At 45.9% G+C, this 111,881-nt stretch overlaps 1 protein-coding gene and 1 pseudogene across 4 annotated transcripts; one reads left to right on the forward strand and one right to left on the reverse strand.

The window, feature by feature from the left end:
• The first annotated feature begins 40,868 nt into the window (after window positions 1–40,868).
• Window positions 40,869–110,909, forward strand: CD99L2 (CD99 molecule like 2). Of its 3 annotated transcripts, none has more exons than XM_080991156.1 (12): window positions 40,869–41,181; window positions 80,796–80,861; window positions 81,104–81,142; window positions 82,743–82,835; window positions 84,692–84,769; window positions 86,269–86,361; window positions 88,167–88,202; window positions 92,165–92,234; window positions 98,396–98,424; window positions 100,918–101,040; window positions 106,097–106,162; window positions 106,252–110,909. In XM_080991156.1, exons 1-12 carry the CDS (start codon window positions 41,109–41,111, stop codon window positions 106,317–106,319), a joined length of 834 nt encoding a protein of 277 aa, XP_080847282.1. In that variant the 5' UTR covers window positions 40,869–41,108; the 3' UTR covers window positions 106,320–110,909. The 3 variants fall into 3 exon arrangements, with proteins under 3 accessions (XP_080847282.1, XP_080847281.1, XP_080847283.1); XM_080991155.1 differs by having other exon boundaries at window positions 40,871–41,181; window positions 92,165–92,230; window positions 98,389–98,424; XM_080991157.1 differs by lacking the exon at window positions 88,167–88,202 and having other exon boundaries at window positions 40,872–41,181; window positions 92,165–92,230; window positions 98,389–98,424.
• On the reverse strand, window positions 54,641–55,109 carry LOC308468754 (PAT complex subunit Asterix pseudogene; annotated as a pseudogene). Its single transcript has one exon. The product of its transcript is annotated as a PAT complex subunit Asterix pseudogene (transcript).
• Window positions 110,910–111,881: the final 972 nt, after the last annotated feature.

A 111,881-nucleotide genomic window follows, 5' to 3' on the forward strand; every position in this document is an offset into this window, starting at 1 on the left:
AGGGCAAACAGGCAAATTTAGCAGGGGATCAAATACTTCCCCCCCTCACTGTATGTACCTTATGTATAAAAACTCAATGAGAGGTGTGAGCTTGCTTTTGCCGGGTAATCTCATTTAGATTAGGTCTAATTTGAGACAAACAAGCTCTCACATCCTCATCAGCACAGAGGAGCCTTACTCTTTTCTGATCTTTCATGTTTGTCAGAGTTGGAAATCACTGTTCACCACAATATGTAGAACTGTAGAAGAATAGCCAATGCTCTTGAACTGAGGTGTGAATACTGTTTCTGGTTGTTCATCCAAAAACAAATTATATTTATACGATACTATACTATACCACACTGAAATGTTTAAACGTTTATTCAATTGTCTTTGAATCTTCCTGGCACACTTACCATCCTCTCCATGCCTCACCCTTTAAGATCCACTGGTTTAGGGGATTCTGAGCTAGCTCAACGCCCCCTTGGGCTAGTTTTGTTTCCCCTTATTTTTTCCAAAATGGGTTGTTCTTTGGTCACTTGGGGTTCTCCTAAACCTGCCCTTTGGTTTGTCTACGAGCAGTGTTATTTTGATGACATAAGTGATCTACACACAGGAAGTTACAGCCAAGAAATCTACTGTCAGCAATTAGTAAAGGTAAAAGGACCCCTGACCATTAGGTCCAGTCATGGATGACTCTGGGGTTGCAGCGCTCATCTCGCTTTATTGGCTGAGGGAGCCGCATACAGCTTCTGGGTCATGTGGCCAGCATGACTAAGCCGCTTCTGGTGAACCAGAGCAGCCATTTACCTTCCCGCCAGAGCGGTACCTATTTATCTACTTGCACTTTGACGTGCTTTCAAACTGCTGGGTTGGCAGGAGCAGGGACCGAGCAACGGGAGCTCACCCCGTCGCGGGGATTCAAACTGTCAACCTTCTGATCAGCAAGCACTAGGCTCTGTGGTTTAACCCACAGTGCCACCCGCATCCCACAGCAATTAGTAGATAGGATAATATTGTTGTCAACGCAACTCCCCTATGAGGAAAGCTTTGCAACTTTTGGAGTTTTTAAATTTAAAGATAGATTGAGTAAGGAGGAACATGACAAAGGTGTATACAATTATACATGGGGTAGAGAAAATGGATAGAGAAATGTGTTTTTTCTCTCTCCCTCTCACATAATACTAGAACTCATGGGCATCCAATTAACTGGATGTTGGAAGATTCAGGGCAGACAAAAGGAAATACTACTTAACACAATGCGCAGTTAAACTATGGAACTCGCTGCCACAAGCCATTTGGATGGCTTTTAAAGAAGATCAGGCAAAGTCAGGAACAAGAAGACTATCAATAGCTACTTGGAGTACCAGTTGTTGGGAATTGCAAGTGCATAAGGGTGCTGATGTCCTCAGGTCCTGCTTACTGGCTTTCCAAAAGTATCTGGTTGGCCACTGTGAAGCAAAGTCATGGTGAGCATTCATCCTGATTTGCTTATGAGGTGTTTCTGCATTGTCCCATTCATCATTTGATCATCCTACACTTTTCAATGGATTGCACCATCACTTTCACAATAGCAGAAAGCCTGTTGTCGTTTTGAAGTGGATTTGTTGTGGTAGGGTGAAAGAGTGCTTTAATCTAACTTAATTGCAGAAACCTGAAGCTTTCTCGTTAGAAATGCAAACATTTTTTACAGGGGAGTGTTGCCACTAGTCAACACAACTGCTAGTCTGAAGTAGGAACTCCAGGAAAGAAAGGGAAAGACGTGCCCAACCTCTGTTGATTTTTTCTCACTCTCACACTTGCTCTGTGCCAGAGGCACAGAATCCTCCAGATGTTGCTGGACTATGTTTCCCAGCACCCCTGCCCATTGGCCATGCTGACTGGGGCTGATGGGAATTGGAGTCCGCTAATGCCTAGAGGCCCGCAGGCTCCCATCCTCACTGTATACCAAACTGTCACAAATAAGTTTAGGAGTCTTGTTATCACCTAATTCACTTGTCAACTCAAGGAGGGTCCATTATCCTGGCACTCTGACAGATGACAGCATCATTCCTGCTGTACAGTGACAGCTCTGGGGGCCTTGATCCAAAAGTGCGCAAGGCCAGACAAATGGCTGTCACGGAGAAGCACTACTACTGAAATTATTCACAACCTCTATTTCCTTCCTACAAATATTAGATACACGATTGCATCCAGTGGCAATATGTGTAAAATAAACCACTATAAAACAATACTACTTATAGCCCTCTGGGATTGTGTAGGAGTTGACAAAAAATAAAATAAAAAAAACCTTATCTTTTGGCAGGGATGGTGGGAACTTAATGGTAATAATAAAGTCCAAAATCTTGTCATTTAAATCACTTCTGGGCAACTCCTGGAGGATTCTGCTCTGCATGTATATCAGTTAGAAAATTTATCAAACTTCCGTCTGGAGGAGAGACGTCGCTAATTTATATTCTGTAGAAGCACAGGATAATGTTGCACTGAAGTGACAAGATGAGTAGCGCCAGTAATCAAACTACAAATTAAAGAATTTATTACATATGAGAAGTAAGCTTAAAGATGAGTGGTGTAGTTTCGGAAGTCAAATCCCTCGCAACTTTTGCGTGGGTGAGAATGTCGCGTTAGTCAAATTCTGCTTGGCTTGAGAAATCCATCTCAGATTTGTTTGCTGTACACAATACCCAAGCTTAGGTCTCAGGCCTGCTGCCTAAGCCACACACACACACACACACACACACACACACACACCCTGCCATCCCTGCGCTGCACCTTCAAAGGCTTCTGCTCAAGGAATGTGTCCTTGAACAGTAGATATACCGGTACAAACTTTCAGTGTTGAGGTTTAGTATTCAGTGTAGTATGCAGTGTAGTATTCAGTGTTGAGGTTTAATTTTCGTGGACACTTTAAGCCATTTTATTCTGTTGGTTGCTATGCTCTTTTGGATGTTGTTATTTTATGCTGCAAACCTACCCTGAGATAACAAATTGATGGGACATTTATTAAACGCACTGAGAATTATTAGGAGGCCTCTATTCCTCAGATCAGAGTGACAATTCGCAGAGTTCTCCAAGAAGAAGGTTTGATTCTGAAACCAGTCTGCTGAGGTTCAGCCAGTGTAACTTGCAGAAATGCCAAAACAGGGGTGTTGCGGGAGCTGGGAAGGGACAATGTCTTTCCTCAGTCACCTTACCTAGCAACCTGGCAAGACATAGCTCTTAAAAAGGGTGCTACAAGTCAAGTTCTTCCACATTCTTCCTGAATGGAGTTTGGTTAAGGGTAATTTAAAAGATAAAGGTAAAGGGACCCCTGACCATTAGGTCCAGTCGCGGACAATTCTGGGGTTGCGATGCTCATCTCGCTTTATTGGCCAAGGGAGCCAGTGTACAGTTTCCGGGTCATGTGGCCAGCATGACTAAGCCGCTTCTGGCGAACCAGAGCAGCGCATGGAAGCGCCGTTTACCTTCCCGCCAGAGCGGTACCTATTTATCTACTTGCACTTTGACGTGCTTTTGAACTGCTAGGTTGGCAGGAGCAGGGACCGAGCAACGGGAGCTCACCCTGTCGCGGGGATTCGAACCCCCGACCTTCTGATCGGCAAGTCCTAGGCTCTGTGGTTTAACCCACAGCGCCACCTGTGTCCCTAAGGGTTATTTATTCCAGTGTAACTTACACTAGCGTAAGTTACACCAGCTGTCCATAGTTAGGATTGCTCTCTAGGGGTTAATATGGACTTTTATACAGTCTTCAAAACATTGCCCAGACATTTCAATTAGGGACAGGCAGTTAAGGGTCACATCCCTTATCAAGTAGTTTTTTTGGGGGGGGGGGCATGCTGTCAGCAGGTGGTGTCAAACTCATCATATTTTTCTTGTTTCCATTTCCATATGGTAATAGATAAAAGGTGTGCATTGTGTTGTGTATTATTTAATCAGATTTCTTTACCATGCTTCACCATAAGGTCCCAGGATGGGCTATAAAAATACAGTATTAAAATGGGCTGAAACATATGCCCATAGTTATCAAATGGCTTGCCTTAATGCACCGACCACATTTGCACATTACAGGAAGCCATAAACCACGAACCACTAGGAACAAGCAGCCGAGCTTTGCATGCTTTTGGGGGGGGGCCCCAAAAGCACTGCAGCCACCCCCTCCACCAGCGCAAGTGGGACGACCCACCACTAAACCCAAACATAGGATTGTGGCCTGAAGAAACAAACCACATTCAGATGACATGGCAAGTCAAGATTTGTGACCCGTTCCTCCCTCTTGCTTGAGGGCCAAGTACTCTCCCTTCCATCTATCAGTGAGTCAGCTACTGTCTCCATAAAGGACTTAAAACTACGAACGTTCTGCTAAGGTAGGTTAGCACTATCTCTGCAGAGGCAAAGTTAAAGACAGGCTCACAGGGCAGTCTTCTGACACCTTTGCTATACACACAATCTGTCCCTGAAGGTTGCACTTGAAAACATCTTGGGCTGTAGAAGGCCCTCGCCCTTCCCTTATGGGTAGGTGCTGAAAATGTATTGCATGCTGCCTTTGATCTTGGGGACCCCAAAATACAGAAGTTGGCTATTCCTTGACCATCATTGTATATAGACATGTATCAATGTGGAACTGAGGGAGACAGACAGACAGACAGACAGACATGTAAACAGAGCAAATAAGCTCAGGGGGTTTTTCTTAAAAAATGTTTAGGGGTACTCTCATTTTCCTACTCATATTGAAATACTGCCCCTCAATGAGGCCAAATTTAGATTCACACAATGTTTTGCGTACCCCTGCATCCCCCCAGAAAAAAGAACTTGTGCTGCTAATAAGATGCTTGTATATAACATGGGTGAGATTTCACCCGTTCATCTGTCAGATCGAGTGACAAATTCATTCCTAATGAAAATGTACTCCATTCCTAATGAAAAAGGTGCTTTCCAGTCTCCAGGTCTTGGATCGCTTCACCAAAACAGACTTAATAAATGCTTTTTGCCACACTTAGAAAGAGAAAATAAAAATGCTATTTTATTCCCCTGCCTTTTAAAATTGGTTTTAATGTGCTCATAATTTCCCTATATTTAATTCCCATTAGGCAGGATTAAAAAGAAAAATGAAGCTTGGACTTCGGTTTTTAAGAAGAGAGATAGACAAGGCACACGGGACCAACTCACTCTGTGCAAAACTAAAAAAGGTGCCAGGAGATGTCCTGGTTCAGTGCATTAGAAAGAAAACCAGAGATGAAGTTTTACAGAGACAGTTTGAGACCAGGATGAAGGTTGGTGAGACAGAGCTAATTATACTAAAGGAAATTCCACTGCCTCCTTTCAGAAAAGTTAAAATATAGACAAATTCTTTTAACAAAGTGTTTCGCTCAAAGCTGTGGGAGAATAATCAGCCAGAGAAAAGTACTTCTGTTTCATTAAGACATTTCATACTTGGGGACCACAGACCACAAAGCAAGCTTAAGCTGATTAACTTTAATAGGAGTCTGACCATTCACAAATGCATCAACAAATGGTTCGCAGATCTCAGCAATATCTTGACTCAAAACACCACTAAAGCAATTAGTCTGTAATGAATCTCCAAATGAACCCCAGTCCAAGCTCAGTTTGGCAAGCCATTACAGAAAAGCAAATCAGGCCACGCTAGCCAAAGTTGAGCCTATTTCAGCCTCCTTGGCATGAACAGAAAATAACAGTAAGCACTTGTTTAATACTTTGATTTGTGCGGTTTTGAGGCTACAGTCTTTTTACCTGAAATCAATAACATGAACACAATGAGACTCTCATCCAAATAGACATGTAAAGGATTGAACTGTAAATTTTTCAATGGGACACTTCTTAAAATGATTTGGGAAGGGAGGGCTAGCTGGGGTTGCACGATTCGTGGAAAAATTACATTTTATTATGGCAACTTAAACAGCTCTGCCTATTCACAATACAGTAATATAATCTAGCAAAGATTTCACTGCACACACACATACACCCCTCAATCTCATTGGCATTTTGCATATTTTTTAAAAACTCTCAACCAAAATCAAAAAGAAAAATCCAACTTTCTTTTAAAACGTTAGATTCAGACACCAATATAGGATATGTTAATATGAATAAAAATACAATGTATAGAACAGTTATACTTTTTTTGGCAATGCAATATGATAAAACCTCACTCAAATGTTTTGGCACTCAAAAACATTTGGGATTATTCTTATACAGTATTTTAAAAGTCACATTTTAAAATGTAAATGATGCATACCCGCCACACGACTGCACTTTCATACACTAAAGTATTGAATGCTGATTGCCATTGCCAATACTTGAACAATGTCCACAGGCCTGGTTTCTGCTTGTGCTGTAGAGGGAAACGAGGGGCAGGTGGGGCTTGTCAACTGGGGAATGTAGCCCATCTAGGAGAAGAAAGACTCTAATCTAAACCTTATGGAACACCTTCGAGAGAAGAAAAAGCTAAGGAGTAAGCTCCAGACAAATCCAGAGTGGAGTCCCTAAGATGTTTGGTTGGCGCCTTGTACACATCCTTCCAGCAACTCCTGAAGCTAAGATGGTGACAAACATCTTGCCCTGCTTTCCTTTGGACCACACCAGAAAGGCCGAGAGTGGGGTCTTGTCATCTGGGCAGTCCAGGATCTCCATGCACACTACCCAGGCTTGCACCCTGTGGAGGTCACTTTGGTGCTACCCGCGCAGCATTTTGAGTTCACCCCCAGAAATGCACTCCATTGTCTCTTGAGACAGGTGGATGTCAACAAGTAATAGTGGAAAGGTTCTCTCAAGAAGTGTTAGCCTTTGAGTTGTATCTTACTTTAATGCACTGTCACATGTCTTAGGAAGGGAACAAATGTAAAGGCTGGAATTAAAACGAAATTAAATAAATATGTTTTCAGACTTTAAAATTTCAGTACCAATATGTAAATGGTGATACTGTATATAACTTTTCTAACTGTTATTTAATGCCAACTTCCTTGACCATCAGCTTTGTGACACACTTTTCTTTTCATTTGGCATTACAAACAGGGGAAACAGCTTTTCTTGTGAACTAATGCATTGTTATACATAGCAAGATAAAACATCAAAAAGCAAGGGATTTCACATGGGAACAGAAGTTAAACAATTGAGGGTTGTTTTGTTTTTTTGGCAGTGAGGTAAAGCTAAACCTGCTTAATTTATCCATGGCAAGGAACGATCAAAGACTTGGGGCAGTAAAATGAGTTAGCCGTCTTAAGTACATTCAGAAACAGGTGCCATAATTAATGAGGGACACTTTTTCCCCCCAGTTCACCTATAGTTCTAAGTGAACCACTCTTGTCATAAGCCAGGAGTAGTGGAACCTCAGACCCAGAAGTCAAAAGCAGACTTCTGAATCTGGCCCTAGGCCATGTTCCCCTCAAGCCACACTACTCACCACAGCCTCCTCAAATGCTTTTGCACAATTAAGACCACATCTACACCACTACAGTGGTACCTCAGGTGACAGACACTTCAGGTTACAGATGCTTCAGCTTACAGACTCCGCTATCCTAGAAATAGTACCTTGGGTTAAGAACTTTGCTTCAGGATGAGAACAGAAGTGGCGCGGTGACAGCAGTGGAAGGCCCCATTAGCTAAAGTGGTACCTCAGGTTAAGAACAGTTTCAGGTAAAGAACGGACCTCCAGAATGAATTAAGTTCTTAACCCGAGGTACCATTGTATTATAACCAGTTTAAACAATCATGGCTTCTTCCAAAGAATTCTGGGAGCTGTAGTCTTTAAATGTGCTGAGAGTAGTTAGGAAACCTCTCTTCCCTTCACAGAGATACAGTTCCCTGGGAAGATTGATTGATTGATTGATTGATTGATTGATTGTTAAACCACTTTAGGAATTGTGAGAGAGATGGGAGGGCTGTCTCCCAACAACTCTCAGCACCGTTAACAACCCACAGTTCCCAGAATTCTTTGGGGGAAGCTGTAAGTGTTTAAATGGTACGATATTGCTTTAAGTATTTAGTAAGGGTGGGGGGCTAATCATACCCTCAAACATGTTGAGGTGAAAAAACTGGGATGCACGTCTTCCGGGGCAGTGCTCCTACACAAGTCACGTGAGCTGTGTGGGATTGCAGCCCCCCAAAAGCATCCCCCCCAAATGAGATTGTGACATGAGATTGCACTGCCCAAAACGGGCACCATGCTCTCCTGTGAAAAAGCAGGGTGTCCTGGTTTTATCAAGACTGTTGAGATGTATAGGTTAAGTGCATTCAACTCCTTGCTTTGAAAGAGAAATAGCTGTTTGACCTGTGTTGATAACGCTGCAGTTCAGGAGTCCTCCTATCCCCAATGAGAAACAACACTTCTGGATTTCTAGCAAGCCATTATTTGCTTTAAAATGGTCCTACAGACCACTCAACAGTTAGAGAAGTTTGAAATTTAATGATGGGAAAGAATGCTTTGTCACAATAGCACTAGCCTCTCAGAAGCTACACATATTACTCTGGACTGAGACATTGAAGAATTATGATAGCTGTGGATTCATCTCTGAAATTAGCTTCCCCCAACCCTGAGTTAAAATTGGAGGCATGCTTCATTCTTATACCTGAAAATGTTTATTTTGCACAGCCTTTCCCAACCTGGTGTCCTCTGGCAGGGCTAGCCCAAAACATTTTAGCACCTGAGGCAAGCCACAAAAGGAAGAAGAGGGGAATGAAGATCACCACCAGGAACAAAGAGAAAATAAAGAGCTCCTATCAGAATCTCCTCCTCCTTTGGATCCTGCTGCCTGAGGCGATCACCACACCTTCTCTAAGGGGTGGGTTGGCCCTGCCTCCAGATGCTGTTGGACTACATTTCCCACCAGTGGACATCATACTGGGGCTGAGGGGAGTTTTAGTCCAGAATTTTCTGGAGGGCACAGAAGCAGGGAAAGGCTAGTTTGGAGACTGGGTAAGAATTTTAGCCAGTCTTTCTGGTGCCCTTCAGTGTGAATTACTGCTCCAAATATGCTTCCCAACTGGAAAGGACCAAGACCAGAGCAATGGGTGTAGAGAGCAGCTTCCCCTTCAGAAAGGCACCTTGAGCTCTAGAAAAGTTTCAGTAAATTAAAAAGAGCACTGTCAGATCAGACCAAAGGTGTCCCAGTCTAGCATCCAGTTTGCCACAATGGGGTTAGTATTGCTGCTTTAATGTATTTATCATGGCAGTTCAAGTCTGGGAACCGCTGTTTTTTGTTGTTTTTTCAGACTCAACCAGCACACACACCAACACCCCCCCCATACACTAAACATAATGTTTCATTTTAAAGTACAGGTAACCTCTTAAATCCATATCTTCCTCCCTGCCATGAGACTCGGCACACACTTGGATGTCTATTGAGGACTGCACTGAATTTGTGCAAATTATTTAAATGCTCTCTTTCCTCCTCCTAGGATCTAGGATCTACACAACACTGGAGAGCCAGTGTGGTGTAGGGGTTAAGAGCGATAGACTCGTAATCTGGGGAACCGGGTTCGATTCCCCACTCCTCCACCTGCAGCTGCTGGGTGACCTTGGGCCAGTCACACTTCTCTCAGCCTTGCTCACCTCACAGAGTGTTTGTTGTGGGGGAGGAAGGGAAAGGAGAATGTTAACCGCTTTGAGACTCCTTTGGGTAGTGATAAAGCGGGATATCAAATCCAAACTCCTCCTCCTCTTCTTCTAAAAGTTCTGCAGCTATTACTACAAATTGCATTTTTTTGATTACAAAAACCTCAACTGCCAAGGGACTCAGACAGGAAAGGATAGAGTTGCTCCCCCTGTGTACACCTGACCACTTTTGGCATTAATCAAAGAACTAGCTGGCCACTGTAGCATCTGTAAATCAATCTGTGCATAAGTCATTACTATGGGGAACTCCATAAGGGCTTCACTGTTTTGTGTGTGAACAGCTCCTGGTGCTGAAAAAGAGAAAGACACACACCATACTTTCCTGCTAAAACTAGTGGAATATTCCAACCAAACCACTGGGGCACGTCATTCTTCCTTTTTCTTTGCAGAGAGATCTGACAGTGCCAACTATCTGCTGAGCCCTTGCTCTGATTTGTTTGTGAGGAGTTTAGATGATGTTGCGCCCAGGCAAGTGCTATCCTGCACTTCCACAGTGCATGTTCCCATTAGTTAGGTAAAGGGACCCCTGACCATTAGGTCCAGTCGTGACCAACTCTGGGGTTGCGGCGCTCATCTCGCTTTATTGGCCGAGGGAGCCGGCGTACAGCTTCCGGGTCATGTGGCCAGCATGACTAAGCCACTTCTGGCGAACCAGAGCAGAGCACGGAAACGCCGTTTACCTTCCCGCCGGAGCAGTACCTATTTATCTACTTGCACTTTGACGTGCTTTTGTACTGCTAGGTTGGCAGGAGCAGGGACCGAGCAACGGGAGCTCACCTGTCACTGGGATTCAAACCACTCACCTTGTGATCGGCAAGTCCTAGGCTCTGTGGTTTAGACCGCAGCGCCACCCGCATCCATTAGTTACCGCATCTCAAAAAGTCTGAGCTTCTGGGCAGCAGTGGTTGGTGCCTATTAGGACTGGGTGGGTGGGTGGAAGGCAGAGATGGCAGTGGTAGATGGAAACAGGCAGAGCCAACTAATGCCAGTCCTGCCCCCATCCTCTTCTCTGCAGAGTTATTGGGCTGCAATACTGAAATTAAGCAGGAGGAAGCTGGCAAGCAGTCTGTCTCCTGGACTGGTTGTGTAAGTCAGAAGGCAGGCAAAAGAAGCTGTCGCACACTGCGTCAGATCATTGGCCCACAGTATTGTCTACTCTGACTGGCAGCAGAAGTTCTCCAGGGCTTCAGACAGCAGGCCTCTCCAGTCATACGTGGCGATGCTGGGGGTTGAATCTGGGGCTTTCTGCATACAAAGCAGATACTCTGCCACTGAGCTATGGCTTTTCCTGTAGGTGGAGTTCTGGCTGAAGGCCGACTGAGGTTGGTGGGGCAACACCCTGGAAGCCGTAGGTGATTGAATCTCAGCCCCAAACAGTCTGGAAGTGCTTCCACTCATAAGAGCAACCTCTGAGATCCAAGGTTAATCTACATAGGAGAATGTAGGAGATTTCCACACCCCAAAGTCACACAATTGTTCTGTTTCATCCAGGGAAGTCTACTTTGACTAGGAATGCTTCTCTACAATCCCAGATGCAGAAGGAGCTGGGTGTGCTGGTCCCACGGGTTACCCGAGAGGTGAGGTCCAAGACCGGTCTGTGGTCAAAGGTGCAACATGGAGGCAGTCCATAGTAGCTGAAGCTGGGTGCAGGGCAGGGAGTCGGGTGAAGTCAGGAACAGGCATGCAAGCAGGGAGTCAGGGTGGGTCCAGAGCTCAGGCAGGAAAGGAGGACAGGGTTCAGACAGGAACTAGCAACCAACAATGTTGCTCTCACGACTTGGGACTGGGGCTGGCCGGCTTTTATCTGCCCCGAGGCATAGGGCGGCCCTGATCCTCTAGTGACTCGCCTCTCCTGGCCTGGAGGCGAGCACTCCTCCTGCAGGAACTTAGTACCCTCCGCCTCTCTGCCCTGAGCCTCTGCAGCTCAGGAGAGGCTGGAGGGTTATTGGACCCAGAGGCAACCTCAGCTTCCTCTGATGGGGCTGAGAGTGGAGCACCTGCAGGCAATGGGTCCTCCATCACCTCAGGAGCCAGAGCAGACTCAGCTGATGCCTGCACCTGAGGATCGAGCACAGGTGAAGACCCTTCAGGCTCATGCCCCAGCCATGGCTCAGCTGGTTCTGGAGGTGGGGAATCCTGTGCAGGCTGGGATCCCTCAGGTTCAGCCTCCGAGTCCAAATCCCAGGCCATCACATTGGGTTTGGACCCAAGAACCATCTGCATGCAAAGTGTGGAACAGGGAGGAGTGTCATTATTGCTTTTGCCTCTTGATCTCTTGTTGGATTTTGATACCATCGTCCATGATATCCTCCTGTACTGGCTTTGGGGAATGGGAATTGAGGAAACTGTGTGTTATAGTACTTCTGCTTCCTTCAGGAGCAAGTCCAGAGAGTGGCTTTGGGAAAGTTATGTATCTTGTCCCCCATGCTATTTAATATCTATAGGAAGTCACTGAGAGCAGTGATTAGGGGGCGAGGTGCCATCAGTATGCTGATTATGCTCTATTTCTTCTCAATCAGGGGAGGCTGTGCAATCCCTGAATCAGTGTTTGGATACAGTGGTGAGGCAGACGTGGAAGAACAAGCTGAGCTTGAATCCTGGCAAGAGGAAGGTGCTGTGTCCAAGAAATTCCTCTGTCCAAGAAATTGGTCAGTTGTGTATTATTATTATTATTATTATTTATTAAATTAGTATAACACCCTTCATCTGCAGATCTCAGGGCGGCTCACAACATTAAATTACAATATTAAAAAACAGCACAAAATGCAAAATAAAAATAAGAACCAAAACAAACCAATAACTTTCCACCACACTCAGCTTAAAAGGCCATAGATTGTTTAATTAGCCAAAGGCCTGGGAGAAGAGGAATGTTTTCGCCTGGAGCCTAAAGATATGTGACAAAGGTGCCAGGCGAGTCTCTCTCAGGAGAGCATTCCACAAATGGGGAGCCACTGCAGAGAAGGCCCCGTTCTCGTGTTGCCACCCTCTAGACCTCTCGTGGAGGAGGCACACAGAAAAGGGCCTCGGAGGATGATCTCAGGGTCCAGGTAGGTTAATATGGAGAGAGGTGGTCCTTGAGGTAATGCAGACCTGAGTACCCTGGTTGGGGTAGCTGTACTCACTGTGTACTCTTTTTCAATGCCTACTTAAAACATCTTTGCTTAGGAAAGCCTATCCATACATGTAGAATGTTCTGTTCTCGTTTGTAGCTTAGCATTGATTGCAATTGTTTTTGGGTGTTTTTAAAAAGTTGGCTTTATTATTTTATTCATTTTGTAAACTGCTTTTAGGCTTCATTAAAATCAAGCAGTATATAAATTTTGTAAAATGAAACAGATGAAGTGTGATGCCTCATTCCTGAGTTACAGCCCTTACCCCAATTTACAGACTTTATGTTATATATATATCTCCTCATAATAAATGAGCCTGTTTTTCTCAGACACCATACTGCACACCAAAATTCTTTTACAGAAAGAAAGAAAGAAAGAAAGAAAGAAAGAAAGAAAGAAACTCAAACTAGGGTGAGTTTCAAAAGCACTCTGTTATACGATACATGGAGGGTTCAGCTGCTGAAAGTAAAATTAAAAATAAATCCCACCAGGCTTGCGTGGGACGACATAAACCTTTGGATCCCAACCAGAGCTGGTAATGAGTTCCCACAATGACCTGTTCCTTCCAAAGTTGATTAAACTGTTTAAAGAGGGGGGGGGGACCCCTTCAGATCTTTCTTATACATGGGACTGAACACTCTGGTGAAATGTAATACTTCTCAAGAAACAAACACTTTCCGAAATGTGTGAAGTGATGTTTAAGAGAGCCAGCTGGACAGGTATGTCACTGCTTTATGTAGCATCTTTGAGTGCCAGAAAATGGCTCCCCCCCCCCATTTTAACATATCCAATGACTTCTATATAAGATCTGCAAGGGGAGATCTGCAACAAAATGTTGGTGTTTGAAGCACTCCTGTTTGTATTTCCAGGTGCCCCATTCCATCCTGCAACTGGTTTTCCATTCCTGCCCCTCCCCCCCAAAAAACCCTGTCAGCATTTTGAGTGTATGCTCAACCTCAATAGGCAATTTTCACTGCCTCCTCCTCTTCTAGGGATTCTCCCCCCCCCAAAAAAAATCTATACTTTCTGTGCTTCTGCAAACCTTTGGTATTCTCCCCTCATGTTTAAGGGGGTGCTGCCATTTTGGATACATGGATGTGGACACTTACCACTGAACATCAGAAGTAGAAGGAAATAACAGTGGCGGCTGTCCCATTAGGGCACTGCCCCACCAGTGTCAGTCTGCCCTCATCCAGTCTCCAGCTGTTCTTGAGGCCGACCATTTCAGTTCTACATGGATTATTTCCCTTCGCTAAATACAGGGATGGGAAATCTGTGGCCCTCTGAATGTGGTTGGACTCTTAAGTCCCATCAGCTTGCAGGTTCACCACTGCTGTGGGAAGAGTGTTTATGGATGAAGGGCTCTTATCAGTCACATTTTCTTACCTTTGCAGCAAAAAGCAATTGCTATGCTGAAATCATAACTAGATCTTTCCTGATTTGAGCTCTTAATGAAGAAACAGCATAATTAAAATAAAACGAGTCTCTGGGGTCAGCATTTACTTCCTTCCCAGACGTAGAGCAAATGGGGGGGGGGATTCTCACATGCACACTTTTTTTTCCTTTTACTTTTTTCAAGGTTAGTTTATTGGATGGCACAGTCTTAACTTGTTGAATTCTAAAAGTAACTTGCTGTTAGTTGGCCAAATCTGGCTTATTTGTGGGTTTGGGCAGGGGGGAAGGTGGTGAGATTTCTTTAATTCTCAAACATATAGGCTGCCCTTCACCAAATGCTGCAAGAGCACATTACAAAAAAAAACCAATTAAAAATAAGTACAGATTACGTCAAAGTCGTGCAATTAAACTACAGAATAACAGGATAGCAGCACACAGTAATGCAGCAGAAAGGAAGATATCTAGTCAAACAAAGGCCTGGATAAAGAGGTGCATCTTCACCAATTGTCAGAAGCAAGATGCACTTCAGGTGTTAGGTTATTCCAGAACCTGGGGGCCACCACAAAGAAGGCCCTCCCATGTACTGCCACCTGCACGAGCCATGGAGGGTTTCCTTGCTGATCTTCACACCCAGGCAGATCAATGTGGGGAAAGGCGCTCCCTCAGATATTTTGGGTCAAAGACATTTAGATCTTTATATGACAACCTCAAATTGGCAATCAGTGCAGATCTTTCAAGACCAGCACAAGTGCCTGGCCAGAGATACCCTCCATACTAATTGCTATTTCTGAACTCCTTCTGCAAAGCCAGCACCACACAGAGCAAATTGGAATAGACTGATCTGGAAGTTGCTAGAGTGTGGAGCTCTGTGGTTGAGCCGTTCCTTTTCAGGAGGGGCCGCAGATAGCAAAGCAACTACAGCTGAAATAATGTAGTCATAGCCAAGGCTACATGGGCCTCAAACAACATATATGGATCAAGGAGTACACCAAGCTATGCACCTGCTCCTTCTAGAGGAGTGCAACCCTGTCCAGAACTGGTCATTTCCCTATTTCCCAAAGTTGAGAGTCTGCAATCCACAGTACCTCCATCTTGCCTGGGTTCAGTTTCAATTTATTGGTCTGTATCCAGCCCATTTCCGCCTACAGGAATCAGTGAAACAACTTAATTGCCTTTCCTGATTCAGATGCAACAGAGAGATAGGACTCGGTGTCATCACTTTAATCCAACTTCCCCTGACAACATCTCCTAGTAACTTCATCTATGGGGGGACGACAAGACTAACCCCCCAAGGAACCCCACAATTTAGCTCCCAAGGGGCCAAGCAGCAGTCCCACATTCCTACTCTCTGAAATCCACCTCAGAAGCAGAACCACTGTAGCACAGTTCCCCTAACTTCCAACATTGAGAGCCACTTCAAAAGGATACTGTGGTATCAAAAGCCACTGAGAGGTCAAGGAAAACCAGCAAACTGCACTTCCCCAACAGACCAGGGTGACCAAGGGAGTTTTCAGTGCCATATCCAGGCTTGAAGCAAGATTGAAAGGTGTCCAGGTACCCACTTTGCATTTAGTTTGGAAGAAGAGGGACAGAGGGAGGGTGATTCTCGCCCCACCCCCAAAAAAGTCACAGGAAATTCTGTCAGCCATTGGGAAAAGATGAGCAGGAGGAGGGATGGAAGTGGGATAGCATAAAACAGTAACTGGAAACATTTTGCAAGTGCAGCTAGACTGTTAAATTCCTAATGGTTTCCGAATCCTAGCTAGAAATGTCCTTTACACTGTATTAAGTAGCATCACAGCTGCAGACCATCCTTTCCCTTTCCCTTCTTCTTTTTTGGCACAGCAATCTAGAAGTACAAAGGGCTCCCAATTAAATTAAATGGGAAACAAGAAGGAAGATTATCAGTCTTTTTTTTTAAAAAAAACAAAACAAAAACCATGCTGGAATGCAGGTTGTTGTTGTTGTCAACTTTGTCTCAGTTGCTTTATCTGGTCACACTTTATCTTCATGCGCTAAAAAAAAAGCTTCAGTCACGGATATCTGCAGCTTTCCCAGGCTGCTGTAAAAGGCAGAAAAAAGACTAGACCCCCCCCCCCCCGTTAGTGGGTACTCCTCAAGGTGGTATGTACAACACACACACACACACACACACACACACACACACACACACACACACCATGTTTTAGCACACAGGTGCTTATTCTTCAATAGTGTCAATATTTCTTGTTGCAGGGTCTACATGGACATCTGTTCCAAGCAAAGAAATGGGCCTAGAATTGTGTTCCCAAAGCATAAAGAAATATAAAAGCAAGAGAGGGAAAAGTTTGCACTTTTACTAGTTTGCACTTTGATCAACAACATGATCAGAGTTATTAGTAACAGCATTCCAATAAATGCTCTTAAAACACCATGCCCCCCATTTACCCTTGAACATGTCCCAAAACTGAGAATGTTTTCCCTCTGCAAAGCTGAGTAACAAAAAGCAAAGGAGAGCATGCAGTACCTTTCCAAGTTGAAAGGAGAGAGAGCTCACCTGTTGTCTGGTAGCTAATTATATGGTGGTGATCTGATCCTAAACATCTTCAGCCTTGCAGCTATACTCATTTGTGAGAAAGGCTTCAGGAATAAACCCTGGGGAACAATCCGTACCCATTGCCTTGCAAGGTATCTTTGGGAGAAGCAGCAGTTACGGAGTACACCCTACACTAAGACGCATTGTACGCCTCCTTCTGGAAACTCCTGCAGCCAAGCTGATGCCAGACATATTGTTCTGCTTTCCTTTGGACCGAAACAATGAGGCCGGGGGCGGGGGTGTCTTGTCATCTACAGCGCCCATAATTTTGGAGCAGTGACTGGAGTTGTAGTCTGATGTCATCTGGGGTCCCCAGAGTTGAAAAGCACTGCTTACTCTAAACATATTGGTAATTTCAAACCTTAGAAATAAGGTTATATGGATGGTGCAATTTTTTTAAAAAAAGAAAGAAGCAAAATTCTGCATGCTGAGAGCCGAATTCATCATGCAAACAACTTTATTATTCAATCTGCTCCCAACACGGTCTAGCTATCCAATCTTCCAAGTCATGTTTTTTTAGAAGATGAAAGAACTGTAGTTGAGCAACTGAAGAATTGGCCACCTCTCCAGCAACCATCACCTGGGGGCAGCTGTTCCATCAAACTGTCTCAGTGGGAGAGATAGGAAGCAAGGCTCATTCCATCTGCTTTGCCAAAGGAGTAGCTCCATTGGGTACCTCCTGCCCCTTAACCGTGCCAGCTATTCATTAAAAGAAAAACTGTTTAAGAAAAGGTGCCTGAGTTTTGATTTCCACCCCCTCCATTCCCAGCCTGTTTTTTCCCCCTTGTGTGACTTGTTTGCTAGTGTGTTGTTTTTTTAAGCTTTGTTTTAATTGATTAGAATCATAGAATCATAGAGTTGGAAGAGACCACAAGGGCCATCGAGTCCAACCCCCTGCCAAGCAGGAAACACCATCAGAGCACTCCTGACATATGGTTGTCAAGCCTCTGCTTAAAGACCTCCAAAGAAGGAGACTCCACCACACTCCTTGGCAGCAAATTCCACTGTCGAACAGCTCTTACTGTCAGGAAGTTCTTCCTAATGTTGAGGTGGAATCTTCTTTCTTGTAGTTTGGATCCACTGCTCCGTGTCCGCTTCTCTGGAGCAGCAGAAAACAACCTTTCTCCCTCCTCTATGTGACATCCTTTTATATATTTGAACATGGCTATCATATCACCCCTTAACCTCCTCTGGAAACCATTCTGGGAGACTTTGAGGAGAAGGGTACAAGTGCCCTCAACAAATAAGATGAAGCTTTTGTGCCTCTGCAGGATGTTTTAAATATGTCTTTATTTTAAATTGCATTGTTTTGAGGGGGAGATAGAAATTTAATAAATAAATAATGATAAATTGTTGTTATTTTCCCTGTCTCCCCACCCACCAGCATTCTTCAGTGTTTCGTATGTAGCTTTCAACTTTGCAGATCTTAAAAGTTTTTGTATACAATTGAGGTCATTATCAGGATTAACGTAAAACAAGCAGTCTTCTATGTTATTCCATTTATTAGTTACTCCCTACTTTTTCTTTAACAAAGTAGGGAGTAACTAATAAATGGGAAAACATAGGAAATGCAATATTATAAATTAAAATTATAAGAAACCACAGAAGGGGTGGAGGGAATGTGTCCATTCGGAAGTTATTCAATTTGTATGTATGTAAAAAAATCTCTAAAACTGAAAAATAAAATTTATATATTAAAAAATAAACTTGGTAGACCAAGGCTTTGGCTAAATACATATGTACCCAAAGAAGATGAAGTTTTTGCTAGTTTTTCCTGCTTCTGTATTTGTTTGTTGAAAGCATTCCTCTGGTGCCCACAGATATTTGGCATGAGTGGAAGATCAGATGACAAAAGGTCAAAAATTAAATGGGCTCCTTATGAGATGCTCAGCGGTTACGTAAATGGGATGGGATGGGCAGCCACCCCAAATAAAATGTTAGCTAGGGAGACACATAACACTGATGCCTCTTAACACAAAGCAACTCCAGTGACCACAAGGAACTTCCCCCACTCTTCGCATTGCGCATGTAAAATTAAATAAACACAAACTCAGTTCAATAGCAACAAAAAACCAAGTGTCCTTTCTCAGATGACATCTTTTTTTAAATGTACATACACTGTGTATTTTAAAAGGGGGGCACAAAATAAATGCTTACAATAAGCTCACAAAGGAAGCCAAAGGTCCATCAGTCTTTATTGTTGCTTAGACATCACAGTGAACAGTTGATGCAAAGGAATTATATGCCCTTGGCATAGCGCATGCAGACATTTTGACTACAATTTCCATAAGGCCCATCTGATTGACACTACATAATCCATCATGCTGCATCAGAACAATGAGGTGTATGAACTCGCCACCATAAGCTCACTTCCTTGAGAATAAGACCTGCTGAACTCAGTAGAATGGGACTATAGCTCAGTGGCACTGACAGAGGATATGCTTTGTATGCAGAGAGCCCCAGGTACAATGTCCAGCAAAACGAAGAAAGGCCACCATGTGAAACCCCAGAGAGCTGCTACCGGCGGCAAAAAATGGGCAGAGCAACTGATGCTACTATTACTTTTGTGCAGTAGGCTTCTTTTAAGCTTTACAAAATCCAGACGTTTGCACCCACACTTCTCTCTGTTCAGGAAAATGGGAGGCACAATCACAGTGGGGAAAAAACAACCCACATTGAAACAGCAATTTAAACAGGAGATTTGGGTCAAGAGATGAAGGGAATGCTTGTGTAACTAAGTGTGTCATCAGAAGTGGGTGGAATGCCAACACATGGGGACTCTTGCATTTCAGCGTTCCACAACACTGGTACCATTGGGGACATATCTGGGTTCAATACCATACACCTTGTGGGTTCAGCCTGCACATTCAATAAAATCCAGACTTCAGAGCTCAGCAAAACAGGATGTTTATTTAGGCTTTGCAAGGCCAGTATGCCACAACCTCAGCAACCAGCAAGTATTGAGGGTGTGACACACACAAGCATATTGTCAGGGAACTGCCATCGGAAGGAAGGGAAGTGAAAGGGCTCACACAGGTTGGGAGAGACTCAGCAGCTGAAGAGGGAACCAGTAGGGGGAGAGGAGCTGGGCTGAGGGAAAGGGAGCTGGAGGGATGGCTCAGAGACACTTCCAGCGAAAACAGTGGGGAGGTTTCAGGACCTCCTGTAGGGACACCCACTCCTCGCCGGAAACTGTCACGCAGAGAGTCCAGAAGACGTGTTTCCGTTAAGGAGCTTTTATGTTGGAAACGATTCCGAAAGCAACCACTGTCGGAATCTGCCAGCGACTGACGGAGCCATGTTTAAGGGGCTCCGTTACAGACAGAGGTTTGCAAACTTGACCAAACTCTGAGGGACTAGGATTTTACACACAAGCAGCTCATCGTCCCATCACAGCATTCCGCATTCCAGACATTCCAGAGCCAACTTTCCCGCCGGCAGAGCCGATGGAAATCGGAACAGCGCGCGCGCGCGCAGTTTCAAAGCCCAGTGAGGGGGGAAAGAAGGAGGGAAAAGGCGCCCGGAAATGCTATCTCTGCCAACAGCCAGGTCACTTTGCCAGAGTCTGCCCCCAGAGGAAGGAATGGCAAGGGATGGTAGGAGCTGTGGAGGGAAGAGAGGAAGAAATACCGAAGCAAGTAAAAGCCAACGCCTGGCTGCCACCGTCGGGGCACAGCAGCCAGGCCAAAGAGCAGTGAAAGTGCCCACGCCAGAACCTCCTAAACCCGCCCTAGTGATAGAAGTGGCGCTAGAGCTGCCAAACGGACACCCTCTAAAGATAAAGGCGCTGTTGGACTCAGGCAGCTCCTGCAATTTCATGAGCAAAGAGTTTGCAGCTGAACACCAGATACAGACGATCCCTTTAAGCAACCCCCTGCAGGTGACCACGATCGATGGCAGGGACTGTTGGGAGGAGAAGTCAGCTTGCAGACCGTCCCAATGATAATGAAGGTGGCAAGGCACACCGAACTGATAGCGTTTAATGTGGCCACCTTGGGAGGAGCTCCCATTATATTGGGGATGAGCTGGCTAGCGTTACATGATCCGCTGGTGGGCTGGCATCAGAGAGTGGTTTCTTTTGGTTCAGCACATTGCTTAGAACACTGCAAAGAGGGAAAGGGTTTGGCAGGGGCCCAAGCCACCCTAGCAGGGACTGAAGTAACGGAGAACGTGAAGGTACCACGACAATACGCAGATCTCCGCGACGTCTTCAGCGAAAGGGAAGCTGACCAATTACCCCCGCATAGACCCTTTGACTGTCAAATCAATTTACTCCCTGGGGCACAGCTCCCTGTAGGCAAGCTGTACGCCATGTCAGACAGAGAGATGCAGGAGCTAAGAGAGTTCATTGACAAGAACCTGAAGAGAGGGTTCATCAGAGAGTCCAGGGCGGTGGGGGGCAGCCCAGTGTTTTTTGTGGATAAAAAAAACACGAACAAGCCGAGGCTTGTGTGTGACTTCAGGGCCTTAAATGCAGTGTCAGAACCAGTGGCTTTCCCTATGCCCAGGATTGACGACATTTTGACAAGGGTCAGGAAGGGAAAGATTTTTACTAAACTGGACCTAAGGGGGGCGTACAACCTGATACGAATAAGGAAGGGGGATGAATGGAAAACCACCATGTTCACCCCTTTGGGGGCATTTGAATATTTAGTTATGCCCTTCGGCCTACAAGGAGGCTCCGCGTGCTTTCAATCGTTTATGAACCACGTCCTGGGGCCTTTGCTTTACAAGAATTGTGTGGCCTTCTTAGACGACGTGTTGGTGTATTCTGAGAATGAGGAGCAGCATGTGAGAGACGTCAGAGAAGTGTTGAGCAGGCTGCAAGCCAACCAGCTGTGGGTGAAACTGGAGAAGTGTCAGTTTCATACCAAGGAGGTGGAATTCCTGGGGTATCGCCTGTCAGACAAGGGATTGGCCATGGATCCCGGCAAGGTCCAGGCGGTGCTGGAATGGAAAACACCCAAAACAAGGAAGGATGTGCAGAGGTTCCTAGGATTTGGGAACTTCTATCGTAAGTTCATCCGAAACTTTGCCCACCTGACGGCGCCCATTACGGACTGTCTCAGCAGTAAGAAGAAGTTCGTTTGGACTGAGGAGGCGGAGCGAGCATTTGAGGAACTAAAAAGGGCCTTCGCCTCGGAACAACAACTCCTGCATGTGGATTTACAAAAACCGATGAGAGTGGAAACTGACGCATCAGACAGAGCTATTGGGGCGGTGCTTCTGCAGCCAGGGAAGGAGGAGTCAGAGTGGAGACCGTGTGCCTTTTTTTCGCGAAAGCTGAACAAATCCGAGAGGAACTACACGGTGTATGACCGAGAACTACTAGCCATTCATGAGGCGTTCCGGAGATGGAGGCACCTGCTAATTGGCGCACAACATAAGGTGCAAGTGTGCACTGACCACAAGAACCTAGAGTATTGGAGGACGGCACGAGTGCTCAACCAACGGCAAGTGAGATGGGCCCAGGAGTTCTCCAAATTTAACTTTGAGATTTGTTACGTGCCAGGCCCAGAGAACATTAGGGCGGACGCTCTCTCACGCAAACCTGAATATTTGGAGGGGGAGGGAGCACCCGAAGAGAGACATGTCATTCCAGAGGACCGCTGGGTGTGTGGGGCGGCATTGGTGGGACAAAGAGAACTGGTAGAGGAAACAGAGAATGATGAATACGCCCAGAATAAGCTCAGAGGTCTTAGGGGTGAGGGAGAGGAACCAGGGGGTTTCGAGGAAAGAAATGGAGCTTTGTATTACAAAGGGGCACTGTATATCCCTGAAGGAGACTTAAGGGGGAGGGTACTCAAGCAGTTGCACGACAGCCCCACGGCGGGGCATTTTGGACAACACAAAACCATGTGGTTGGTCACCAGGGAATTTTGGTGGCCTAAGGTGAGGGAAGATGTACGGGAGTATGTAAGAGGGTGTGAGCAATGCCAGCGAGCCAAAGGGGAGAGGCGGGCACCGGCGGGGCTATTAGAACCCTTACCAACCCCAGAACGACCTTGGGAGGCAGTGTCGATAGATTTTATGACTGATCTGCCGAAGTCCAAGGGGAAAACAGCCATCATGGTGGTGGTAGACCTACTAACAAAGATGTGCCACTTTGTAGCCTGCTCGCATGCAGTCACGGCGGAAGAGACAGCGAAGTTATTTGTAGAACACATTTTTAGGTTGCACGGGGTGCCATTGAGGGTGGTCTCAGACCGAGGAAAACAATTTACTTCCAGGTTCTGGAGGAAGCTCATGAGCTTACTGCAGGTGGAGGTCAACTTTTCGACTGCCCGGCACCCTGAAACCAACGGGCAGGCGGAAAGAGCAAACGGGGTCCTCCAGCAATACCTGAGGTGTTATGTCAATGACAGAGAGAATGACTGGGTAGAAAAGTTGGCGCTGGCGGAATTTGCCTACAACAATGCCGAGAATGTGTCCACAGGGATGAGCCCCTTCTTGGCTAATTATGGGTGTCATCCCAGGGCTTTCCCAGGTGGAGAAGGGGAGAGATGGGGTGTCCCGGCAGCCGAGCATTTTGTAGAAGAAATGGAAGCAATCCATCGTCAGCTCCAACTCAACTTAGAAAGGGCGAAGGAAGAATACAAGAGGCAGGCAGACAAGAACCGAAGGGAAGGTGAAACCATAAGGGTGGGAGATAGGGTGTGGCTGTCAACCCAAGGGTTGCCGTTCAAAGGAGGTTGTAAGAAATTAAGACCCAGGAGATTGGGTCCCTTTGAGGTCATTCAACAGGTCAACCCAGTGGCTTTCAGGCTCCGGTTACCCAACCACATGAAACTGCACCCAGTATTTCACAGGTCGTTACTGTCACCGTATGAGGGGGGACGAGAAGGGATGGCCACTCGGGGACCGGTCATAGAAGAAAGGGAATGCAGCAGCCATGTGGCAGAAATCCTCGACGCCAGATGGAAGGGGGATCAGGTGGAGTATTTGGTAGCGTGGGAAGGAGAACCGGAGTCAGAAAACACTTGGGTAATGGCAGAAGATATCAATGACGAGGTATTGATAGAAACGTTCCATCAAAGGTTCCCAAGGAAACCTCAGCCTGTGGAGAGGTTCCGGAGGGAATACTTTGGGACCACCGATGAGGAGGAGGAGTTGGAAGGATTCTCGGAATCGGAAGGGGAAGGGGAGATGGACTCTGAGGAGGAGGAGTACTTCGAGACCAGGAACCGCAACAGGTGGAGAGAAGTGTTCGGGACATCGGAAGATGAAGGAAGTTCATTCCGGGGTTTTGCCTCCTCACCGCCCGTAGAGGAGGGGGCGAGAGGGGATGAAGGGGGCCCTGGAGGGGAGGTGGATGTCAGGGAACTGCCATCGGAAGGAAGGGAAGTGAAAGGGCTCACACAGGTTGGGAGAGACTCAGCAGCTGAAGAGGGAACCAGTAGGGGGAGAGGAGCTGGGCTGAGGGAAAGGGAGCTGGAGGGATGGCTCAGAGACACTTCCAGCGAAAACAGTGGGGAGGTTTCAGGACCTCCTGTAGGGACACCCACTCCTCGCCGGAAACTGTCACGCAGAGAGTCCAGAAGACGTGTTTCCGTTAAGGAGCTTTTATGTTGGAAACGATTCCGAAAGCAACCACTGTCGGAATCTGCCAGCGACTGACGGAGCCATGTTTAAGGGGCTCCGTTACAGACAGAGGTTTGCAAACTTGACCAAACTCTGAGGGACTAGGATTTTACACACAAGCAGCTCATCGTCCCATCACACATATCAAACAGCAGTATTTATACACTTTTCAAATAAGTGAAGAGGCAGTTCATCACGAGGTATAGCTACAAGCACAAGGCATGGCAATGAGCTCCCTTATCTATTCATTCTGGCCTCCTGTTTGTCCAAGGATATGCAAAAGGCCGCTGTGTATATGCCCTCTCTGTCCCTTTCTCACGGTGTCTTCGAAAAATAATCCTTCCCTAATGCCCCTGACATTCTAACCCTCACTTGCTCAGTCCCTCTCACACGTTGCAATTTTCATTCTATAATTTCAATAATTTCTCTGGCAAGGCCATTGCCCATTGTTGGTTGCCAACAGCGACTGACTGCAGCTCTCCACCATTATAAATAGCATCATGTACTCACACCTGGAAGAAGTCTCTTGAGCTGGGCTTCTCAGCCCCGGGACCAGATTCCCTTGAGAAATCAGCCCCATCTCCTCTCCAGCCAGCTTGCCATTGCTGACAATGAACTATGCGGGAGTTAAGTGGAGCTGAAAGTGTGGGGTAACCAGCCTCATATAACCAACATGCTTAAGTCTTATGAATGCGTGAAGGAATTAAGACCATAGAGCAAGCTGTCCTGCCAGGGATAGCTCACCTTGGAATCGATTAGGTTATCAAGCCTTTGTTCTCCTACCAGGGAAGTTCAATGTGTGAGGTCTTAGCTAAATGGTCTTAGCTAAATGTTTTATCCGATTTTGCATTAAAGAGTGGGTTTTCCTTCGAAAGGAGCAGGCCAAGGGGGAAACCACTCGGACCCATGTTTTCTAGGCATGTGATAAGTGGAAGTGTGGATGAGCATAGGAAACCTGTTCTCAACACTCGTCTGCTAACAAGTCTTTTCTAAGTATGGTTTTGGCTCGAGTTGTTGTACATTCCCTTAAGTATTCTCCTGGAAGCACTGCTTTGAGGGAAACCTTGATCAACTGCAATGCCAGATGGTCTTTGCTTACTTACAGGAGAGCAATTCTGTTTCGCCAAGTAGAGCACCAGTCATTGAGAGTAATCAGCTTGGCTTTCACAACTTCTTAAAGTGCCAAAAGCTTGCACGAAGCTGTGGAAGGTTGATGTCTCCACTGGCATCGTAGTATTGGGATGTTGTGGGTGGCAGGGGTGGTTGGTTGGAGAGAGAGAGATAGAAAGAGATTTTCATTCTGTTCTCTGCGCCTTTTGCCTCTCCTTCAGCTTCATTCAGAAGATGCTTCTCTGCCACAGCAAATGCTGATGCAGCTTCTGAGTCAATGCTGAGAGCGCCAGACATAACTCTCATTCATTGTCAACCATGGGAGGGGGGGGGGAGAAGGGAAAAATTTATGGCTTCCCAGCTGTTTTCCTTTCGTATGATCAGGTTCCTTTTGGAAGGAGCACCAGCAAAGCTTTTTACAAGCTCGGTTTAGGAAGAGGGTGGAAATAGCAATGTATAGGGGAACAAAAACACCCCAACAGATATCAGAAGAGGTGAAAGGCCGGTGGGGGGGGGGTTGTCTGTTTTGCAAAGACATTTGTAGCAGCAAAATGTACCACTATGGAACCAGTTAGATCGACAGCCAATGGTCAGGAGGTTCAACATCCGCTTGGGGGGGGGGGGCCTGCTGCTAAACAGTTACAAGACTCGGACCACAGTCTCATGATGTAAATTTGCATATGTACAGATGACTGGGCAATTAAGAATGAGGGTGGTGTGTGTGTGTGTGTGTGTGTGTGTGCCTTGAAAAGCACATGGAGATAAAAGAGTAAGTGAGGGAAGAGTGTCACCTTTGCAACTTCCTCATACTCTCCAAGCATCCCGATTTTCGATGGAGAGACGCAAAATCACAAAAGCCATCCTGGCTTCTGATTTGATCCCAGAACATCCCTATTTTCCCCACCAGCGCCGAATTAAGAGAGGAGGATGAGCTGGCATTCATCCTGAGTGGTGGTGGCAGTGGCGGCAGCGGCGAGGGAGCATCCCACTGCCTCTTCATGGCTGACACTGCCAGCCTCCTCCCTTGGGCGGTTCATAGGGGCTGCTGGAGAGCAAGAGAGGCTAAGCCCTGCACGATGAGCCAGCTCTGAGGTGCAGGCAGAGGGCAGGACAACCCAGGGCAGGAAGAAAGGGGGAACAGAGCGGAGTCTTGCTTTAAAGAAAAATAAGGCCGAAAACATTTTTGTTCAGGCAAGCCTATCTTGACCCATGGAAAATGGACATGTGTTTTTAATCTGGTTATTAGTTTATCATTCATCTTTCTAAATCGATAATTTCATTGCTTTATTCTTTTTGTAGATTGCTTTGAGGGTTTGTTTGTTTTTAACAGTCAAGCAGTAAATAAATATATTGTAGGCTGCTATTTGAAGTTCCCCTGAAGTTTTCGAAAGCTGGTGAGGATGTGGAAGGGCTGCATGCAGCCCAGGTCACCTCCCCCAAACCACGTGCATGTTGAACTCACCGCAAATCCCGCTGGAACATGGCCAGGCTCTGTTCATGCTTCCAGGCCCATTTCATTACCTTTCACCTTGAAGCACCTGAATTAAATTATACAACGTGCAGTCTTTTGCACTGAACAGGAAATCAGATGGATTTAGAGAAACATTCTGAGATACACCCACACATATATATACATATATAACTCTGCATGAGAAAGACAGAGGGAGATAACACTGAAATAGGATATAAATGAATGAAATCCTAAGGGTGGCAGGAGTTCTCCATTAGCAAGCTGTGGTTTGGTTTAAAAGACAGTAGTGAACACAGACAAGCACCTGAGATCCCTGTAAAGTTCAATCACTTTGATGACAAGTTCCCCCAGGATCTAAAGTTGTATGCTTTGGTCAACTGCATTATCATCAAGGTGACCTTATTCTCTTCATTAATAGAGGGAAAACCTTGGAAGTTGAACCTCCAGCTCCATTACACGTTTCTACCAGCAGGGGTCAGATTACCTACTTCACATGACAATGTATGCTCTATATATATATATATATATATATATATATATATATATATATATATACACATATATATATACACATTGCTTAAAAGATTGCATCACACAGCGTTGCGATTGTGTCATTGCATATTCTGTTGTGGTCTGAACACACACTCCCCCTTTTCTGTCTTCAGTGCCATCTCTTAAAACATATTTTTCAAAGGAAATTGGAGCACAAACATAGTTTAGGAAGGCATAGCATGGGGATTCAAGTTAAGCTGCATGCCTTTCTATCCATTTGCCAAATGGAAATGAGAGCTATGGGTTTAAATGCACAGAGACGTTGGCGAGCATTGCACTGCTGGACTGGAACAAAGTCCACTGGTGCAGAATCCTGCCTCCATTGAAACCAACCATATACACCTGGGGAGCAAGGCAAGAGAGGGACAACCCTCATCCACTGTTTGTCTTGAAACAGCCTTGATTTGACAGCACCTAATGTGTATGTTCACAGACATCAAAATAAACAATATTCTGGCATACTAAGTAAAAATAATACTGCAAATTAAGGATTTGTTTGCAAGATTTCTGTTCCACTTAAATCTTCCTCTGATTATCTATTAAATCTATGGCATGAAGACTCTTTAACTTCCATTGGTCCGAGGTGCATGTCTGAACGCACGTGCTTGTCCATGTGCATTCCATGTGCACTGGAATATTTTGCTGGAGTCAGTACATGCATCCATTATGAAAGACATGTTTATCCATAACCTTATGGCCCATGAAGAAGTCACACACACCAGGATATAGAGAAAGGTTGTTTTATTCAATGAAATGAAAGAGGCAGAGGAGCATAGGGGTGCCAAGCTATCTATCTATCTATCATCTATCTATCATCTATCTATCATCTATCTATCTATCTATCTATCTATCTATCTATCTATCTATCTATCTATCATCTATCTATCTATTATCTATCTATCTATATCATCTATCTATCTATCATCTATCATCTATCTATCTATCATCTATCTATCTATCATCTATCTATCTATCTATCTATCTATCTATCTATCTATCTATCTTTCTATCTATCTATCATCTATCTATCATCTATCTATATCATCTATCTATCTATCTATCTATCTATATCTATCATCTATCTATCATTTATATATCATCTATCTATATCTATCTATCTCTATCTCATGGGTCAGCAAATTTTTTTAGCCACGGGCCGGTCCACTGTCCCTCTGATCTTGTGGCGGGCCGGAGAAGCGGCACAGGGGGGAGGGAGCTGGAAGAAGAGGCGAGGGGGGCCAGCCACTGTGCTTACCTTCCCAGGGGCACAATCCGTAGTGCATTTCATCTCAGTGGACTTGAGCAGTTCTTCAGGTGCTGAACAAGCGACCTTGAAACGATTGCGGCTTACTTGCAAGTAAGTGCCTCTTTAGGGCTCTTTAGAGTCCGTGCATCCAACGGCAGGGCAGGGTGCGGCTACATGCCGTGATGCGGCGTCTCCTGGTGGTCTCCTGGCGGTGCAGGTGGAAGCTTGTGGGGAAGGGAAAGTGGAGGTGGCGAGGCGGGAGGAGCCAGAGCCAGTGGTGGGCACTGCCTTGCCTCCTTGTGACAGGAGGAAGAGGCCGAGCAGCAGCGGCTCTGCCAATCAGACAGGCTGGTTTACCTCAGTGCGGTGCGGGGACGTCTCTGCCAATCAAATGCCGCTGAGGTAAACCAGACACAGCATTTGATTGGCAGAGACATCCCCGCTCCACGCTGAGGTAAACCAGGCACGGCGATTGAGTGGCAGAGCCGCCATCGCCGGGAGTCTCGGCTTCATGGTGGGTTCTGGCTTCACGGCATGGGGTGGATTTACGACCCAGGTGGGCCTGATCCAGCCCGCGGGCCTTTGTTTGCCAACCCCTGATCTATCTATCTATCTATCTATCTATCTATCTATCATCTATGCAGGCAGCAAATCATGCAGCACAAATACACTTTGACCTTAAAGAGTAAAGGAGTCCCTAATTATCCGAGTCTGAAGAGTGAGCGCGACAATTTGCCACAGTACCCACACTAACAGAAGAAAGGATAAAGGGAGGTATACCTGAACTTGGAACCTAATGGAACACAAAGTCTGGGATCAGAGATCAGAGCTGCAAGAAAAGCTGAGCTCTTCCTTTAAAATCCTGGGAACAGAAACCTCTCACCTAGTCCTTGGTCTGTGGTTTAGTGAAGCATACGGCTGTTCCTTGGGAAGCAAAGAGGGGGTTCCACTGGAGATATGAACTACCCAACCATTGCAAAGCTGGAGTTTAAGTACGATTTGGAGCCAACTGTTCTGTAGGAGAGGGGCCAGGTCTGCCTTGATGAGTGAATGTTAATAACACCTTTATTCCTTTATACCACTGTTTTATTTCCTACAAGATCCTGTCTATTTGCTATTCCATTTAGTTTGATGTTGCAAGGACATGACCCTAGTGAGAAATGACAACACGTGGTTCCCCATCCAGTTTGAAACCAGACCAGACCCCTGCTTAGCTTTGCAAATGTGCTAGCAGCTTTATTGCTGCATGAGTTTGCCTTTGGCAGATTATTCCATTGGCTAAGAGGAACCCAATTCTTTCCTACAGGGGTGGGGGTGAAAATCAAACTTTGCTGGTAGCAAAGATTAGTATGCTAATCTACATTCAGTATTAGGAGGGCAGGCTATTTACTTATAGCCTTCCAGGTCACATTTAAGATAAGGACTAGAACCAGGGTCATTGAGGGGTACTTTGTATATCAAGTTATTTTATATATAACATTATGCTAGGTGCATTAATGGCACAACCCATAGAACTAAACAATGCAAATAGTCAAGAATGGCACTTTGTCATTCAGCACAAGGTAAAAGGAAATTAATCTTTTTCTGTAATGGTTTTGACTGTCCCTGCAGTGTTTAGCTGGATGCTGGGCTGAAGAGGAACTCTGAACTTTGCCCAAAGCAATTTGCCAGCTTACTGCTAACATTTTCTTTGGACTTAGTGCACATGCTGCTAGCCAGGACTCCCTGCCTTAAGGGGAAACTGGAGAGAGAAAGAACAGATTGGCTGGGTTGTTTTTTTTTAAGAAATCAAGAGAGAATACACCAGGCCCTTCTGTATGTTTGACATGAGTTCCAAGCAGCAGGTATGCATGTGTATGTGTGTGATTTCAGTAGGTTTGGCTAAAATATAGTGATTTCCCCAAAACAAAATAAAAAGATTCCTTCCAACTAAGTTTGTTATCGGTATGAACTTTCGTGTGCTTAGTTGGCCTCTAAGGTGCTACTGGAAGGAATTTTTTATTTTGTTTCGACTACAGCGGACCAACACGGCTACCTACTGTTCCCAAGGACAGGTAACCTGCGGCCCTCCAACTCCCATTATCTCTGAATTATTCTTCAAATCAAGAGAAGGAGCCTTATACCATTTCTATTCAAAAAAACACAGGTATCTGTATCATGAACAAGAGTAGGCAGTTCAGATCCCCCTAATCTGATGCCTTTTAGGTGGTTTAGACCAGGGATGGCAAATACGGTGCCCTCCAAATGTTTTTGGACTACAGTTCCCATCTCTGCTACTGTGGCCAGTGGTCAAGGACGATGGGAGCTGTAGCTCAACAACATCTGGAAGGCCACAAGTCCCCACCACCATTGATAAGAACTTAAGAACCCAAACCAAAAGTCCATCTGGGCAGCATCTTGCTTCTTACAACAAAGTGCCTCCAGGAAGCCCACAAACAGGGCAAGAACTCTCTCTGTTTGTGCTCAGCAGCAACCAGTATCCAGTCAGGGTGAACCTGGAAGCTGTATATAGCTAGCTATGACTAGTATATATGTCCAGACCCCTTTAAAGCTATCTCCATATCTCTTGTCAGCAAATTCCTTAAGTTAACAGTGATGCACTCCTTTAATTAATACTTCCTTTTTTTGTCTGTTCTGATGTCCAGGGCCAAAAGGTCCTGCCTGTGAGCTTTACTACAGGGATATAGTCAGCCACTGTGAAAATAGGATACTGGACTAGATGGGGCAGGCTCTTAACGTTTTTCTTCTGCACTTCTGCCTCACTCTCTGTCCTTATCTGTGCAATTCCCCCTGCTGACCTTGAGCCGGCTACTGCCTCTTAACTTAACCTACCTCGCAGGGTAGTCAAGGAGCTTAAATAAGGGGGGGGGGCTGTCCTGTATGTCGCCTTGAGCTGCTTGCAGAAAAAGGGCAGGATATAAAATCAATCAACAGAAGCAGAAATGGATAATTAACGAATTGCCTTTCACATAAGCCTCAAGGCGATTTACAATTATGTATTAAATTATATATTAAGAAACACTTAAAAATAGGTCTTGAAACAATACTAAAACAGCAGCAACAACAACAAAAATCAGAGCCCAAGAAAGCTTGGCCCAGGAACACACACACACACACACAGAGAGAGAGAGAGAGAGAGAGAGAGAGAGAGAGAGAGAGAGAGAAGTGTGCATACCTTAGTAGCTCACTTGGTAGAGCATGAGACACTTAATCTCAGGGTCGTGGATTTGAGCCACGCCTTGGGCAAAAGATTCCTGCATTGCTAGATGACTCTCCTGGTCCCATTTCTATGATTTTATGATTCTATGAATTACTGTCTCCAACCTCAGGAACAAGGATAAGCATTCTACAGAGTGGGTGTTACCACCAAAAAGGGCTGCTTCCTTGTCACCAGGTGACTGTCTTCTGATTTTGGACCAGCTAGCAAGGTTTCCTTGGAAGATCTTAAAGATCAACTATATACTAGGGATGTATGTGATAAGGAAAAGCTTCTGTAAATCCAGGACTGTCCCTAGAAAATAGGAGGGTCTGGACGATCATGGAGATAAGACTGAATATGGCTTCTAGCCATGTTAGCTATACAGAAGCCAATAAAGCTTCTGAACATCAGTTGCTGGAAACCACAATAGGAGGAGTGCTCTTTTGCCTGGGTCTTGTTTGTGGGCTTCCCAAAATGGGCATCTAGCTGGCTACTGTGAGAACAGGATTTTGGACTAGATGGGCCATTATGCTGTTCTTATTATGTTCTTCAATGGTTGCAACGCATCCTGGGATGCTATAATGAAGGACAGGGCCATAAACTGAAATAAATAAATAGTATTTCCTCATTTCTACAGATTTGACCCAGTCTCCAGGGTCACTGGATGTGCTGTTGCTACTGTGCTTTTGCTCAACTTATTCATAGTTCGGGACAGGGATGGGGAGGTTGCTGTGACCAAATTCTCTAATTGCAAACAATGGTTGTGAAACACAAGGACAGTGTCAGAGGGGAAAGCAAACAATCTGCTTTGGCGAAATGTTGTCAGCTGCTGCTGCTGGATGCTCTTATTTGCTCGGCTCTCACAAGCTGGCCTGACTGTAGCATAATGGCCTGTTAGGGGCTGCTCAGTGATTCCTGAAAGCTCCAGGAAGGGGGGGGGGGGAGAAGAAAAAGAAGGAAAAAATGGGGGGGGGGAGAAGCAAAGTCTATTGAGATGCAAATTGGATACACAGAGGTTAGGGAGGGGAATTAGACGGGAGCAACACAAATGTCGCCCAGCTAGTTTCCTTAGGCTGAACTGAAGTGGGAGTCTTGATTCTCCACCCCCCATTATTTTTTCATAAAAAGAGATGAAAGGGGGAGAGGCACTAGACAAACCCGCGTGACCACCTGCCAAGCAACTCCTTCACACTGGCTGCTCTGTATTCTGGGGAGAGTCTCCCCGGCCTTGCTGCATTCCCACTGCTAACATCAGCATCTTTGAAGCAAGGAGGCAACTGAGCGGCTGCAGAAATGAACGCAACGTGTGTTTTTTTTGCAGGGCCAACACCCCAGCTTCATCCAGCATGCATTTCCTTCCTCTCTCCACATGGTGCTTTTATATCACAGCCCCTGCCGTTGTGTGATAATTTCTGTGCCAAGGTAAGAGGTGAGGCGCTGGGCCCTTAAGAAGCTGCCATGATTCACTGACAGGTGAAACCAAAGTATGATTAGCAGGAGACCCAGACCACACCCCACCACACCCCACCTCGACTCTCACCCCCTCGAGAAAAGGAAGCAGGGGCGAAGGATGGCTGTCCACATTGGCTTTCACCAAAAGGTTCGCAGAGATAGAGACTTAGTGGAAATGGATCGATGTGCACTGCCTGGGCAGCAGGGCTGGACTGCCCATGTGCCACGACCCTCCCCGCCCCCAGCAAGGCTTCAGCAGGGGTCAGCAGCTCCCCATTTTGCCCCAGGCAAACCTAGGGGTGGTGGTGGGGAAATGATTAGGCATAGTTACTTGGAATGCCCGTGATTTTTCCCACACAAACACATCCTCTTTTTTTCGGGACTGACTCCAACCAACAATAGCAAAGGGCGAGCAACAATCTTTCTTAACCCACAGCTGTAGAACTGTAGAGCTGAAATAGACCATGAGAGTCATCTATTCCAACCACCTGCCATACAAGAACCTTTTTGACCCACAACAGATTAAGAGGCTCATGCTGTACTGACTGACCTGTCCCTTCTCCTTTGTGCAGCCTAAGAGCAGGGGTGGGAAACCTCGGGTCTGAGGGCTGAATGCGGCCCTTCATGCCTCTCTGGACTGGCCCTTGGAACTCTCCCCAAGCCACATCCACTCTGGTCCTGCGTGTTTCTGCCTGGCTGGAATGTGCCCCTGAAGTCTGATTGTGCCTCTTTCACGCCTGGGTGGAAGGCAGAGAGAAAGGTGCACATTTGTAAAAAGGTAGCCTACTGCACAAAAATTCACATCTGTTGCTCTACCCACGCTGGAATGTGGCCCTCTGGTTTTCCAGAAGGGAATTGCAGCCCTGAGGCTGAAATATGTTTTCTACTCTGCCTCAGAGTGTCAGACTAGGACTGGGGGGAGCCAGGTTCAAATCCCTATCCAGCCATTAATCTTACTGGGCAACTCGCTACCTCTCAGCCTAATCTACTTTACAGGGTTACTGTGAAGGTAAAATGGGCTGAGGAAGACTTAACAGGCACCAACCACCCTGATCTCCCTGGAGGAAGGATGGGTGTATTAGGTTAATGAATCAGGAACTCACGAATATTGGGATTTTTTCCAGAAATGGCTGGGGAGTCGTGTCACCCATGAGGAGGTCACTGATACAGATCAGTAGGAACCTGTGATTCGCATTTCTCAGCAGCAGATTCCCTGGGGAAGGTTCACATCTCCCAAGTTGGGGGGGGGGGGAAATATGCACGAAAAATGTAATTTCATGGCATCTGAAGTGCTGCCTTGTGGCATGATACCCAAATCCTGTATGGCAAATTAAGAACAGTGCACATTTACTGTGCAAAGAAGCAAACACACTAACAAAGCAACAGCAACAAAATTTGGAAATATCACCAGGCCATAGCTATTTGGGAAGGGGGATAAGCCTATGCTTTTTAAGGATATTTATTCCAGGGTTCTTCGCACACACCTGAGCAACCCCTCCTCCCTTTGTACTGGACTAATCTCCCTCCCTTTACAACTCACCCATTTCCTCACTATTCCACCCCCCTTTGCCCCAAGTCCTTCTACAGGAGAGGGGAGGTCTTCAGTGAGGGTGGAGGTGGTGCTACATGCTTAACCCTTTCCCCACCCCTGCTACTCTATTCCAAATTTTCCTCCAGCCTGTTTATTCCCCTCCTTTGGAAATACTCATCTAGAAGCACACAGGGTGGCAAGAGGGACTTGGAGTGAGTGGGGTTTGGACAACAGAAGTGCTAAGATATGGAAGGGGTTCAGCAACCCCTCCTCTTAGCTGCTTCTTTTTTTGAAATCATCTGCTCCTATTGTGGGTTCTTGATGAATGAATGAAGGAAGGATTGAATAACACAATGGCCAGTTTTTATTCAGTCTGGTCATCAAAAACCCTGCAGTTTTAAAGCAAAATGCCTCTGGTATCCAACGCTGCACTGTTATCCCTGAATGAGTTTAGCATGGGATGCAAAATATATTTGGTATGAATCTTATTGCACTTTAAAGCCCAAATTTGGTTTGAAGTGGCATGACGATCCATCTTAGCATATAATTTTAATCTTTTCAGCTGGATAACTTTAATTGATTTCAGTTTTGAAAACACACGAGTTAATTGAAAAACTGACTGGGCTCATGAGAAAGTTCTTGATACCCTTAAAACATATGAGATGGCATTTAAGTCACAGGGTTTTACTATGTATTGATCTACATTCAGTTAATAAAGAAATACCACAATTAGTTTTCTCTCTCTCTGTAATAAATCACTTTCTGAGCCTGTTGGAAATTGGATTATACTGTCATTTTCTCGTACAAGTTTTGTTTATAGTTGCAGGCAACGTGCACTAGCTGCAGAAGGCTTCCTGAAACATGGTTCCATGTGATGCAGAAGGCAAGCAAGTTCAAAACGGCTGGGGAGAGAAATGCAGACCCCCAGATCCAGCATGCTGGAGGGGCTTGGATGGAGCAGAGCTGAAGTGCCCCTCTGCTCAGCCCCCCCCCAAAAAAAACCTTTACCAGTGGTGAAGTTCCACCATTGGTGGGGAAACATCAACAACAAGAGCCACCCCAATGCGCTTGCCCAAATTATAGCAGAAGCTACCACAGGTGTCATCCTTTGGAGCAGAACTCCAAAAGCACCCCACTCCATGGGGTGGGAAGGGGGGATTTGGCTTGAGCAGCACAGGGTCTGCTTGATCCTCCTGCTGTCACATGTTGGCAATGGTGGTGCTCCAGGTCTCTTTGCTGCAACACCCTGGCAGTTGTTGCATTTTCTCCTCCTCTGCCCCAAGTCCATCAAGCCCTTTCCATTCTTGAAAAAGAGAGAGGTTAAAGTCAGCAGTTTTAAGAATGTGCATAATAAAATGCAATTGCATATTAAAATACATGTCTGGGTAGAAGACGCTCCAGTGCCTGGGACGGTGCATGGGCAGGGCGCACCACGGGGCCTCCGGAGTCTGCCTGTCTCCTCCTACTCAGCTGCCCTACAGCTGGGGGGAGGCAGCGGGTGGACCATTTGCGCAGCGCGGAGCCTGCGTGCACCAAAGCCACCGCATCTCTCCCAGGAGAGACACGCGGCTCTGGTGCGCTGCAGGCCCCGTGGTTAGTGCCCTCTCAGCGGTGACACCCAGGGCTGCCCGCCCCTACTGCACCCCCTTGCTTCGCCCCTGACTACATTAGCTTTAGTTTCAGTTGGTAAGGCTCGAGGATGTGGACAAGGTGCTTGGATCTTGCTTGGAGCGCAAGGCGACCACTTGCACTCTAGACCCCTGCCCCTCTTGGCTGATAAAAACCAGAATGGAGGGAACAGCTGGCTGGGCTAGGGAGGTGGTCAATGCCTCTTTACAAGAGGGGGTGGTCCCTGCCTGTCTGAGAGAGGCAGTGGTAGAACCACTACTTAAGAAACCTTCCCTGGATTCAGAAAGCCTAACTAACTACAGGCCAGGTGCTAATCTCTCTTTTCTGAGCAAGGTTCTGGAGTGAATGGTTGTGGACCAGATCCAGGCACTTTTGGAAGAAACTGATTTTCTGGATCCATTTCAATAGGGGTTTGGGCCTGCTTTTGGCACAGAAACTGCTTTAGTCGCCCTGTATGATGACCTGTGTCTAGAGAGAGACAAGGGAAACATGTCCCTGTTAATTCTTCTTGACCTCTCAGCAGCTTCAATACCATCGACCAGGTATCCTTCTGAAGCGACTCTCTGAACTAGGGGTGGGTGGCACTGCATTGCAGTGATTCCAGTCCTAATTAGATGGTCGTTCCCGGAGGGTGTTCCCCAGAGGGAATGCTTTTTAGCCCTGTGGAACCTTCAATGTGGGGTTCCGCAGGGTTCAATCTTATCCTCCACGTTGTTTAACACCTACATGAAACTGCTGGGTCATTTTTATTTCCTAGGACTGCCAGTTATTAACTAGGGTTGAAATCCTAGGCACGTCTGCTGAGGAGCAGTGACTCAGAAACATAGGAAGCCGTCTTATAGTAAGCCAGACCATGACCAGTCCAACAAAGTTGATGTTGAAGAATCATTGCTTCGACACTGGTGATCTTTGCTGCTTCCAGTACACTGGCTTTAGTTCGCCTGTCTTCCCAAGTGATGTGTAAAAAATTTCAGAGACACCATTGATAGAATCTTTCACGGACCTGGAGATGGCTTGCCCATTTTGTCTTTTCTCAGTTTCTCATTATTCAGTTCTTCACATCAGTTTGCCAATAAAAAAACAATGAATTTTTGAGTTTTTCTCCAATATATGCATTGCATTTTTAATACTGCACAATATTTGGTTGGAGAACTGCAGCACAAAATTAGACGGGCAAATTTCAATAGTCACTGTCTGTTTGCATAATGTTTTTGGGAGGGCAGGTTTGCATTAAAATGCGAATTGAATTTCTCCTCCCATCTACTTAGAAGTAAGCTGTTTTGAACAGTGCAATTTATTTCTGAATGGTGCAGGATTGGGCTGCCTGTCACCTATTCTTTTCCTCCTCCTGAAATTTAGAAGGTAAAGTAATTCTTATCCTAGCGGTGAGGAAAACTTTGTCTATTTAATTTTTATGATGCTTTGCTGTTAACGGGCTGGACACTTAAAGTATGTATAACTGTTTGCAGAGGGTATGAAAATGTTTGTTTTTTCTCCTGTCTGTTTGTAGATATCCCCTCTATGTTATATGTCTAGCAATCTGTCTATGCCAGAAACCCCCTAATCCATTTCCTTCTGCTGAGACCAAATATATATTATAGCCAACCCCATTTATCCAGGAGTCTAGACACCCCAAAGTATTTGTCTCTTGGGTAAAAGAAAAAGAAAAAGTGCAGAATTCAGATTTGAATTCACACTTCTGCATTTTTATGGAAAAATCCCTGCTACCGTGGAACTGAAAACTATCAATGAAACTCTGAAATGAGTTTGATTTCCTCTGGTAAACTTATCTTACAAACCTGTAAGAAATGCTAGAAAGATTCTAAGACTATCCAAGATGCTATTAATGCAACATATTTTGTTCTGCCATGAGAACTCTTGGTTGCCATTATCTGAAAGGTTAAACAGGCATTTCTCATGGGATTTCCTCAGCACTGAATGCATGTCAATATCATCTGAATCATTGTGTTCTATTAATTACTTACTCATGGGCTGTGGCCTGACCTAATACGTGGTTTATACCGGCCACTTATGGAATGCTACCTAACTTCATATGGCAAGAACCAGTGTGGCGCAGTGATTAGATTGCTAGACTAGGACCAGGGTTCAAATCAATTGGGTGGCCTTGTGCCAGCAACCATCTCTCAGTCTATTTACCTCACAGAGTTAGGATGCAGGTGGCACTGTGGTCTGAACCACTGAGCCTCTTGGGCTTGCTGATCAGAAGGTTGGCAAGGTTTGAATCCCCACGATGGAGTGAGCTCCTGTTGCTCTGTCCCAGCTCCTGCCAATCTAGCAGTTTGAAAGCACGCCAGTGCAAGTAGATAAATAGGTACCACTGCAGTGGGAAAGTAAACAGCATTTCTGTGCGCTGCTCTGGTTTCCATCACAGTATTCTGTTGTGCCAGAAATGGTTTAGTCCTGCTGGCCACATGACCCGGAAAGCTGTCTGTGGACAAACACCGGCTCCCTCAGCCTGAAAGAGAGATGAGTGCCGCAACCCCATAGTAGCCTTTGACTGGACTTAACTGCCCAGGGGTCCTTTACCTTTACCTCACAGAGTTATTGCAGGGGTAAAACAGGGAGGCGTTGGGAGGGGGGAACCATGCATGCCACCTTGAGTTTCTTGGTGGAATGGTGTGATATAAATGTGGCAATAAATAAAAGATAGACACCTCATTCAGGTGTACCAACTCTACGGGGCTGAGGCCTCTACAGCCCCTCCCCATGTCCACTGGGACAGGGCTCAGCCCCCCAATCGTGAGGGGGCAGAGGAGGCCTGCTGGTATGTTGCCCTGGGCTGCGCAGCATTGGGAAACGCCCCGCAGACCAGCGCGGCTTGGCACACAAGTGTTGCATCGGGAGGATGCCTGGTCAGCCTCTCCCAAATGCGACAGTCATCACGCATGCAATGTGCATCGCATGTATGATATCAGTCCCCCCCCCCAATGTTGGGCACAACACAGCACCTGTGGCCTCACTGGTTTCAAAAAAGGCTTCACCCATCACTCCCTCTGAGAAATAAGAAGTCAAACCCTCAAGATTTGCAGAATTTTGTTATTTATTTTTTTAAAAAAGAAAAAGGTTGGGAAGGTGCATGGAAAACTAGAGGAGAGAGGGAAGGGGCATCCTGGAAGAGGGTGACTGAAATAGTGAACAGCAGAACTCCACTCTGCAATATTTTGTGGCAGAGCCCCTTTGTTGTCCACTTGCTGGATGTGTGGATCTGACCATTTTGATTTTCCTGTCCACCCGCTCTTCAGCTCTTTACACCTTCTCACCAGTTTGTGATTTTTTTAAAAGAAGTCCTAATGAAAAATTCATCCACCTATTAGTGTGAATTCATCCTAATACCACATTTCTGTATGCGATCTTGCCTAATTTTTGCCTAGTGTACCCGCATAATGCATTTTTGAATGCTATTTTCAGGTTTATATGCATTTTTACACTACTTGGCTGCACTGCCCTATTTGCAGAAGGAGGAATCTTGAAAGGGTGGCTGTGTTTCGGCTGGTGCATTGTTTTGGAAAGGGAAGATTAGGTAGGTTCGCCTTAAAATGCGGACTGAGTCAAATTTCTCCCTAGCCCTCTTCTTATGACCCTTTTCCCAGGGTGGTCCTTTTGTTTTATTTTTGGTCTTATCCACTGTTATCGTTGCCATTATCAGACAGCGACAGGCAGCCGGGAGGTCTTTATTCCTCTGGCCTCTCTCTTGTGACATTTCTCCAGTAGTGTATTTACATGTTTTTGAAGAAGAAGAAGAAGAAGAAGAAGAAGAAGAAGAAGAAGAAGAAGAAGAAGTCAAGGTTCATTGATGGAACTCAACAAGGATGCGCATCTGTTTCACAGACTGCTTGTCAGAAATCTGAGATCTTTGTCACATAGAGAACAGCTGTCCGGCTTCAGGGACTCGGGAGAAATGGATCTGGGTGTCTTGGGCGAAATACAACGTGAGAAATTATCAGTGGGGGTTTGCTGAGGAAGAACCCTGGCCAGCAATCCACCCACCCACCCGCACCCTGGAAACAGTGGCTCTCCGGCTTTGATCCTCCCCCCCGCCCCGCATCGGGTTTGCGGGGTGGGAGCGAAGGCGGGTGACCGGAGACGCCCTTTTTCGCGGCTGTCGGGTCCCTCAGGGTCAAGCCGCCGGCAACCAAACACCGCCGGCTCTTTCCGCAGCTTAGAGATGGAAGTAAAATACGTAAAGAATTAGCGCTCTCTCTCTTTCTCAGCCCGCCGCCCTTCCAGAGCCAACCGGTCCAAGGGAGGCTCCTGCGACCGTCTCTCTTTCTCCCCCAACCCTTTTAACTCCGGCCTCCTCCTCCCTCCCCCCGCCCTACTCTCTCCCTCTTCCCCTCCCCTCTCCACGCAGGGCCTGCCTTTTTGCGACTCGTGCGCCCCTGCCCTCGCCGCGTCCCGCCCCCTCTCCTCTCCACGCGTCCCCGGCGCGCTCCTCCCCTCCGCGCCGCCGCCTCCTCTGCTCCTGCCGGCGCTTCTCGTCCCTATCTTTCGCGGAGGCTGCAACGAGCGCCCGACCGCCTGCCTAAGGAAGCCGCCGCCGCCGCCTGAAAGCGGGCATCTGCGCCACGTCGACCCGGGAGCTCCCTCTCCGCACCGTGCGCCCTAGCCGTGCGCTCCTGCCTCCCCGCCGAAATGACCGCGAAGCTTTGGCGCCCCCGCCTCCTCCTCCTCGCCGCTGTCGCCTTGGCTGCCCTGAGCGGGAGAGGTAAGCAGGATCGGGCTCCCGGTAGGGTAACCCACCAGCCCATCCCGCCCGCGTTGCGCTTTCCCTCAAGTATACTGGGGAGAGGATCCCCCCTGGCCATCGAAGCTCCTCTCCCCTTCTTTCCTCTCCGGCTTGCCTGAACTAGTAGACCGGTCGCCTCCGCGCTCCTTTTGTGTCCATCGCTTCTGCTTGCTGCTCCTGCTTATTCTTCTCCTCACGTCCCGTGGCTTGGGAGACATACGGCAGGATATGGGGGGCTCCGTGCCATGCTTCTGTGGGTTGGGCTGACTGCATCGTTGCGCATGATCTCTCTGCCCCCCTCCCGGTGGCTGGATGCAGCCAGGCCTCACGGATGCAGATGAGTCCCTCCCGCACCCCCGCGCTGTACACACACACGAATAATAATATGCAATTGAATTATATAAATAAAAGATCAGGTGAGACAAAACGCATTTGGCTGGCGAAGCGGCTGCGGGCCTGCCTAACCATCGGCGCAGACCCGCCCCCCTCCCCTAACCTCTATTGTGGCTCGCGGCGTGCTCTGCCTGGGCTGCATAAAGAGCTGGCGGGGCGGGGGGGGGGGGAGGACTGCAGATCACACCAGCCTTCCAAGCAAGGGCGAGATTTGGCTCTTCTAAGCCTCCGGGGAAAGGGCCCCGCTAATCCTCCGGGGGATGGGTGGGCGTGACAAATCAGTTCAAACTGCGTTGGACTGAAACGTACCCAAACGGAGAGCAGGAGCTGCAGCCTTTTGTAGCCTCGTTTATCTTTGCAGCCCTGTCGCTCCTGTGGGACTCATTCACCTTCCACGATTATCATTGCTCTTTTTTCTTTTTAAACAGCAGGGGATAATTTCTGATAAACGATCACAGTGCACCCAACCTGTCTTTCCGGCATCCTCAGAGGAGGGGTGGTCGGGAAGCCCCCAAAATAGCGCCTAATAGGAAATCTTTCCCTTACTGGAGAACAATAGATCCACCATGAGCTTGAGTGAAGCCCAGCAGCCCCCGCCCCACTAGACTGGGTTCCTCCTGTGTGGGAATGTGCCTGCTTTCATACCTCCCCACCCTCCGCCCTGTGCTCCAAAAATATGCTTGAGAATAAATATATTTTCAAATCTTGATTTAATCTCCACTTTGTGAGCCACTTAGAGGAGGCTTCCTCCGTACTGACCTGCTTTTCTCCTCTTAAGTATTCCTCCTCTTAAGACACTGTATGTACAGCATCTCATGTTTCTGTAAGCATTAGAGAGGTAGAAACACATGTATATTATTCCCCTCCCGCTGACTTAAATAACAGGTAGTTTTGTCAAATACCTCTATATCAACTGACTTGGCATAGAGAAATGCCAGTACAGTGCACGCCCTCCAGCATCAAAGGACTGTAGGGCGTTTGAGGGTCTGCAGTTTAGCTAATCCACACACCCCCATGTTCTCCTCTGTGTCACTTACAAGTGGTTCATCTTATATCCCCAGTGTGCCATACAGGTCCACTTCAGCTCATCCAGATCAAGGATCTTCTGCACATTTACCTAGGAATAAACATCATGGTCGGGCTTGCTTCTGAGTAAAAAGCATGTGTCAGATTGAGCTGTAAATTTGAGAGCCGAAGTTGTCCCAAGTTTTTGTGGTGTGCCCAAATAGCACCAGTGGGACAAGGAATAAGGGTTATTAGTAGAAACTGTTTGGAAGAACTCTCTGCAGGTAATAATTGTTTGGTCTGTCAGCTAGCATGAAATGTCACAATTCGCTTTAATTTTTTGTTTTGTTTTTTTTTAAAAACTGCTTCAGGATGAGCTTATGAATAGAAGGCGTGTTATGTTTCACATATTTTGGTGTATATGTAAAATGGTTCATCGGTGTACAGTTAAGTGCTTCACAACAGGAACCAGTCTTAGGCCTTGAAATAGTCCTGTGGGTCCATTTGGTACAGAACTGGCAGCTACATCATCATCATCATCATCATCATTAACTTATGACCCGTCCATTATCTAAGGTCCCTGGACGGGCTGCCAGAATCAAAACACAGTGTGAAAAAACAGTCTGAAACAACTTACAATCACAGAAATAAGGTGGGTCCCAAAAATACACATCTCAAGTTTCAAAAAGCCAAGAGTCTAGAGGTGTGTCTTCAGCATATGATGAAAACTGTACAGTGAAGGTGCCAGGTGGACCTCGGGGGGAGAGGTCTACAACTAAGGGGCTACTACAGAGAATGCCCTCTCTTAGGTGAACAGCCCCCTAAGTTTCAGAAGGTGGTAGAACAACCAAAAGGGTCATCCTCTGCTGATCTTAACACCTGAGAGGATCTGTAAGGAAGGGGAATATTTCAGGTGTTTGAGGCCTGAGATGTTTAGGGCTTAAAAGAAGTTGCTTATGTTTCTGAATCTCTACCATAATGACTGACGTGGAAACTTGCAGAACATGCCCAGCGTTTGAGATACACAACAGGTGGATTAGACCAAGGGTGGCTGTCGTGTGGCACTCCAGATGTTGGTGGACTACAGCTCAGTCGTAGAGCACCTGCTTTGCATGCAGAGTGTTCCAAGGTTCAATCCCCAACATCTCAAGTTAGGGTTGGGGGAGGCTCCCTGTCTGAAATGGGTAGACACCACTGAGCAAGATTGGCAATGAATGGTCTTATTTAAAGGCAACTTGCTATGTTCTAGCAGTGCCCATTATTCCTCACCATTGGGCATGTGAGCAGGGGCTAATGGAAGCTGGGGAGTCCACCACATTTGGAAGGCAGCAAGGTCCACCTAGTTTGGTATTTTCCCCTCGGTAGTGGCCAGCCAGGTGTATCTCAGAGCTTAAAAAAAAGGACTTTGAAGGTGATGGGGGGAATAGGCCTGGGAAAGTGGATGTTCTATTTAGGCTCTTGCCCATGAATTTGGCTAAGACTGGGAACCTGCGACCCACAGCCAGCATGGCCAGTACGTAGGGATGATGGGAACTGCAGTCCAACAACATCTGGAGGGCACCAAACTCTCCATTCTAGGTCTACGCTATCTAAGCTAGTGTCACTCAATTTCTCGTGTGCAGTAGTAATGTGGAATCTGTGGTCCTCCTGTTGTCCTTGGGCCACAACTCCCATCATCTCTGACCTTTGACCATGTTGCTGTGGGGCTGAGCCCAGTCACATCTGAAGGGCTTCACACCTGTGACATACAAGTCAACTTTGTGTGGTAAAAAAAGAACCATTTTCTTCCTTCCCAGTCTGTTTTGCTGGGTGGACCCAAATTTTGTTATCATGATAGAGAAGTTGAACACTTTCTCCTTCCACCATTCATAATTTCATAAGCCCTGATGCTCTAGCCTTTCTTCATAAGAAACAAATTCTTGACTAAGAGCTTAAAAGTGGGGACTTGGAAACCCATGATGGGGACTTGGAAACCTCTTGAACAGCCCTGCTGGGTGTGCAAGTCTGAGAGATAGGGAAGCGAAGATGGTCTACAGAGCTAGTTCACTGCATGGCTTTCTAAAGTTTGTTCAACCTTCTAACCATAGGAAAAGCTCTGAAGGTAACTCCAGCCAGGTTATTCTTGCTTTGTAAGAGGTTAAGAGCCTCTCTCCTTAAAGCAGGTAGAATATTTCATAGAATCATAGAGTTGGAAGAGACCACAAGGGCCATCGAGTCCAACCCCCTTTGGATGAAGAGGAATGGATATTAAACATTGCAGAAGAACTATTTTTTAATTGTACCTCTTAGTGGGCAACAGATTAGTAGAACTGGCATTTGACATCCAAATAATTAGTTGCATTTCCTTTTCTTAATTAATACTTTGCTAAATTATTTCTAGTGCACAGCACAGGGAGCATCTGAAAATCGGAATCAAACTTTGTGTGGGTCATTTTTTTTTTGTTTTTTAAAAATCCCCTTATTCATCTCTGTCCTTCTGCCAGTTCCAAAGCTGCGTTGCCTACCTAAGCTACCGTATTTTTCGTTCTATAGGACGCACCGGTCCATAGGACGCACCTCGTTTTTTTGGGGGGGAAATGAATAAAAAAAATTCCCCCCCCCCCGCTGCCACCCCAAGCCTCGCGTGCTTCGGGCTGCAGGCTACCGCCCCAAGCCTCGCGCGCTCGGCGGGACCTCCCACCGGGCGCGCGAGGCTTGCAGACACTCGCCCGAAGCAAGGGGAGCCCTCCGGAGGGCTCCCCGTGCTTCGGGCGACAGACTGCCGCCCCAAGCCTTGCGCGCTCGGCGGGACCTCCTGCCGGGCGCGCAAGGCTTGCAGACACTCGCCCGAAGCAAGGGGAGCCCTCCGGAGGGCTCCCCGTGCTTCGGGCGACAAGCTGCAGCCCCAAGCCTTGCGCGCTGGGCGGGACCTCCTGCCGGGCGCGCAAGGCTTGCAGACACTCGCCCGAAGCAAGGGGAGCCCTCCGGAGGGCTCCCCGTGCTTCGGGCGACAAGCTGCAGCCCCAAGCCTTGCGCGCTGGGCGGGACCTCCTGCCGGGCGCGCAAGGCTTGCAGACACTCTCCCGAAGCAAGGGGAGCCCTCCGGAGGGCTCCCCGTGCTTCGGGCGACAAGCTGCAGCCCCAAGCCTTGCGCGCTGGGCGGGACCTCCTGCCGGGCGCGCAAGGCTTGCGGACACTCGCCGGGGCTGCAGGCTGCTGCCTGCAAGCCTTGTGAGCCCGCGGGAACTCCCACCGGGCTTGCAAGGCTTGCGGATAGCTTCCTGAAGCCTGGAGAGCGAGAGGGGTCGGTGCGCACCGATGCCTCTCGCTCTCCAGGCTTCAGCGAAAGCCTGCATTCGCTCCATAGGACGCACACACATTTCCCCTTCATTTTTGGAGGGGAAAAAGTGCGTCCTATGGAGCGAAAAATACGGTAGTTCTTTTTCAAACTGGCATTTGTTTTAAAAGGACACAAAAAGCAAGTGGAAAGCTGACTGTGTAGACAAAGTGGTAGTAAACAAAGGAGAACCAGTTAAGCTAACAACAATAGGGAGAATCAGTGAACTCCCCAAAATGGGTTTTCATGGCAGATTAGGAGAGAGTTCACTAAACAGAATGAAATGGGCAGGCAGGGAATTCCTTGCACAGATAGATGTTCAATTTGGCTGAGGAGCCCAGTGGGAGAAGGCATGATAAGTTACTCTGGATATGTTAAATATATAGGTACACCTGTGTTTCCCCTCCAGCCTAATTCTGTCTCGCTAAGCTTGCAAACAATTCCACAAACAGTTGTTCTTCCACTGCAATACAGAAGCAAAAACCAACTTCAAGATATGCTGCCAACCCACACATAATCAACAAAAGGTGTGGTGGCACATCAGAAGCCTGAAATAAACAGAGGTGCGAGTCTCTCCAAATTTATGAAAACATTGGTCTGGATGCCTGGAAGCATCTTGTATATTGCAAGTAGGAGACTAGGTATACAGTGGTACCTCGGGTTACAGATGCTTCAGGTTACAGATGCTTCAGGTTACAGACTCCGCTAACACAGAAATGCATGGTGCCCACTGATAAGAGCCCTCCTGGATTTCTCATTACTTCAAGAATTCATATACGGCTTAAAAACAGTAATGCTTGATCAGTGCGTGGAACTGAATACGGTGAAAATAAAAATGAGTTAAAACTATAAAATCAGAATTCTGTTAAAATTCCTGCTGGAATAAAAAAAAAAAATGCATTCAGTAGGCACCTGAAGTTCAACAGGGAAAGGTCCCATCTGACCTCGTGGAAGGTTGTGCTATCAAATTGGGGTCACAGCACTGAGCAGTTCAGGGGTTCATATGAGCAGTTGACTGGCTGCTGGCATCTGTGCACCCAAACCATAGGGGACCCCTAGCAGTGACTCCTCCAAAGACTTCAGTGATCAGGCAGCCCCTGTGTTATCCTGAACCCAAGTTGTTAAATGACATAAATTAATACAAGAGCCTGGAACCTCACCCGGTAGTATATGGGGAGCCATTGCAAGTGTTTGAGAACTGGAGTTAACGTGCTGGCGATAGTCTGCCCCATCAACAGGCTAACTGGAGCGTTTTGCGCCAGCTGGAGCTTCCAGACAAAAAGACCGAAGGTGGTCCCACATGCAAAGCAATGTTACTTACTCTTCTGCACTGGTGTTCTTCAACTTCGGGTTCATATATGATGTTGGGCTATAACTCCCATCATCCTTGACCATTGGTTAAACCGGCTGTGGATGGTGGGAGTTGTAGTCCATCGTCGGGGGATCAAAGTATGACTCCACCATTGCAACCTGCTTGGTCACCTGCTTCTTGCTCTGTCATAGAGAATGGTGGTGAGAAGGAGGAGCAGGAGGTGCCCCTGCCTGCTTGCTCATTGGATTTCTGTCCTGCAAACAAACAGGTAGAAGCAGTGAAGATGAAGAGGAACCGGAGCCAGTGACAATGGCTGGAGCCTGGAGCCAGCAATGGGTTATTTACAATCTAGGTTTAAAGGGCATTGACAAGAAACACACAGTGATATACAAAAGGAGGAACGTTAGTCAGAGGGATACCTTTTGGTGCTGCTATAACACCGAGATTGGAAAATAACCTGCTGGACCAGAGAGTGCTTACATTTCCCTTCCTAGTCAGCTATTCTCACCCTGGTACATGCCAGCTAGCCTGAAAGCGGAAGTCGGCTGAGCCTGCTTCTGTCTGTACACCACAGACCCAGTTTTTACCCAACTGCTACAGGATATCGTAAGAGCCTTTTTGAGTCTTTGGGTGCTTCCTGTTTCCTTTCATAGCTCAATTCATAGTACTGGTCTCAACGATTTAAAGGCATATATTGTCTGGGCTCAGGGTATCTAAAGGGCCGTTGCCTCCCATGTGGGACCTACCTGCTCACTCTGGCCCTCAGTGTTGGACGAGCTTTGAGGAGCCCAAGTCAGGGACTTCTCAGTGGTGGCTTCCAGGCTGTGGACTTCTCTGGTCTGGAAGGTTCTCTTAGACCAGTGATAGTGAACCTTATTTATTTATTTACCTATTGTTTATATGTTCCTTTGCAACACCTTGAAGTGATTTATAAAAGTACCAACAATTAAAACAGTTTCATAGATTAAAACAAAATAATTTCATATACAGTCATGCCTTGGTTTTCGAACAGAATGTGTTCCTTAAAAGCCTGTTCAACTTCCGAAACGTTCGGAAACCAAGGCGCGGCTTCCAACTGGCTCCCGATTGCGCAGGTGCGCCGGAAGCAATAGCTGAAGCCGCATTGGACTTTGGCTTCCAAAAGAACGTTTGAAAACCAGAACACTCACTTCTGGGTTTTGATTGTTCGGGAGCCGAAACGTATGAGTACCAAGGCATTCAACATCCAAAGTATGACTGTATTTTTTTAAAAAAATTGAAACAATTTCACATATAAAAGGAGATTCCGTTGGAGGGCCATATTTCCTTTGGGTGCCCCCACATGCCTCCACTAAGTGAGTGGAGTTCACATATGTGGACAGAATGGAAGGATGAAGGATAACAACATTTTAATTTAATTTAATTTTTTAAAAAAGACTTCAAACCATCCTGAAAAGTGTCATAGAGTTGGAAAGGGATTTCTGAGGTCATCTAGTCCAACCTCTTGCAATGCAGGAATATAAAGTTAAAGAAAAAGCACAAATATATTGAGGACCACACAAAGCACCCTAACAGCCAAGGTCCTATAGGCTATGGCAGAACAATCATTTTTAAGGCATTTACGTCTTTCTTGAAGGCAACAGTTGAGTCAGACAACAGTGAGTGGGGCATCCTACCCTCTGCTTTCGAGTGACAACAATCTGGCATCCAAAATGCTTGTTGATAAAGCACTATTAATTGTAGCTCCTTAAGCCTCCTCTCAAAAAGCTTATTTGGCGTTTGAAACTAGATGGGGATGCTCAGTTTGTCATGGTCTTTATTTGCTTCAGTGTTCAGGAACTTTAAAATAATAATAACATTCCATTCTTACAGAAGCCTTTTAGTGGGTGGAGCAAGGGTCAGAGTAGAAAGAGTTAAACCAGGAGATACCTAGTGGCATAGCCACCACTAACCAGAAATGTCAGCTTCCATGCCTGTTCCAGCAATGTGGACCATTCTTTGGCAAACAGGAATAATTTGTGGGCATGGATGACCATCTACAGCCACTGTTGGCATGGAGCAAGGAGGACCTGCCCAACTCAGCCTCCAACCATCCAAACCCTGGCAAATAACTCAGCAATGTGCACTCACTGGGAATGCACATTGTGTGGGAAAGGAGGAGTCTCAACTCTGGGTTTCCCCTCGCAATGTGGGGATGGGTAGCATTTAGGAATAATTAGATTGGAGGGAGACAAGTGTCGTCGTCACACCCTCCAAAATCAGAAGAAGCTTTTTGCTGTCATCTGCCTTGGGAGAAAATGGTGGAATGTGCCTTTGCGGGGAGGAGGGGTGAAGTCAAACTGTTGGGAGGTTGCAGAGAAAAGCCCCTTCTAAACATGGGGAGGCTTCTGGAGAGAATTTGTGGGGGCAGGAAGGGTCAAGGTCTCCCTCTCCTTGCCCTAACCTGCAAATGACAGGCACACATGCACGTACCAACACACAAAGGGAAGAGGAATTGATTGCTTAAACCACTATGGGACTGATAGCTCTGTGTGTGAGGGGAATAGGGGTCTCCTAGCAACTCTCAAGGGACGCGGGTGGCGCTGTGGGTTAAACCACAGAGCCTAGGGCTTGCCGACCAGAAGGTTGGTGGTTCCAATCCCTGCGACTGGGTGAGCTCCCGTTGTCCCAGCTCCTGCCAACCTAGCAGTTTGAAAGCACGTCAAAGTGCAAGTAGATAAATAGGTACCTCTCCGGCAGGAAGGAAAACGGCATTTCCGTTCGCTGCTCTGGTTCACCAGAAGCGGCTTAGTCATGCTGGCCACATGACCCGGAAGCTGTACGCCGGCTCCCTCGGCCAATAAAGTGAGATGAGCGCCACAACCCCAGAGTCGGCCACGACTGGACCTAATGGTCAGGGGTACCTTTACCTTTAGCAACTCTCAACACCTTTAACAGCCCCCCAGATTCTTTGGGGAGGGGGTGCGTCATGACTGTTGAAAGTGGTATGATGCCTTCAGTGTGAGGTTGCAACACAATTTTTTTTAAAAAAAACACGTTTAAAATATCGCTGCAGTTTCAGAACACACAAAAGCCATTCCAGAATGGAACACAGTGAAGTAAAATGGACACGCTTTCTAGGGCAGGGGTAGCCAACATGGTTGCCGTCAAGATGTTGTTGGACTTGAATTCCCACCATCCCTGACCATGGACCAAGCTGGTGGGGGCTGGTAGAAGTTGCAGTCCAACAGCAACTAGAGGAATTTTGCCTTTGTATCCAAAGCAAGCAAATTCCAGCGTAACATCCCAGATTACTGATCACGTAATTAATTTGAATTTATTAATGTCACCTGGCTCTAGAGCTAGCCCCAAGGAGTGTCTTTTACCTAGAGCTGCCACTCAATTAAATATACCTTGGTTGATGAGTTATGTGAGTTTCAGTTTTCTAATCTATCAATTTTGCATGAATTTCCATGCAATAGGAAAAAAAGTCTCGTTCAACCGGGGGGTGGGGAGGGAGACCACATACTTTATTTTTAGATTGCAAATGTAGAAGTGCATCATCTTAAAAAAAGGCATTCCCTGACAGTCTTCCAGAGGGTAAGGAATGCCTCTTTCTCTGTGACATTTGCCACCACCTGCACTATTTGTGAGTTCAGCACTGACACGGAAGTTGGCTTTCTTTTGTCACAATGAGATTATTGTTTGTTTATTCATGATTTTTGTATTTTGTGTCCTTCTTGTGGACGGTGCTGAGTACACTGCCATTGGAAATGTGTGATAAAACTTATTTTTATTTCTGCATTGTGTATTTGGTGCTGTGGTCTAAACCACTGAGCCTAGGGCTTGCAGATCAGAAGGTCGGCAGTTCGAATCCCCGAGACGGGGTGAGCTCCCGTTGCTCGGTCCCAGCTCCTGCCAACCTAGCAGTTCGAAAGCATGTCAAAGTGCAAGTAGATGAATAGGTACCGCTCCGGCAGGAAGGTAAACAGCATTTCCATGCGCTGCTCTGGTTCACCAGAAGTGGCTTAGTCGTGCTGGCCACATGACCTGGAAAAACTGTGTGCAGACAAACATTGGCTCCCTCGGCCTGTAAAGCGAGATGAGCACCACAACCCCGAGTCGTTCGCAACTGGACTTAACTGTCAGCGGTCCTTTAGTACCAGTAGTACTACAACTACTATCAGTAGTAGTAATAATAATAACAATAATAGTAATAAATTTTATTTATATCCCACCCTCCCCAGCTGAAGCCGGGCTCAGTGCGGCTAACAACAATAAAACAGTACAACAGTACAACAACTACTACAGTACAACAACAAGTACAGTAGTACTACAACTACTAGTAGTAGAAATGGAAGGGGTTGGATTAAACAGTGGCCTTCCGCTGGTCCAGCTCCGAGACACGCCTCTTGACTCCCAACATGTACCATGGGACCTACTTTCACAGATTCACTTTCGATTTATACTTAATATGCCAATGAGGTACATTATTAATCCTTAAATGAAAATTCACAAAGCGATAAACACAGTGTTACCTTAGTATTACTTGTAAAGGAAAATTGTTTTTTCTCATCCAAAAGGCTGAGAAGCTGCTGAAAACCGGTGATATTTCTCTCACAGTTGAGTTTCATTGAGACGTCTCAGAGGCATGTTTGATCTTCCAGATTTTATTCCACTGAGGGGTAATATTAGAAAGGCTAACTCACAACTCATTTTGTACGACTAAACTGGTTTTTTGCTTTTCTTCTGAGTGTCACAAGCCTTGCTCACAAAAATAGATGGTACCAAATGGCAGCTGGTGGATGATTGCTTCATTTGCCGATTCTGGGTATTATTTACTGACTGAAATCCAAAACCCTGGTAATGTTAGTTGCTGAAATTGCACTTTTAAAGGTTGTTTCACAGGAGAGCTCAGTGAATTGTTTTTCATATCCTAATTCCACTGACTCTTGTGTTCTCAGTGAATAATGATTGCATTTGCCCTGTACAGTATGCTCATACAGATTTTGTTTTTAGTTTGTGTTCTGGTGAGTTACAAGGGAAGAATTTTGCAGTGAGCTGCATGTGTGTTGGTGTGTCATGGAGTAGAGTTTAGTGTGTGGAGGAGGGAATTTTCTGCATTCTCCCCACCACAGCAGACAAACTCCTACAAAGCCACTCTATTCACTCCTAGAAGGTGAATAGAGTGTCCCTACCTGCTAGAGAGCTCCATCACTAAAAGCATACCTATAGGAAGGTGGAGCTTACAGTTTGCCAGAAATACCTTTCTTACTGAAAAACGTTGCCTTTCTTCTGCTGCTTTGCAGTACTCATGGAAATTGATAAAATGAGAATGAATTCTAGCCTTGACGCCACATGTAGTGGCCAGAAGCATCAGGATTTTGACTGGGCAGCAGCAGTTTTGTCTTGACCCACCAGCACGGCCTTCCAACCCACATGTGGGTCCTGTGGTTAGTAACTCTGGTGGGGAACATGTAATGTTCTTTCTGAGGTAGGTTATCTGCTTCTGGTCCGTCGTGCCCCCCCCCCACATCCAGGGAATGGTTTCAACTGGCTGGCTAAGCCAGGCAGCCAATGGGTCTCAAACCCTCAGTGAGCTAGGGACTTTCCCTGCATGCGAAGGCAGGCTGTGTGGCAGATTGAGTGGATGAGAACCTGCAGTGAGTCCAACAGTCAAGAAGGTGGTTTCTGCATGAGCTATAGAGGGAAGTGAGGGGCAGATGGGGCTTGTCAACTTGGGAAGGTAGCCCATCTAGAAGGAAAAACTGATCCTAAACTCTGCTGCCTTGTGGCTATACTAATTCAAGAGAATGGAAGTGAGCCCCAAGGAAAAATCTGTACCTGCTTCTTTGCGGAACATCTTTGGGAAAAGAAAAGACCAATGAGTAAACACTACTCAGACCTGGAGTGGGGTCCCTAAAATGGTTGGATGGCACCTTGTACGCCTCTTTCCGGCAACTCCTGCAGTCAAGATGGAGCCAAACATCTTACTTTCCTTTGTTGTCTGGGCAGTCCAGGACCTCCATGCACACTGCCCAGGCTTGCGCCTCAGAGAGTCAGTGTGGTGCTGCTCACACAGGAATCAACAATATGGGACGCCGCAGTTATGAGTTACCAGTCTCTGCAGCCACATTGAATGCTGTGATTCTCCAGTGGTTTGGCTTCACCGTAGAAGGTGAACTTCATTTTCTCTTGAGACAAGAGAAATGCCAACAACTTGCATAAGAATAAGTTGCTTCTTCTTCTTTTTAACTGCAATGGTGTCTCCCTTTCTAACAAAACAATTTTAATTGAGGCGATTCAACGAACAGCAAAATCCACTTCATGTCTACTCAGAAGTCAACTCCGGTTTCATTCCGTTTGGAGCTGCCCCCAGGTGTCTATACAGATTTGTCACCTAAATGTTGCATTGCTGGTCCCGCTACAGAGTGGTCCTGAGGATGCTTACTCCAGAAATGACTAACCCCAGGGCAAGTGGGTTTAGGGTTGCATCCTTAAAAATCTAGCCTCCGCTTCCGTTCTGTAAGGGCAGTGGCAGCGTGCCCCACTTACTTTAACCCCTTAATGGTTATTCAGTCGGAGGGTAAAGGGCCGTGGGGTTGTTTCCATGGATTTTCTTTTCTCTGTCTCCCCCCACACCTTTTTGAACAAAAACGGGACTTTATTCGGCCAATAAACACGAGACACGGCTTTTAAACTAACATAGCGGCTAAGACCTGGTGGAAAAAAACCATACAAGTCAAATATTTCTATACACCAAAACAGAAAGGTAAAAGGGGAGGGGGGCCATGGTTAAGAGGGATTCAGCAGGAGCTTGCAGTGTTTCTATTGATTTTCTTAAGGCAGCCATGGCCTTGCGACCCATAGCATTGGCCGATCTGTGGGAACCACACAGTGGAAACAGGATTGGAGCTGTGCTTTTCATCTGGGCACCACTCTGTCATATTTATAGTGGTAAATGACTGTGGTGTCTCAAGACCCTTGAGTGTGTTCCAAGATGACAGTGAGAAGTGTTGTATTTATAGAACGCTTCACTTCTGACCCAGAGTGTGAATGTGTCTTGCTAGTGGGGAGCATGTTATGGATCAGCCTTCTGAAAGTCAGAATTAGGGTGGCTTGCAAATCCATAGAAGGCACTATACATCTTTTAACAATCCCTTCTCGTACATCATCCTATTTCTCATTTGTGATTGAGAATTTTTAAAAATGGCCAACATTTTAAACATTTTGTATACTTCCTTTCCTAATTGCCTGGAGGTGTTTTTAAGTGCACTGCAGGTGAAGACCGCTTTAAAATCACATAAATCAACATAGTGCAGAGGACAGAGTGCTAGAGTTGAACCTGGGAGACCTAGATTAAATTTCTATTTGCTTTATTTTGGGCTGTTGCACAGCCTAGCCCACCTCTCACAACCTTGTTCCCTCCCCCCTAATAACCATCACTTTATTAATGCAACAAAATGAGTCCTCCCAAGACATGTGCAAATGGATCTGCATTGCCTGAGAAAATAGTCCTCATTGTTGAGGGAGTGCACCTCTGCTTTGCAACAGGAGCTCTGAAGAGAGGCAATATCCTCTCACCAAGGAGGAGACATGGGTTGTGGGTTTTGCAGATAGGTTGTCACTACAGCCAAGATAGACAACATGAAGCTGCTCATCATCTGTTTGGTATCTTCTGAATGCCGAGAGTTGGCAAAGCTGATGAATGAGCAGTAGACAGCTATCCAGGCACACCACTCTGGCTTCAGCAACAAGCCACACATACTGAAAATCATTCCCAGTAGATTCATGTAGTCTGGTGTGGGGTCTTCCAGGGTAGGGTTGTTCTCTGTGGATGGAGGTTTGTATCTGAGAACGCGATTTGGCCGCCACGGGTCCATTATGTTGTTACCGGCCATCGTGCACCGCCTCTGGCTAACTCCGAGCCCTCTCACAACCTCGTTGTGAAGCGCTGTGGAATTGGGGGGGGGGGGCAGATTGGTCATGTATACAGTGGATGCTCGGGTTGCGAAGGTGATCCGTGTGGGATGCACGTTCGCAACCTGCTAGTCATGCTAGCCACATGACCCGCGTCTGCGCACGCACGGGTTGCGATTTGGCGCTTCTGTGCATGTGCAAAGCGCGATTTAGCACTTCTGTTCATGCGCGACCACCGAAACCCAGAAGTAACCTGTACTGGTCCGGGTTTTGGCGGTCCATAACCTAGCAGTTCGGAAGTACGTCAAAGTGCAAGTAGATAAATAGGTACCGCTCCAGCGGGAAGGTAAACGGAGTTTCCGTGCGCTGCTCTGGTTTGCCAGAAGCAGCTTAGTCATGCTGGCCACATGGCCCAGAAGCTGTACGCTGGCTCCCTCAGCCAATAAAGCGAGATGAGCGCCGCAACCCCAGAGTCAGCCACGACTGGACCTAATGGTCAGGGGTCCCTTTACCTTTACCTTTTAACCTGAAGAAACACAACCTGAAGCGTCTGTAACCTGAGGTATGACTGTACTTGCTCTGGGTTGCTTGGAGGAAGAGCGGGATGGAAAAAAATTGAAAGAAACAAAGGAATTCTCTGGCGAAGCTACCTCAAAGGGTTGTCATTATAATGGTGCCCCCAGTTCAGATGAAGCACTGGAGCCCAATACTTGATTGCTCTAGGTGTGGGGGGCTCAGATAAAATCTGAAGAATATATTTCACGCTTGTTTGTGCATTTTTTGATCACAGTGCTTAAAAATGGTATTTGGCTGGAGGTGGGGCACGGTATTGCTTTATTGCCTGAGTGTGTTTTCTTTTTTTTAAAATGGATGTTATATGCAATATTAATATCAATCTCCCAACTTTCCCCCCTATGATAATATGTATTGCATCTCTCTCTCTTGCTGTAAATAGGTGAAAGGTGACCAATAAGTCTAATAAATGAGTAAAAAGAAAGGAAAATGGATGAAAGGAATAATTCAGCATCCCAAGATAGCATTAAAAAAAAAGGTTTCTAGTCCTTATGGCTGAAAAAACGGACTATAAAACGTGTGGGCAAAATGTGGCAAAGTACTAGCTGTGGGTTCTGAGGTTTTCCAGAGCTCCTTGCCTTTCCAAAAGAAGATAACACGACTTGAAATAATGCAGGTGAGGCACGTTTGCAAAATTCATAGAGGCCCCGTGATTTTCAAAAGGACCTACAGCCCAGTGGTAGAGCACAACCTTGTCATGCACAAGGTCCTGAGTTTAATCCATGGCGTCCAATAAAAGGATTGCAGAGCTGATAAGGACCTCTGCTGGAGACCTTAGACCAGGGGTAGGGGGACCTCAGTTCTGAGGGCTGAATGCATCCCTCCAAGCTTCTCTTTCTGACCCTCAGGATTCTCCCCAAGATGTACCCTGCTCCCCAGGCTGCCCCCCTTGCTGTCCCTGGCTGGGATGTCTCCACTGCTTGCTTGGATGGAGAATCACAAGGTGGGGGTGGGCGGTAGAAACTAGCCTGCTGCACAGAGGTAATGTTTACATCAGCTGCTCCTCCCAGGTTTGACTCTGGTACTGCCCACCGCTGGTGTGTGGCCCTCAGAAGGTCATTCAAAAGGGAATGTGGCCCTCAGACTGAAAAAGTAAATGCCTTTACTAGACCAGCAGCAGATTGAGGACAGTGCCGGCTGTTTCCGTGCACAGGACACTGAGCTGAGGGGAGTACCAAATTGGGAAGGTACATAATTGATAAAATCCACTTGGTGGCACCAAATTTTGGCCTTGCACCATGTTATGAAAGATTGCCAGAGTTTGTCCCTGGCTAGACTTAATAACGGCTTCCAGCCATTGCAGGCAGTGTTGGCCCAGAATCTCATTCTTGCTTCCTATAATTTGGTGGGTTGTCTTGATGAATAATTCAAGGAAAATTTGAAGAAGACCACAGCTGGAGAGTCCCTGCCAGCCAGAGTCAATAAAACAGAGCTGGATTTTATTTAACAATAAGACTGTATATTCTGCCCATCAGTCAAGCTGCCAGAGTATTTTGCTATTAATTTCTTTTAAAAAAAGCAACCCACAACAAAAACAATTTGATGCATAATTAGGAGCTAAAAGCGGCAAATCTGTAAACCAGCTTAAAAACAGACATACCTACGTGGACCTTTTGAGAATCAGGGATGCTTGACTGATTTTAGCACCATTGATTGCAAGGGGTCTGCTCTAATAGCAGAATCCTAACCATGGAAATAATTTTTCTTATTCTTATGCATTGTTATATCCTGCCATTCCCCATTTGGGTTGCTCAGAGCTGCTTGCAACAAGTAAAATCTCAGGTTATATATCTCTAGTAATACCTATTTAACGCACCAAGGCTCTTCAGGAGTTACAGAAAAAGTGAAATCAACATGTGAAGGAGGGCAGTGGAAGTGAGCACTTTGGTCTGACTGCCATTTCGTCCACCTTCCAGCTTGTGGAAGAAATAAGTCCTGTATTTGTGGACAGGTACCTCCCCAATCTTAGAAACTTGGAACGCAAAGAGAGCATTCATGAATACAGGAGCTTCTGCCACATCTGTTTGGGGGAAGGTCTGTAGCTCAATGGTAGAGGGCTGGCTTCGCATGCAGAAGGCCCCTGGTTCAGTCCCTGGCATCGTCAAGTATCGCTGAGGGACATTCACTGTCCAGAACCTTGAAGAGGTAATTCCAGTTAATGTGTACCTGAAGAAAGTACCCAGTGTTGCTTGGGAATTCCAAAGAACCCAGACGATCAGTGCAGTTTTGGAAATCCCTGGTTAAAACCAATGGATCTCTGAAAGATTTCATCCACCATCTTGATTCAAGATGGTGTCCAGAAAACCACAAGACAGAAAACCTGAACCGTGATGCTGAGTTTGATTACAATATTTTAAAAGGTGTCCCAAATAGTAGACAAAGAGACAACCCTCTTTTCAAAATTTACAGTAGGTGCTGATCTAGATAGATTTAATATAAGGCAGCTTCTGACTCTGTAATGCAGAGTCCAGATGCTTTGGACTGCAACTTCCAACAGCCCCAGCAAGCCTCCGGGGCTGATGGGAGTTGTAGTCCAAAACTTCTGGAAGCCACTTGGTTAAAAGGCTGCCTGGAAGATTTGTATGTCCCTGAGCATATTCTTGTGACTGAGGGGTAGAGTTAGTGTGCTTGTTGCTCTCTTCCCCCCTCCACATGTTGACATCACCCTAACTGTAATGTCCAAAGAAGGCTTAAGTCTGGATCCAACCCGTTCCATGAAATGAAATGAAATAAAACAGACCCAGAAATGTTAGACAGCCTGGAAAAATAAAAAGAGTCTTTGCCTGACTGGGCACCAGGCGAGCATCTCCCTGGAAAGAGTGTTTCGAAGCTGGGAGGCCACCACCGAAAAGGCCCTCTCTTGTGTAACCTCCTGCTATATCTCATGGGAATCTGGAGAAGAGCCTCTGATGATGAAATCAAAGTAGAGGCTGGCACAAGTGCAGGCAGGCAATCTTTCAGGTGCCAAGTTGTGAAGAGCTCTGACGATTAAACTAGCACTTAGAACTGGGCTCAGCAGTGAACTGTTAGCCAGTGCCTTTGGTAAACTGCAGGTGTAGAATGATCAGAAGGTTCAGTTCCAGTTAGTAGTCTAGCCAGGTGTATTCTAGATTAACTGCAGTTTCTGAACCATCTTTAGGGTCAGCCCCAATCATAATGCACCATGGTTGCCTAAGCTGTGCAAATAGTCCAGGAAAACTAGTTGGGACAGTATTAGGCAGATTGCTATGCAAATACAGAAAATGCAAAATAGAGTGTCCCCAAATTATACAGAAACCACAGACCAAGTCAATGGGACCTGTAAACATTATAAGAGGTGATTGTTGTACTTGGTAGAAAAAAACAATGCAATATATTGCAACAATAGTACACAAAAGCATGTAAGATTCTTATTATATGCAGAATAGACTCACAGAGTACCCAGAAAATGAGACTGAAAATGCAAATGTCTTTGTGAAGCAGAAGAAGAATGTACTACAAACGAGATCTCTTTGTTTCATTGTTTCCTCAAAACCCAATTTAGAAAGGAGGAATTTCTCATGGTTGGCAGCTGAAAACAACCCACTTAGGTTTCTTCCAAAAACCACACCCCCCCAAACATATTATTTGATGTGAATTGTCCAAAGTAACTTAACCAGCCGAATGTCCCCTAATGGGGCTGATTGTTCCCTGGAAATTTCAGAATGCGGGATTCAATTATTAGAATTAGAAAGTGTTGCAGGGCGGTTACTCTGCGTGCTCAAATAGTGCTATTTATTGCAAAGTTTGAATTTCAGTTGTGGAATGCTTGCAAACCCCTCCCCCCCCCCCAGTTTGCGCGGGAGGCAAAGAAATACTGAGAGTTGCTTTCCTAGATCAGTTCCAAGAGATTTCCTCTCTAAAACACATTGTTAAAAAGGAACAACTGCCACTATTGATCTCCAAAGCAGAGCAGAAAGAAGAAGCTACAACCTTGCAATTTTTGTTTTATAAAAAAAGAAATGCGTTTCCCCTCTGAGAAGATGTGAGACAGGGGGCGGCAAAGTTTACCTTGCCTGAGCCGGTTCACTCCAATGGAGATCCCTCTGTGGGCTGGATTGTGAGCGTGCAGGCGCACCCGCGATTTCTGGCACTGCAGAAGCGAGTCCCTGCGCTGCACTGGTTTAGCGCAGCGCATGGGAACTCGCTGAGCGGGCAGCTTGGTTCAGGGGTGGCTCGTGGGCCAGTTAAATGACCCCCGTGGGCCGTTTGTGGCCCATGGGCCTTAGGTTGCCTACCCCCTGATGTGAGACATTCACCTGGCAGGTGACCTATGGAAAGGGTTTGGTTTTCTTCTATCTGAAGCCTCCTTGGAGCAAGTCTGGTGCTTGATAAACTGGCCTAATATTTGCAGCAAGGAAAATGGAAGGGTTGGGGGGGGCAGGAGGAGTATTGCCTGCAAAATGCTTACAAGAAATGCCACTTTTATAGAACGAAAAGCAGCCTTAGGAGGTTGCAGTTTTAGACAGCAGGTGGGAACACCCTTCTAGGACCCTTCAGGTGAAGCACTCCACTCCTGTCCTCCATGCAACTTTGCAGGCCACCCAAGAAAGCACCACCATAGCAAATCGGTCGACCCTTGTTAAATCCGTTGGTGGGCAGCATGTAGTTTGCTCCTTTGAACTTACCTTTGTTCTGTCTCTTAGACCAGGGAAGCCCAAGGGCAAGTACAGCCCTCTAAATAATAATAATAATAATAATAATAATAATAATAATAATAATAATTTATTATTTATACCCCACCCATCTGGCTGAGTTTCCCCAGTCACTCTGGGCAGCTCCCAATAGTGTGTTAAAAACAATACAGCATTAAATATTAAAAACTTCCCTAAACAGGGCTGCCTTCAGATGTCTTTTAAAGATAGGATAGCTGCTTATTTCCGTGACATCTGCTGGGAGGGCGTTCCACAGGGCAGGTGCCACTACCGAGAAGGCCCTCTGTCTGGTTCCCTAAAGAGTTCCCAGCAAGCCATGCCATCTTTCCCCTGATCTTGTGACCTCCAGTGCTTTTGCCTGGCTGGAATAAAGCCTCTTCGCTGCCCCTGGTGGATAAATGTGTGGCTTTAGCATGGCAGGAATGTCATCTACAGCTGCTTTGCCCACATTTTGCCTCTGCCTGCATGTGCCCCCCCCCCCCCAGAAGGGTGTCAATGAAGGAATATGGCCCCTGGGCTGAAAAAGGTTTCCCATTCTTGTCTTAGATTGGTTAGCCAGCAATAACTTGCAACCAAGTGTGTGTGTGTGTGTGTGTGTGTGTGCAGAATGGTTGGGTATTGCTGACTCCACCACTGTGGTTGGCTGGGGCCGGTTTTGATAGCTTTTGTTAAGTAAATCTAGCTCAGGGGTAGTCAACCTTTCTAAACCTACTGCCCACTAATGCATCTTTCTTGATGGTAAAATTTCCTCACCGCCCACCAGTGCTCGATGGAAGGAGGATTCAGCTTGTGCCATAGAACCCCCTGCCGCCCACCTAGAATCCTGAAACGCCCAGTAGTGGACGGTAGGGACCAGGTTGGCAACCCAGGGTCTAGCACATCAGGGAGGAAAGTTCTGTTGCAGCCCCACTACCTGCTGTACAGTCATACCTCAGGTTGAAGTTGCTTCAGGTTGAGCTTTTTCGGATTGTGCTCCGTGGCGACCCGGATGTAATGAAACATGTTACTTCCGGGTTTCACCGCTTGTGCATGCACAGACACGCAAAATGACACCACGCACATGCACGGAAACGTCGAATCGCAGACGCGGGTTGCGTTCTGCTCTGGATACAAACGGGGCTCCGGGACGGATCCCATTCGTATCCAGAGGTACCACTGTATTAGTTTTCTGACTGCAGAGTGCACGCGCCAGCATGCACACACACACACACGATGAGAGTTGTTACCTCTTGAAACTTCTGAGAAACATTCTAAAATGTGATCCTCCACCAACATTCTGAAAGTATAAAATTAGTTCTACCACTGCAGGATAGCTCACTTGGTAAAGCATTCAACTCTCAACCTCAGGGTCGTGGGTTCGAGCACCACGTTGGGCAACAGAGTCCTGTGTTGCAGCGGTTTGCAGTAGATTACCTTTGGGGTCTCTGCCAGCTGTAAAATTCTGTGAGTCCATTGCACTGCCATTACATTCTACTGTAGGTGTAGAGCAAGCCTTTAGAGATGACAGGTGCTGGATCCTAAATTCACAATGGGCTTTTATAATAGAAAATTCCAAACCTGGATACCAGGAGTTTGATCTTCTTGCTATGAGCTGGGTGCATGGGTGGGGTGAGTTATTTTGGGCCAGTCACTGCTCCTAAGCCTAGCCTACCACACAGGGTTGTAAAGGAAGGACAGAACCATATACACTACCTTGAGAGAAAGGTGGGATATAAATGCAACAAATAATGATATTAAAGATTGTGCTCAGGAGACCATCAGGTGGAGGGTTGCCAGGGAATCATGCTTCTTTCTGGGGATGGGCAGATCACTTACACACCTGGAACTCGCAGGTCCCTGGAAGAAAGATTCCTTTGAGGCAGCAAGAGTAGCAACTGCTATCTGGGGATGCTGCAAAGATATCAGCTCCACTTAGGATTGCTAACTGACCAGGTTAAAAAATGGTCTGGCTGATGTGGTTAAACTGTGGAACTCACTTCCACAAGACATAGTTGCGTGAACTTCCAGTGTTCTGGTGCAGGACAGGAGACATTGCTGCCCTGCCTTCACATTGCTGAATGTACCTGCTGGTGGCCACAGTGGAAAGGAACATCGGATTGGCTCCGTACCATGCTGAGCTCCCTGCTCCTCACCTGTCTTGGGAACCAATAGCGATGCTAGGCATGGGGAGGCGGTTGATCAACACCCTTCCACCTGGGCTGCCCCACTGACTGCTACTGTGTAGCAGCCACCAGCTAAGATGACTTTAAAAGAAGATTAGACAGAATGCATGGAGGGTAAAGCTATCGCTGGCTATTAGCCAGAACGACTATGTTCTCTCTCCACTGCTGGAGGCAGCATGCTTCTGAATGCCAGGCACTAGGGATCCCAGGTAGAGAAAGTGCTATTGCTGTCATGTCCTACTTGCGGGTTTCCTCGTAAACATTTGTTTGGCCTCTGCGAGAACAAAATGCTTGATTAGATGTGCCCTTAGTCTGATCCATCAGGGCTCTAGCATTCTCCTGTATCTTTGAACGCCAGTGTGTGGATATCAGTAGGTGACTGATAATCTACAGGCTGTTAAAAGCTTTCGCCTGCTAATTTCTGACCCGTAAAGGGAGTCTCTCATCTGCTCTGGTCTTTTTACAGCAGCTTGATTTGAAGAATCTTCTGGGTTGTTCCTCCCAACAGTTTGAAGAGGAAACATCACCACCTGCTAATGTCTGGACATTGAACAGCAGCCCAAAGCACTGCTGTTAGTGGACTGAAAAGTTGTCAGTCTCAGTGCCACCAAGTTGTGCAGTGTGCAAATTTAGACAGAGATCGCTGCTCACTTTGGACTGAAATACTTGCAAACAGAATTGTGCGGTGTAAGAGAGTCCCCTCACACATCAGTTGATTTTTACCTCCTGAGATTTCCGTGGTATCTTTCTCTGCTCCACCCCCACGTTTCTAAATAGCAGGTTCCACTGACATTTGCTCAAAGGAAGCCACGTGGGAGAAAAGATCCTCTCCAGCAAAAAGTTCATCTGTTGCTCAGTCCCCTGATCCATAATCTGCTCTATCTTCTGGGTGCAGATCAGGAATATTGTCAAGTCTAGGACTAATCTCAGTAGCCCCTTAAAACATATTTGGCCCCTAGCAAGTGCTTGACCTTGCCTGTTGCAGGTGCCAATGCTGCTAACTACCAAAGAGTACCAACATGGTTTCTCAAGCTCTGCCAGCGCTAATGTTTGTAGTGTTCAGATTTGGCACATGAGCCTCACTGCTTGGCTGTAATTACTTGTCTCGTAAGCACATGCCCTTCATGTTTGTTAATATCTCCAGAGGGTTCCAAATGGAGTGACACATATATTTTATTTTTCCCACACTAGAAATGAAACATTTATCTTCTGCGTGTTCCTAGTGAATGTGCTTATTTGCCAGGTCTTCACATTTATCACAAAGTAGTAGTTCTTATGTTTTGAATGAGGCCTTCAAAGCTGAAACACTGTTCTGTTCCTTTGCAGATAGGAGGTGCAGGATTTGGAAGGGGGAAATCTGGAACTTGCACTTTTGCTTATAGGGGGAAACTTGCAACCGTGTTGAAATGAATAATTATCCTCAGCCACTGATAGATTCCATTCGTATGGCTGCATTAGACAAGAAATTATTGTGGCTGCCAATCAGTTAAAGGATTTTTAGTTGATTAATCACCCGCATTTTGAAGGAAAATGTTTTGTCATAGAATCATAGATTTGTAGAGTTGGAAAGGACCCCAAGGGCCATCTCATTCGGCCTCCTGCAATGCAGGAATCTTTTGCCCAGTGTGGGGCTGTCAGACCCACAACCCTGAGATTAAGATGAAGGAAGAGCAATATAACGTGACAATTTAGTAAGCAAAGTTCATGGTTCGAAGGACGGGTCTTTTTTCTTTTTTGAATCCAAAATTACCTCGAATAGGAAATTAGTATCGCTCAACTCTCAGCTCCATTGATAAAAATCTGTCCTTGGTGGATTTCATCAAATGATGCTGTAACAGTTTATTAGTCTAGTTTATTGCAAGGGTGAAGAATTTATGGATGTTGTTGGACTCCCATCTAGGGGTGGGTGTTGTACATTCTCTTTTAAGTGTTTTCAGTGCTGTTTTTAATAGCATTACTTGTTTAACTGGTGTTTGTGTGTGTTTTTAAAAAAGAATAAATTGTGTGTTTTTAGCTGTATTTGTTTTAACTCATGCCGTGAGCTGTCTTAGGTCCTGCACTGGGAGAAAGGCAGGATATTAAATAAATAAAGAAAAATAAAATCAGCCCCAGCCAGCATGACCAATATTCCAAGATTATGAGAGTTGGCGCCTAATAATATCTTGAGGGCTACAGACCCTGCATCCCTAAATTAAATTTTAAAATTGTTTAAAATTATTTTAAAAACATTTGTCTTTGAGGCCTTGTTTGGTTATAACACTAATCTACGTTACACGAATGAGCCTTGGGCTAGCGGATTTCCATTTCCATTTTTTATTAACCCTAAAGTGTGGTTAGTCTTAACACCGTGGTTTGAAGTTGGCTTGTTTTAGTCAACTATAATTGTGACTAATCAGTTCGTTTGGGTTCAGACACAGTGCTAAGCTAATTATATTTAAAGCTTTAATTAGTTTGGAACCGAGTTATTTTAGCAGGCATGTATGAAACTGCTTGGGCATTAAGATCTACCTTGAGAGTCCATGCTGGTAAGTAGGGTTGATCCAGTCTGCAGGCATGATGACCCGGGGCCTTTTCTGTGGTGACCCCTTAGATTATTGAACTCCTTACTCCATGAAGGCACAGAAAGCCCCCATGCAATAAGTGGCTTAGAAGGCTCATTTATTTTCCAAAGGCATTTAATAATAGAAAATATCAACAATAACAACTTATATAAATACCATTTCAGATCAAATAATGTAAAATATTCTTAATTGAGATGGTTATTTTAGCAATCTGTTCTCAGATGTATGCCAATTTTTTGCAGTTTTTAACTGACCTGCTAGCTTTTAAAAACGTGTTGCAGTCTTTTCCCATTATTCATGTGTATGTGTTTATTATGAGATGTAAGCTGCTTTTGGTGCTTAAAAAGCCAGCCTACATAAAACTGAATAAATGTGCACACACAGCCGTGAAAATGATCTGCCTGAGTTTTGATGCTCTGTTAAGCAACCACCATGCTGTCATGTGGCATCCAAAAATGACCATGGCCACCTGCATTTTGCTTACACCCTTCCCTTGAGGATGTGAAACCCGAGTTTGGCTGCTGTCTCTGTACCCTGCCCAATTTCAATCCCTGCAGCTTTGCGAGAGACAGAGAAGCCACTTCTGTTCACATGAACTGCTGAGCAGCTGTGTCTTCTGTCTCGGCAGACAGCAAACCTTCAAGACAGCGTCTGCAAGGCTGAAAGTAGGGCAAGACACCGGGAAAAAAAAGCCTTTTCTTTCTTTTTTCTCTTTATTGCAAATGAGGGAGACTGGGTCTGCCACAGTTTCCTTTGTGACAGATTGCTCTGTCTGGCTGGAGGAGCCTGTCTGCTTAAGCACAGAGAGGCTGCTTTTCACAAACATGGAAGCTTGCCTTTGAAGTTTTCTGAATTTCTCCTAGTCCGTCTCTTTTCCACTGTCACGGCCACCTGTTTTCTCTGTGGTGGAAGGAGATGGGTGGGTGAAAATCCCACCCCCTACAATTGGGTCATACCTTCCTTTCTAGGAAAACTGTTTTGACAGAGGTCTTCTCGTTATTAGCTAATCTTACACCTTATGCACAGATGTGCAGGCAAATTGTGGCTTTCTTGAGCAGCCCTTAACAGGAGATCTTCCGTGCGGTGAATCCAGGCTGCAGTTTGACTAGAGAACACAAAGAGAATGGGATGTGACATTAGGTGTGGAATTCAGAGATCCCTGTGTTCATTTTGTCCTGAACACATGTAACCAGTCCTCAATATTGCGAAGATGTTCTCGCCAGCTGCAGCCTTGGAAGCTAGGGAGTTGGCAGAAGAAATTTTTCAGGGGTTGGGCTTCAGAGTCCTGCCCTTTTCCCATAGTTAGCAATAACAGAACGAACGTTGCAAACAAAAGGGTAGCATATAGTTCCTTACATTTGCCATAATTTAATAACAACAACAACAGCAGCAGCAACAATAATAGTAATAATAATAGCAACAACAACAATAAAAAAGAAGAAAATAGTAAGAAATATCAGGGCATATTACGACAGCAAACAATGGCATATAGAAACTAGAGACATGGAAGCCAGGGGAGGGTCGAAAAATTAGGGGGGGAACCCCACCCTAATTTGTGGGGGCTTACATTTTTTCATTAAAAGATAAAATGGGAAAAGATATAGGCCAGAGCAATCCAAATCCCAAGATACAGACGTTCTTCCAGAGAGAAGAGGAATGTCCACCACGGAGCCTCTCTTGTGCCCATGGAAAATTGGGCTGGCATAGGTCCACAGCCAGCTGTGTTTTGAGTGATGGCAGCTGTCATTAGGCTCCCAAAGGGGTGGAGCTGTAGTTCAGTGGTGGAGCACCTGCTTTGCATGCAGAAGTTCCCAGGTTCGTTCCCCAGCAACATCTCCAGGTAGTCTGGGAATGGCCCTTTCCCGAAACCCTGGAGAGCTGCTGCCAGTCAGAGTAGACAGTACTGAGCTAGATGGGCCATTGAACCAGTTCGGTATAAGGCAGCATTCTAGGTTCCTATGCGGGCATGGTGCCGATTCTTCCTACTGTCTCTTCTTTCCTGCGCTTATTTAACTGCCTTTCCAATCAGTCTAAAGCCTTTTTTTCCTTTTGACTCTCCCCGTTCTAATGGGGATACCTCTCTTTTTACCCAGTGTCTGGTCCTTCTATTCCAGGCAAGAAAATATTATGTCATCTTGCCCACATCTGCCCCACACCCCCACACCCACTTTCCTTTTCAAGCAGGTGTCAAGAGTCTTCCAGTTGGGGGAAGTGCGATGGCTCAGTGGCACAGAAGTTGCTTTTGCATTCAAAGGATGCAAAGGTTCATTTCTCAGTGGCATCTCCAGGGTAGCGCTGGGAATGCCCCCCTGCTTGAAATCCTGGGGGGCTGTTGCCTTCCAGTCAGTGTACTAGTCATGGGACTAGATGGGCAGACAGTTTGCTTAGGTATAAGCCTACCTGTGCTCCTATACAAGTGGATCATTGGGTGTGTGAGAGGTGGGGCAAAGGCAGGCTTGAATGTGCTGGATCCAAAGCTCATCTATTCCCTCAAGGGGCCCCAGGATTGGGCCCATTACCGATGCCAGCCTAGAAACTTGGTTGGGTGATTTCTCCTCCCCTACTGGGGGAGTTTATTGCATGTTATTGTTCTGTATAATGCCTTTAAAGACAAATAAACCGTTAAAAGAGAAGTTTAGACCAGCTAATCTTACACTGGTGGAAAGTCTCCACCCTGCTAACCAAACTTGGTCCACCAGACTGTTTCCTCCCAAACCACAGCCACCTGCCCTGCACCTGATGTAATATATGGGGCAGGTAGACATGCATTGCAGGAGGTTGGACTAGATGACCCTTAGGGTCTCTTCCAGCTCCACAGTTCTATGATTCTATGTGGCTGCAATTGGGAACTATAATGTGAGCTCTTCCCATGCCCTACACAATGCTTTGAAGTCCCAGCTTCGGGGTTTCAAAGCACCCACTCACCTGATATCAGAGGCCACTAAATAAAATGCAGCAGCTGCTTACTGCAATCCAGCAAAACTCGGGCATTTGAGAGTCAGCATATCTCAGGCAAAACTTAAATAAAATAAAATACTAAACAAAAACTAAAATAAGTTGCAGAGTTTTCTCTGGTGAGGTAGTGGCCTTGAACTGGAATCTGGAAGTCCAAATCCAGAGTCTCACCTGATATCATTTCAAGGCCCCATCAAATTTAGCCTGCAATAATCTGGCCCACAGCATCAAAAGGTTTTCTCACCCCAAAGTAAATGCAATTGAATTAAGCACCAAGGCGGTTTACAGAAATGCAAATCCAGTTGCAAGGCATTCCTGACAGTGCAGTCCTATGCATACGTGCTCAGAAGCAAGTCCTGTTGAAATCAGTGGGCCTTGCTGTGCTCGATAGGGATTGCATCCTAAGGACAACACAGACTGAGTCATTGCTGTGCTGCTGTTATCTCCTCAGGTGGTGCAAGGAGTGAGACACAGAAAAAGCTTGGAGAGGCAGGGAGGGGCTTAATCAGGAAGTGGGCATTGCACTGCACCAAGCCCCATTGGGAGACCTATGGCAGAGCACTGGGAAGCATAGTGCAGGTAGTGGGGTCAAGAACGTATGCCAGTAAGCGGAGCAGCTGGAACTCCAGCAGGATAAGGGCTGGGGCAGCCAAGGATGGGTGCTGGAAAGAGCAGGACAAGAGCAGGATTAGCCACTCACAGTGACAAAGGTATTGTTTGGGAGGAAATGGTGCATGGAGAATGCCAAAGCTGCAGCTACGATTTGGGGGTGGGGGTGGAGATTGGGCGTAAGGCTGAAGGGAGTGTTTGCACTTTTCTGTTTAGCCTTTCTGGCCTCCCCAACTGGCTGCAGTTCCCCAGATGTTTTGTACTAAAGGTGGGAAAGACCAAGGTGGATAAAACGCATATGGATCTGGATCAACTGGTAGATATTGGCAGTGCTGGATTTATGTACAGTGGTACCTTGGGTGATACGCATGATGTCCAACAACAGTTATGCTTGTTCAACCATGGTTTGGTTGTGATGTCTGAATTAAACCTTTATGCCTCAGCCCTGTTTTCTTATCTGTATTGCAGTTGCTCCAAGGTATGTCTAATCGAGTTACAAAATTTTAGGGAAATGCCTGGAGGGTGAATCTTATCAATAGTAATTAGCAATGACAATTTTGTGTGTAGAGGGGAAACACAATAGGAGAAGCCTCTGTCTCTCTCTTGGACTTGTTTGTGAGCTTTCCAAGGGCATCCTGCTAACTTCATCTGGAGATAACTAAATGGAACTTTTGGTCTGATCTAGCAAGGCAGTTTTATGCTCTTGCTTCCTGTGTGCAATCCACCTCTGAGTAAAATACACTTTTAGTTTAGCAGCTGCTCTGCTTTGCTTACTCTCATTTGTCTGTGCCATTCCAGACAAAAAGACCTTCTTAGATTGCTGCTGATAGCAATCCAAGGCATCAGACCCACCAAATTGTTCTGAGAATAAATAAGAGAAAGAGATGGCAATAAGCCCCAGGTGTTGGGCAGTATGCTGCATACCTAAATGAACAATGGCTTTTGGTCCTCAGACTCTTAGCAGTGTATTCCTGAGCACATTGACACAGAAGTTCAGTGGGACTTACTCTTTAATAAGTATGTTTTGGATTGCTGGCTGAGTCTGCCACTCTAAGCCCAGTTACTTAGAAGTAAGTTCCATCCGTATCAGTGATGTATACATTTGAGAAGAGGGTCAAGGTTTCGGAGGTGTTGTGGTGCTGCAGTTTGAAAAACACAGAACAAAGCCACCCCTACCTGCTACCCCTTGGCATGACTGGAACTGGGAAGGGGTGTCACACAGAGACAGAGAGCCCATTTTGCATGCAGAAGATCCCAGGCTCAGTCTCCAACATATCTAGGTAGGGCTGGAGGAGACGTTGTTGTTGGCATCTGTCTGTCTCAGGAGACAGTGGAGGAGTACGCCTTTGGAGGGGAAGTCAATCCGATGAAGAGTTACAGCACCCGCTGTGGCTGTAGAGACCGACGTGGGAGAGACCTGTTTTGTTGCAGATGAAGGCGTCTGGTTGTGCCGCTGCAGATGCACCATGGCGTCCCTTCTCTCTGAGCTCCTCCCAGCAGTCATTCCTTCTCTGGTCACTGCTGTGGATGCAAGATCTGACTGTCTGTCTCCAGGCACTGCAGTCTCTGCAAGGGATTCCCACATGGCGGGGTTGATGTTGCCAGCTTTCATGTCACGTTTGCAGACATCTTTGTAACGAGAGTCGGTCTACCAACGGGCCTGGTGCTAGAAGCCAGCTCCCCATAGAGACACCTGTCTGAAATTCTAGAGAGCTGCTGTAGAGAGTACTGAGCTAAATGGCTAGATCCAGTACATATAAGGCATCTTGCTACATTCCTATAAACCTCTTTCGGAATCCAAATTCCCCAATAAAGCTTTTGAATTATGGCCGGGGTTAACAGTTGCTTGAGTGGATTTTGCATGGAAAAATGTTTTTCCTCAGATGTGAATCCAAGTGCCTCTCAGAAACATCTTGCCTATTGACTTCACACTGATTCAATCTCGCCATTGTCAAACGTGCCCAAAGATGTTGGCAGGCTTCCCTTAAAGGGATCATCTGACAGGGTCACAGCTCAGTGGCACAATTCCTGGCTCTACCACCCAATGGTTTGCTAACTCATCCTGATCTCTCTGTCGCAAAACCATTCTCTGCTGCTAGGGCTGCCACCGGTGCCAACGATAGATGCTTTGGTGAGAGATGGGTTTCCCTTGAGATCCAAGACACAGGAATTCCATGGAAAGTCCCCTTGTATTGAATGAGACCATATGTCAGTATTTTTTGGGGAAATGGTGTTCCCCCCACCCATTTGCTTTTGAAGCCTACGTCCATACCCAGCATAAAAGCATAAAAAGAGTATTCTGGATCAGGCCAGTGGCCCATCTAGTGCAGTATCCTGTTCTCACAGTTACCAACCCAATGCCTGTGGGAAATCTGCAAGCAGGAAGTTGAGCACAAGATCATCCTCCCCTCCTGCAGTTTCCAGCAACTGGCATTCAGAAGAGGGAGGGTGTGTCCAAAGGAAAATGAATTAATATATATATTTGTATTAATGTAACATTTCTATATGTAAGTGTATTTTTGTAATAATTTCAGTTGTGCGTTGCAGCTTCAGTTTTCTGTACACTGCTTAGAGATATTTTAATATATTAAGCAGTATAGAAATTAAATAACCAACCACACAATCAATCAATCAATCAATCAATTACAGCCTCCAGCCTAGAGGCAGAATGTAGCAACCAGTATAGCCTTATCCTCAGTGAATTTGCCTAATGCTCTTTCATCCCAGAGCTGGCATTGTGAGGGCAATTGCTAAGGCGAACAAACAGTAATAACAGACTGCCTATAATCTTTGAGAATTCTTGGAGAACAGGTGAGGTCCCTGCAAATGTTGCCCCTGCCTTCAAAAAGGGGGAAAACAAGACCCAGGTTGTATTACATGACGACATCACCATCACAAGTGACGGGGGAAGCTCCTGCTCATGTTCCCATCATGTTCTGTGGAAATCCAACAGCCCAAGCAGATCCAGAACAAGTGAGCATTTTAAAGCACAGGCTCCAGCTGCAAAGGGTTAACGTTTCTCACTGTGTGGTGAATGGCTCCACTCTATAGAACTTTTATCAACAAGGAATCATGGATTCCATAGATTCCCAAGGGTCCTCTAGTCCAACCCCCTGCAATGCAGGAATCTCAAATAAGCATCCATGACAGGTTGCCATCCAACCTTTGCTTAAAAACCTCCAAGGAAGGAGAGCCCACCACCTCTCGTGGGAGTCTGTTCCACTGCCAAACAGCTCTGACTGTCAGAAAGTTTTTCCGAATGTTTAGTCGGAATCTCCTTTCTTGCATCCTGAAGCCATTGGTTTGAATCCTACCCTCCAGAGCAGGAGAAAACAAGCATGCTCCCTCTTCCATGTGACAGCCCTTAAGATATTTGAAGATGGCAATCATATCTCCTCTTTTCCAGGCTAAACATACCCAGCTCCTTCAAGCGCTCCTCATAAGGCTTAGTTTCCAGACCCTTGATCATCTTGGTTGCCTTCCTCTGCACACATTCCAGCTTGTCAACATCCTTGAGCCAGTGTGGTGTAGGGGTTAAGAGCGATAGACTCGTAATCTGGTGAACCCGGTTCGCATCTCCGCTCCTCCACATGCAGCTGCTGGGTGACCTTGGGCTAGTCACACTTCTCTGAAGTCTCTCAGCCCCACTCACCTCACAGAGTGTTTGTTGTGGGGGAGGAAGAGAAAGGAGAACGTTAGCCGCTTTGAGACTCCTTAGGGTAGTGAAAAAGCGGGATATCAAATCCAAACTCTTCTTTTCTTCTTCTTCTTCTTCTTAAATTGTGGTGCCCATAATTGGACACAGTATTCTAAGTGTGGTTTGACTAAGGGAGAATAAAGGTAAAGGGACCCCTAACCATTAGGTCCAGTCGCAGACGACTCTGGGGTTGCGGCGCTCATCTCACTTTATTGGCAGAGGGAGCCGGCGTACATCCAGGTCATGTGGCCAGCATGACTAAGCCACTTCTGGCGAACCAGAGCAGTGCAGGGAAACGCTGTTTACCTTCCCGCCGGAGCGGTACCTATTTATCTACTTGCACTTTGTGCTTTCGAACTGCTAGGTTGGCAGGAACAGGAACTGAGCAACAGGAGCTCACCCCGTCGCGGGGATTCGAACCGCCGACCTTCTGATCGGCAAGTCCTAGGCTCTGTGGTTTAAGCCACAGCACCACCCGCAGAATAGAGTGGTACTATTACTTCCCTTTATACTATACTTACACTATACTTCTGTTGATGCAGCCTAGAATAGCATTAGCAGCCTAGAATAGCATTACTTGTTGGTTCTTCCACCTTCTGGGAAATGAAATTGCCAGCGATGCAATGGAGGAATTTACACTCTTACACTCTTGGCAGAGTTTGAATTTCAACAGATAACAGGGAATTTGAAGTCTCCCATGATTACTATTTCTCTCCTTTTTGAATGTTTGGTAATCTGCTCTAGTAAGGCATCATCCAAGTCTTCAGTTTGCCTTGGTGGTCTATAGCAGACACCCACAGTAAGGTCACTGTTGTTTCTCTCTCCTACAATTTTTACCCATATACACTCATCTGCTTTTCATGCTCCAGGTCATGGATTTCTTCACAAGTGTACACATCCTTTATATATACTGTAATGCTACTTCTCCCTTCCTGTTTGGTCTATTCCTTTTGAACAGGTTATACTCCTCAATTCCTACATTCCAGTCCTGAGTCTCATCCCACCAGGTTTCAGTAATACTTACCAGGTCGTATTTGCCATCCTTTATTAAAAGCTCCAGTTTATCTTGCTTGTTTCCCATACTCTGTGCATTTGTGTAGAGGCAACTGAAACCATGAGTTTTTCCCTGCAGCTGCTTCCTTCCTGTAGTTTTTTGCCCTTTAGCAGGACCACCACCTCAGTTTCCTGTGCATCAATGAAGCTGTTATCCCCAGTGCCAGGTGCTCTTTTGTTGTTCGTATTGTTTTCTCCCTCCCCCTCAAGATCTAGTTAAAAGCTGTCCTGATCAGATTCTCAAGACTCTTGGCAATCACATTCTTGCCAACAAGGGCACAGCACTGTGACTTGAAAGGAGCCTGCTTCTGTTTTGCAGGGTGTAGACGGCTGACGGAACAGGTTGTTGCTGCCTCCGCAAATGATGGTTTGTCTGTCATGTCAGCCAAACCTGGGGGGGGGGGGGAGACAACAACCCACTGCCAAGGCAGAGAGAAGAAAAGAAGGAGGGATACCGAAGTTACGGGTCATTAGCTAGACAAGGAAGAGAAGTTCCTCCGCAGAACTGTGTGTGTCCAGCTGCTCAGGCTTCCCGTGGCTGAGGGCATTTTCTTGGCACAGGATGCGAAAGGAGACCTTTTTTCAAAAAAGCTTGCTACTCATATGTGTGTGTGTTTGGGTATGCATGAATGTTGCTGATATAGGATGGAAAATAGAAATCTATTTTAAGTCTTAATGTATGTTCTACTTCTATGGAATTTGGACTTTGCAGCAAGGATTGGAATAATGCAAAGAAGAAGAAGAAACACAGTAATCAGGCCAGGGTCAAGGCTGGGGGCATGATGCAGCTCTCCAGGCCTCTCCTGACTGATCCTCAGGACTCTTCCCAGCCATGCCCCCTCTTCCAGGCCATGTCTCTCACCTGCCCTGCTTTGTACACCTTCCCAAGTATTTTTGCCTGACTGGGCTGTCTTTGGAATTCTGAGCATTCCTCTTGCTTGCCTGGAGGGCAAATATATACCAACCTGATTTTCCATTACTCACTCCCATAATTCAGTCTTCCATGGCTGTTGAGTATGCTCAATCCTCATTAGGGGTTTTTTTTTGGTTGTTGTCGCTTAAGAGTTTTGTGTAGACCTACAAGCCTTTGGATTAACCATACCTGCTGATACCCCATTCTTGTTCACTGGTCCATTTTGTCATTCTGGATACCTAAGCATCCTGAACACCTCAATCAAAAGTTTTAAAAAGGTAAAGGACCCCTGGGCAGTTAAGTCCAGTCATGGATGACTCTGGGGTTGCGGCACTCATCTTGCTTTACAGGCCAAAGGAGCCGGCGTTTGTCCGCAGACAGTTTTTTCCGAGTCACGTGGCCAGCATGACTAAGCCGCTTCTGGCGAAACCAGAGCACGGAAACGCCTTTTACCTTCCCACCGGAGTGGTACCTATTTATCTACTTTCACTTTTGGGCATGCTTTTGAACTGCTAGGTTGGCAGGAGCTGGGACTGAGCAACGGGAGCCCATCCCCGTCACAGGGATTCAAACTGCCAACCTTCTGATCAGCAAGCCCAAGAGGCTTAGTGGTTTAGACCACAGCGCCACCCGCGTCCCTCAACCAAAAGTTGCTAGCCTATTAATGCTTAACACATAAAAAGCCTGTTATAATAATTTATCATCTGAGAAGAGCTACATTTTGGTATCTCTTTCCTGCTTGATTGCCTAAGGTAGTTCTCACTCACCACAGGCGACTAGTCAAGTGGATTTTTCCAGGTTTGCCTCAGCCATGAGTAGAACAGCAAAGTCGCCAAATGCTTACTGGTCAGTGGAAGATAAATCTTTCACTTCAGTACAACTCTATCTATGCACCATAAAGAAAATGAAGGTATCTTATGGACCCAGGACAAGCAGGAATAAAGTTTCTATCCTGTGTTTTCTGACCGCCAAATATTCAGCTGTGAAAAGGCCAATTTCCACACACACCCCTTCAAAAATAAATAAAAATCCTGACAGTGGTTAAACCCAAGAGCTGTGCCGTTTTTGCTTTGCACAACAATGCACTAGTAGCAGTGACTGCCATATTGACAGCCTATTATTGATCCATAAAGGCTTCGCGTGTCTCCGTTAACCTCCACGGGCAAGGCAGAGACTTTGGCTTCAATTAGCGGGCAATGCATTATTAATCACAGCCAACTTCCAGGAAATCTCTGCTTAATGCTGTTCCGCTGTCCCAAAAAAATGGCTTCTCTTCTGCCTGGTGCGTAGTGGTGGCAACACAAGGAGGGGTGTGTGGCAGACTGTGCCTGGAAAGCATAGCTCAGTCTTTCAGTGCTAGAGCACATCATTTGCATGCAGAAGGTCTCATGTTTAGTTCCCTGCAACTCCAGTTAAAAGGATCCATGGCAGGAGATCTCTGACCCTGGAGGGCCTGCTACCAGTCAGAGTACACAACACTGGGTTGGGTAGGACACAGAGCCTGACCTAGAATAAAGGTAGCTTCCTACACACCTCCCTTCGTAATTTCCTCCCACGACTGTGAGTCCTTCCATCGATACCCCCTTCTGACATTATATAATGTTCTAAGCTTATACAATCTTACACAGCAGCAATAATTAGGGACACATTTCAATCATAAGTGCATAAGCTCTCTATGTGTTGCTTTTCATCTAGGTCTGCTATTTTCGGTGCACCGTGAACATAAGCAAATGATTTGGAGTGCTCCAGAATTTACACACCCAAGTGGTTTTGCCTGGCTGGAGTGTGTCTTTTAATTCTAGTAAGGCCTTTGGTTTAGAAGCAGAATCGTAGAATTGGAAGGGACCACGAGGGTCATCTAGTACAACCTCCTGCAATACAGGAATATATATATATATGCCAAACATGAGGTTCGAACCCTTGACCCTGGGGTTCACAGTCCCATGCTGTACCGACTGAGCTACCCCAGGTATGTGCGGATGGAGGATGGAGACGGCTGAGTGAGCAGAAGCTGCTGTAGAGAGATAATAATTACATTTGATGTTCCAGCAACTTTTATCTCTGGCCCCATTGACATGTGGCCCTTGGGAAGTTGCTCAGGTGGGAATGTGGCCCTCGGGCTCTATTGTATCTTAAGTTGTTATTGATTTCTTTTCAGGTAAAAAAGGGTGGAGGGCAGAAATCAAATCCCTCAAATAAACAGAAAGATGTCCCTTTAGTAAATGCTTCCAAACTGTGAGATGGATTTGATGTTGGTTTCTGTATGCAGCCCTTGGACAACAGCCCTCCAGCCGCCTTTCTGAAACAGCTCCTTGCAACAGTTGCATTCTTCTGTGTTAAAAACAAACCTGTTAATTGCATCACCTTGGAGTATAATGAATTGGTGTTCTTAGCATTTATTTAATCAGGGAGAGACAGGAAAGGGAAAAGAAAAAGGGGCGGGTGAGGAGAGAAAACCTTTTCTTGCATACAAATGTAAACTTTGGGTCGCCCCTGGGCCTTTACCTTCTGCAAGGTTTAAATTGTTTCTATTGATCCTAGGATTAGAAGAAGCATTGCAGTGGTGTGTCTGTGTGCAGACGTTCATTTTGCATCTTCACCAGGCCAAAGTTGCTCTGTTTTTGTAGCTGGCTCCTAAACCATAGCAGCTGCTTTGGTACGGCAAAGTGTCAGATCTGTCCTCTTTACGCCAACATTGATGCAACTTACTCAGACAAGGGTGGGGTGGGGCAGGGCGGTGGCGAGGGTGGGACCATGGGGGGGGGCCACATTGGTGGATTCAGGTAAGCTGCAGCGATGCTGCTATTGGGAGATCAGCTCCACCCTGCCCCACTGGCTGCTTCTGCTGCACATTAGCATTCTTTTATAACTCTTGTGTCCCGTTTTCTCAGAAAACCAGCGTGGCTTGTCCTCCTCCTCAGACTTCCCCAGTGTCACTCCTGAGATTGAGGAGGAGGAAGCCAACAGGCACTGCCACCCACTTGACTTAGTTGCAAGTCCGAAGGCAGGAACACAGGAATCTCCCTTATAACAAGTGAGACCATTTAGCTCAGTACTGCCTACACTGGCTGGCAGGGTTGAACCCGGGACCTTCTGCATGCAAAGCAGATGCTCTGCTGCCTTTCCCCCAGACGTATTCCCTTAGCGCTCTTTTTTGCAATGTAGGAGGGGATTCCCCCACATAAGGAAAGGTAAAGCCAGCCTGGGTGGAGTAGAAAACTGGGACTTGAGATACCTAGGTTTCATTTTTTGCTTTGCTTTTATTATGTTGTGAACTGCCCTGAAATCAATAGAATCGGGAGGGGTCCTGAGGGTCATCCAGTCTAACCCCCTGCAATGCAAGGGCAGTATACAAATTTAATTAATAGATAAGTAGGGACGCGGGTGGCGCTGTGGATTAAACCACAGAGCCTAGGACTTGCCAATCAGAAGGTCGGTGGTTCGAATCCCCGCGACGGGGTGAGCTCCCGTTGCTCGGTCCCTGCTCCTGCCAACCTAGCAGTTCGAAAGCACGTCAAAGTGCAAGGAGATAAATAGGTACTGCTCCGGCGGGAAGGTAAACGGTGTTTCCATGCTGTGTTTCCAATTTCATGTTTCCATGCGCTGCTCTGGTTCACCAGAAGTGGCTTAGTCATGCTGGCCACATGACCTGGAAGCTGTACGCCAGCTCCCTCGGCCAGTAAAGTGAGATGAGCGCCACAACCCCAGAGTTGGCCACAACTGGACCTAATGGTCAGGGGTCCCTTTACCTAGGGTCAGATTCCCCACCAGATTCCGGTGTTGTTGGCCAGTAACTACGTCGTAGCTCAGTCTACCAGACAGAGTGACCACAAGGATAGAATTGGTGGTTGTTGTGGTAGGAACTGCGCCTTATGGCTGCAATCCTGTTCTCCAGGGGTGGGGAAGCTTTTTCAGCCCAGGAGCTACATTCTTTGGGGGAGGGGTACCATTCCAGGAGACCGAATGCCACATCAGTAGGTGGGACCAAAGCAAAGGTGGGCAGAGCAAGGAATGTGAGCCTTACCGTTGCAACTGGACCATGTAGGCTATGTCCCAACCACATAGGAGTCAGACATTTTTGCACCCCTCCCCTTTGCCCCTGCTCTCTCCCCTCCCCCCCGGTTGAAATGCTGACATTTGCTTCCTGCCAGCCCCGGTGCCTTCCCCCATTGTTGCTGGCCTTGTCACTCGAGCCTTAAATTTATTCATGGAAGATGTCAGAGCTCAGGTGGCAGCAGCTAAATCCATTTAGCAGCTGGAATCCAAGGGAAGCCATTTGAACGTTCTCGTTTTTGCGTTAACTTCGCATGAGCCGAGAGACGTAAAATCCAGAATGTATGAAGGCAAAAACGCATCAAGAGCGGATAAGCCAACAGTCGTTAATGGGGGAGTAAAAGTAACAATAATAAAAGGCTCCCAAGATGAAGGATTAAAGGTTGCAACCATCAGTAGAGTGAGAACTCAGACCTGGGGCTCAAACGCAGCCCCTTGGGACTCTCCTCAGGCCACGCTTCCTCCGCAGACCCCAACCCTCATTTGCTCTGGTCCACAGCCTCACCAAGTCCTTTTGCCTGACTGAATTGTGTCCTTGAACTCTGATATTGTTTCTTCATTGCTCAGATGGAGGCTGCAGACACGCCTTTGACTTGGGAGAGATGTAGCTTGCTTTACAAAAGAGGCACTTTTTGCCTCTGGCCACACCCACTGTTGGTCCCAGGAAGCTTGTTCACAAGGGAATTTGGTCCTTGGGCTGAGAGAAATAGTATTTGTCCTGCTTCTGTTGTGCTCTAGGTCCTCCAGATAGCAATAATACTGGTTTTATTGGGGAAGCATCACAGAACAACGAATGAAGCAGAGTAAATTCACCTCCAGCGTACGATTGTGGTATCAAGAATACATTGCAGGATACACCTGTAATAAAGCACCCGTCTTGAGGGGTCCTTGGTCTCTCCCCACAACCGCTTTCTTCATTTCAGCAGCCTAGTTTGGGGAAATAGGGGTGTGTGTGTATCTATTGTTAAACCGTCCAGAGTCAGAAATCCTTATTTACCGTAAATCACTCAGAGATCTGCCATAATATCCTTATCTCAATTTTTCCCTCCCTTCCACCCCTTTCAGTGCAAATATAGAATTATTATCTTTCATCTTGGAATGCGTTTTGCTAAAAGATGCAGTATCGGCTAGGTGTTGTTTCTCATTCTCTCCCCCCCCCCCCCCGTTTTGTCAGATGATGTGCCAATATTTTTACAGTGTTTTCCCTCCAAACGTATAATAACCAGGAGAACATCCACAGATGAGTGGCATATTGAGAGATGGAAGAATCAGTAGGCTCTGCCTTGACAAACATGAGTGAAGCCCATGCATTTATAGACAAAGAGAGACAAACACAGAACCTAAACTCTGACTTGCCCTGCAATTTCACAGCGATGAGATTCTGGGAAAGTGGCTGAACCCAATGGGAAGGGACAGATTTGAAAACGTGTCACAAGCTGAAGCAATATGGCTAAATGCTGCCTTGCCACCTTCTGTTTTCAATTGATGACCTCCCTGTATTGGGGATTAGAGACTGGTCATGTAGTGGTTAGAGCAGTGGTTCTCCAAGGGTGTGGCAAGCCTGGTGGGAAGATTCAAGGGCAATCAAATAAACATTTAAACATTTCTGTGTTGAATGTCTATACAATCAGAAATGGTATTCACGCCTCTCTTCAAGAGCATTGGCTATTCTTCTACAGTTCTACATATTGCGGTGAACAGTGAACTCTTGACAAATATGAAAGACCAGAAAAGAGTAAGACTTCTTTGTGCTGATGAGAAGATTAAAGCTTGCTCTGTCTCAAAATAGACCTTATATAAATGAGATTACCCAGCAAAAGCAAGCTGACACCTCTCATTGAGTCTGTATACCTACTTAAGGTACATATGTAAGAGGCTCGTTTATAATTATATTTTGGGAATGATTCACGTTCTTATATAACTGCATTGTTTTATACATTCTGGATGCCCCACGATTACATTCTAAAGTAGTTGTGTGGTACGTTATAAATCAAGCACTGCTAGGAGTGGTTTCTTTTTGTTTTCCAATGGATTTATTCCCAATAAAAAAAATCGAGCAAATTTTTATTCTGAAAGTGTGGTCCAGATAAAATTTTCTGAGGACCACTAGGTTAGAGTGTCAGAGTAGGACCTACTCAGCCACGAAGCTTACTGGTTATGTGTGGATGTATGTATGTATGTGTTTATATGCCGCTATCTGACTGGGTTCCTCCAGCTGCTCTGGGCAGCTTCCAACAAATTAAAACACAACACGACATCAAACATTAAAACTTCCCTGAACAGTTGCTGTCTCTCTGCCTGCCTGCCTACCTACCTCACAGGGTTGTTGTGAGGATGCAGTTTGGATGGGGAGAACTAGTATAGCTCCTTGAGCTCCTTAGAGGAAAGGTGGGATATAAATGCAGCCAATAACTTACCTGTGCTATTTCTTTGTCTCTAGGATATGCTGATGATTTTGACTTCAATTTAGAGGATGCGCTGGATGATGGCATTCCAACGAAACGGCGTAAGTCACCCTTATGCTGGAGAGAACTGGGTGGGGAGAGCAAACTGCATTATATATTGATGTTTTCACAGATGCAGGCACCTCCTACAGTTATTTACAGCTTAATAATAAACTCAGTGGTTATTGAACTCAATGGGACTTGCTTTTGAGTACACATGTGCTTGTGCTGTGAGATTCAGTGAACTTTTTAATTCTTCATCCAGTTAAAATGTCCTCCTTCCCTCTTTTTGTCTTAACTACAGCTACTCCCAAGCCACCCAAAAAGCCTTCCAGCGGAACAGGTGAGATGTTTTGCTATCTCTTGTTTATAGCAAAAGAGTGGAGTGAATCAGGGGCAAGTTGCTGTTTGCAGGTGGGATTTAATCACATAGCGGCAAATTCAAGTTCTGCAATCAAAGATGATTTAAAGCTGTTGGCACAACTAACCTGCTTTGCTCCATAGAAAAGAAATGGACTTTCTGCAGTAAGGAAAGTGATGGGGAAATGCATTGGAATCACATTTGCTTGACAAGTCATTGTCTAACCTCCCTGCAAACAAATCAAAATGAGTGCGCGATAAATAGCTGAAAACATCTAGACTCCATACGTACTTTGTGCAAACAGATCATGAGCAAACCCAGAAGGGACCAAACCCAGGAGAAATTGCTATTTGATTTAGAGACAACTAAGTGTTTCTGGGTAGGAATGGCAACTATTGATTGCAGGTTGTGGGGTCTGACAGACCCTGCAAACGCTTTCTGTTTCTTCTTGGGGCTGATGCTGGCTAATGGAGTGGTAGAGGCCTCTGGTTGGGTTGTAGGGGCAGGATGAAGAAGCAATGCAGAGAACCAACTGGGCAAAGAAGTCCCAAGGCTCCTGCCACCACCAGAATTGCCACATGCCTTGGTCCTTGCCCATTCCACCTCTTTCACCTGGTGGGGGGATGTGGCAACGGAGGAAGCACATGCACGCAGCTCTGCCTCCCCCGATCTCATGTGTTTGAAATGTTGCAGTGAAACTGAGTTAATGGATCTGAGCTCAACAAACTTGACTCCTTAGGTGGGCCACTGCCAGGGACTAGCTGGGCAACAAGGAGTTGTGGAAGGCAACAGCTGGGGAACCCCCAAGGGAAATCCCAGAGGAAGACGGCTCAAAGCCTGCAGATTGGTGGTGGGACAATCAGAGGGAGAAGATTGGGAGGAGGGCCTGGATGCTGAAGGGGCAACAGGGTTTAGTGAGCAGGAAGAGCTGGTGGCAGGGAACAGTTCAGACTCTGAGGCTGAAACAGAAGAGAGGAGTCAGGGGGCAGCTGAAGAATCCAGGGAGTCTCCCTCTCCTGCTGCAACAAGCTTCCTCCCCTTTAGTCTCCAAGAATGCGCAGAATAATTAGGGCAGGACAGAGGTCAGAGATGTGCAAGCACAGTTTGAGACTGCTTGGGAAATACCCAGGAGAAAGGTGGGAAGGCAGGGACCTTCAGTCCTGGCAACTGCTCCATAGTGGCAATACCTACTGGGAAGAGTTGCTAAGCAATATGCCATTTCCTTGAATAAAGAGTTAACTTCGCTGACAACGGAGCCCTGTGTCTTTCTTGCTGACCTGCGGCTGACTCCAACCTTTACAGCCACACCAGTAACGAAAACACTGTACCAGGCACACCAGTCGCAGGAGTGTCTGTATTTTAGTGGAATGCTGTCACTGCCAGAATCTCTCTGTTCTGCCTTAGGGAGTCCCTCTTTCATTATGCCATCCTGGCCTGCTTTGCAGGGAAGTTGTGAAGGTAAAATGGGATAAGCCAGGAATTCCTTGGAGAAGAAGAGAAGATACACACGGTGCAGAAAAACCCAACCACCTGTGGCTTATTTGTCTCTCTGTGTGTGCTTCTGCATTTATCTGCTAAATAGGTGACTTGGACTTGGCTGACTACTTCGACACCCCACCAGAGATGACAACTAAATCAACCAAGGTGACCACTGGTCCTTATCCAAGGAAACCAGGTGAGTCCTTCCTTTCCCTACTAGGCTTTATTATAGCAGAAGGGCGGGAACCTCCAGATAATTGTTGGGCTCCAACTTCCACCAGCTTTAGCCAGCATGGCGAATGGCAAAGGATGATGGGAGCTGTAGTCCAGCAGCACATGGGGCAGGGGAGGCCCACAGGTTCCCCATCCCTGTTTTAAAGCTAAGTTTCCTAAACACCTAAGCCACCCACTGTCAACCTTCACAGGATTGAGAGCCCCAAGTTCTTCCTGATGCTCCATTTTGGTTTCTCTCCTACGTTTCCATCTCTGCTTTTGCTTCTCCCTTCTCCCATCTCTCCTTTTCTTTTACTTCTTGTGGGGGGGCATTGTTTGTACCAGGGGTGGGGAACCTCTCTGCCCTTCTAGGGGGTCCCTATTCCTCACATAAGGCTGTTTCCCTCCCCCCCCAAACTACACCCACATGTCCCACACCTGATGTCGTATGTGTCACGACTTCAAAGGAACAATCAGGAGGTTGAAGTGATTGTTCCTTTGCTGGTCCCATACTTTGTTCCAGGAGTGCAAAGTGGTTTCCCCCAAAATAGCTGCTAAAAAAGAGGCCCCCCCTTCCCCTGGAGCAACAGCAGCACAGAGCTGTTTCAATGCCCTTTTTGCAAACAGCCCCATGCTGGTCTTTTGAGTCTCTTGTTCTCTGCACAAGGCTGTTTTGCAGAAGAGCTTTCAAGCCGACCCATGCTACTCTTTGAAGTTCCAGCAACTCAGGAGTGCAGCGTCGCCTGACATTACAGTGACGTCAGGTGACTGATAGGTAGTTGGTGGCCTTGCCCACCTGCCAGATTTCTCCTGCTAGGGATCCAGGAGATAAGGATCTGGACCTGCAGCCAGAAAATGTTCCTCACCACTGATCTGTACTATGACCCAGCACATATGGACACAACAGGCTCCTAGTGCTGTTGTTTTTTGCTCATGGAAAGAGTTGTATGTGGGTGTTTTGTCCAATATCACTTGTGGGGATGGGGCGGGGAGTTGGGTTGTATCTCCTAACTCCACCCTAGTTGTTGTGTCCCCTATTGGCTCTGCCCCCCCGGCTGTACTTTATTAATAACAATAATATTTTATTAAGAGAATTTCATTTATGAAAAAGTAGAGTGAGGAAAGAAAGGGGGGGGGGGAGTGAGTGAGAATGAAAAAAAATAATACTGCAAAATTGCCATACATTAATATACAGATGTGTATATTCTTAATATCCTGATACACATATAATTGTTAGTAACCTAATATATTCTGTGTAAACTCATTCCAGATATCATGGTATTTATCCAAAGAGAGTCTGCAGCTATAAGCTGCCCATTCATAGGTTCCAGTTACAGATGGGTAGCCGTGTTGGTCTGCCATAGTCGAAATAAAAAAATTCCTTCCTGTAGCACCTTAAAGACCAACTAAGTTAGTTCTTGGTATAAGCTTTCGTGTGCATGCACACTTCTTCAGATACCATAGGTTGCCATTGTTATCTTGTCGAGCCATTGATTAAGGGGAATCGTATCTCTATTCTTCCAGTTGATCAGTTATCAGTCTCTTGGCCACCATTAGGGTGTGTAGAATCCATTTCTGCTGTCCTGTTGTCAATTTCCATACAATGGGTATATATAGTTCAAGAGAAAATTCACCTCTTAAAATCTTAACCCCGCCCCCAATAGTGTTTTGTTTATACAGCCCCCTGGCCGTGCTTAGGGTGGGTGGGCAGTGAGAAGAGAGCAGCCCGCCTGAAAGAGGCTCCTCCTGTGGCTTAAATTGCTCCTGCCAATCTTTTCATTCTTTACCCAATCGCCACTACTTTCTGAGTCACCTTCCCTTGTGTTCCTCTGTCTTCAGATGATATCCACTGGAACGTGATGCACACCACCACCAAGCAGCCCAAAACTACCAAGGCTCCACCCAAGAAGGTCCCAGGTAAGTGACAACCTCTACAGAGCACACAAGACACCCATGGCTCATGCCAGGAATGTGTCAAGGGACTTATTACACTTTTTCTTCCTGGATAGTGTTATTTTCCCTAGGAAGTGAATCAAGTGTGTGATGCTCCAGGGCCTATTCTGGCATACCATTCCACAAACAGGGCAACTGTGGACGTCCCCATGCCCACCAGCTTTGCATAAGCCTTGGCCAACATGATAGAGTACATCCAGGGACAAGCTTGTCCCAATGTTTCTCCTGCTCCCATGCTTTGGTCGGTAGCGGTAGCTTTGGCCTCAAATGGGAGGATGGTGGTTCAGACAACGCTGTTAAGTGCAGGGTGTGTCTTGCAATATACCCTGTTTCCCCGAAAATAAGACAGTGTCTTGTAGTAATTTTTGCTCCCAAAGATGTGCTAGGTCTTATTTTCAGGGGATGTCTTATTTTTCCATGAAGACGAATACGGTATGCATTTATTGTCTAATTGTGAGTCAGCCAGACTCCGCCAGGGCAGAGCGAGCAGCTGGTGGCAGCTTGTCCTGGCGGTGGCGCGGGCTCTCTGATTCAAAGAGACCTCGCACTGCCTGAACAGCTCTGGCTGCGTGGCGGCCAATCAGTGAGCTGCGTGGCGGCGCCCGCCGCTACGGTCCAGAGGAGTCAGACGCCCTACGGTAGCTTCGGGGGTCTTATATTCCAGGGAGTCCTTATGTTAGGGGAGGCCTTATTATCGGGGAGGTCTTATTTTTGGGGGGATGCCTTATATTACAGTGAGAGGCAAAACTGGAAGTAGGTTTTATTTTTGTGGGATGTCTTAAAAGCTCTAAAGCATATAATAATCTAATACAAATTCAAACTGGGAAGGTTCTGTTACTTTGTTTTGTTTTCAAAAGCCAGCCTAGAGGGAGGAAAAGTATAAATAGACCTATTCATTCATTCATTCACTCATTCATTCATTCATTCATTCATTCATTCAAAGACCTCTTCATATTTTCCTGCAATTTCAACTACTCAGTAATTCAGTTATGACCTGTTACCACTTTGCACAGAGGTTGCCCTGCACAGTGGATCAAGCTGCAGGAAAAAGAACATACTGTCTTTACCAGTTTGAATTTGTATTAGATTATTATATGCTTTAGAGCAGTGGTTCCCAATTAGCTAATTACTGAGAACCCCTTATTTTTCAAAAGCCAAACCATGGACTCCCCTACTTTTGAAAATTTTGGTAACTCTTATTTACCTCTGCAAAGCAATTTTTTGAACAAAATGTGGGGTAGCCCTAATAAGCAGATAATTTTGGTATACTGAAAAAACAGGCCATAAAATCTGTGATACTACCATGCAAAAATGACAAAAATTTAGTTGTGGGGGAGGCCAGGGATGGGGCCACAGACCCCCTGGGTGCGTTCTGTGGACCCCCCAGAGGTTCCCTAATTGGTAACCACTGCTTTATAGAGCAACAGATGGATTCAATAGGTAATCCATGTGCTATTTCACAGCCAAAGATCCAGTGGATTTCGACTTAGCTGATGCTTTGGATGACCACAACCCTGGACAAGGTGGAGGAACGCCTAATGTAAATCCTGGTGGAGGTAAGTTGATAGATCAGTATTAGCTTTGTGCTTTACTTCTAAATTTTAGATGATTTGGCCAGCATTTTTCTCACAATGGTTGAGCACCCCAACCTCAATGGTGCTTAATATGCATCAAACTTTGACCCCAGATACCGTGGAACTGGGTGGCTTGGAAAAGACCACATGGCTCGCGAGTGGCATTATAATAGGAATTGGGAACCCTTTACAGCCCCAGGAGCCACATGCCAGTGGAGTCTTGTGGAGGAAGGTCTTGACTTGGCCCCTAACTTCCCATAGGTTCCCATAGTGCAGACCCCATCAGCCACAAAAAAAAAGTCTACCAGACCAGGCCGCTTGCTGAACGTATCAATGTTAGCAACATATATCTTCTCCCTTCACTTTCCCAATGTTAAAAAACAAAGAAATATTTTGTACAGTTTCCCTCCCTGGTCACCAGGAGATGATTCTCCAGGAGGCCAAGTGAGGTGCAGTTCACAAGTTAAACCTAGCCAACCTACGTAGGATGAGCGAGTTGACTTGGGTGAGCATCTGTGTGTCACCTTTCCCTCTGAAGCAGCCAGGTGCAGTGGTTGTGGATGGGCCCAGCTTAAAGCGGGAGAGGGGACCCATGGCATTTGGGCCCAGAGAAGCTGGTGGAGGAGGCCCCACTTATTTCAAGCCCAGAAACCTTAGCACGTAGATTGGGTGAGTTGATACAGAGGTCCCGCTGAGTGAAGGAGATTCCCCTTGTCAGCCAAAACTGGGTTGGAAGAATCCACTTCCTTTAAGGCTGCCGTGCTCACATTTTGAGCCATCTGTGGGGCGTATAGGAAGGACTCTTTTCTCATGTTGATGTTACAGTGAACCAAACCTCTGATGTAGCCAAAGTCTTAGGGTGGCAAACAAAACAGGATACCTTCTCATGGCCAAAGCTTGACAGCTCAAAAGGCATACAGGAAGTCTGGATGACATGTTCAAGTCACGCTTGAGTCTGCCGTAGGAAGGGGTTGTTGTACTTCCCCATTGCACAAAGAAAGTCCTTAAAATAGCAATGGGAAAGGGACACAAACACACATTTTTGCCAAAAGGTAGGTCACTGTGACTTCACCTCTGGCTTTATGGCTGTACTTATTGGTTCATGGGATTCACTGCATGAATCAACAGCACAGGCATAGTAGAGTGGATGAACAATAGTAATTTAAACAGAGGACCTGTAATAAAATCTTGCAGCGTGGGGTGTTGCTGTTCAGGGTTGCATTCCATTCCTCGTTCCCTGCCCCATCCCAGCAGTCAACATTCTGTGGCCTTAGAGCATGCTTAGTCCTAATGTGGGGCTAATTTGGGGTTCCCTCCCCTCCATAGGGTTTTTTCTAAAGGTTTTCTGGATTTTTGCAGGTGGTAGGGCTCCCCCAAATCTGCTGAGGACTCTCACTTGTGCACGGCTGGTGCTGTTTTAGCAACATAAGTGGTGGCATTTGCACCCTGAACATTGCATATAGAAGAAGTGGTCACGTTGATGCTTTGCTGTGAGAAACACATGGCCCTCAGCTTTAAACCTCCTCTCCCCTTCATATGACCTGTTTGGCCAGATAAATTTCCTTATGGATCATTCATGTCTCCCTTGTTTGTCTCCCTCCACCCTATCCATATAGGTAATACTAGAGAAATAAACAGATGTGTTGGCAGAATGTTCATGTTATTGATACCAACTTGCACTCTTTTTTTCCTAAAACATGCGTAATTTGCTTTCATCGTGTTGCAAAACCTAAATCAGCAGCTGCTATTTTCTGTGATCAGTTAATGAATAAAGAATCCTGTTCCAGGCTCGAAAGGTACAGGTGGAAGAGGTGGAAAACCTGGTAAGGAGTCTTGGATGGGCTCCCAGTTGCTACCTTTCCCCTTCCTGTCACAATCCTTTGTTTTCTGCCGTCCACTCCTTCTAAGCACGGAAAATCCATCCTGTTACTTATCTGTGCAATGCACTGGGGGCGAGGGGGGATTTTAAATGCTGAACACCTCTACTAATTTTCCCTTTCAATTAGCACTCTCTAATTTTCACATTTATTATTGACTTGGTCAACTTCAGATCTTGTGAGATGGCCGTTTGCTGTTCCCTGTGTTACTTTTTTCCAAAAATGAAACACTCTAAGAAAGGCTGCCATTACGAAATCGAAAACCGGATAGTGATCCATTTTGTACATCACAGCAAGCTGTAGCTAATAGTTTACCATCATGGTTCCTAGAGGGCACTTTCACTCCACCCCACAAGTAAGCAGAGGAAATAAGCCATGATCCCTAGCTTAGGTGTGCATCTGAGCCAGGCACAATGGTCTGTTTTGCTCCAGCAACCCATCTTCAGTTACTACAGATTGTGTCTTCCAGGGAGCAAAACCCAACTGTTGTCCCTGGTTTGGATTTAACCTTAAGGCAAGAATTGTGGTTTGTATCTTCTGCCCACTAGTGGGAAGGAATGAAACAGATGGAGAAAGACATAACCACAGTTTAAGGGAAGGTGTGGCCTAATATCACACTACTGGAAAGCTTCAAGGAGGGATGGGGAACCTGTGACCCTCCAGTTGTTTCTGGACTACCTTGGCCATTGGCCGTGCCAACTGGGTGTGACGCAGGGCAGAAGATCCCTCACCCCGGTTCAGAGCCAGTTCCTTCCTGTATTTATGTGGAGAGAGCACACGGGGAGGAGTGTCCAGGGAACACTTTTATTTGTTTTCCTGTTACCTAAAGCAGCACTTCCTCTTTTTCTTTTTTTTTTAAGCTGAGAGAGGTGCTTCCCGTCAGGGTTGTTGTGGGCCAGTTGCACTATTGACCTGACTGTCAGCATCATTATAAGACAGGGACAGGGAACCTTTTGCTTGTGGGCCAAATGTGACCTATGATGTCTCTCCATTTGGCCTGCCAGGCCATTTTTAGAAAGCCATGCCCTACACCTGACATTATGGTGGGTAAAGGTGAGGTGTGAAAGGAACAAACAGGAATTCAGGTTGACTTTGAATTGTTCCTCTGCTTGAACAAGGCAGACTCCCAACCACCCATCAGCTGATGCGCGGTGAGAGCACAGCTTAATCAAGGAGGGTGGAGCAGTTCCCACTGAACGAAAATACCTCACAGCAGGATAGGACTGATAGGAAAAGGGCTGTTCTTCAAATCTCCAAATTTCAGCGGTTTAAGGAGAAGGCTGGAGATGCTTACAAAGGGCTTACAAACACCCCTGAGCTGTGTTTTGAAGTCCTAACAATTGGAGCTTCAAAGCGCAGCATGATGTCAGGTGATTGACGTATGGATGACCCCATGCACCTGCATAATTTGGCCTGCCAGAGTCTGGGGAAATTTAGATCTAGCTTGCTGGCCAGAAAAGGTTATCCACCCCTGTGATAAGGGCCTGTCTTTATATTCTCCAACCAGTGGGGCCTGGGAGAAGGATTTGCCATCTAGCTTTTCCAGTTCTCCTTTTTCTTTCCCAGCTTTCTCCTCTGCTTGCTCCCTTCTCCTCTCCACTGCTATCCAGCGTTGTGGGTTCCTTGCTTGCTTGCTTCTACCCACAGTATCATGTGGGAGAGTTTGGAAATTTGTACATGATGTGCTTGGTCTTGAATTCTAAGCAAGCAATAACAAATTGATCTGTGTCTTAAGTTTTTGTGAGTTTTTTCTATACCACTTCATTTCTGAGGTTTCTAAGCGGCGTACATAAGACTTATAAAAGCATACAGTGGATAAAATCAATTAAAATGAATCATCTTGCATGTGGCTGATCAGAGCTGTTGTTATCCCAGCTGGCCATTGCCAAAGCATGGTGTGTATTTGTTTCCTTCTTAGCTACTGGAATTTTTTTTGCGCAGCATTAACGCCGAAATGTTTGACTTTGGGTTTAGCTGGTTGCATAGGAAGAGAAAGACCTGGACTATACACACAGCTGTAGAAATCATTTTGATTCCCACCCCCAGCTGACTTTTAATAATATATTGACCTACATTGATATCTGCTATCACTTTGTCCTGTTTTAAATAGTTGTTCAGATTTTTAAAATTTATTTTTATTATTGTTTTGTATTGTAAGCCACCTTGTTTGAGTACATGCCCTGAAGGGTGCACGTAGGTCACATAGAATTGTAGAGTGGGAAGGTGGCCTCAAAATACTTTAATATTAATAGAGAACAGGGTTCTGAAGTGATAAAATGCTCCAGGTGTTGGGAGGCCAATCAGAAGTTTTGAATCTCCCTTTTGTGAAAACACACATACAGGAAAAAACCAACCCCCTGAGAATAGAAAACTAGCGCAGATGAAACGAAGAAGGCTAGAAATCTACCCTATTGTCCTAGTGTTCTGTTTTCATTTGCAGCGAGTTTATATTGTGTGTGCACACGTTCAGAATGTGTATGCCCCCTCACCTGTAGCCTGAAATGGTACATTCGGGTTGCCAAGTGAAAAAAGAGAGAGCAGGACTTTTATCGTTGCGTTAAGCGGGGATTTCAGCAGCTGAAGCTCACCACAACAGGCGAAGAAGAGGACAGGGCTACTGCCCTTTAATGGAGGTGTATTTCTACACATCTATTCAGAAGCTACACCTTCTGAAATTCCCCACCTACACAATGCACCTATTAGGCACAGTGTTTCTCAGACTTGGGTCTCCAGCTGTGGTCAGACTACAAATTCCATCACCCCTGACCACTGATCCTGCTAGCTAAGGATGGTGGGAGTTGTGGTCTAACAACAGCTGGAGACCCAAGTTTGAGAAACACTGCATTAGAGGTAGAGGGGCCCTCTCTTCTTCACCTGCCCACCCTAACCAGTCCTCCTAAAGGTCCCAGTATCATCATGTCTTGCAGGAACACATCCATTAGTTCACCCTGCACACTTAATTCAGTTTTATGAATTTAGAAAACCTCAGCAGATTGCTAAAACACACACAGAGTTTTCCATTTGAAATGTTTGGTACGAATAGTCATGCTGTTCCCCATAACACAATTGTAGAAGGATTCTTCCTGCCTTTAATTCCAATAGGGCAGGTGGGGGGAACGTGGACCTACAGATGTTGGTTGGACTGCAACTCCTATCATCCCTGATTGGTCATACTGGCTGGGGGGTGATCGGAGTTTGAGTCCAACAGAACCTGGAGGTCTGCATGTCCACCCCCCACTCTACTGTAGGGACACTGTAACACCTGTAGATGTTATTTTAAAGAAACAATTGTTTTTAGTTTTGCCACATCTTTTGACTGCACTGGTCCCAAGAGCAGTGCACAGAAATGCATACTAAAATACTAAAGCAGCAGTCTGTATAAAAACCCGAACAGTTCCGTCACAGGAAAACACACACCAAACGCAGCAACCAAATAAATAATCCAGCAAGACCACAAGACAGACAGAATAATGGGAGTTGCACCAATATCAAGCTGTCATGTCTGTCTCGTGTGCACTAAAATGATGGCAGAAAATCTCTTGCCACAGAGTATGGGATTCCAGAGTGCTCTTTGCTACCCTTCTTCAAGGGCAGCCTCACATAGGGCAAGTTAGAGTAGTCTAGAAATCATTTGAGTATTTGAGTATGCTCAGCCAATGGCAAGCGAGGGATGGGGCATTGACTCGGAGTTGCCCTTGTTGTTGTTTTGCTTCTTCTCACATCTTAAGTCCTTGTTTCCCAGTCGGTACCTAAGCAGCACCAGTCCAACTAAGAAATGCTTCTCTTCCTCCTGAATGCGGCACTTAAAGCCATCTTCCTTTTAACAAATAGGAAACGAATGTCTTTTTGAACCTAAAAACTATTTCATGGGCTAATGCAAGCAATTCCATCCCCTTCCAACCTTTCAGGGTTTTCGGATGATGACTTGGCTGGAATTGTGGACGAGGGCGGCTACCAGCCAGATAAAAAGAAAGGTAAGTTCTCTTTTTGTTGCTTAGCTAAGAAAGGGGACACCAACAAAAAGGGACACAAAGTACATTTTTATATTGGCAGTCCAATTGCAAAGTTAATGCCTGTAGAGCAGGGATGGGGAAATCTGTGGCACTCCAGACTAAAACTCCCATGATCCCCGACAACTGTGCTTGTGTCAAAAGCGAGCCAGAAGTAAATCATACCCCGCTAGTTGGAGTTAACTCATGACATGGGTGGCACTGTGGTCTAAACCACTGAGCCTAGGGCTTGCCGATTGGAAGGTCGGCGGTTCAAATCCGCCTGACAGGGTGAGCTCCCGTTGCTCAGTTCCTGCTCCTGCCAACCTAGCAGTTCAAAAGCACGTCAAAGTGCAAGTAGATAAATAGGTACCGCTCCAGCGGGAAGGTAATCGGCGTTTCCGTGCGTGCTCTGGTTCGCCAGAAGCGGCTTAGTCATGCTGGCCACATGACCCGGAAGCTGTACACCGGCTCCCTCGGCCAACAAAGCGAGATGAGCGCCGCAACCCCAGAGTCGTCTGCGACTGGATTTAACTGTCAGCGGTCCTTTACCTCTGCCTTTTTATGCACCAACTTGGCAGAGTGTCAGGCCGAATGAGGGCAGAGCTTGCCCCCAAGAAGCAGTTGCTAACACTGAAGTTCTCCCTGTCCCCACAGCTGCTAAGTCCCCTTCTCCCCAGGGTTTTTTCCCAGGAATCTGAGACTGTCCTTTCATGTCTGCTTTTGCTTCTCCTGTTTCATGCCCCTTCTGGTTCTGGGAGACCAGGTGGGAGGAGAGCTTGTTGCAGCAGGAGGGGGAGACACCCATGACACTTCACCAGGCACACTCATCTCTCTCTTTTGGCCTCCTCCCCTGCTTCAGCTTCTACCTCTGATTCTCTGCCACCGACTGTCCCATCTCATTGAGCCCTGTTACCTTTTCAGCATCTGACCCACCTCTTCCCAGTCATCTCTCTCTTCTTGTGACTGCTCATGATTGTCCCACCACCAGTCTCCAGGCTCTGAGCCTTCTTCCCTTGGGGGTCCCCTAGCTGGTTCCTCCCACCATTCCTGTGCGTCCAACCAGTCCATGATACATTGCTGGCTAATGCTGGTGGGAATCATAGTCCAGCAACATATCCAGGACCACAGGTCCCCCATCTGGTATAGAAAGCTGAGTGAGACCACTGGGTCCACCTTGCTCAATGCTGTTTACAGTCTGGCAATGGCTTTGCAGACTATGGATAGGAGCCTTTCATCTTGCTATGAGGACGGCAAGCATTGAATGAGGGGGCTTTGTATATGCATAGCTACACCCCTTCTCTGCTTAGAGATTAGGTATCCGACTGAAACAGTGGGCAGGAAATTACTTCTACAGCTTCCTTGATAGGTGGCCAGTCATTTGAATTTTCAGAAAAAACAGTGATGGGTTTCTTTGATTGCTCTTACCCATTTCCTGCTCTCCTAATTCAGATATATTTAGCATTTAAAAAGAAGTGAGGCAGCCACAGGCTGCAGCATTTGAAACCTCCACAGCAATTGGCTGTATGAACTCTGGCTTCAGTTGATTGAAGCCATTTCTCTCCAGCTGTAGACTCTGCTGCCAAAGGGGTTATGGAGAGTTTACAAGCATTCCAACGTTTCAGAGGCACAGGCCATTCCAAAGCATGAGAGCAGATGCGGACATCTGGAACTAGTAGGAAGGGGATTCAGCAGAGAAGTGTGTTTGCGGCGTAATTGAAACGTTGGTCAGCAGTTGCATGTGTGAAAGTTATATAGTATGTCCTAGTGGCGTGAATGAGGATAGCATTTGGACAAAGGGGTAATGGGCTTGTGTGGATAGTCACTTGTGTTGTGTCTTTAACACAGTGGTGGCTGGTGCCCATTAGAGCTGGTAGGTTGGAAGGCAGGAAGCCCAAACAATAAAGGGAATGGAAGCCAACGAATTTGGCTAGTTTTGCCACCATCTACTTTGCAGAGTTCTGCAAGAGGAGGGGGAAGCTGACAGGCAGTGGTTGCAAGTAATAAGGCAGGCAGAAACATAGGATGCTCCCTTATACTGAGTTCACACCAGTATTCCATAGCTCAGTACTGTCTGCTCTGACTGACAGTGGCTCTTAGGGGTTTCAGACAGGAGGCATTCCCAGTCCTACTTAGACTTCCCAGGGATTGAAACTGGGTCCTTTTACATGCAAGTACCCAGCCACTGAATTGCAGCTGCTCCAGTTGGTGTGGGCTGGCCAAGGGCAGACTGGAGTTGGTGGGGCAGCATCCTGCTTGCCGCAACGGACCAGCCTCCACTGATTAAACATATTTCCCCCCACAAGCTTCCATCTAATACTGATTTATCGCGTCGTCGCTTTCTATCCTGCAGACATTTGCATCAATGCAGATGACATTATTACTATGAGCTTACCCACTTCAAAAGGGGGGAAAGAACTCTTCCTGGTTTTCCTACTGGACCCCTAGGGGTTACTTCAGTGCCCTAAATTGAAACCAGGGCTATGTGAGGAGCAATAGTAAACCCCTAGTTATGATTCTGTAGGAACACAATCTGTTCCTGCATCCGTCAAATTGGTGAGTCAGTTTCCGCAAAGATTTGTTGCGGTCAGAGATATTGTGTGCACTGTGTGTTAGTTTCTCCAACTTGATTACAAATGGGAAAAATATATAGCACAGATTCAAGTTACCAGTAAGGAGATTCTGACTAAACATAAGGAAGAGCTTTCTTGTGTTTAAGAGCTGTTTGGTGGTGGAACGGACTTGCATGAGAGGGGCTGGACTCTCCTTCCTTGGAGGTTTTTAAGAAGAGGTTGGATGGCCATATGCAATGTATGGTCTAGTTGAGATTCCTGCATTGTAAGGGATTGGACCAGATGACCCCCAGGTTCCCTTCCTACTTTACAATTCTATGATTCTATGTTTCCATTCCCTGCCTATCATTTTGCGCCTTGCTCTGGCAAGTGGATCTTCTTGTTCTAGTGAGGAAGGAAGTAGATAACCCAAGCCTGATGTTTTTCCTTCCCTGGTTTAGAATACAAGCAGTGACTGTTTTGCATGGGGGTTCCATTCCTGGCCCCTCTGCACGCCAGCGGAGGGTGCATAAGCCCACCCTGTTATGCCCTGCTCCTGTTTTGCCCTCTTCCAGGTCCAAAAGGAGCCGAGTGTTGGCGATTGCATGTCAGTTGGATGCACCTAAAATGCTTTCCCAGCCCTGTTTCTGCAGGAGCTAGTGCTCTGGGCATGCCTCCTGCTAGGAATGAGTCTAGAGCAATGACCCATGAAAGGTGACAGCCTCTTCTCAGGGCTCTCAGCTTATCTTCTCTAGGAACGATGGATTCACACCCAATGCAGAGATGCAGTGGAATCACCTGACCCTAGCAGAACCTAATGGGGGGCTCCTCAGGAGGTGGCTACCTTGGGATCACAGGAACCTTTAAGCATTCGCTTTAACTCCTTGCCTAATAATAATAATTTATTTATACCCTGCCCATCTGGCTGAGTTTCCCCAGCCACTCTGGGCAGCTCCCAATCAAGTGTTAGAAACAATACAGCATTAAATATTAAAAGCTTGCCTAAACAGGGCCGCCTTCAGATGTCTTTTAAAAGTAGGATGATGGCTTATTTCCTTGACATCTGCTGGGAGGGCGTTCCACAGGGCGGGTGCCACCACCGAGAAGGCCCTCTGTCTGCCTGGTTCCCTGTAACTTCACTTTTCACAGTGAGGGAACCACCAGAAGGCCCTCGGCACCGGATTTCTGTGTCCAGGCTGAACAATGGGGGTGAAGACACTCCTTCAGGTATACTGGGCTGAGACCATTTAGAGGTCAGCACCAACACTTTGAATTGTGCCCGGAAATGTACTGGGAGCCAATACAGATCTCTCAGGACCAGTGTTATGTGGTCCTGGCGGCCACTCCCAGTCACCAGTCTAGCTGCCGCATTCTGGATTAAATGAGACTTACCAACCCAAGGGAAGCACCTTTTGCAGTATTAAACTGCTGCTATCTGTTAAGGTCCATGTGGATTCCAGCGGTTTTTGGACACATCAGATGATCTTCCACCCCCAAGTCTCAGTATCCTACAAAGGAGTCATTTTTTTCAGACCACCCCATCATTTTTTCCAAAGTAGGGTGGAGCAGGGAGGGGTGGGAGAGAGAAAGAGAGGGAAGGAAAATGCTGCCTATGCTGCAGAGTGCAGGAATTTGCAGACAAAGCCTCCAGTCTCTGCAAACCCCACCCACCTCTTGACTGCGCACAGCGCTAAATTTATAATCAATCTCATTTATTGCTCAATGCAGTGCTACCGAAGCAGCAGCTGGTTAATTAATATGAGGGCTACCAGTGTGTGTCTGTGTATGCGCAAGGCTGCAGTTGCGGAGCAGTCGAGCCCTATTCACACAAGTTCCTTCGTCAACATTTTAGAAGATAATTAACGCTGCCCCAGGATTTCTACATTCTCCCCCACACTTCTCAGAATTGGCTTTGGGAGGAGGGATGCGAGAGGGAGGACATGATCCCCCCACCCCCAATTTGTCCTTGCTTTCAACTCCAAGATGTAGATCAGCCATTTCTTGACAGAATGATTTTCATGGAGGCAAACTCGGGGCAGGCATGACGTCAGGGCTGTAAAACGATGTGTGCATTAGAGGATGCGGGGGGGGGGGAATCTCTGCACAACACCTGGTGGGGGTCTTAGCATTCTGTTTGTAGACCTTTCCTACTGTGCAGCTTTTCACATGTGTTTTTTTTCTGTGAATATTGTTGCAAAAAGCAGTCCTGGAAAGTAGAAACAATTTGTTGGAAATAGCCCCGACAGAGCTATGTTGGGAGCTAACCTGCACATTGATTGCAGCCAATGCACCCTGTCCGTAGTGCTGCTTTGGAGGTAGGCATGCCACCTGGAACGTTTTGTCCCATTTATTTGGCGGGGGGGGGGTGTCCCTCTGAACCAAAAGGTCAGATTTGAAGAGACTCTGTCCAGGGCAGGGGGAGTGTATAATACTTGGACCAACTGAAATGGCCCAGCCCAATAGAAATAGGCTAACATTTTATCTGCACAGTTGAAACAGGCCAAGAAAAGCTGAATTCTATGCTGCCTTTTGTTGCATAATAATTGTTTTGAATAATTTATGGGACAGTTTGGCATCATCAGCCTGGTTCTGCGAGTCACAGGAGGAGTCCTCCACCCATAGCCACTAGAATCCTTACTCAGCCATCCTATGGGCTGCCATTGGCAATACGCTTTCGAGAGTATCATTTCATCAATGACCACTAGAAACATGTTGGCTTCTTTCTTAACAAAGGCTGGATTCTGCATCTCAGCTATTCCCCAACCTGGTGTTCTGCCCAATGTTTTGGACTCCAGTCCCCATCATCTTTGCCCATATGTTTCGGTGGCTGGTGCTGATGGGAGTTGTAGTCCAAAGCACAGGGTTGGGGAAAGCTTTGCCACACTGTGTTACACTGGACGCTCAGGTTGCAAACGTAATCCATGCGGGATGCACGTTTGCAACCCGCAGCATTCGCAAACTGCAGTGTCGCGTTTGCGCTCGCGCGGGTTGCGATTCGGCACTTCTGCGCATGCATGATTTAGCACTTCTGCGCATGCACAAGCGCCAAACCCCGGAAGTAACCCGTTCCGGTACTTCCGGGTTTCGGCAGTCTGTAACAACCTGAAGCGTCTGTAACCCGAGGTATGACTGTACTCTCTTTCAGCACACCTGAAGAACCATAATAGAAGCATAACCTTGAGTATAAAAGGCAACTTCACGTGTTTAAAATTGACATTATTCTTGGTTATGAATGAAGGCAGATACTTTTGCCCCAAGGAGCCACTGTCTCTAGCTGGAAGGGAAAACTTTTCCCCATCTCTGCACACTAACTGGACTGAATGGCACTGTACTACATCTCTTTCCATTCCCCCCCCCCCCCCGACTCAACTAGGAAATGTACCTGCTCTGAAAAATTGCTCAATTCATTGTACAAAGTATGGTGATCATGTCTCTGCCTCTCTTAGCCTCAGCTTTCTGGCTCCTATCTGTAAAATGGGGATAATGATCCTGACATTTCTTCCAGAGTGGTTGTAAACATTAATGAGACAATACATGAAGTGCTTCAAACATTTACAATTGCTTTAAATAAATACCTATTGTTATTTCCAGGTGGAAGTTCAGGAAGTGGTGGCAGTGACAATGACGGTAAGCAGAAATCTAGAAATTGCAAGTCCATCTCTGCTTCACACAGATCCCTTTCTGTGTCCTGTATCTAAGCTGAACTGCAGGTGCCTGAGCTGACCACTTGCACCTCCCCGCTCCCCAAATAGCTTGACTCTAACATCCATGGCACACATGGAGAGGCCCCTGAACCACGCAATATAGTATTGCAAGTTTTGTGATTACCCCTTTGAGATTACAAAAAGAACGTGGGGAGTAAAATGAGCCACATAATATATAAATGTGTTGGAAATAGTTGGGCAAGAGTTATCAAATGGTGATGTCGGATAATATCAATTATCGCCCTTTTCACATTTCTTTTCAAGAGGGTCCCTATCATTGGGCTATACCCACTGTTTGAATTGACCCCTTGAAATCAGTGGGCATTCTCCATGGATTTCAGGGGACGCAGGTGGCGTTGTGGGTTAAACCACAGAGCCTAGGACTTGTGATCAGAAGGTCGGCGGTTCGAATCCCCGCGACGGGTGAGCTCCCGTTTCTCGGTCCCTGCTCCTTCCAACCTAGCAGTTTGAAAGCACATCAAAGTGCAAGTAGATAAATAGGTGGGGAGGTAAACGGCGTTTCCATGCGTTGCTCTGATTCGCCAGAAGTGGCTTAGTCATGCTGGCCACATGACCTGGAAGCTGTACGCCGGCTCCCTTGGCCAATAAAGCGAGATGAGCGCCGCAACCCCAGAGTCGGTCACAACTGGACATAATGGTCAGGGGTCCCTTTACCTTTACTCTTGAGTATAGCTGACATTAGATCTCACACATAGTTTTTAAGTAAAGTCAAATTTCAGCCTTGCCAAAGGCCCTTTGCAAACAGGCACTGTTACCTGAAACTCAGGGGAGGGGAACCTTTTCGTCCCCTTAGACAAGATCCTTATCAGGATCTGATAAGGGTGGGGGAGGCTTTAAGATCAGAGCAAGATTGAGGACTTAAAAGGGGAGAGGCATTCCTCTCCCCCACCCCTTAAATATTGGCACTTGTGTGTTTCTGCACAAGCTGCTTCAAACAGTGCACAAGAAGTTTGTGAGCTGCTTCAAATAGCACTTTTGAGAAGCACTTGAAAGTAGCTGCCAAGGTCCCATTTTCAGCTGAAATGGGACCTTAAAGCACTTCTCAAAAGCACTTTTGAATCATCTCCTCCTTCATTTAAAGGACAAGGGGGCAGATGCTTCAAACAGCACTTCTGAGAAGCTATTTAAAACAGCCCATGTGATCTTGCTTCAGCTGAAACCGGACAGCAGGCTGTTTTAAAGTGCTTCTTAAAAGCATACTTTTGGTGTTGCTGCTCTTGCTCAGCTGATCTGCAGAGATTAAATCCTGCTGCTTTGGCTGTGCGATCCTGTTCTCTGATAGGAATAGAGGACCCAGCCGATCCAGGATTTAACACCAGTGACACAGCTGGTGGCTGGGTGTGGTTTGGAGAAAATGATTTTGTGGTCCAAATTGGACCACCTGATGGGCCAAAAGAAGCCTGCAAGCTAGAGGTTGCCTAGCCCTGCTCAAGGTGGAAGCTCAATCCACCTAAAGGTAGGAGCTCCTCAATGCTGAATCAAGTACAGAAGTTCCCATCTCTTTTTGGTAGATGTTTGTTCTTGCTAAATTCATTGTACTTCTTCTTTAGTGCAAACCCTAGTTTACTGTTGCATCTGAACTGGCAAACTATGATTTACACTCCACACCTGAACTGCAGATGAGTTTGAGGTTCATTTGTAAATCCCGGTTTGGAGGACAAGCTGCTATGTCTGATTAGGCAAGTTGCCACTTTTGATTGCTCCTCAAACCAGGATTACAAACCAGCTTCAAAATTTTAGTGCAAGATCCTTCTATGGTATTCAAGTACAAACAATAACTTCCTAATTCAGACATCAACTGTGGTTTTCTGTAAAGACGAAGTAACTCGTTGAATCAGAGGGGAAAACATAAATGAAAAAGGTTCATTCACACAATGCCAAACTGTAATACAGAATTGGATGTGAAGCAGACCTCTGTGATATACCTAGCAAACAAATCAACATAGTAATAGGTTGACAATTACAAGTACATTAACAAGCATGACTGCATGAAGGACCTGTATTAAATGTATATTAAACAGGCTCGGCCCAGTATACCTGAAGGAGTGTCTCCACCCCCACTGTTCAACCTGGGCACAACCTGAGCGAGAAGTGAAGCTATAGGAAACCAGGCAGAGGGCCTTCCCGGTGGTGGTGGAATGCCCTCCTATCAAATGACAAGGAAATTAAAAACTATCTGACTTTTAGAAGACATCTGAAGGCAGCCCTGTTTAGAGGAGTTTTTAATGACTGATGTTTTAATGTACTTTTAATATTTTGTTGGAAGCTGCCCGCCCAGAGTGGCTGGGGAAACCCAGCCAGATGGGTGGGGTATAAATAATGAACTGGTGGTTGTTGTTGTATGTTTTATTTGACACATTTCTGCACTGGTATATTTTCTGCTGGCCTTTTGCAGGTGCCTTAGTAGTAGAGACGGGAACGATTGCTGGCATTGTCAGTGGCCTTGCCATGGCCCTGATTGGTGCTGTGAGCAGCTACATCTCCTACCAGCAAAAGAAGTTCTGCTTCAGCATACAACGTAAGTGACTCTTCCTGCCCTTGCAAGGCCTGTCTGCAAGTTGGAGTGAAGCCCCAAATGGGTGTTAAGGATTTGTGAAGGGGTCAAGAACCAGCCTTCCCATCCACTGTAGGGTCTTGAACCTTGTTCACAAAAAGTGCCCAGCAAAGGAACATCATTGCATTGCCAATATAGGAAGTGGGGTGTGTTCAAAAATTGGCTCTCTCCTGAACTTCTGTCCTGGCAGTGAGGAAGGCTTGCATAACTTCCAACCTGCCAGGTCCGATTCAGCCTATTGGGGTGCTTAAGGACAATAAGAACAGAAAAGGCTAACCAGGCATAATATATAGCTTGCAAATTATTATTATTATTATTATTATTATTTAATTAATTTTTCATTTCATTTCTATACCACTTTATATTTTTAAGAAAAATCTCAAGGCGGTTTACAGCATATTAAAACATCAATAAAACAACCCAGAATCAAACATTTTGGAAGAATGTCAAATATTATACATTCAAAGCAACATAATTAACAGAAAACGAAAATAGTATCTTAAAGATTTCAAAATAAAACATTGCAAAGGAGGTCAGCTACAGAATACATATTTGATGCAAACAAAGTTAACAACAACAAAAATCTTAAATATTTCAGAAAAACGAAAACCATTGCTAAATGAAATCAAATATAAAATGCACGTTTAAAACAGCATAATTAACAAGAGAATGAAATATTATCGTAAGTATGACACGGCTGTTTGGCAGGCACGAAAAGATGGGGCAAAAGAATCCAATAGTTAGGGTTTGCTGTCAGGCATAGCAATGTCCCTCGGGTTTCACCCGGTGCCTCTTTAGTAGAGCTGGTGAGTCTGGGCCCTGCCCCCTAGGCCAGGTGGAAAGGGCATTGCAGGGAGCGGCCTTCAGCACTCACAGCCATGGTGGGGCCCATGGAAGGTTGTCTTAGGCCTGGCCATAATTTCATGCATATAGAATCATAGAATCATAGAGTTGGAAGAGACCACAAGGGCCATCGAGTCCAACCCCCTGCCAAGCAGGAAACACCATCAGAGCACTCCTGACATATGGTTGTCAAGCCTCTGCTTAAAGACCTCCAAAGAAGGAGACTCCACCACACTCCTTGGCAGCAAATTCCACTGTCGAACAGCTCTTACTGTCAGGAAGTTCTTCCTAATGTTGAGGTGGAATCTTCTTTCTTGTAGTTTGGATCCATTGCTCCGTGTCCGCTTCTCTGGAGCAGCAGAAAACAACCTTTCTCCCTCCTCTATGTGACATCCTTTTATATATTTGAACATGGCTATCATATTACCCCTTAACCTCCTCTTCTCCAGGCTAAACATGCCCAGCTCCCTTAGCCGTTCCTCATCAGGCATCGTTTCCAGGCCTTTGACCATTTTGGTTGCCCTCCTCTGGACACGTTCCAGTTTGTCAGTGTCCTTCTTGAACTGTGGTGCCCAGAACTGGACACAGTACTCCAGGTGAGGTCTGACCAGAGCAGAATACAGTGGCACTATTACTTCCCTTGATCTAGATGCTATACTCCTATTGATGCAGCCCAGAATTGCATTGGCAATATCCCAAAGAGCTGCTGCCGAAAAACATAGGAAGAGCCCCACTGTATCAGGGCAGTGTCCCAGCAAAGTCCAGCGTCCTGAACTCACAGTGACCAACAAGATGCTCCAATGGGAAGCCCCCAAAGCATGACGTAAGAGTGTGTGTGTGTGTGTGTGTGTGTGTGTGTGTGTTTGTGCGCGCATGCGCTCCCCAGTAACTGGCATGCAGAGGCTACTGCCTCTGACAGTGTGCATTGTGTAGACTGTGGGGTAATACTAATCTAGGGTTTCCAAGGGCTTTTATTAATAATAGTGAGAATCTCTCATTTTAAAATCAAATTCCTAGTGCATCTCCCTCTGCTAGCTGCAGGGATAGGAACCACACTCAGCCTCCTGCAATGAAATTGCTATTTTCACAGGAGTCTCTAAAACAAACAGGTGTGTGCCTGAGTAAATTAAGCCAGCAGGAAAGTCAAGAGGAATGTGATAAAATGAACCCCTCCTTTACTTGTGGTGTTTCTTTGCCCCATCAGTGATATTTTTGAAGAACAAAAAACTCTTTGCTTGCGCGCTCTCTCTCTCTCTCTCTCTCTCTCTCTCTCTCTCTCTCTCACACACACACACACACATGCTCTCTCTTTCTCTCTCTGGAAAAAAGCTTCAATAAAGGCAGCACTGAGAGAAGGCAAAACCCTAGAAAGACGGCAGGAAATGAAAGTTAATTATAAAGGAGGCTTAATTTAAGCCATCAGACATGGCGTGCTGGGATAATGTCATGCCTTAGATGCATTGCAATGCACAGCGGAGGCTGGCGCGTCAGCCACTGAAGTGACTTTTTATTGACGAACATAAAACTGCATTTGGTGCTATCATAGACACATGGCAAGAGGGAGAGGTCTGTACAGGAGCCACAGGGCTGCAGCACATAGAGACACTCCCAGGCAGATTCATACGTGATGCTGAGCTGCCCTTTTGCACTTCTGAATGACCAATGCAAACACCCATTTACATAAACATGGCAGGAGGAGACAATTTGCACGAGTGCAGTAGCTCAGAGGCAAAACTAGGCAGCTCCCTAAAGAAGCACACTTAATGGGGCACTCATCACACCAGCAGCCTCCCATGAACATATACTTACATTGAGTCACTGGTCTATCTAGCTCAGCATTGTTCACACTGACAGGCAGCAAGACTTCAACCAGGGGACATTCTCAGCCCTGGAGGTCCCTGGAGATGCCAGGGCTTGAACCTGAGACCTTCTCGTGCAAAGCAGATGCTCTACCACTCAGCTAAAGCCATTCCCCTTTAGCTGAGTGGTAGGGTTGTGGCGTTCATGGTCAGTTTGTCCAATGACACCCTTTGTACTACCCAATTAAAGTCACTTGAATGCCGCTTTCTGCTTGCCCTTGGTTGTAGAAGGCCTCTTCTTTGTCTTTGTCTTTGTCTTTGTACAGAAACAAAGGAACTTTGTACAGAGTGGGGAGAGCTCATTTATTTCAGACCAAACTGTTGTACATGCTTTGAAATTGCATCCTCTTTTTTGGCCCAATGAATAAAGATTGAACTGGGGGTGTGGCCAGCCGGAACTCTTCTGCCCATGTTCAATGTACACATGGATATGAAAAGCAGGAACGGCACTAGAGCAAAATATATTCAGGCTCATTTGCAGCTTGCTTAGGTTGGCCCACCAATAACAGGATGGGGTCCCTGCACCTTTTAAATAGGTGTGTCAAAGGGGGAATTTTTGGCAAGTGTAGCTTGCATGAACTTCAGAAGAATTTGTTAATACAGATGAATTGTCCAAAAAAGGAATGGCCGTAGCTTAGTAGCAAAACTCTTCTTTACATGCAGAAGGTGCCAGGTTCAATCTCCATGGAGGGCTGTGAATGTCCCCTGTCTGAAACCCTGGAGAGCCACTGCCAGTCAGTGCAGGCAACATTGAGCTAGGTGGACTTGGAATTGGGCAGCTTCCTATGCTTCAATAAATGCCTTCAGTGTGGCAGCTGTAAATACCAACAAAAAACCAAAAACAAATAAAGGAACACCATCATAGTTCTCTGAACGATTTGAACAATGCTTGTGCTGAACACCATCAGTATACCAAGTGGATAAAGCGGGAAACAGATAATACGCGTTACATAACTTATATTGAGAGTAACCATCAAGGCGACATCTGGAATCCCTTTTAAAAAAGGGACTATTAAGAACAGATTGATAAAATGAATAATTGCCACACTTTGGCCCAAAATCTATATCTATGAGATGCTTAAAAGCTTGATAGTTCTTGAATGAAGTAGCCAGGTGTGCTCAAATTTGTAAAGCTGATCCCCTACACTTGAAATACAACCCAAGAGCCACAAGCTGGCTATATAGGCAAGTTTATCATGCAAGGCTAGTGCAACAGCTCAGGCAGACTGAAAAATTCCTAGACTGTTATGTAAGAGAAACATTAAAACTGGCTAAGTTCAAACTTCCCAAAGCAGCTTTAAAAACCCTGTGATGTCATTTTAAAACAGGCATAGGCAAACTCGGCCGTCCAGATGTTTTGGGACTACAATTCCCATCATCCCTGACCACTGGTCCTGTTAGCTAGGGATGATGGGAGTTGTAGTCCCCAAACATCTGGACGACAGAGTTTGCCTATGCCTGCTTTAAAACATTGTATTTTAAAAAACAAATAGTGTAAACTGCTAAGCTTAGCAATAAAATTACAAAACCTTTCCCTTACTGTAGTTGCCAGCTGAAAATCCTACATATCAAAAGGTGCCTTTAAGAGTTGTAGTTTGCACTTGGGACTCAAGGCTACTAAAGTGAGTGGGGCTTCTTTTTCTGTGCTGCCTGCAGAACCTGCTAAGGACAATCGCCTGGTAAAAACAACAATTGCTGTTTTTTATGTCTCCAAAGGGAGAGCAGGCATATGCAAGCAGTGTAGAAAGAAAGAAAGAACTAAATAAAGAACAGTTGGCCATGCTGGCTGTGACTGATGGAAGTACAAGCAAAATTTAGGTGGTCACAGGTTATTTACCCCAACTCAAGGAACAAACATTTGTGTTTTTCACAGCTTGTAATATAGAGTTTAGTCACTTTATTGGGCAGGCTTGGTTATTTTGAGTACACCTGGAGATTTTAGTCAATAACTTGAAATATACGTGGATTAATCTGGGCCAAAGTGCATTAAATACACAAGCAACCATTGCATGTGACTGCTGGGTCTGCTTTTCAATATATGTGGCATTCTGCAGGTGCCAGTTTATACCATTGCTGCTGCTGCAAGCTCCCAGCTGGGTCAGGTGCCCACAGCCCTGTGTTGGCGCACGCACACACACACACACACGTATGTAAGAGTCATCCTCTCATTGCCATAATTGCTGTGCCTGAATGGAGTGCCCATTGTAACCCATTGCTATGACACTCCTTCTTCTCAAGGCATGAACCCTTTATTCCTAAACACCATTGCAAATGATGGTCTTTCAGTGCCAATGTTTTTCATCTGTTGTTGCTTTCAGAGGGCCTTAATGCAGAGTACGTGAAAGGAGAAAACATGGAAGCGGTGGTGACTGAAGAACCACAAGGTAAGATACTGTTTTCAGGCTCAAAGGAGGCAAACAATTTTGTTGAAGACTAATTCACACTGACTTAACTTTCGCTCTTTCCTTCCCAGTTAAATATTCTGTCCTTGAGCCACAGACTGCAGAGCCACCTCCGCCGCAAGAAAACGCAAAAGTCTGAATCCCAGACTTGGTCTGGAGAAGAATCAATGGCAACACACACACACGCGCTTCTCACATGCTTGTAATTTAGCTTTTTACAAACATTTGATTTGGATCCAAAGCTATTTAAATGTGCGTTCTTCTGATTAAGACAGGCTTCTTATTGTGGTAGCTGGTATTCTGGTTTTTTTCTTTTCTTCGTGAAGAGTTGTAGGTTTACATTCACATGGTCATGTAGGAGTTTTGTCAGGTTGAATACAAGAACAAAAGGGTGCTTCAAATTGGTGTTTCACATTAGAGTTAGGGATTTTCATGAAGGTTGGGGGGGGGGGGGAGAAGCAGCTGAGTTAGTGACTACAGGTGTGAGAACAAATGAAGTGCCTGTAAATTAACAGTCCAAAGCAAACCATTTAAAAAACCTTTATGAAATGACTTTCAGCCAAATTCCGGCTGTCAGCCATAAGCATGTAGCTTCCACTGATAACAGTGGAAGTTACATGAATGTTGGAGGGTGGAGTTTAGTTCTTTAAGTAGCTACACCTCAAGATATACAAGTGCCTGTGGGGTAGGTCTTCATTTGACAGAGGACAGCAGGTGAATATGACCCCATACAACTGGGCTTCTCTACAAACATCCTGAATTTTTTTGCTACCAGAACCCTATGCAGCTAGTTGTTGTGGATGCAATGTTTCCTATTTAAAAATCCAGGGACATTTCAGGAGGTCAGAATTTGAACCTATACCCAAGCCCTTCCGCTGGCAATGAAAAGCAAGATTTCCCTTCCCTGTTCAGTCCCATAGACTTGGGCCGACAACGTGGGTTTTTTGCTCTATTTTACTCCAGATTTAGAACATGCTTGCATTTCCAGGACTGCAAGTCTGCTTGCTGCACTGGGCAATCACGAAGGTTGCACTCGCACAATCTCTTGTGCAATGACAGAGGATATTGCAGTTCAACTGTTAGCTTGCTCCTCTTCGTTTTGTCAGACTCTAATTCCTGGGTTGGCTAAAATCCAGGAACAGAACTTACGGGCTTTCAGCTAGGAAATTAAACCACAAAATGTGATGCAACCATGGATCAAGAGCTCAGTTAGTTTCCCAGTGATCTTGTAGGCCATTGGGTTGTAACCAAGGCTATTCCTATGCAAAGCAGACCCACTGAAGTTAATGGAGATTATTAAGTTAGGTCCATTAACTTAAATGGGTCTACTTGGAGTAGAACCAAGGCTGGATGCAACCTACTGACTCCATCCTCTGCCTTGATGCAGGAAGTCTAGGGTGAGAGCACCCACAACAGTTGGCTGTTCATCCTCTGCTTGAAAACCTCCAACTTAGTTGCACTTTGGGTTCTGACCTTCTAACTGAGATCTCTAACGAGATACCAAGGATGACCTGAGAGCCCTTTGGTGCAAAGCATGCACTCTTAACTACTGAGCTCTGAAGTAATCTAGATCAAAAATCTGGCCCATGTTGGTGATTTTTAACAGTCACACTTTTCACCATTGTAGCAAGGTGAATACTTCCATATGATTATGAATTATCAGTGATGTTAGCGAGTCATTAAAAAGGGAGTACTGTTTCTTTTTTAAAAAATGCACACATCTGTATCATAAGGTGGTGAAAAAGAACTCTTGTGGATAAAAGATCCATTTAGCTTTTGACTGTTTACAAGCTTAATTTTTACTGATATATTTTTTAAAAGGAATCTGGAAACATTAGCACCCTGCTCTAGCAAGGGAGATCTGCAGATGGAAGTAGCAGGGGATGCTGCTATGCATCTGGACTCTACTGACATGGCTGGATAAATCTCTTAATGGAAATGGAACCACCAGTTGTTATGACCCATGATTAAAGCTGGCTTGGGTCTTAGGGGTATAGCTAGGATGAAATTTTGCCCTGAGATCCTCACCTCACCTCACACATGTCCTCTTTGAGGCAGGTGCCACTGATTTCAGTGGAACATGCCTCCATGAAATGGTGCTTAAAACTGTAGCTTAGACGTTTGATGACAAATGTGCAAATTCCTTCTGCTCTGTTTTTGTTTCACCACTTGCATTTCAAGAGCCCTACAGTAGCTTTAAAGAAATTCACACATTTTGAATGTATTTAGCTTCTATGACAATGCTACAATAAGCTCTTTTACTCCTAAATTCTCATCTTAACTGTTGGCTTCAATGGGACTAAAGCAGGGCAATACATCTAAGAAGGAATGCAGCTTACTTGCTTATTGAAGGGTGCTTCATACACTGGTCACCAGAACGGAAGCCACAGAAAGTTGCTTCTGCCTGGAAGCCTGCTGTGCCATGGACGGTCTTCACTCAAGTAGGTGAAACCACGTGAAAAGGAGCGTTCAGTCTGGTGGAGTACTGTCATGGAAACAGTTTGGGGGGCTTCTACGTTTTGAAGTTACCCTTAAGTACTGTAGAGTAGGTTTTTTAGGAAGGCTGTGGTTTGCAATTTTTGCAGAGCACAAATTAGTCAGATACTAACAATACCACACAGCTGAATTGACATAATGGTAATTTCCAACTACTATAGCATATCTCTTTTTTAATTTTTTGAGTCAAGTACATAAAAGATTAGAGTAGGATGAAGTAGTGCATCTTTAGATAAATAGCGGGGAAATAATAAGTGTAACTATGATGCTAGTACTTGCACTAGGAGTCATTTTCTCAGATAAATGAATATAATTCCTTATTTCTTCTTGCCAATGATGGGAAATGTTTCTGTAGATGTAAATTGTCGATTTTGTTGTATTTCTATTACTGCACTGTCCAGCCACTGATCTGAATTTTGAAAAACAGTGCATCTGAGTGTTGAAAATAACCCACTAACCACTTAGTCATTTGAAATGTGTATGTATTGCAGATTTCTTTTGTGTGTGTGTAAAAAACAAAAACTCACAATACTTCCAATAAGTAAGATATCGGGCTTTCAGGATAAGACAGTAGGTTAACCTTTAAGCTACTTCCTTCCCCAAAGCCTTTTTATATGAATTTGGTAAATGGTTATGCCTTAATGTAAATTTTAGGTAGAATATAAAAATCAAAACTATAGAAATGCACAGCAAACAGGAGACACCTGTTTAAAATGTTATAGCACTATAATTCAGCATTAGGCATACAGGGCAATTATCACTATTACTATTGCCTGTAGAACCACTTTAAAATGTAGTTGAACGTATCCCCAAAGAAATCTGCTTTGTCGGATAACGGGGACTGACTGCATTCTCCACTCAAAAGTACACAAGCAGCTCTGTTCTCTGGTTCTTTGTGCTAGATCAGCAACTGAAGTCCCCTTTGCTAAGCCTGGCCCCAAGAGCTACCTGCCCACTCCCCACCCTCAGTCACTCAGCCAGGGATGAAAGTGGCAGCTACAGTAATGAGACCTGTCAGGTGGCCACTAATCTCCTCCTACAGCAGCGTTTCAGAAAAGCTAACTGCTGATCAGAGTTCTGCTTACACTATTACTATTAATAGAACGTGAAACAACCATTGATCTAGTTAGCTCAGCCCAGTCTGCTCTGACTGGCAGTGGGTCTCCAAAACCTTAGGAGGCTGAGACAAACAAAGAGGGAAGGAGTGCTTTTCCAGGCCTAATATCTGAAATCCTTTTAAATAGATGCCAGGGATTGAACCCAAGACCTTCTGCATGCAAAGCATGTGCTCTACCATTGAACTATGACCTCTCCCCATGGGGACCTTCTTTCCATTGTCTGTACACAACCAACAATATGTTTGGCTTTTCCTGGCTGATTTCTCTGTAGCAGTGCCAACTTTGTAGTACTACACCTCCAGAAGGGATCCATTTCTGTTTTTCTACTCTTGTGTTTTTATGTTCATAATTAAAACTATCTGTGCACTGAAAAGCCACATAAATAAGCTCAGCCAGATGTTCCAGAATAGGTCAAGTGACATGCATTAAAGTCTTCCATCAGGCCAAAGATATATATATAAAAGACCCCTTCCTGTGCCCTGAATTTATACACAACACACATTCTTGCAAGTAAAGAGAAGATGCCTAATTAGAGAATGGGAAAGTGGTTTCCTGTATTTTTCAAAATTATGAGAATATTGGCAGGGATCTAGCCACATTAACTCACTTAAGTGTTGGCTTGGCTCTTTTCTTTCTTAACTTGTGTCTTTCTTGGCAAAGTGTTTTAAGGCCACAGCGTCAGCTGTCACTGTCTCATGCAACTAACAGCAAATGGCCCTGTTTACTATACATTATCATTGTCAATAGATTGTTTGCTGTTGTGTGAATTGAGGTTCATCCGAGAGAAAAGTGCATAACTTTACAAACATAGAAGGAAACAAAAGCAAATAGATGAACTTGGCAAAAGGGAGGGGAGGGGGAAGAGAACCCAGACAGCAGATTAAGAGAGTAGATTGTGTCCAAAAGATGCCAAGCGTTTATTTAAGCAATACTTACAATTCTTTAGCTAATACAGAAATGATCTGTCCCAGATGAAAATTGTGCATTATGCTGTCAAAAGGCGGACTCATTTTGCTAAAGTGCATATAAGAATTACAGGGGAGGGAAATCCGAACTTGATTGCTGAACTACAAACTGGAAAACAATAAAAAAATTAAAGACTTGTACAACAACAATGTGCCTGTTTGTGTGCTCTGTGGGCGTGCATTTGCAGCGCAAGGCCAGCAAGCTCTTCCAAAATGAAAAAGGAGAGGGAAATTGCAGGCAACTTGAATCTTTTTAAACAATAGCTGGGGAATTGTAAAGCATATACCTTTCTCTGCAACCATCAAGTCAGATTTCCAATGCAGCAATGCCTACTTTCAAATGAGACACATGAATGATTTTTTTCTACCTTTTACATTGAGCGAAAAGGATTGTTTCCTTTTTGGTTGGTTTTAAAAATTAAAGCTCCGGTTGCTACCCTGCCTACTCTGGAGGAGACCAAAGGCAGGGTTAACATGAAACAATCTGGCAGTCAGTATCTAAAAGCAACATTGCAAAGCCATGACATGCACTATGTGGGACTTCATGACATTTTTCTTTGAGCAGCAGATGTCCTTGACACATCACAAGTTTCTTTTGAAACTTCCCACATGGCAAAGTGGGGCTGCTCTTTGAGGAAACAAAAGGTCTAGAAGGGACTAGTTGCGGTTTTCTACACTTAATCCCAAATATTTAAAGCCTGCTTTATTTTCTAAACTAGAAAAATATAACCAACAATGTATGCCCCCACACTCAGTGTATCTAGCAATTAATGCTATGCTTTAGAATTTTAAGTGAAAATCTTCAACTGTTAAAAAAGAGTTTCCCCCTTTTTGAAATCCATTTGAACTGCAAATTTTCAAGAAATGTATTTCTGTTCTAGGACACTAAAAACAAAATGGGATTCATAAGGAAAAAGTTAGCATGGGGAAAGCTAGTATTCTTTTGAGCATGTAATAAAAGCCAGTTGGGAATTTTGTATGAAGCTTAACGTAAAAGGGAGTTTCAGCATCAAGCCTGTGAAAATAGGACAGATATGGCGGTGTAAGGTGGCATCTGAAGTGGCAGAGCTGCAAGATACCCAAGAGGTCATCCAATCCAACCCCCTGCTCAGTACAAGCTCT

This window comes from Podarcis pityusensis (genome assembly GCF_964106645.2).
Source record: "Podarcis pityusensis genome assembly, chromosome: Z".
Classification (NCBI taxonomy): domain Eukaryota; kingdom Metazoa; phylum Chordata; class Lepidosauria; order Squamata; family Lacertidae; genus Podarcis; species Podarcis pityusensis.

Bases quoted from the DNA above. Each gene is read 5' to 3' on its own strand.
- CD99L2 (XM_080991155.1), top strand. From the start codon at position 41,109: ATGACCGCGAAGCTTTGGCGCCCCCGCCTCCTCCTCCTCGCCGCTGTC. The intron at 80,862-81,103 runs GTAAGTCACCCT...TCTTAACTACAG, and splicing joins TGGCATTCCAACGAAACGGC to CTACTCCCAAGCCACCCAAA. The intron at 82,836-84,691 runs GTGAGTCCTTCC...CTCTGTCTTCAG, and splicing joins TCCTTATCCAAGGAAACCAG to ATGATATCCACTGGAACGTG.